Raw genomic sequence first — 134,176 nt, forward strand, 5'->3', positions numbered from 1 at the left:
CCTGAAACAAGTAAAACTGCTACATTACCCTCCCCAGCTGACTTTATTAATTGTTTTTAAAAGTGACTTTTAATTCTACTGTAGGTTAAATGACCTGTTAATATGCTGATCATGTGTGAAAGGGACATGCATGATATTAAAAACACTACTGCCAGGCGGAGATTATCTCTAAATAAAAAAAATAACGGAATTTAGTGACGAGTCTGTGACCCTTTTTATCACAGTCCTATTGTGCAATGATATGAAATGATTGCACAAGAGAGCCGTTTAAAACTGGGTTACACTGACAGTTCCCTCTGAGAACTGCTTTGACAAACATTCAAAATTTAATCTGTTTATATTTAGCTGCTTCATGATTGAATAATGCACCCCTTTTACATGCAAAAACAACTGCAGGGTGTCAGCGATAATGAAAAATGGATACATTCAACTTGGTTCCGCAAAAAAGTTCTCTCCTGCATTTCTCTTCTGCAAACTCCGCCAAACCAAATCCATCATTAACAGCACTAAATCCATAAGACATCAACCAACCTGAGGAGGAATGAAAGAAAAAGCCAGCGGAATAGCTTACGATTAATTCCATCACTAGCTAAATCTATTTGTAAAGATTTATGGATTTGTAATTAGCATAAACATGAAGGAGATCGATAACAATGACATTATCTCGGCTGAACTAATCGGTTTATTCACACATCAAAACAAGGCAGAGTAAATCTTTTGTTTAAAGACGTATCATCCCTGCACTCTATCTGGGTGTTAAGATACTTTGACAACAAAGTGCGACAATGGCAGGAGCCCACACAGATTTAGGATGCTTGTATTCTGGCATGAGGGTAATCATATTTAGAATCAAGACACTAGTTGACATCAGTCTACTGTGAAGTGTATTCCGAAGGGTCGACAAAGCTTAATAGTGACGGATCATTTGAGTCTGTGTTAAATACACGTTAAACCATATCAGCCGCAGCCATTTTGAAGGGATCCCTGAGAGTAAACTCTCCTAACAGGCCAAACACATCTACAAAGTGCAATTATTGTGTCACTTTCAGGCTACCTGAGATAGTGAAGAATCACTGTGCCATCTTGTGGATTGCACCGCCGTGCCGCAACCGCTTTAGGGAAAATCTCTGCACCATCTCTTGACTGACACGGTGTCATCTCCTTGTCAAGCACAGGAATGGAGCTCAAGGGTCGGATTCCCTGACGGCTCGGGGCCTGCGGAGAAATGCCAGGGAGCCGGCAGGCACCGGTGTTTTTAATAGAATCCGGTCAAAAAAAGATCTGTCATTTCCTCATTCACTATTGGGTGACTTCTAGAGGCCATTAAGAGCAACTTTTCCCTCCCTTAACATGCAACCACAAAAACTATCCAAGGCATCCACTGACAGGAGTCAGTGCACCTGCTTTACAGGAGAGCTCCATTTTCAGCTGGTTATTAATTTTAAGGAATGACTTGCAAATGTTATGCAAGAGCATCTGTCTGCATTTACATATCACAGTGTGCATGTGTGTGTGCATGTAGATGCATGTAGCGCACAGACTGTGCAAGGAACCAGATAAATCATGTCTGAACTGTTGATTAATGAGCTTACCATGCTGAAGTTGTTTCACCTTGTTTTCATAAATTTGTATAAACTATATGATGAGGAACACAAGTTAGAAATATAGCAGCTGTGTGTGTGTGTGTGTGTGTGTGTATGTGTGTGTGTGTGTGTGTAGGCACAAGGTTCTCAGAGACAGACAAAGTGAGAGAAGCAAATAAGTGGGTGAGTGAGTGAGTGATGGAAAAAGAGACTCTTGATCATGAAGTACAGTATATGCAGGTACAGTATTTCATCCTGAAATGAGAGCCACTCCATCTCTTCCTCAGCTACATAATAGTCTGTTTCACCATATAATGTCTGCAATTAGGTTTTAGCCATGAATAATATTTATCACAACACTTGTCAGTGTTTGAACAAGAAATGCATCAGTTAGTCAATTTGTCAGTGAGCTGAAGGGAACAATATGTCTTGGTTGAAAGGAGGTTCCTCCATGATTATTCTAATGTTCTGCAATGAACCAACAACAAAGACGATGCTGTAACATGTAAACTGGCAGAAAATGCACTGTGGTTTTGATGCAGTCCTCACTAGTTGGTGCCTCTTACTGAGGTGGTGGCGGTCAGCAGACACACGTGTAACGGTCGCACACAGGAGCAAACGAGCGCCCCTTTATCCACTCCCCTCGCTACATGAAGAATAATCGTGCCTAACCGTGGTCACTGATGGCTGCCTAACTATCTGGTACATATCCATGACTCCTGTTACATAAAGCAGCACTCTAAAAAAAAAAAAAAACCCTGTAAGCTGTAATCTGTCGACTGTTCAGTTTAGCGAGCTACCCAGAGGCTCATGCTGATGCTAAACTACTACTACTACTACTACTACTACCAAGGCATCCTCTACAGCAACAGCAAAACTAAAGTCATGAACTTTTTATGAATCATGCCCATGTCTTATTAGCATAAATCCAATTTATTGGTTGAGGTGAAATGTTTTGAGGATTCCCTGGGCTGGTAAAGTTGGTTTGAAAGTATTTGGGCTCTGTCCCACCTGAGCATGTGTAGCTGGGCTTGATACATAGAACAAACAAGTCAATCAATCGCGTAGCTGCAATCATGTAGTTAATGCCTGCTCATTATTGTAAATAAGACTAGTAGTACAAAAGTATGTTTAAGATCAGAGGATCTATTTTATGTTTACTCAGTAACAGATAAAGCCACAGCACTTATCAACTTGTGTGCTCCATTTGTTAAATAGCGACAAGAGACAAGGGAGTTGCAGCTCTGCAATTTTAAGTGACAGCATTACTTACTAGACTTTAAATGATCTTTTTTTTTCCATTTTATTGCCAAATACCTAATTTACATGGATTTGATTGTGATTATGGGCCACAGCTGTAGTTTTAAACACACTGTTATTAAGGGGAAACTCACATTTTATTGTATAATTTCTAATTGATGAATCAATTATTAACACTTCAAAATAATAGATTAAGAATTAAAGAAATTTCCTCGAATTTGCATGTCTAGTTGTGACTTAATGGCGAGAAAATGGTGCAGTGTTTGTCACAGAAAATTCCTGAGTTGCCTATAAACTGCTTCTATTTCAATTACAGTGAAATAGTCATGGTATATACCCTTATAAGTTAGAATCTGAAAAGCACTCGAATTCCCAAACTTTCCCATCACAGTACAGTAACCCATCAACTGGCAGCACACCCTCTTGCCGGCGTGTGCACAAATTCTTCCAAACGAAGCGAAATCCATCTCCTCCACGATGACTCTTCCCTCGACTTGTTGGAGAGGACGACTCACAGAGGAGATGGCAAGCTGTGGCGGCCGGCCATGAACTTGGCTGCGTTTGCTGACTCAGAAGAGGACATTAGCATACAGCTGCCATTAGCCAGTCTGCAGCTGCTACGGATGCCTTCCTTACTTTGCTAGGAGGAAGAGATAGTATGCTGGGCTATCTCGTGTGGGTGTGACAGAGGGTTCATAAGGCGTGCACTCACGGTCCGCTGAGATCTTTGCTGACGCCTTCTTTCTGTCCTGATGACTGATGTTGTGTTGCTCTAATGACACTATTGTTAAACACTATTTGCAAACCTTAAGAATGGTCCATTGTATGAATGACATGATATGTGGCGCAAAGAATAATATTGATCCTGTTATGTAAATGTGGAAACACCTCCTTGGTTTGTGCACACATGCAGACAAAAAAAAACAAAAAAAACATAAATTTACAGATTTAGAAATGCATTCTCAGCAAATAGAGTTTCCCTCAACAGTGTCTTTTGAATTGATTTCTGCTTGTTCCCAATCCACTCTGAGAGAGCCATCTTTTCATGTCTAGTTGAAGCTGAATCACATTCTGTCAGGGTTGAGGTGATGTTGCAGGCAGATTGCTTATCCGTCAGGATCACGGCAGACACAAACAGGTTGCTGATGCTGCTGCTTAAACCTGTCTCAGTCAGCCCGCGATCATCAAATCTGTCCCTGTCTCCCATGATATATTGACAGCATTGCATTTGTCTCCCCCTTCCCCTCTGAGCTGAATTCCTGACCAATCCGGTGCCTGGTTATCGTGCCATCATAAAGAATGTATGACAGGACCTTAGAGTAGTGAGAGATGGCTTTGGTGAAGCCGGTGGGGCTGGTGAAAATGGAATAACGTAGGTGTGGCGGCACGTGGCAGCTTGACTTCCAGCCTTGATTCCTTTCAGAGCCACCTTGAAATCTCAGACCGTGGACACTCATCGCACAGACTGTGTGAGGAGTTGTTGAAATGAACATGAAATAGATAGAATTTTGTCACCTGATGGTTATTAAAGTTGAAGGAGGAAGGTCAGGCAAGTTCAGATCTAATATAACACCCCTTCCATTGGTGTGCAGGTTTTGCATATTAAATAATGTCAGCTGAATCCAGGTCTTTGAACTCATTAAGATTTAATACGACTACTTTGGGACGTTTCGAAAGAGCACTGTTGAGATCTGGTTTGAATCGGAGCCACAGATGGGTTACATATAGTTTAGTTTACGCATTCACGAGAGAGGTAGAAATCCCAGAAACTGTTGATTGGTCATGGTCGAGAAAACCTCAAACTGCAAGTTCTCTTCACAAATTGTGATCTCGAGAGATAAACCTCAGACCTAGATCAATACAATCGGCAGAACAGTGACGTCAAAACTAATTAAGATTGCTTGTGTGGCACAATGGTACCAATCTGTGCTGAGTGGGCCCAGTGTCAGCATGGGCTACAGCAAGGTTATTTTTCTTCCATTGTTTGAGGCTTAGAGACACCTCCAGAGGGATTCCTGCAGCCAAGACACTATTATCTGGCTAAGGTTTGGGACAATCACACTGTCCTTCTCTCATTTCTTGTAAAGGTCCCTCTTCAATTAATCTCAGAGCCAAATCTTTTTATGCTCTCCTGTACGGGGGCCCATGAAAAGAGACTTTTTCAAAGAAGCTTGTGAACAGATTGGCTCTCTGTGTTGAAACCGAACAAAGAAGGATTATGTCACATAGAGTAAACTGGGAAAGAGAGGATGTAGCTGGGTGACTCTGATTATGTCCAGATAATGTAGTGTTGTCACGTCTGACAGAAAATGTTGTGCTTCAGAGAGTGGGGAGTTCACAGACCTTTACATTTCGGTTCAGCCCAATCTGTGAATCAGTCCAATACATCAGTCATCGCTCAAATGTGCAGATTATGTGAATTATACAACCAACTTGAGGAAATGTTTTCGGCGGTGGTTATCATTCGCCTGTCACTCCAGAATCCAAGTAAGACTGATTGAAAAGACTGAAACTTGCAAATGTGTGTTTTGACCTCCAACTCCTCCACTCTTGATTGAATGAGGAGTTACAACAAACAGATTGTCTGACATTAACAGAACAGTAAATAGCAGTTGCGTTGAGGTCAGGATGGAAAATCTGCACACAGTGAAGGATCTTTCCGTTCCAGTTCATTTTAACTTTGTAAGACCATCCACTGGTTGTATTGGCAACTGTAACACCACTGTCATCACCGACTTAAATGCTGACTTCTGGGAAACTGCTGAAAAGGAGTCGGATGAGGCAAGAAAGAAACACGAGCATTCAGGCGATCATACAGTGAGCTTATTTAGAAAAGAAAAGAAAGGGGGAAGATAAAACCTTTTTCCTCTGCAATGTATTAATCCAAAAGAAGTGGTTTAGATAATCTGAGGACCCTGTTGGTTTGTTTATCTGATCATGTGACATCTTGTTTTTCATGTACCAGTCAGATTGTGGTAATTACCTACAATGAATGCAGTGTTATCATACCCAACAGACACCAGACCTGATTTGAAATGTGACAGTGAAATCCTGGAGGAAGGGGGTGCAGTTTTTGACCGCTAATATTACGACGGAGCGCCATTTTTCGTATCATGCGCATACAGGAAGTCGCAGGTATGCACATGCAGGCAATGCGATACAAGGCGTGGTGGCGGTAAAGCGCGCACAAGTGCAGAAATGTGCAAACAAATGGCAGCACTGCCAGCGAGTAAGCGTGCACGTACACAATGCAGGATTTTAATTGTTTTTGGCTTTGTGAATGTTTTGTTTGGCCTCAAGGAAACATCTGAATGTAAATGTAACTTTTGTTTGTTTACAAGAACACTCCAAAGGGCACCTTTCAAATGCCCAATTTCCAAACTCATCTCAGTTTAAAAAATAATTGAATAAATACATTTTTCTCTTATTATACTTTGGCCAACATCATACCCCAACCCAAAGTTAGGATAACTTAAAAAACTTAACAAAACTTTTCAACCTAACCTAACCCTAACCTGTGTCCATGCACAACATGTAATTTGTGTTTTTAGAATTAGTGTTTCTTCACAAACTTTTATTACACTGTGCCGTCAGAATGTCTCTGCTTGCTACGCTGCCTTAACTGATAAAATTAATTTAACTGATAAGACCGCAGTTTGTTGACAGTTAATGTTATTTCAAAAGTTAATTATCATGCAGAAAGACACACAACAACATTTGCAAATCCGTAACCTGCAGTACGTTTAGAAATGAGACAAATTGGAAGCAAATTGAAATCTTTACCAACTACATTATGAACTTAAAAAAAAACCCATCACCTTAGAAATGCCCCAGTTCAAGCACTTGAACAAAACAAAACCAAAAAAACAGCTTGTGTTTATTTGTTACTAATAACAAATATTCTCTCCTTAACCAACCTTGCTTACATGTAATCAGCTCAAAATAACCTTGAAAAATGCAAACAAGGCAATTGTGTTGAGGTGATTAATTCATTTCTAAATTGCTGTGCCTGACTGCATGTGGAACACAGTAAGATTAATATCGTGAATTTATGTATTTCGCAAACGTGCTTTGGGAGTGCAAAGATGAATGTTTATTTGGATAAAGAAGCCACGATATAATGTTACACTCTGGCCCAAGCAGTGTAAGGAGCTGCACACACACAGTCAAAGTTGTTTTAAAGTCAAATGGATTTTAATAGGAACCTGAGATGCACTCTGTTCCTTACTCTGAGGATTAGGTAATGTGTAGAACAAAAGAGATATGAATAATTTATTGGCAACCTGCATGCATTGCGGTCATGAACGTAGAAGTCTACAAGCTTCCGACTTGGTGTGTGACTTTCATGTTCATGAGCGAGAGACCCTTTGGGGGTTTGTTAGTCCTCTAAAGGGTTAAATTGTATTTGAGGCTCACACTAAGACTCCATTTACACCTGCTATTATATATATGGTTTTAACCTGGTCAGATTTACACCTGGTATTAGTGCCAGCTGTTGTATAGGGACTGACAATGCAGTTGCATTTACACTTGTGTTCGATGCGATCACAGTCCATCCTTGACCACCTCTGGAGGTGGTTTGGCTGATGACATCACAAATCCGTCCTCAATGGTCAATACACGACATTAAATCCAAACGCTCGTATCCTCCTAATAATCACTGCTCCACGCATGATTACAAAATCCGTTTTATTGACATTTTTCATCACAACACGCCAGAAAAATGCAACTGCCCACATTTGCAGCAACCCAAAGTTGCTGAGCAATGAAAAATCCAGGTGTTTCATGTGATTAATTTTTCCAGTTGATTTGACAAAACACATTTGCTGTGTGGAGAAAAGCTACATTATGATATGACTGTAGCTCCCTTGGCCACATTGAGACCCTTTTTTTTTCCTTGAAGAAGCACTGTAATGGGGACTTCAATTTTTTTTTTTTTTTTCTTTTGGGGCTATTCTATAAAAAGGTGCCAGTGTCTGAGGTCCCAGTGGTACCTATTACGGCAACCTAGTAGTCATTAATCACGGACGAGTAAGCATTTCAACACAGCATCCACCCAGAGTTTCCAATAGCCATTCATTAACAGTTTCCACCGCCATTTCTTTTCTTAGCATCTGCCCCTTCCTCTCCGTCGCTTCCACCTGGACTCTATGGAGTTGGTCTTTTTCTTGCTGACATACCTGCTTTTTACAGCATTTCATGTGTTATGTTGAAACTGTAGAAGAGGATGAGCTCACTGTTCAGGGCTTTTATATAGTACGGGGAAGCTAACCTTTGCAAAGTTTTCCGTCTGTTTTGCTTTTCTCATCTTTCTAAAGTTGTTGTCTAAAACACATAGTATAGGGTGTTATTGTGAAGAGACGCTGTCTGCTGGGAGCTGACGGCATACCGTCTTTCATTGTATTCGTCTCTCTTGGATTGTAATTAGGTCTACATGCAGCAGTGAGTCAGACATTGTAGAAATAGTTCCTTCTAAATTAAAGACACTAAAATACTTCGAAGCTGTCATTTACCATCAGGAAACTTGTCATTCTGAAACAACTCAGTACTTGGGTACCAGGTACTGCTTTTTCCCCATCTGTGAAAAACATTTGTGTTCCTGCTCTAATGTCGTTCTGTTTTATGTCATTCAACATAGCAAAATAATCTGTCAAACGCCATGCAATAGGATGGCCAGTGGGGAAATTATACCCATTATTAATGATCTCCAACATCTCTCAGGGGCTTTCCATTATAATTATTGACTTTTTCCCTTCTTGTCTCATACAGTGCTTTTACATTAAATTAGAGGGTCAGGGTCAGCATCTGCTAAAGTAGCTGCATAACAGAAAAACAAGGCATGAATAATTTTGCGCTTGGCGATGTTTGTGTCAGAGGAAATGAGACCAAAAACTGTCGAATTTATTTGGTTATATTTATCAGAATTTGTGCTAAATGTTGTTTCAAAGCATTTCACAGGAATGATAATTACACCATGAAAGTTTTCTAGGGCCTTCAACAACAAATATATTTGTTTGTCTTCATAAACAAACCAAACTGGGCTTTTTCAAGAAGTATGGGAAAAGTCTCGGCTAAATTTAGAGACGTTTGCTGTGTCGGAAAAGAGCAGCCAGCACTTTAAATGACTTAGTTGATTGCCCAAGAGGATGACTGTAGTGCCTCTACTTACTGAGAGGAACAGTTTACCACCAATTACAGCAGGTGGTGAGACAAAATCATAGCTATCAGGCAAAAACCTTGACCTGAAAAAATCATTTCATGTCGACTTAAAACTGCAAAACCAATATATCTCTGTGGTTTTGAGTGAGCACTTAGTTTAATAATTTCAATTTATAGTTACAGTTAAGTTAAATATTACAAACTCATTATCAAATTAGACTTACATGGCACCAGCAGTGCACTATTTTCTGCTTCCCATTGCCAAGAAATGGAGCATGAAGCATGTTGGAGGTGGCCAAAAACCTGACTGCACAAACCTGAGTGATTTGGCTTTCTGCACTGATTGATTGGGTCAAGCTCTCAGCCTGCTCATTGATATGCATCAGAGAAGGAAGCAACTTTCCTCTCAAAATAATTTAGCTACAATTACAGTGAACCTTACACCTCGGCAGCACCTTACTTAATATCAATCACCTGAGGAGGGGATAACCCAAAGTGCTGATCAGCAGATAAGTGTGGAGATCCCCCCTCCTCAGCTTTCCTCGTGTCATATAGGACATTAACCCTCAGAGTTAGGTTTCCCTTGGCAGCGGCCTAAACAAAATGATTGCTAATCATTTGTCGTCTAAGCCCTGGAAGACTGTGGGTGTAAGTCTGCATTGATTAAATGGCAAGAGAGAGTGAGAATGAAAGGGAGCAGCCTTCTTCACTTGACTGATGCAGATGAGGGGGGGGGCAGACAGACAGCATAAATGGTTTAATATGAGGTCACCCGAGGTCCATAACAAGCATTCATAGCTCATGTGCCATGTTGTTTTTTGTGATTTATAACAGTGAAATTCAAAATAAACTGAAAATTGCAATTATTCACTGTAGATTTTGTATTCATGCTGCCTTAATGCTGCTTATATTAATATTAGTCCTAATACAAAGACAAAGTTAGCACAGACCTACATTGTTTGAACTTTAGAGTTTCTACATGATTAAGAAATCAAAAGTAAATACCCCCATGGCCACATAAAGAATGGCAGAGCCATTACTCATAACCTGGAACAAAATTAATAGGCCAAAGTCTACAGTACCATACTGTGGGTGCATGAGTAATGCAGGGTCTTGGCTGCTGGTGCGTTTCTGAACAGAAGCTAACAGTACTTGCCAATTCCACGATAAATATCAAATAGTCTGGCGGCACATTTTGGAAATTGAGCTCCATGATGGAGTGGAAATTGCCATCAGGCTGATGCATTGTTAAAGACAAGCAGGAACAGCTGGTGGCCTTTTCCAAGATAATCCAACTCTTGATGTTTCTGGACATCTTGCTGGTGATAAGAGTCTTTGCCCTCCACTTTTCCTCTCAAGAATAAACTTCCCCTCCTCGGTTTATAAATGAAAACGCATTTAAGTCACATACGGACTTTGCAGTCACACACATGCTTACAATGCAGGATGCAAAAGCCTCCAACCATTTGGACAAGGAGCCTTGGAGTCTGCATGTATGCAGAATCTTAACTACTGCTCCATTAACTCACAGTAATGATGCATGCCATCCTTCTGTCTGCCTGTTGGTGATTCAGAGATGGCACACTGTTGCATGCCTTATGCCCTCTCTCATTCTGGCCAGAACGTGAAGCCTCACAAATGGAGGAGTGCAGAGAAATTTAAGGTGCAACTGAGTTGCAGTGAACAAAATAGTCTCCACTGTTAGGACTTGGCTTATGAGTGAGAGAATGGCAGAAAGAAGGATTGTGTGAAAGCCCACTAGGCCTATAGCTTTTTTTCCTATTGTGAAGTATATTTGTCTGCAGCCCCTTTGGAAGGCTCACAAAGCAGCTTGACGACTGAAGACGTGTTTTCTTTATGTGAGAACCAGCCTCTGTGATACACAGGGAAAATGCTATTTTTTACCCCCAACTGTTGTTTATGGGAAGCAAGTGTCAAAAAGTACTTCAGTCTCCAAAGCCAAATTGATAAAAGTAACAATATGAAAAGTGCATGCTCTTATTTTCGATCACTCAGCGTTGTGTGAGAATTCAAAATTTACTTGTGTGATTCTGGAACTCAACATTCCTCTTTAAACTGTGAATGTGCAAGATGTATGCAACACTCAACACAAGAAAGCAGATGGATTCTCAGCTGAATTTGCCTATTATTAAATTATATCGGCACACTGAGTCGCGAGGTGTACGGCCTAATTACTATTCTTTTGAAAAATCCCGGTGTTATTCCAGACTCATGCAAAATGGAGGACGATGTCGAGAATAAATTTGTTTCCTAAACTCGGAATGCAGGAGAATACATTATGCATGCCAGCAAAACTTTATAAGGTTATATTCCTTTAATTATGACACTGAAGTCGTGGCATTGACTTCAGTGTTAATAACAAGCAGCTCTGCTCACGAGAAAGGAATTCTATATTCAAGTAGGAAAGGGGGCATCTCTTTTGAGAATATAATTCTGGTATTGCCATGTCATATTTTCAATACCATTAACCTACAAAATGAATGTCCTGATCAGTGTGACTAACCTCCTTGTACCGCCTCAGAACCTCATCAGATACGGTCTCTACTGTATGGTGTTGTGCTTGAGCGCTGTGGACCCATTCAGCAATTTGTGCTCCGTCTATCTGCCGAACGAGTGCTCCAAATACACTTTTCCCTGGTAAGATAACGGCTGGATAATATGTTTGTTGTGTCAGTTCCTGGAATTACCTGACTCTCCTATTTGTCTCTGACTGTGGTTCTAGATACTTTTCTGGATGCTGCTCAGTATCTCTCGCTCTGTAATTAATCACCACTCGTAGTGTACTATCAACCTTTCCTACACTTATCTGGATGTTTAGCTCCGTGTAGACAAAGGCATTACATTTTGCCCTTATGATGCCCAGTGGTCAATATATGCTTGTGCGAAATAGACAAGGGCTATTTAATCACAGGACTTTTTCTTGCAATGCCAAGATAGTGTGTTTACTTTTGGGGAAAATCGGAAAGGAATTAAAGCTTAAAACAATTTTTTGTTAAATAGAAATAACATTAAATCGAATAACTTGCATTTGCAGTACTATAGAATTGTTTTCCTCATAACTAAACCGCAAAATAGGTCCTTCGTTATTACCTTGCAAAATGACCCATATTACCATGTTGCATATATTACTTTTTATACCTGACTTTACCCCAGCCCAGCACTGTAACAGCATCATGCTTTAATTCTGCCTTTGATTCGGAGAGAGGTGACTGTGCACAAGTAGTCGTAGTTCAAGGAAATCTAAACGTAGGACATATTATGTGTTATGTACAAACACAAGTGCTGTTGTGTTTGTTTCTGTTGAGGCCGTTTTCCTTTAGCCACTTTTAGCTCATTGTTTTGGTTGTACAGTCCACACATTATCTACACATTTCAGTCTCAGGGTTCTCATCAACCCCATTTTCACCAGCAACAGTCAGCTGTTCTTGAGCAAACTCGGGTTGCTAAAACCACTGTACACTACCTGCCCAACAAACAGCAGATGGAACAAAAAGGCTAGCAACTAGCTTGTGACTAAAGTAGCACATCTGATTGGCTAAAGACCAAGTTTATGCAGAAGTTGGTGGAGGAAGGATGAACATTTGACATGACTTCAAGCTAATGCTTATTTTGCTCCATGTAATATATAAGTAATCATTTAGCTCTTCTGCCCCCGAGTGGTCAAAAATCAATTGAGGCAGCTTTAAAAAATCATTGTCCTTGATGTCTTTAAATCATTGATCAACACACTACTAAACAGCAAAGTCACTGCAGAGCAAATGTTAAAGGTTCCATATTGTATGAAGTCAGATTTTCATGTCTTTTTTGATTATAGAGCAGGTCTAGATTCTATATTAATACTGAAGTATCAAAGCTCTCAGTCCACAGAGAAATGCACACATTCAGAAACTGTGCCTTTTAAATGAAACTTGAAACTTTGTGATGTCACAAAAAAACAGTCACTGCCCTGACCTGTTGTTGCTAGAGCACCATAAAACTACATTGAGATGGTTTTTGGTACTTAAAACTACAAATATATCTTCTTTAAGGATATCAACACTCAAAATAAAAAAACAGAAAAGTGTAAGATATGGGACCTTTAACCCAACTAGCTGTTTCTTAATAACTTTATCATTTTCTCTACGACTGCTTTCCTATGGTTTGCTTTAAACTCTTTACTTTCATAGTTTACATTGAGCCCATTCACTGATATACCAGCCCATAGACTGAATTTCTAAACTAAGATGATTTGCCATTTCACCATTGCAAAATTTCAAAGAATCAAATAATTTGAGCTATTATTATTGGAATTGTTTAATGACCACAGCTCAGTAAATAAAACCTAGAAAAATACTGAGGTGAAACTGCCATGACATCATGACAGCCTCCCATTTGTGAAACGAATAGTAGAGGGCCGAAGAACTTTTAAAAGAAGAATAATCCACAGGGAGCCAAACAATGTGAAGCATCACTGAGCTGTAACATCTAATTATCAGGACCCTCTGAAGTGTATTGAATTTGTCAACCCATTGGAAAAAGCTGTTTCCAATGTTCAGTGTTTGCACCTTTACAAGAAACCAATGTAATGTTTCACCTTCCCTCAGTAGAAACAGTTTAGTTCCCAACTAAGATTCCTCCATGTCAAAGAGAGGGCAAACTTTAATCAAGACACTGTTGTGATCACTCAGACGCATGATAGCTACACATCCACATTGTTCTACTCCAGGGTTTTAACTGCTTTCAGTTCCCAGAGAAAATAATGCAGAAATTCTTATAACAAGACATGGCACAAGTCTTAAGTCCTTTATTCTATTTTTTTTTTTTTGCAAGTGTTGCGTCAGTAAACTTCCCATTATCTTCAAATACATTATTCACAAGTGAGTGTGTTATGAGACAAATCAACCCACCCCCTGACCTAACACCCTAGAAATCAGCTTCAGCTACCACTGTGTGTAACCTGAGGTAACACTCATCACAAGTTGTTGTACCATTATTGGAACATCCTGCAGCATGTCAGAGCTGCTTTCTAATGACTTCTCTCCCCGCTGCGTTTGATGTGCAACTTGTCACTCTATCGTCTACAGGCTAAACTAGAATGTTTTGATACATATCAGGGAAAAAAAAAAATGACTTCAAAATGCTTTTCATTGCAACACCTTAAAAACCCTGGTAGCTTTTGGGTGAAAAGATTCAGTTGCGAACTTCTGCTTTATATCAGAGCTGAGAATAACATGCACCAGCAGGCAAGAGAGACACTGCATCAGGGACCAATTTACATCATGACACTGTCAAGATGGAGCCTCAGAGGTGTCACATCTGGAGGTGACTTGCACTGAGCATTCTAAAATTATGTGCACATATATTTGAATATTATCATCAAGTTCATTTTGTACTGATCTCAGAGAGCATGAAAATCCTGGGAACATTCACTCAACAAAAAAGAGTCCGTGCCATTCATTATCACGGTAACTGTGTTGAAATTACAGGATTTTAAAAGAGCACACTGTGGTGTTATTATGTTTAAATATCTTCACGACGTTGAGCTCAAAGAGCATATTAATTCCATCACACTGCAAAATTTGTAATTGATTATCTATCGCTCGACTGACAAGCAGTACTTAGGTTCGTTTACACATTAACAAATCAGCTTTTGAATGTCAGATCTGTCCATATGATGAAACCATCATTAAATCATTAGACGAGGGGAAAATTCTATTGCCACCGTACCTTCTCTGAGAACATCGAGCCTCATTTTGAGGCTTTCCTGCTCTGTTCATGATTCAACAGCCGATTTCACATTCGACCCAGTTTTCAGCGAGGTTCTCTACTGGGACACAACCCAGAAGTGTCATACAGCAGAACCAGAATAATAAGGCCCTCCATTCTGGAAATGAAAGCAAACCGTACTCTGTTTATGCACCATAGATTAACATACAAGCACAGCGTTTTTCTGTATGGGTGATCTGCTTATTTAAGAGGCACACGCAGTCGTCAGCTTGCGTTATTGTAATCAATGCGGATGAAGAAAAGAGGCACAGGGACACAGACAGGATAAGTACAGTGTAATCCAACGCGCGAACATCTCATTTTGAAAGCTAATTATGCACACCCTGCCCCTTGGATGTTAGTTTGGTATGGAAATGACAGCCAACAATTTTATGAGACCCTTAGGAATGTAATTAGTATTATAATATAATGTAATTAGTCTTACCATGCCATGTTATCACACAAGGCCTGGGATATCAATAGTTAATGTGCAAACTGGATCACAAACAACCTGATTAAATTTTCTAACTTACTTTCAAAGAGCTAGTAGCAGTCTGCCAGCAGGTCTCACAGGGAATTTAATGTTTTTACTGAAGTTAGGGAAGTACATATTGTCTCTGAGGTGAACTCTGGCTGGCACAAGTCTAATTATAGGAATGCTGATATTGACAGTGTAGTCTTCAGTGTGTGTTTAACCTAAAGAAGTCAAGATATCTCACCGTTTAAGTCAGTGTTGTCCTGCTCTGTCCTCGCGGCTCAAACAGTGTGGCAGCATTCTCACGAATAAGTTTGGAAGAACTCAAGATTTTAGTGCTATTTGATAGCTGCCACACAGAGACACTGTACAGTAGAGCAGTCCACACATCCAACACAGCCCTGTGAAGAACATTCCCCTTCATCAACACCATCTGTCAGCATCCAAATGTCTTCACTTGAGTCGATTTTTAACTGGATGTTATTTAACACTATTAATTATATATATATAAAAAAAAGGTGATGATTCCATATAACTGAACTGTCAGTGTTGAGTTTGGTTTTTGTCAAGTGTGCATTTGTACTAATATTAGGCCAGAAGGTGCACATTTCAACCACTTATCTCTTACTTTTAGATTCATTAGCTTAACTAACGATTTCAACTGTTAACTTTTTAAATCCGGCTTTCTATTTCAACCATTTATCCATTATTCTTTACCGCTCACTTGCGAACACATTCGGTTGCAGTACGTAGTGTTCAGGTATTACAGCAGAGTCGGTGTTTTTTCTTATCAAAACAAAATAATTTCTGTTTTATCTTCACATTAGTGGAGCTACTCTCTCTCTCGCTACAGTCTTCCCAAGCACCCCCCTGGTGACTGCAGCGTGTACCTCTGGTGGGGTCTATCATACTAAATAAGACAGCTGATTTAATGTTTTGTATACTTTATTTTTTTATTGTAATCTAAACATATTGTTGTCTTACTTAAGAACGTGATTGGAGGCTTTCTTATTAGTTTATTGTTATTACTCGTCCTGATGTGCAAATTGTCCTGATGTGCGTACAGCGTAATGAAGCAAATAATTCCTCTCGACGCTTGTTATGATGTTTTAATCATTTCTCTAGTGCTCTCATTTTGGTGATATAATTGCTGTGGTTTAAAGAGGAGTCCCAAAAAAGTTGATGTGACTGTCAAATGAGCCTTTTTTTTTTTTTTTTTTTTTTGCCTGACTTGCATTTAGACTGAAGCTAAAAGTGGCTATAGGTGCAAAATAGACGGGGAATATAAGATCCATGCATAAGCACAAACAAGCTGCTCTGTTATCTAGGCCAGCTTGCTGTAAATTACACAGCCTCAGTAGCTGTTTTGAGTGTCTTTGAGAGAGCGTTTTCTCTCTCCAAGCATGTTTCCGCTATCCAGTCTCCAAAGTGTTACAGTCATAATTAGCCTAGATTAATGAGGAGGCCACTTCAGAATGAAACATATGAATAATAAAGGTGCTGTTATACAAACAGTGTTTCATCTTTCATTGTAATCTTACGCAGTACTCATGTGGGACGGGGGGGGGGCATGTTATCACATTTATTAAGGCCTCGCTGACTATTTGTGCCTGTGAATATTGATGAAGGGGAAAGTCTCACATTTTTTTCAGCCTTGTCTTGAAATATAGACAACAGACTATTTATAAATTACATTTAAGAAGCCTTATACATTACATTATACGTTTCCCTTTTAATTACTTGGCCTTGGTGGGGAAAAGGAAAACCTTACTACACCCGCCTATGATGAAGCATTGGCACCTTCATGTCTGTGTGACGGGCAGCATGAGCGGTCGGAAATGCATTAAGACTGCCCCCTTCCTACTGTTCCCAACATTTGCAGATAATTAAGCCCAGGGGAAAAGATTGTGAGTCTACTGAGAGATCAGACTGGCTAAGGGGAATAAAGCTGTGCATATCTTTGAGATGATCATTGTGCAAACACTGGCTTCTCTTCACTCAGGCAATGAAGCCTTTAACACCTTTCATGTGACCTCTGTACTGTATATACTGTAAGGAAAGTTGAAGTGTCTTTACTGTACCTTTTACTGCTGAATTGTTGAACTACAGGCTGAGTGACTACTGACCTATAAAGATGAATTCACTACCAGAATCAATCCAACTGACACATTATTATACATACACACACAGTCAGGATATTCTGTTTCATTCCCGCACACATGAATAAATGAAATATTCAGTATTTTGCAGTGGAATATTAACACACGAGTTGCAGCTAACAGGAAACCTACACCAAACGGGATAAATGAGTAGTGGTCGCCTCTGATTTCTGAATGAAAGAGCCTACATGTTTCCCTCATTTCTACATCTTGAGAGAGCTTCCTTGATGGGCCAATGTTGCAGGAATTACTTCTGAAAATTGCTGCTGAAAAAGAGAATTAAATATGTCTGTCTTTTTTTTTTTTTTTGTTTTGTTTTCTCTTTGTGAAGGTTTCCTGAAATGAGAAACACCGCCATTCGACTCCCTTCCAAAAAAGGTTGCTTTGTACTGTGTTAAATTTAGCATGACAGGATGAAAGTTAATTTCCACATTAAACAAATGTGCTGATCTCTGATTTTGGGGCAACAAACACATAGCACAGTGAGACCAGTGAAAAGTGGAGAGAAAGTAGAACAAACTTTTCCTCAGAATCCAGGCCAATGCTTTACCCCTCTGCCAAGTGCCGTGTTTTTTTTTTTTGTTGTTTTTTGTTTTTTTTTTAATTTTTTTCCACAATGCCAGTGATGCTCTATGATTAGGTCTTTCCGAACTGAGTAGGAGCCCACACACAAATACTTTTCTCTTAATTAGGGTTTTTAAAGCGTGGGAGTGGGTAGGAAGAAGACGAAAAGCTTCAAAAACTGAGGGAAGGGAGCTAAATTTGATCTCAGGCAAACGCAACGCTTACATCTTCAAGCCGGTCGCGATCTTACTCACCGCAGATCAAGTTTAGCCTCCTGTCCGGCCACGTAACTTCGCCCAATATGTGATGTTTTTCAGTGTGGCGTGTCCGAGGAAAATAAGTAAAACCCCTTCAGGAGTTGTTGATGGTTGACCAGCAGGCATTAACAAAGACAGTTCATGTGTTTGGCAGCATGGACCCTGAGGGGCCTTGGCAATTCAGCACCAGGCCTTTTTGATCTATAGAGAACACACCGCGGATGTCAGCACCGGGAACGGTTATTTCCCTGGGGAAGCAGCCAGTGGGGACAGCAGAATCCAAGAGGCTAAAAATATATTTGTGTGAGGCGATTACAGGTATAAAGTCGGATGTGAATAGTGGAAAGGCTTTGAAATGCTAAATTAGTGTCTGTTCCCCGCCTGTCACTGACACTGCGCTCAAAAAAAAATGATTGTCATCCTTTGCAATTTGCCCCAGTTCACTTGCATGTACTGTATATACTATATAGATTCGTGCTATGTGTCCATTACATGACTAGATGGAGGAGGCTTAATTTTCTCTCCTACACCAACAAGAAAATTGTGCCGTGATTGACGATGTAGCTCGTGTACTACAGTATCACAAAGGCAATGAGACTATTATCGAAAGACACCATCAATTTCATCACCAACTGGAGTCCAGGCAAAAAGATAATTTCACTGAACGGCTTTAGTATTGTCTGCAGCGCTCAAGCTAAAACAGAATACATCTGCATTAATGTGCTATACCCTTTTTATCTGCCTCTCCTACACCCAAATTGCCTATCGTTTGTAACCCTGCATGTAAGAAAAAAATGTTAAAAAGATGCTTTCCTTATCAGCAGCCCCTCCAAATTCTTTCCATGTTCCACCTCCTCTTGATTAAGAGTAGCCCAGGACACAAAAGAGCAAACACAGTTATCAGACAGGGATCAGGGAAGAAAAATAACCCTCACCGTGAAGGCACCTCTCCTCCCCCTTTTCTGTGACTTCCCCAGCCAAGAGAGGGAGGGGACAAGCGGTCGAGGAGGACACATAAGTGTGGGGATGAGGAACAACTTGTCAAGATGGTGGATGATAAGCCGAACGCTCCATGTGGGTGGAGGAACTAAGTGATGCCGCTTGCCCCTTGGGTGGCTTTACCCACGTTTGTAACGAATGCGACTCATGTCGCATTGGCATTCATCATTCAGACCTTTTAGGCAAGGTTTTACCTTACATAAGTCACAGTGTGTACAGGATGTGGACTGCAAGGGCACTGCCATAGGAGCTTGACTTACTGTTGTCAGAATGCCAAAGTGCATTAACCGATTATGTTGACTAACTCTGCCATACCTACAGTGTTTGCAAATAGATCTTTGTTGGAACTGAGCTGGAGTAAGCTACTAGGAAATATCAAGGGGGCAATAAAAACCCTGGCAAGAAGAGAGTGGCTGCCTGTATTATTCAGAGTCTTTCGGTAAACTTTAAATGGTGAGGTGAGGTAGCATAAATGACACTGGCAAGATGCAATGTGATTTCACAGATCTAAGAATAAACAGCAGTGTTGCCTCACCACGCTCGCAAGTAGAGTTGCATTGGATTTTTGCTAATGAAGTGTTGGGGCCAGAAATCTTGCTGTATGTCATCACATATCATCCATCTCCCTCCTTTTCGTTTCTTTGTCTCCCACTCCGCCGTATCGCTTTTCACATTCACAATCTCTGTTGTGCGAGATGGTCAGGGATTTTTAGAAACCATTTTTCATGAGGGTGAAAAACAAAGAAAATAGAATACATTATTACTTCAACATGTCTCACACTCTTGACACCAAAAGCAGTTGCAATGTATTAAACACAGGTTTGGACAATGGCTTGCACAGCTCAAGCCCACATAATAAAGAATTAATGAGCTATTTGCCAGGGTGATGCATATTAAGCTATGTTTAACAATCTGTCGGGCGAGGTGTCGACAGCCACTTGGTTGGGGTGATAGATTTCAAAGCGGGATGAGACATCAATCACTGTCCCGTGGTGATTGGTTGTTTGTGTGTGCGGCGGTGGCCCTCCATCTCGGCGAGGCGAAGGTTGGCTGATTGCTCCCTCTGCCTCGCTACATTCATTGTAGCTACCTGACACCATGTTATACACCCGGTGCTGAGCGTGGAAATGCTTATTTACACTTGGCTGGGCCGAGCCTCCACGCGCGCAATATCATTTGGGTGTCTTGATGCTGAATTGGCTGGTGGACTGGTGTGAGCGGAGCAGGTTTAGTAGTCTGGTTATTGCCTCCCTGGCTGCTTTTGTCCATTTATTCCAAGATGGGTTAGATGGAAGAGTGTTGGCTGTTTGTTTTGTTAGCCAGCGTGTCTCCTGGCTCTGTTGCTACGGTAGCTGACTGACAAGTGGTTAAGATGTCTCTTTGTGCTTATCAAAAAGTTGGCACATAAGGGTGAACGGCTTTTGCTCTCTATCTGCTTTGAAGCAAACAACAGAAATCAGGTTTCAGGAGCTTAAGAAGCAGCTCCAAAAGCAGCTGAAGCTACAGCATATTGTATAAAAAATACAGTGTGCACCAACATTTATATTATCATAACCTCCAATGTCCATCAACTAGACTTAATTATAATGTGAATCAACAAATTTATCCTTATGAAATTATCTTTTCATATGTTTAATATTCCTGCACTCTTTCATTGTAACTGTATTGTTTTTCCCCTTGTGGGCTTTCTCTTTGTCTTGTTATTATCATCATCTCTTGTGCTGCACATAATTGTCTTTTCTTTTTTTTTTTTTTAAGCTGTTCTATGTTTAATACTTTTCCACTGGGTACCCAAATGTGGAAAATGATCCCTTAATGTTATTATTGCTTGGTAATATTCAAAGTTTGTGGCACAGCTCATATCTAAATGGTAAGCACGGTTAAAGCAGCAGCTCGAAAGTGTTATAAAATCTTCAAAGCCACTAAACAGGAGGCTGAAGCATGTTTACCAACTAGATTTATTTGCCCAGTGAGAAAAAAATGTTTTTATATCGCAGTGCTCCATTTTTTAAATTTTTTTATTTTATTCCATGACAGAAATGGAGCGAGAATAGGCGACAGAAGAGAGCACAGATTGAACAGGGTTTTCAAGGCAGCAGACTTATTTTGATACTACCTTCTTTTTTCTTTTTCTTTTTTTTTCTTTTTTTTTTTTTTCAAACTTCCTTGTAGGTTTTCTGTTGCATGATGCGAGTGTCATTAATTGTCTAATAGACCAGAGGCAAGCCATCTTGAGGAGAAAGTAAACATAGTGAGTGACATCACGTTAAATATAAATGTAAAAAATATAGGCAAGTTATTTGTAATATATTGTGTCAAATTACTCTGTATGTTTTTACAGTAACTGAATCTGGAGCCGCTAAGCTTGGCTTGAAGTCTATAAAGAGGGGGCAACAGCTAGCATGGTGTCTCTCCAAAGGTAGAAAAATTTGCCTCCCAACACTTATTAAGCTCACAAATCAACAAATGACAACTGTTGCTGGCAAACCTATTCAGCTCTATTTAATTAACATTCACTCCCTAAGCCCGGAGGCAGAAATTAAACTCCTGGCTCTTGTGAGGTTAATATACTCACTGTCTGCATGCTGATGCTGACACATTTATGCTTGAGCAAAGACGGTTGTTGTGGAAGAAGAAACATCACTTTGCAGAGTCCTGCACTGGTCCAATATTGCAAACCCGCACCCACAAGGCTCGCTACCAGAACTGACCTATTACCTGCAATTATCTTTTAATCAAATCCAGTGTCATTGCTGTAATTAGATATTATTGAGTAATGCCAATAACCATTAATAATAATAATACATGTTTGCTTAGTCAATCATTTTTTTATACACAGTATAAAACTCGGCTTATTTACTTAGAAGTGACTAACCTGAATAAAAAAAGTATTAATATAATACAAATATAAATACGTTCAGCTCTAACATGTCATAATCTGTTTTACTCAGCCTTGAGAAAATCAGATGAGTCAAAAGCCAAAAAGTCCAGGAGTTACTGTATTTCACATGGCAATACTACGCTCACTGATCCACAGTCAGCTGCACACTTCAGTAAAGACAGCCTTACTGCTACTGAGCATCAAAAGGATAGAGAGCGTCAAACAGAAGGAGACGAAAGATGAAGTCAGACGAGGATTCCCAAACATTCTCGTCTAGATGCGATCTGTCCTGACATATCGATGCATATCGATCCTCTTTGTCCTTCATGTAGCGAGTAGCTCCCTGAATTATGCATTTGTACCCAATATTTTGAAAGTGTTCATCAACCAGAGGGAGTTTTCTTAAAATTAGTTTTGATTTGTGTTTGCAGGGAACCGAAATCGTAGGAAAAAATGTTGCAGGGAATGAATATGCTCAAAATGTATTAAGTTCAAAGACGGAGCTTAAAAGCTCGTCAGTACACCGAAGTGCTGTGGTGTGTTTTTTTTTTTTTTTTTGTTTGGAACATACTTTCCCAAATGATCACATGTACCAGATCTCTTTCTTCTGACACATTTTCTTGTTCTTTTCAGAGCATATTTAATGCCACGATTTGCACAATCGTGTCATTGTGCCACAGACACCAATTAGTGGCCAATCACCTTGCCTGACCTTAATGTTATATACCATCTCTGGCTTAACATAAGCTGATGAATGACGGTAGAAAATAACATTTACAACAGCTATCATGGTCTGAATCTTTTCTTGTTATGTGTTATTATATGTTATATTAATATAACATGTTTGACTAATATAGTTAATATGTTATTCTAGTCTGCAAATATCAATATAGGTGCTTGTCAGAGATGAGGATAAGCGTGGAGTAAATGTCTTTGCACCATCTCCTACATTAGATGAGATCGGTATGGTCTATTGTTATCGGTATGGTCTTAACTGTAATGCCTCCTCCAGATGGCTCTCCTCAATTAAGCTATTCTTTTCCAACACCCTGAAGAAAGCAGTGTGGGTGTTCTTGACAGTTACGTATATTTTGAGTGTGTTGCTGCGCCCTTCACAGAATTAACCATAGGGGTGTGAGCATTATTAGAATCAAATTAGAATCCCGCTGTGTTTGAAACCACATGGATAATTGTGGAATTTTCAATCATTGTTCACAACACTGAGGAGAGGTCAAATTAACCACTGACTGACCTTTCTCAGGTTTTATGATATAAATATCATAAATATATATAGAAGAAGGAACAATGTACTCCTTGCTATCACCACTGTCATCATAAAATCAGCATTTCAACCACACTCTGTTGTGTTGTGACTAACTTCCTCATTCCTCCATTATCATATATAGTTATAAATTTAAACATCGTGGTCCAAGGAGCTATTTACCTAATTATGACTGAAGCATATCGAGGACTTATGTGTTAATCAATAGCTAACGAGACATTTTCCCAGTATTTTCAGCATGTCTGACATTTGAGTGACAGATATATAGTGGTTGGGAGAGCACCTGCATGTCTGATCACGCCTCAACAACCCACCCATAGAGGGTTAAGTGAAAATGAAGCGCTAATATCCCCCGGGGGGCGAGCTGTCTTGCTGCGCACAGCATGACTGACCAATAGATTCATTTCAGTTTTGTTATCATTCACAGTATTGATGATCCATTGGAATTAAATCACTGTGTGTTGCCTGCTTGATTACAATGCCCTTTCATTCTGACAGGGGTCAAAGATAACGACTAGATTAGTTGATCATACTCTCTCTTTGATCATGTTTACATGATTAAAGCACAATATTAAATACTTACATTACTAATTTGTGTAAAATATATAAATGAACCAAATAATTAAGAAATCATTTTGGAAAATGTAAAAAAAAAAAAAAAAAAACCTCAATATTATGAAATGCTGTTTCATCATTACTACAATATTTTTTAAAAAGTTGATGTGTTTCATTTATTAAATTTTTATTTAATGAAAAATGCCCCTATTCAAAAGGTAGTTTTATTTTATTACACATTTTTTGTGTAACCCTGAGGCTATCACTGCCTCTTCACAATTCAGCCAATCACGCGCTCCCTGCATGACACTGACATGACATAAAAAGTGACGTCATAAAATAAAATGTCTCTGAGTGAAGAAGTGTCATTGCAGGGGAGCCATTAATTAATAAAAACAAACTTTTTAAAATGAGTGTTTTGAAATAAAAACAAAGCTAAATAAATAAAAATGAACTCCAATGAAACTCTTGTTGTGAAAATAAGAATAATAAAATAACTTTATTATAATGAGTTGAGTTTTATCCATTTTATTTATTAACTCATTGGTTCATTGGAATTCATTCATTCATCAAATAAATTATAAATTATACAGTTTAGATGGTGTTCATTTATTTCTTAATTTCTTATTCGTTTATTTAATATTGAACACTATGGGACTCCATACATGACCAGTTGATTTGACAGAGTTGAGAATGTATCCCCAGAAGAAGCTTTAAACTGATACCTTCAATGGATCATTCAGCAAAAGTTAATGACTTTGCACTTCAGCAAACTGGTTCATCAAGCGTTATTTGATGATATCATCTTATAGGTGCGCAAAATCTTCTTGCATGCAGCATATGAAGAACCATCTCAATCTGAGGGTATTCCATATCAGATAACATACATAGATATAGCTCAATATAATGAATGTGAGCAGAGATCAAGTGCATATTATACAATTCATCTTAATCAGGATCATTATTACAGAGGAAGCATTTGATGGTTGAATTTCAGAATAGTACACATCTCTTTGACATACCCAAAGCAGCCGATACAGTACTTTCATCTTGTGAACTATCACCTTTCAGGTTGCCTCATTACAAGCCTTGATCTTTTATGCAGTCGGGTAAAAACAGGAGCCTTGCAACGCTTTGATCTCCAGTATAATAGCTCCCCAAGAACTGACAGTGTTTCAAGATGGAAACGACATTAGATAGACCACGTTAGACTAAAATATCGTTTGATATTTCAATGCATTATTGACCATGAAACAAAAAGAAAAATATTGACCTCATCAAATATTGAAGGGGGTATGACCAATTGTGACAAGGCTGTCCAAAATGTTGCCTCCTTTGTGTGTGTGTGAAGACATTTATCTGAGTCAGGGCCAACGGGTTAGTGCACTAACATTTGCAGGTAGCGTAACACTGCCACTGAAAAGCCACTATTTTACAACACATCTGAACTGCATTCAGGCCAGCTGCGTTAAGAAAAAAACTATTGGATTTTTTTAAATTAAGAATTTGTTCAAAGACATCAGTAGCTGTAGGAGGCTTCCTTTTTATGCACGGTTTGCTGATATTTGCTCCCTCTTCATCTCAGTTGTTCAGACTTGTGTTTGAACAGTTAAACATCAGCTCAAACAGTCCTCCATTTGGGAATTACAAACTCCTAAGTGACTTCAAAAGCGCTGCCTTCATTTGTACCAACAAAGAACAGAATGTGGTGATTCATTCACTTTTCTTGTTTTATTTTTTCCTCTTTGGACACATTTTGGGTGATAAACAGAACCCCCATATGGCCATCCAAACACACAGTGGAAAGGAACATTTGACAAAAACACATATCTATTTAACAGCCAGACTTTAAGTGCATATTTATAGAAACTACTTAGCCAAAATGTTTTAGAAATGTTTTCCTGTTCACTGCAGTCTACGAGCCTTGTGACAGATTTGGACTTATGTTACCTTGTACTATCTGTAGCAGTGAATCTAGACTCTGGGTGGTCCCAGACAAAGAAGCCCATCGAAGAACACCCCCCCACCCCACCCCAACCCTCACATGCAGACTATTGTTAGAAGGCACAAGTAACCGATATTCCTTGAACACCTCACATGCAGGCTATGTGAAACAGTACAATTTGCTGGTGTTCCCTGAAAACATAACATGCAGGCTGTCAGTAGATGCTAGCACATCATCGGTGGCCTCACTTAGGGGGGGTTTCGGGCAGCGGCAGTGCACATTATAGCGCCTTAATGGAAAGTTTAAGGGGGTTAACAGTTGTCATTGTAAATGTGCCAATATAAGGGGCCATCAGGGGGCCCTTTTCCCGTTGGGGGCCCCAAACATTTGCCTGGTTTCACTCACCTGAGGCTGCGCCTCTTGACTGTCTGTCGCCAGCTGACTTGACATAGGTCACGCAGGTGTTCATAATCAACGCTGGTATTAAACATGCAGCGCTTAATCAACATTCCATTACAGAATAAGAATAACTGGTAATGTCATGGAAATCAAGGCCCTGGCAAATTTGGGATTGGGTTCAAATCAGTGAAGCTGCAGAATTGAGCAATACGGATAATATACAGTGGTACTGTATGAATATAAGGCTGAGACTGCTAATGGCATCAGAGAATTAATGCAGCAGATTATTTCATTTCAATTTACTCAGCAGATTCCTCTGCGGTGATGACATTATCTAATTAATTCATTCTCCAAGGCAACAAATTAAGTCATCTATTGAACTTCGAACAAAAAAAAAAAAAAACAAAACGAAAACTGTCACATCCCACATGTGACCCCCTAGACAGTGAAACTAATGACCTGCAGCCAGGAGCAGCAGTTTGTCATGACATAATCAGCTTAGCCACACTTTAATATAGCAAAATATTGAAAGCAGGGTGAAAGTAATACAAGACAAAGCACTTGTGCTGACTCCACCAAGAAATAAAAGGTTCATTAATTCTAACATAACTGTGATTATACTTCCCTTACCATAATGTTAGCTATATCCCAAAAGAGTGAAGGACAAAGCTTTCTTTAAGGATGCTTTGCACAGCGTGGATCCCAGCACGTGCTCATCTCCATTTTTGCAATTTGTAAGCGGCTGTAGTGTACTACACCGGAGTATCATATGATGTTACATTAATTCCCTTCTATTAATGGTGTAGTGTTCCAGATTCAGTCGTATGCACAGTCTCTTTAATTGTTTACCCTCTTTCTTCTCCATTCTGTTTGAATATGCATGCAGACGAAGAGCACTTGTACTCCCAAGGATATACGTATACTGTGTGTGAGAGTTTGGATCAAAACAGAACTAGCTTAAATTGGATGATGCTCAAAGAGGAGTTAACCTCATTTTCTGCCTTGATCTGATTTGATGTGTTTTGAAAAGGAGGTGAAGGTTTTAAAACTTTAGCATATAGCGAGTTCCACCTGTGGAGTGTTTAGGTGCTGGAACTTCACTCAAAGTCTATCACCAGTTCATGCTTTTTTGGTTATATAGACCTAAATAGCTAATGAGGGAGGAGATCATGAGAGGTAATAGTGATTGATCTTCACTTTCAATGTCACAAAAATGAATAGGTTTCTGCCCACCTGCAAATTAAATAAGAATGAGCCCATAAACTTCCTCTGTTGTAATGGAAATTTGCTATGACATCAACAGTGCATTAGGGGGAAAGATCTGTTTTAGCCAAGCACAGGAAATGAAGTTGGTCTCAAGCTGAGTTTGCTTTTAGCATGTCTTTCTCCAAACATGATGTGACTGACATGAATTGCCGACATGGTTCTCCAAATCCTCCTCTCTTCTATTTGCTTTCCAGTTTAAAAGCAATGTTTTAATAGCATAGTTATATAATGTGGTGACTCAAAAGGAAAATCCACCCCAAGAACAGAATCTGCATATTCTTGTCTTGTTTGAACTTGAACACGAGCACGAGCACGAACATGAACACAAAACACAGATTTCTTCCCTCTGCTAGAAACAACACACACATACAAGGCAAATCTTACAGGTGTCGCCTTGACAATGAACCAAAGAATGTGCCTTTGTGACGAAAAAAGCACCATCCAAACGGATTTTTTCATGCCTTTTATGTGGAGCTGTGCTTTTGACAATAACACAGATTAGTGTGTTGATCTGTAGAGGTTTGTTTATATCAATTAATTGAGCAGTCTGTAATCACACCAAATTGTATTTTAGGGTGGATTTTCTCTATGTAGCAGAATCTGCTGAACTACTCTCTGGGATGAGTCCATTTCATTTTTAAAAATAACCCGACAGCAGGCTTACGATCAGATAATTATTGCTGCTCTGATCACTGCTACTTTGCGTAGGGCATCTACCACCCAAGGTATAAGATGACATTTAGTTCAGTGAAATACTGATGAACCAATACAGACAATAGAAGACAGAAACGCTAGAAGAAGGTGAACTGAATCTGGAACTAATTTGCAAAGAAATATACAATCACCGGTTTGCTCCACAGTTGACTGAAACCATCCTTTGAAGATTCATAAAACAAAGTGAAAATAATGGATTGAACAGTTCTTATTTGTGTAGCATTTCTAGACGTCTGGATGGGGAAAATTAATGGTTTATACTCCCTCCCTCAATAGCTAGTGTAAAAATGCCATCGAGCGAGATACTCAGTCCCCCCCAGCTGTTCCCGCGGAGCTGTGCAGTGTCATACATTAGAGCTCTGTGGCTGAATCAGGCACCTCCTAAGTGAAAATGTGTGTAGCTGTGTGACCCTGTGATGCTGAATCGAGCTCTCATGCTCTCCAGTGTTCTCTGATTGAATGCAACCTTAAAAAAAGTTGGTCCCTTGACTTTGATTTTTTTTTGTAAATCTGGGTACTTTACAAATATTTCTTGATAAGGTGGGATTTACCACCGATTCCAGTCCCAGTTCCATTTAAGACCCAAATGATTCCGCTTTGGGTTGTCTCATTGTACAAATACAGAACAGTGATGAATTACTTAACATGTTGGAACAGTTATTTTCAAATCCTCTTGGTAGTTAAGTGCTGGCAATGTCAGATGAGTCAGCTAAATGCACTAAATATTTTGCCAATGTGTGGAATGAATGGTACAATTACCCCTGTGATAGTCTGGTCAATTTTCCATGTTGTTTCCCCAACAAGTCCATACGTAAATGTCATTTGCTATTGTTACACCATTGGTCTGCCGGTCAAGTGTTGGAGTTTCCCCATTGGTCGTTGCTTGTTGCATGTACAAGCAGTGTTGCCAAGGCTGTGCCTTTGTCACTAGATTCCCCTATTTTTCTGACCCTTAGCAACTTAAAAAAAAAAAAAAAAAAGCAGCTAGCAACAAATCTAACAACTGTTTGGACAAACCTTTACCTACTTTCTATAGAAGAGAGTCGCCAGTATTGCTCCATGAGCACAAAGTTGGACTTTCCCTCTGCAGGGGCACACCTCTTAATGCTGACTGCACGGCAGATTACGTTTATGAGCTTCTAACTTTCTCTCTCAGTGATGGTTTTACAAGGTAATATAGCCAAAATCACAGCACAGCCATTGTCTGTAACTTATGTGTATGGTGATTTTGTGATACTGATTGGTTTAAGGAAAGACAGACATTAAAGGCTCTGTGTCCTTGCTTGGTAGAACCCTAATATGACTCACCCCAAATACTGCCATTTTTAATCATGGCTTTTTGATTATAACTGCGCCTTAAAGGGACTGAGTGTATCTATCAATTCACATCAAAGGCAGATGTCCGAGACATTCAAATACCTTGTCTGTCAGTAACTGGTAGAAATTCTGAAATTTCTGATCATCATTATCTGCTTTGTCTTTGTTCTATGGGCAAAATGTGCCTGGAATGCTTCAAAGGCATGTTAATCAAGCCCTGTGTGAAGATGCCAGGAGACCAATTACACTTGTGAGCTGCACTTCAGCTTTCTCATTTCCCCAAATCCTGCTGCTCAAACATGGTTATAGCCCAGATTTCTTTGCCATGCCGATGAAATAGTTGACCTTGACAAATAGCAGAATGCAGAGCAGAATTGGTAACATGGAAACAGCATGGTACTGCTTCAGCTTCTCTGCAGCTCCTGAGGAAAGCAGCAGTATCCGCTGTGTATGAGCTACACCGGTGTGTTTTTTTTATGACAAGAAGATAGAGCGGCACTGTTGCTCAACACTTTTATGAATGTGGCTTGAGATTGAATTCGCAGAACATTCTAAAGGCGATTGGAGACTCATCACATTTTGAGTAATTTAACCTGAACTTTTTTTTTTTTTTTACTTTCATAACTGCCCAAGGTCATTTCAATCAAGTGCCATAGCTCTGCAATCCAAAATGTTTAGGCAAAAAGCCAGACTTCCTTCAGAGGTGGAGTTTGCAGAGACTGATGCGAGTTGAACAATGAGCTCCCCGTGCCTCCAGCTGTTTTTTGACTCTGCTGTTGGGTGGGCTGAAAACCAGCGGAAGCTCTGTCCAAGTTAAACTTGCAAAGCCACAGCCTTGTCCTAATCATCGTCCGTCCATCCATCTGCCACAAGACTGATGTGCCCCCGGATGTTGTGAAAAGCCCCGGCATGCCCCTTTGCACCCACCAGCCAGCGAGGGCCTGTCTCTGCTCGGCTGGCGTTGCATTCTGTTCACACCAGGACAAACTTGATTTGGCCAGAGGGAGGCTCTTGTGATTGATGATTCCACCATGTATCTTCAGCAATCTGGCCTGACTTTACTGCTGTGCAAAATTTTGTGAGTGTGGATATTGGTGTGTTTGTGTGTGTGTGTGTGTGTACGAAACTGTCTGTGACAGTTAAGGAACAAAAAAAAAAAAGCATTTGCGAGAATATGCAAGAGTTTAGAGTGTGCACATGTATATATGGAAGCATCCAAACTGGCTGGGTTATACGCGCAGCCGAAGCAGCTCCAGTTGTTTGCTTGTTGTTTGTGGTGCAACATTTCCCAAGCATGCGACAAGCTGTGAGCCCACTCTATCCAGGCTTTGTTAAAGAAAGCTCAAAATGCCAACGGGTTCTCCCTCACACCCACAGGTTTCCTCAGCTGTGGCAGTAATCAGCACTGAGAAGTGCCGTCCATGCCTCAGTGCCCAAGCCAGAAGCTTTCCACACTGCTTCTTCTACTACTACTTCCTCTTTTTTTCTTTCTTTTCTTAAATGTCATCTCCCATTGTGTTCATCTCCCATAGCGGTCCTCAGGCTAACAAACAACGAAGCACCAGAGCTCAGTCGCTATTACAGTACAGCGTGGATCAATTCCTGCTCTTTATGTTGATAATGATAAAAGATAGATGCACTTTGTGTGGACATACAGGCACAGACGAAATGATGTAAATGCCAATATGCAGCAAAAAAGATGCAATCGTGTGAGGATGAATATCAATTAACAACTTTGTCAATCTACAGCGTTCACATAACCTGCACAGCGATTCAGTATTGATTCAGTATAGCGACATAAATCCAAATTATTTGTGCCCAAAGAAAACAAAACAGAACAAAAAAAAAGAAAAAAAGAAGGAAGTTAAATTATGTAATATGTCAGAGGATGCAGTTAGGAAAATCATGACAACATATGCCCCAGAAGCAGATAAACTGCTTCAACAAAGAGGGACAGCGGTCAAAAGTTGAATCTAACTAACCCCAGGGGATCTGATGGAAAATTACTGTATAAATTGGGGATGACAAATACAACTAATTGGCATGCAGCCTATGACCCATATTCGTTGCAATGTTTCTAAAAGTCTTTTAGCTTTTTGAAAGTAAGCTCCTTTTTCATAACATGCTCGTGCTGTGTTCTGTGCTCCTCGGTGTGGAAAACCAGAAGCAGAGCGCGCATACACACACATGCAGAGGCCCACAAACACACACCAACCTTAATGACATAAATGGCATGTAATGGTGATGATACAGAGCTGGAGGGGAAAAATAAATCACTGATGTAATGTTTCTGGGGAGAGCGAGGCTCACGCTGTAGATGAAGCCAATGCGACGGGCTCCATCTACTGCTGGGTCATGTGAACTTCACCACTGCGTGCTCTGACAATGCTCCAGCTGACTCACTTCAGCTCCCCTGCCCGTAAACGAAAGGGGACAGCCAGACTCGGCAATGAGAAAGAGGCAGTATAATTTATGCCTGTGAATTATGGATATACCAAGCAAGTGAAGGCCAATATATGTTTTATACCACGCTCCCCTCCATTTATTTAAGCTGGGGTTATGACTTGATAGCTGGCGGTTCTATTGATGATGGACCCGACTGATTTATCAGCTCAGTCAGGCAAGACCATCAATTAAGGCGCGTTGTCAGGACAGACATGCCAAATGTACTGTCACCTGTTGTTTATGACTGACTGACTGCGCCCTCGCGACTCAGCCTCCTGCCGAACGGGGCGGATCTCCACTCATTCCGCTCGCCACTGTGATTACTCCCAGACACGAAGGCAGTCAAACAATGTGCATTACACCAGCTGCAATTTGCGCAGCCTCTGAACCGACAGTATCTGCTCTCCGGCTTCAGTGAAAACTTAGACCTCTTTTCTTTTTTTTTTCCTGATGATCACGATTACAATCACTGTAAACGTGCACGCCAACCCCATACATAGCATTGTATTATGACCCCATTTCATAACCTCAGAGAAGTCGTGAACATATAATTCCTCACTGATAGACTGAGATGTATATACTATCCATTCCCCTGGAAGCCATCGCCGGCAATTTCCTTCCTCTTTCATCATTCTAAATGCGCGTAAATGGTTTGGGTGGGGTGGTGGGGTTGAGCAGCAATAACAGCAACTTTGTGTCAGGAGGGGAATTTGGAATCTTTGATGCTTTCCCTGGCATGAAATGTATTTACAAATACCTTTGTGGGAGCCAATAAAAGGTTTAATATTTAATTAGGCCTGAGGGCATCTCACAATAGCGGGTACATTTCTGATCAAAGGCATGATGGAGGAGTCTTCCCTCGCTGTCCGTCCGTGTGAGGAGAAAGGCCTGGCTTCCTCCTTTTTAAATGTTACTACGGTTACTTACACGCAGACTGCACTTTGGGGAGCGCAGTTAATCATCGAGCATTTACGATACACTTCCTGGAATGCTGAGCAGCCAGTGGAGCCACTGGAATCATGTTTGTATACGTTTGTGATTTTTAAGGCTTCTGACCTCAGATGATTACCATGAATGATGGATGTCGACTGATGATGAAAAACGTATTTAGGCTCCCTTTGTGCCAATGCTGATGAAAATTTCATGATCCCTGTGGGGAAACCGGGCATGTCGTAGTGCACAATGAGATCGTAGTGTATAATCAAGACTATTAACTCGCCGTAGCCCAGGGGTTGTTTTTGAAAGACCCTCCCCCCCCTTTTTTTTGTTTTCTTTTTTTTTTTTTTTTTCTCGTTCTCCATTTTGAGACTGTGATAACAAATACCACAGAGGTCAGACATGCAGGCCTGCTGTCGACTGCCACATTCAGGGGTCTACATTTCTCACATTTGAACTTGAAGCGCAACATTCTAATATGGGCTTGCTCAGCAGAGTCATTATAAATGTGTTTATCTTTCACAAAAGCAAATGGAATGCCATGGTCTTCCAATCTTTGCAAACTTTTCCAGTGCATTCCACACCGCTCTATCCGCCAGAAATTGCAGAAAAGCGCAATTTTTTTCCATTTACGTTGTTGAGAATAGAGTTTTCAACTAGAATAAGTTTTTGACCAAGCTTTGGTATTATGAAGAAGTGATACCTTTTTGAATTCTATATGACATTTTGCCCTCTGTAGACTAGACCTTCTCATACAAGAAGCCTCATTTTAAAGCATTTTTTTCATAAGAGTAAAAAGAAACATTTCTAATTAAAATCTCTCGTGGTTTTTCTTTTTATTGTTATGTTTGAATTAACTTTAACACTTGATGGAATGTTCTTTACTTTGTCCATGATTACCTTCAACTGTACATCACTGCGCCTCACTGCATACACTATACTGTAATTAAATAAGGATTCAGCATTAGATGGAAGCTGCAGTGTTATGATGATGGCTTTGCAAATGACCCTGGGCTTTGCAAATGTTCTCCGCTTTATTTTCCCAGGAAGCATTTTGAGACACCTAGGCTAATTTAGCAGTGACATGACGTCAACGCACAGCAGCAAGTATCAGAGGAGCATTTTTTTTTTTTTTTTTTTTTTGACTAAACCTCACTGTGGTGTGAATTAGCACACCTGCTCTGTGGCAATAAAGCCTTTAATGTAGCTCTATCAAAATACACAAAGCTTAACAACAGCTGTCAGAGCTTCATGACAGCTGTCACAGAGTCAACACACTTTAGTGTGCTTCCCCCAACTGCACGATTTTTCTGTGAAACTTTCCGAGTGCTGGAAAAAGCAGCATGTCACAATTTTTATTCCCTATGACAGGATGAAACCTCCTCTGCTTTAGTTTTAATCGGAGAGATTCAGGCTGTACTCTTGAGCCACATAGCAATGAGGAGAAAACGTGTGCTCTGCGTTGGAGACTTTCGTTTCGCTGCCACTGAACTCACGTCAGAGAGCGTTGATACAGAGACAAGGCACAAAACATATAAATGCCCAATTATAGTGGCTTCAAAGAGAGAGGCATTTAAAAATTAATAATGGGGGGGGGGGCATTGCATAATTCACGATTGTTGGTTATGTAAGCGTCCTAAATAGGAAGAAGAGACAGGGTATTGTCTCTTACTCAAATGGCAGTGGGTGTGCCTGTGTGTCTGTCACTGCGACCACCTGCGTATACGTCGCCACATGCTCGCCCGCCTTTGTGCGCAGTTCACCATACGTGGCCTCATGTGTGTTTTTTTTCTTTTTTCTTTCTTTTTTTTTTTTTTTTTAAACATCTTTCTGAAAGGAACACGAGGAATGAGGACAAGACATTGTTGAAGGCAGTGAGCAGACTCATTTTAAAAAGTCAAAGTCGCTTCTTTTTCAAGGTGCGTTCGGTCTGGCGCCCTCCCAGCTGATCCGCTCTGTTCACGTTCTCCTTGTGGCTTCAGTTCAGCATCAAGGCTGCTCTGTCTGATGTATGAATGGCAGAATTACTCACAGTATTTCCCTCAAAACCATCATATATAAATAACGGCTGAATGAATTACTGTCCCTACATGCCTTTTTTGTGACTTGCACGCAGGTTTGGATACCAACCTCCACTAAGTACCTTGTGCCTTTACTGCTCTTCTTCTAGTCTGATATTGTCAACATCAGTGAAGATGTTAAACATATGTTTCCCTTCAATATCCATATCAAAAAGGGATAATTTATTCACATTCGTCTTGCCTACGCAAGGGGAATAGAGGAATTGTTTGCTTTTCAGAAATAGCTATGGGACATGATAAAACTGCAGACTGCAGTTACTGTGAGACAAGAAATAGTCTGCTGCTGAGATAAATCGTCTCAGTGCAGTGTGGGCTCAGTTTGATTCTCTTGCAAATAATTGAAATAATTAACAGCATGAGCTATTAAGAATTTCCCAAATTGCACTCAATGATTTTTGAATAGTTTATAAGAAGATGAGGGCAGATACGTGGGTTTTAGGATTTGATGCGAGTTTATGCACCTATATAGAGGTTCAAAGCATCTTGTTCTTACCCAAAGCAATGAGTCTTGACAATAAGCAAAAAAAAAGCCTGGGGGCCCTGAGGGTGCAGCATTCGCTTCATGGTAGCTGCAAATACTTGCATAGCCTAATGTTGCAAAAGATAAAAAAACATTCTGAATCTGTAACTTTCCCCCAACAGATAAAAACCAAATCTTAAATCTTTGATTACCATTGCTTGGTTAGCGCTATCATGTGGGTTAAAAAGAACTCTACAAAAATCATGTGCTATGTTGGTCCCTAATTAGCAGGAATCCCAGTTGTCACATGTTTTCATTTACCGTCTAAGGGCTGAAATTATTTCCTTTTTCACTTTTTGATCACTCTGAGCTCTTAATGTAATTCATCTGGATTGTTTTCTGCAGCAGTCTGCATTTCTGGGTTCATATTCCAGTCCTGTGCTAGTTCCCTCTTGTTTCATTAATATTTGACTCAGTTTCCTCTGAGGTGTGTGTGTGCGTGCACCTGCTCTAACTTCAGTCATTTTTAAAGAGCCTTTAATTCCCACAGAAACCTGTATTTAACTTATGAGCACTTTTGCTTTGACCAAGTTAAAAAAAAAAAAAAAAAAAAGAAATAGAAAAAGAAAATAGCAGACTTTACAGACAGCTCAGGTCTAGCCCAAAATCCATCCTGTGACAGTACATAAGCTCCTGTCTACCTAGAAAGGTAAGAAAGCAGCTTGATCTTTTACTAAGGATTACTGAATGGATGAAAGGTAAAAAAAAAACAAAAAAAAAAACTGATGGATCGTGCTCTAGTTATCTCTGTAGTGATATAACTGCAAATCATGTGTTAATCAGTGATTGAGAAACAGAGCTGAGGAATAAGCTTTAAAGGATAGTTCCATCTTTTGAACAGCAACATGGTTCTGTTTTTGTTTTTTTTTTGAAGGTCCTGTGGAAATGACATTTTGTTCACCAAATTAATTGCTTAGATCTCTGAACAAAGCGCCTTTGCCAACATACACAAGCCGTCAGATGATCATATAGACTCATACAGTTTAGCCAAGTTTACTTGGAAGAGAAGACGAAGGTTTAAAATTATTATGTGCAGTATCAATTATCATTATCAATGCTAATTATTTTCCCCCACTAATCAAATAGTCATTTAGTCTTTACAGTGTCAGACAATATAGACCAAATCGACATCTTCATTTTGCTTGTTTTGTCCAGCCAGCAGTCTAAAACCCAAAGATATTAAATGTGCAGGCAGGGTTCGAATTACAGTGGTGGGGGGGGGGGTCTGACCCCCCTGATTAAGACTTGGACCCCACCAAAAAAGAGGTAAAAAAAAACAACAGTTAAAACATTGATATTATCCTTCTTACCTGTAATTGTAAATATGACATTATATTTCTTATATTCATGCATGGAGGGATGTTGTAATACCATTTCAGACGCCCCTAAAGTGGACCATACCATTTCTTTACCTTAATGTTAGTTGAACATCTTGTCTGCCTGCCTCACTCCTATCCTATCTGGCTCGCATCCTCAAGCCTCTGCTAATGTGCGTCACGCAAGCGAACCTTGTTGGTAAATGTAAGTAGTGGTGAATAACTACCTAGCTTGTTTAAAACACTTTCTCACCTTGAGAGTTTCTGAATTCCATTGTGTCTAAGTATCTATGGATGAATGCTAATGTTAGCTAGTTTCTAACTTTTGCCCTAAGTTCTAGCTAATTTGACGAAGCTGACAGTGCGCCCTTCTTTTCTAATGCTGGCTTGGCATTCCATTACCAATATACTGTAAAATGTCACATATTATTTTAGTAAACACAGGTCATGAGCAGTGAGACAATAGATGATAAATTGTTCTAGAGATATGTTTTGACATCAATATCATTTATCATTTCATTTTGATAGTCTTTTCTGCAGCTGTGGTGGTTTAGTTAGTCTTGTACATTTTGCTGTTTCAACACCCCCTTTGTTTTCACTTAGGAAATCTTTTACCTGGTTGGGGAATTGAACAATTATCAAATCCATGTATGCTGAAGACTAAATAATTTCATTAGCAGTGGTGGAAAGTAATTAAGTGCATTTACTGCTGAAGTAAAATTTTGAGGTATCTGTACTTTACTCGAGTATATCTATTTTATGCTACTTTATACTTCTACTCCATTACATTTGAGAATAAAATATTGTACTTTATACTCCTCATTTATTTTTAGTTTGTAGTTACTTCTAAGATGAAGATTTTACACAAGGGATAATGTAACCTTTTTGGCTTTTGACATCTAATAAGAAGCAGTGTTTAATCTGGGTCACATTTCAGATGTATGAGCTGTTAACAGCTCCACCAAATAGTGATTTTTCCCACAAAAGGTCTCACATGAGTTCATTTCAATAAATGTTCAAATGATCCAATATCTCACCCGAAATCAAAGAGTAGAGAAAATCATCATCATCTACAAACCGCAGACATTAAACATTAAATAAGCAAGACTGAAGCACATGCCTCTGCTGTACTGGGTTCCCTTTAGCCCTGGAGCCAAAGTTGCCCCTCCTCTTGATTGTCACTGTATAATTTGCACACTGTGTACAGTGGTATACAGCATCAAAAGCAGCACTGACACATTTGAGAAGCTGGAACCAGCAAATGTTTTGTGTTTTTGCTGCGTTTGCTGCTGATGATGTTGGGGGACTTGCAAGAGACAGATGAGACAGAGACAGAATGGTCAAAACTGATGCAGCAGAGGTCAAGAAATCCCGACTTTTAGTCCCGAGTGTGGCTCAAACTCCAAAAACACTGGATCCTACATTTTCCCATAAAGCAACTCAGTAGTGTCTGTCAGAGCCTCTCTGTCACCTAAATGCCCACTATTGTTAAACCTCACGCCTCCAGTTTCCAACACAGCTCTTCTGTTAACATTTAAAAGTCTCAAGCCCAAACTGAGATGACCCTGATGACATCATCAGTACAGTAGATAACCAAAAAAACTGATCAGTGATCAAATTTGTTTTTTAATATTCTTTCAATTAATTGGCTAGTCCTTGGAGCGCATTAAATGTAAATTGTTATAGCTTGTTGCAACAACAGCAGTTAATTCCCACTTATACACTTGTGTTTTATTGCTGTAATGTAATAAAAGTGAAGCCGGTCCCAGATTCATTATGGTCCTCTGATGAAGGCCTGTTTTCCACAACACAAAAACAGAAAAGTGAGTCCACTGTGGTGCAACATCTTTTTGTTTACAAATGCTGCTGTTCAAACGGATTCACTGCTACAGCTGTAGAAGAGCATCCAGTCGTATGAAAGCAACACACCTTTGCTGAAACTCAAAGTGTTTAATGGCTTGTTGCTGTTATTTGTGTTTTGCTCATGCTGTGCCAGCATATTAAGTAGTGAAGCATCAATTCATGTTTCAGCTCATTAGTTATGCACGAGTTGCCGCTACAGCTGTATGTTTTTGTCTTGGCTTGATGTATTGGTTTTGTCCTCACTGCTTGAGTGTAAGTGGGCTTGTCGTTCATTGTCCTTCACTCTGCCACAACCACACTGTAAGTCATTCATGTCATCCTGCCTGCAGAAATGAGATAGTCTTTTTTGTTACTATGTCCCAAAGTTTCAAAGTGTGTTTTTTTTTTTTTTTTTTTTTTACAAGCACAATCGAACCTTCTCCGGTGCACACCTCAGCAAATCCCTTACGGTTCCCTGAGACATCCCAGAAACCCCTTCCTCCCCTAGAGACTAACTGTGATTCCAATTATGAAGAAATATGTACAGGAGATGGGCGACTGTCACAGGTCCCATGGAAATTTCATTTTAATTAATTTTGGGCAGAAATTGGCGGCTCGGGCATCACGACACTCATCACGGCTCCCTGAAGTAGATCCAATTTTCTGTCTCAATAGGCATTAAATTAGCAAGAACATTTCCACCTTCGTCACCCCGGCACGCATAACAAATGAAATACATTTGGCTACGTGACATAATGGAGTGCTAATAAATGACTCGCCAACCAAGTGAGGTACAGGGAGATGGTGGCAGGTGAATCGTGTTTGCCGGCACCTCATCACGTCTGGGAGTGTTAAAGAGAGATGAAATGTGCAGCAAGGCAGATTCAGGGCTGTGCAAGTGAGGAGACAGACATTTTTGCTTTCTGTGTGATTTTTGTCTAATAATCCTGGATAGTTTTGAGAATACTGGAAAGTAAAATATTACTGAATTCTTCCTTTGAGGTTGGAAAACCTACCTTGACTCATTACACAAGTCTGGGAAAATGACAAGCTAGTTATTATTGCTAAGAAGTTTTGCTTTTCTTTTGTGTGTGGAGGTTAGATTGTTATCAAAGTTAAAATCAAAGTCAAAAATAAAATATGTTGCAGCAAAAGCTCAAGGCAAGTCTATATTTAGAAGTTCTACCAAATTCATTTCCTTTAGGAAAGCTCTAGCACATACTTGTGGAAGTGGAAGTTTATTCAGTGTGAGCACAGATAAGCATGTTGCCAATGCATTTTGGCTAAGTTTCTGAAAAGTTGGTATCAGTCACAAAACTTTTATCACCTCACATGTGACATAGCACCAAGGGAATATGATGTTTTTACAGAGATGTACAAAACTCTACTATGACTATAATCAGTAGAAAAGGAGTTAGGAGCTCATTTCAGTTTTATTATATCGTTCATGTATGCCTCACCCTGACACGCAATGTACCTCCATCTCTCTAAGACATCAATGTCTGACTCTCATCCGCCCACAGACTGAGGTGAATTTCTCCACATATACTGCAACTATACTGCACATTATAAGAAATATCTCTCTTTAGCTGAGAAGGAAAAGTCTGAAATGTTCTTTCAAAGAACATTGGCCATACATTGTGACACACAGTGAATGCCATCCGTCCAAAAGATTCTCAGTAGCATCCAGATCTGGGAATTCACAAAGCCTTCCCCACTACCTTTGATCTCATGTCCCTTTCTCCCAACTCTATTGTTCAGGGAGACTGTGGGCTTTAGGTGGCTGTGAGAGGGGAAACCTAATGTTGGTATCAGCGGGAACAGCATTTGAAGAAAACAAGGTGATGACAGTATTGGGTTTATTAAAGGAAGTCATGTGCCAAAATGATGACAGGTCAATGACATTAGAAAGTAGGGTTTGGCAGTATGTAAACAGTAACACCTGACTACCTGTTTGTTCCATGATTGTAATGGAATGTGCAACTGCTTCGTATTGGATGGTTTGAATCGATGGCTGGCTTCTAGCTTCACCACAGTTATTTGATTAATTGATAAGTTAGTTCATTTGGACATCCAGATTCATGCACATATAAAACAGATTTGAAATTAAATTCAGGGGGTGATTCCCAATGCAAAGTTTTTGGTGGTGGTGATGGTAAGACAGATACTGACAGATACTGTTTGGCCACTTAAAGTTGATCCACACCTTACAGCCAATCAGAACTGAGAATATTTTCAGTGGTAGTGATGTAAGGGATGTGAGAATATACAAATTTGTCAACCATTAACCAATTTCACCAATATTTATACCATGATACGGTTTTTATCCCTTTAATGTCTCCGAATTAATCAATGTGATGAAGTACCTTGATTTGTGCGGTATTTCCTTCCTTGGGTTACCCAAAAACAAAACAGTTTATCAATTGAATTTCCAGGAAATGTGCTGTATCACAAAATACAGATTGGTGACAAATGAAAGAGAAGCCAACAAAAAGAGTCTTATTCAGGTGTTGGACCACCACGGGCCACCAGAATAGCTTCAGTGCTCAATGCTGTCTAAGATGTCTGTCCAAAATCTCCCAATGGTGGTTAATTGGAAAGATGTCTAGTCACTGTGAAGGCCTAGCTGCAGAGTATGCCTCTCCATTACATTTCAGTCACAAAGCTAACCATCCCTATCCATAAGTGCAACTGAATATGGTCAAAATTTCAGCAATGTAATGACAATCGCTACACCATTATTTCTTACTGTTTCCTTTTTCCAGCATAGGGTTATTGTAAAGTGTTGTGTTTTTCCAGTAATGATGAACAGACTCCATCCCTGTCATCATCTACTTCTATGCAGCGTTTTAATTGGCTGAGGCTGGCAGAACCTTCCAACCCAGCTGTTTCCCTGCTATATCCCCGAGCAAGACTAGTGTTCCTCACTAATTACCGCTGCTGTCTGCGATGATCTGTGACACATCCAACTCCCATTGAACTACCCTGACCTCTCCCATTTACAGTACCTGTCAATATCCTCCCTCGTTTTCATACATCAGTGAAAAAATCTGTAAAGGAAAGCAAAGGATTGACCGAAAAATGATGCCCTTTCAAGAGGCTCCCGCAAGACTAATGACTGTTAAAAAGCAATCAAGTGGTAGCAGCAGTCTGGGCGGTAGATCTCTGTGTTTTATTGCTTAACGCTCGGTCACAGCACCTCTGCTGTTTAAATTATTGCTATGTAAATCACCTGAAGTGCTTTGGTATTGGAAAGCAGCAGATTTAAGGTGCTGGTGCATGTGCTAAGTAGACAGTATCCCGATATTCACGGAGGCCTTCATTTGAGGGACTAACTTTTGCTATTCATCAGCGTGTCAGTCTACCCCGAGCTGGCACTACATTCTGAGAAGTTCACTGGCGGAACAAATGAAGTTCTCTCTGACTCACACATGAAATGCTTATTCTGTATTTCTGCAAAACTGGTGTGAAGTAAGGTGTCTAAAAAGTTCTGAACCAGCTTGTAGGGGAAGCACTTTTACCTCACCTCCTGTTTCTCTCATTCACATATTTATCTTTAACCAACCTTTGCACATTTCCAGTGTTTCAGTGCAAAAGTTGAAAAGGTGCTGGCAGTGTGAATATGGGAGTTACAATGCTGTAACCGTAAAGACTTTGCTTGCATCATAGTGTCTGTAAACTTGGGATTTGGACATTTTTAATCATGATGATTTAAGAAAGGCATTGAAAGAGTTTTCATTTAGAAGTGAAATTCTTCAAAAATAAAAGGTTGTTTACAGCTACATGAAGGCTTAAAAAGGAGACTGATTTTGTGTCTATAATGCACAGTGTGTGTTTTTGTACAGCAGATGGATGTTCACCCAGAACTGCTGCAAACACAGGTGGGATCTTTGTCTTAGTGCAAATCTTTACATGAGATGTCACTGTCCTCTGCTGGTTACTATACTGAATTACACTTACGATGAGGGGATTCAGAAGACCGGTTTTTCAAAAATAAATTTAACAAAGTTTTACTCATTGTTTTATTCAGTGCCTATTCAGAGGTTTTTATACACCATAGTCAAACTAGTTGCATTCTGTCACATCCACAGCTACAGTTTCCCCACTACAGAGCACAGCTAATTTGTGTTGGAATCCAGGCTTGTGACTGTTAATATGCTTATCACAGAAGAAAACACCATTGTGAGAGTTAATTATTTTATTGTTCAAAAGTCTCTGTTGTCTTTCCCAGCACATAGGCTTATACGATTTGCGACAGAAATGCATTCCCTTATTCCCCCGGCTTATTTTTATTCCTGCACCAGATACAGTGTGAACCTTAATAGAGTGTTTTCTTTTTCATTCAAGGATCCAAATTGATTTCTCCTCAGCATAAATATATCAGTCATGATCACTGCAAATTTATTTAAGAAATGTTGTCACTATGAGGTAACACACCTACTGTGTATTTGCATCACACATCATTGGTCTGTGCCTTAGTTTTGGTATTTCATTTGAGATGGCTGGAAAAATAAAATGCACATCCTTCATTGTTTTGTGCCCAGAGGAGAGTTTTGCGGTTATAGCTGCTGGTATATACAAATTATGATGTGCATGCAGTTTAAGCAATGAAACAAAAAAACTGTGCAGTGTGCAGGGAGATAAGAACCCCCCCACACACACACACACACACACACACACACACACACACACACACTCACACTGCCCCAGCCCTATACCCCCAGGGCTCTGGTCATGAGCTTGCTTCATTCCCTAAGCAGACGGTCCCTCAGGACATCCATTCACTAGCAGCTCAATTAGGTGGTGAACTTTCTGTGAAACTTTCTGTAAAACTCATACTACGTGTATGTATTTTCAGCATGATAAGGTTTTCACACTCTGTTCATAATGGAATAATTACATTTTTTACGATTTGGAACATGGTATAATATAGCAGCCCAACCTGTGTGAAAAACTAATATAGAATCATTTTCACCCTGCCTTATCTTCTGTATACACAATGTAGCTATCATACATCAGAGAGAATATTGTCTCTGAGATTAAAATCTTCTATTGAATTTGACTTTTTGTGCAGCCGCACACTGCTGATTTGTTTTTATCCCTGCTGGCAGCGTGGCTCTGTGGCAGCATTGGCCTTTTGGTCAGTCCACTGCTTTGTTCCAGACTGGAATATCTCAACAACTACTGGATTGCCATGAATTTTTGTACAGACATTCATGCTCCCAACAGGATGAATCCTACTGATCATGAGGCTTTTTTTTGTCTGTTTTTTTTTTTTTTTTCTTTTTTTTTTGTGATACGTCTCAGCAACTGTTGGACAGATCACATTTAGTGCACATATCCATGGTGGCCAGAGGATGAATCCTCGTGACTTTAGTGATTGTCCCACCTTTCATCTTGCACCCCCAACAGGTCAAAGTTTTAACTGTCTCAAACATCTACCCAATGGATTGCCATAAAATTTTATAGACATTCGTGGTTCCCAGAGGTTCATCCTCACTGTGAGGTTAACATTTTCAGTTTTGAGTAAAATCTTTCAACAACTATTGGATGGCTTGCTGTGCATGACATTTGGTACTCAAAATCATGCCCCCTATCAGGATGAATTGTAATAACTTTGGTTATGCCCTGACTTTTCATCTAGTGCCATCCTCACATCAAAATTTCAGTTTGTCCAATTCTTTAGCTAATTAGTAAATATCTGCAAAAGAGCCTCAGCTGTACTTTGTCTTAAGTGCTAATTTGCAAACGTGAGCCGGCTAACATGCTAAACAAAGATGGTGAGCATGGTAAACATTATGCTAAGCTTCACCATGTTAGCGTTGACATTGTGAGCATGTTAGCATTCTGATGTTACCATTTAGCTTGAAGCACTGCTGTACCTAACAACAGCCTCACAGAGCTTCTGGCATGACTGTAGAATCTTAGTCTTGTTATACCATAGATGCCTGAAGCTATAACAGTGTGTCCACATGGGACTCCTTCTTTGAGATTGTGAAATCTCTTCTTTTTTTTCTTTTTTTTTTGTTTTTCCCTCATTTGCACAGAAGCAAATGAACATGAGGGAAAGCAGGGGCTGAGATGAAATGAGTGGCATGAAGGCAACCTGTGATGTCAAAGTGAAAGAGAATGACAAAAAGTTGCCGGCATTGTCTTAGAGGACAGGAGAGGGGAGAGGAGAGAGAGAGATAGTCAGACAGTCATGTGAACCGCTCGTATAGCTCCCTCTTAATGACTCCCACTGTGCCATTTTCACCAAAGGCAAGGATTACCATTAAGCCCGAGTCACATCTTCTCACATGATCCTCTATCCTGCCCAAGGTTTATTCACACACATGCACAGACGTGAGCACGCACAGAATGGTGGCGGGGAGGGGGGCGGATGAAAGGGAGGTCGGTTGAGTGGTGGTCACGGGATTTACAGAGGAGATGTGTACACGTGTAGCACCCATGGCAGAATAATGGTAGTAGGTTTCTAAACAATCTTACGCCAGGATTTTCTTATTGTTGTACATAGTTGCAGTTTGTGTGCATTTGTTTTCAGCCATAAGACATAAGATCTTATTTCAGCCATAAGATTAGTGTGATATTTTGTTAATATTTTTACATTTGTCGATCTAATCTAATGTGCATGAATTTAAAGATAATTGACAAACTTAGCTTTTACAGACTAAATTATTTGATAAATTCTCGTACGGCAACAAAGGGAGTTAGTTTGTATTACAGTTAATTGCCTCACTGTTTCTAATGTAAACATAATATGTTTGTATTAGATCCATATCATATGCATGTACATTCATTTGACACAGTTATGGTGAATTGTATGTAAATAGCTGGCTCTTCCTGCCCTGAAATGTGACCTTAGAGACACTGCAGTGCCTTTTCAGGTCAACAGCACCTTGAATTATTAAATACCCACAAGTTTGTTATGGTGATAAATCATAGAAAAGTCATTTAGAGCCAGTAAAGGATTGGAAGGTCAAAATAACTATAATTCGTTCATTCAAATTTAGAAAACTAGATGGAGACTGCAGACAAATGATATTTAAATGGTCATAACAACCTTGACAGGCTAATAGGCCTCCTACCAGCTCTCAAGGGAAACATGGGAACTGCACATACATGAGGAATGTGGCTGTATTTTCAAATGTACTCCATGAGAATGAGCTTAGTGCGTAGCTTTGTGTAATCCTCGCCGTCACGCCCCAATTATGAAACGATACATCCCGAATGGAATTATGATAATCAATGTGAAACACATGTGACTGGGTTAAGAATCTTGCCTTTTAGTGCATTGAATCACACTGAATAAAGTTGCTCCTTTTATAAAAGTACAGCATTGTTATCATGTTTTTTTTTTTTTTTTCTATGCCTGAGGAGTAAATTTAAATGATGAATGTTTTCAAGTTTACAAGCACTTTGTTTTCCAAAAACATTGTTCACAGTTGGCAATTTTGCTCCATAACTAAACATCTTAATTCTAGAGCAAATTGCATCAAACAACACATTAGATTTGATAGAGTATAAATCTTTTATTAAGTAAAAGAACCAGAAGAACAATGTAAAAATATTCCAGTAAAAGTCCTGCAAAAATGTACTTAACTATGAAAAGTGTAAGTAGCCAAACTGGGTAACTGACATATTATCATTTATTATGCAACAACGTTTAAACAGTAAGTGTAAGTGTTGTAGCTGGTGGAGCTAGTTACTTTATCTAATGTTAGTTTAGTTCAACGGTTCTCATTGGGGTGGAGCCCACACCAAAAGGTCACAGGATGAATATGAAGGGTCATGAGATGATTAATGGGGCAGAAAAGTAAAAGTAAACCTCTTTAAGCCTCAAATAGTTATTTGAATCAAACCATCCCATAAAGAAAATCACTCTTTGGTGGAGAAAAAAAAACAAAAAACTTGGAAAGGAATCACGAGACACAAAGATTTGAGAGTACCGGTTCTTTAACAATTTCTCATCTTATCCTGTTTTTAATCTAAAAATCTTAATCGGAAAAGCATGTAGTAACTACAGCTGTCAAACAAAGGCAGCTGTGTAAAAATGCGATAGTTACCCTTCCAGTAGAATAATAAAGTTGTTTCCCACCTCTGTTTGTTTTCAACATGGCTGTGTCTAATAGGGCCATTTAACTGCTATTCATGCTGCCTTAGTGGCTGTTCTGTTGTTTTAAGGAACACTGGTTATCTGCTGCTTCGCTCTTGCTGGAATTACGTTTTCTTTGAAGTGACAAGAGCTGAAAACCTGACATCGATTTGTTCTTTCCTTTTCCTGAAAGACCTTCCCCATTGCCTTCATGTGATGAGTGAATTTGTGAAACATCCGCTTGCTTATTAGTGGGCGTTGATCCCCTTGAGGATATCTGATATACATGTCCTAGTTTTTATGAAATAATTTCCGATTGCTAATTAAAAACTATTGTTCAAACTATCCGCTGGCCTCTCTGCAAACCCAAGCCATAGTGAAGCCTGCAGTGGATGTAAGGCTCTGGGTGTTTTAGAAAAGAACCTGCCTCACCGATCCTGCCCTACATTCTGGCTCCTTCGGGGGTTATAGCTGCAAGTTTTGTCAACAATAACAGCCAATCATTTTCCTTACCCTCACAACAGCCTCCAGGTTAGAGTCGCAGCAGACCGAAATAATCAAGATTTTGCCACTGGTATCATCAACTCATTTAAACTAATCAAAGGTTTTTGTTTTCAGCCCAACTCCTTCACCTGCACAACAGTGAGGCAAATAAACAAACGGGGCACTCGCTGGAGGGGCAATCCGGAGGGAGAATTCAAATGAATGCTGCACAGACGGTGCATAAAAAAAGGTAAGTGGGGAGCAGAGGAGAGAGGTAAGTTTTAACAATAATTAAACACATTTTTATACTTGCTGACTCCACTTTCACTCGAAATTCATTACACTGCTGGGTGAAGTGTTATTTCTAAGGCCAACCACTACATTTTACACATGGAGATCAGTTTACCAGTCGTCAACAGTACTGCTCAGCATGGAAAAACCGAAAGAGGAAATAACCCTGATGACATCGTCTTCCGCAAGGAGGCTAAAAAAAAAAAAAAGTGTGTGTTACCAATTGGATGAGTGGCGTTTGAAAGATGTGTGCATTTACAAGGCTTATGGTGCTTTTATGTCATATTGGAGCTGTTCGGGGTTGGGGGATTGTTGCGTCATTGCCAGTTTCCAACTTGTTAAGAGTGTTCACATTAACATCCATGCCATCTGAAGTCTGAAAGAGCCTGAAAATCAAACAGACATGGATGTCTCATGTCAGCTGATGTCCACTGCACAGCAGATTCATATTACTTAAATTCAATGTCGTTTCCACGTGTAAAGACACACAGGGAAGCCTCCCAGGACTACCGTAAATCAAAGGTCCAGTTCAGATCCGATCGACCCATAAACCTTCAAGTGCAAGCCATACATAAAGACGGATGATACAGTTCAAATGCAGGGGTGCACTGTATTATGAAAACAGTAAGAAGAAAAATGATTTAAGTATATTGCAGAGGGAATGCATGGAGATCTGCACCTGATGCATCTGATTAATCTTTTACTCATTTGAAAAATACAGACACAATAGAAAGAATTCTGAATTCCTAGAAGATCTCTTTTTGCAGAATAAATTCCTTTCATGCATCCATCTCTCACATGCTCGTGGCCTCAAAAGCAGCCTAGAGCTTGGCAAAAGGAGGAGGTGGGAGAGTGAGAGAGAGGCCTTGCTGAGAAGTCAAATGACCTGAAATATGATCACTTTAACAAACACATGAACCTTTGAGGCTTAATCAAGATTAGATGCTGGTATTTTATACAGTGGGAGGAATTTCTTTAATATACTGGAATAACCATGGTATTCTAAATGGCATTAAATGGATCTTCAGTAATGGACAAATGTGAGAGTTTACAAGTGTAATAGTAGATAATGTAAACAAGACCCGTACTGTATTTCGGAGTGTGCTTGCAGCACGAATTGATTATTTTAATTCCACAAAGTTGTACTTGTGTGCCACGGGCTGTATTTATAAACCTCTATGACTTCACAACAAATTAATTTTCATACAGTGTTCATAAACCCGTGCTGAATCGTTACAGTCCATGTACAAGCATTAAAGTTTGTGGGTATTGTAGTCATTCATCACAATTTGCGTTTTAATCTGAAAAATTTTGTCATCAATTACACTTCCTGACATTTAATATTGGGCTCGTTTAGGCAACTGCAGAAGTCCAGTGAGTCTTTAGAAGAATAATAATGTGCATGACCGGATCACACTACCTTCATTCCCTCCATCCCCAGTAGGAAATATGATGTTATGTGATGGGATCACGCGGGAGTCAGAAAATCCGGGTAGTCATGCGCTAATCCGGTATTTAAGGTCGACGGTTCGCTGCTTTTGGGGGAAATACAAGCAGGGGCCTGGGCGCATGGGAGGGGAAGTTTCATACACACTCAGTTGACAGAGAAAGTAATTACTCCAGTGCCGAAAGTGATGCGCGTTCATTTTCGATAAAGTGTTAACTTAAGTGCATATCAGCAGATAAATATCCAGGTGCTACAACAGACTCTGAATCAGCTGCAGCCGTGCGTAAAATTTGGTAACCGATTTGGATAATGTGGCGGTGCTGCTTTTTGGTGCTTGTGGGCGCGGTGGCCGTGAGCGCTCAGTTCCCCAGAGAGTGTGTGACACCCGAGGGACTCCGGAGTGGACAGTGCTGTCCGTCACCCTCTGGACTCAACAACGATCCGTGTGGATCGAGCACGGGCCGCGGACAGTGCGTGTCCATCTCGGTTGACGCGCGGCCGCACGGGCCTCAGTACCCCCACGACGGGCGGGATGATCGGGAACGATGGCCCATCCGTTTCTTCAACCGTACTTGTCAGTGTAATGGGAACTTCAGCGGTTATAGCTGCGGCCGCTGCAGACACGGATGGACAGGGCCCAACTGTGACCAGCGAGTTTCTGTTGGTAAGTGATCAATATTAGTATCGATTATTTATTAAATCTCCTCATAGAAATGTATAAAGTCAGCTAGCAGATCCAGGGGGAGTCGCTGCCATTGCTCAGTAGCACTTCAGCACTCCTTAAAGACACCACACTGATTAGCTGGTTTTGGCCCATTTACCAGGATTTCCGTTTCGATCAGACGAAGACAGACGATTTTAGAAAGATTCATTCAAATTAGGGCACCATGAAAAAAGTCGAATTACCTCTGAAATAGTTAAACCCCGAAATGTAGAAACGATGATGATGATGAAATGATCAAAACTGCCTGTTACGCACATTCTTTCCTCGGTCATTAGAAACCGATTTCCAGATAAATGATGACTGATTTGAGTTGATCCTATTTTTCTCTTCTATAATCCCACAGTAAGAAGAAACGTGATGCAGCTCAGCGCGGACGAGAAGCGTGCGTTCGTGAACGCGCTGGACCAAGCCAAGCGCACCGTGCACCCGGACCTTGTGATCGCCACTCGGCGCTATACGGAGGTCTTCGGGCCTGACGGCAACACCATGCAGTTTGAGAACATCACCATCTACAATTACTTCGTGTGGTCCCACTACTACTCTGTCGGCAAAACCTTCCTGGGTGCCGGACAGGCCAGTTTCGGGGGAGTGGACTTCTCACATGAGGGGCCCGGGTTCGTCACTTGGCACAGGTTCCACCTGCTGCAGCTGGAGAGAGACATGCAGGTGAGATTTGTATAAAGAGTAATAGCACTATCATTATTTACACAACAGTTCTGTTAAAAAACAGTTGTGATGTTGATTGGGTGTTTGATGATGAAGAAATTATTGTAATTGATTTGTTTGTGGTTGCCTAGGGGTAATCGTCACATGACTAGTTTACTTTTAATTTACCGACTAATGGCCTACTTCAGCACATCTGTTGTTTTTTCCTTCTTGTTTGTTTTGTGTAATGCGTTTCCCCACAACTGTATTGGCGAGGAAATTACAATTGACGACGCAGTTTCACGCCTTCATACCCGAGCACCGCACAAAATGGGATTTTAAGCGTTTTATGGACACAGATTCGATTTGATCAGCACACCATCGGTTTGGAGAAAACAGCAGTAGGCCTGTTTTTTTTTCTGCTCTATTGAATAAGCACACTGACAGGCAGAGTTTGAGGGGAGGGAGCGGCTCATTTTCAAGTCAAGATCAAGATGAACTACATCAACTAAAATGAGTCAAAATGCCTCAGCTTCTTGTCCTGTTACAACTAAATCCTGTCTGGTTTTAGTGTCCTGGATTTTTTAATAATGCGGTGGATTATTTTGCTCTGAAACAGGTGATGAAAAATATCTGGCTTCAGTTGAACAGCTCACTCTTTTCATGTGTGTTAATGGCTGGCTTCAAGAGCAGCAGTTAGGATCCATTAGTGCTTTTTTGGATCAAAAGTTGTGGGATTTCAGGATGGGATTTGGTCATTTAGTCATGGTTTTTCAAAGGTAGGAATGGTAAGTGATTCACAGGTGTGAAAAGAGTTAGTTTTCCCTTCAGCTTGATGAATAATTTTACTTATAAATTCTATATTGAGACATGTATAACTTTACCTATATATGTCGTATATATCTCAGTTATACTAACATATATAGTATATAAGCTTTTGCACTAGGTTATCATTATGTCAATCATGACTTTATACTAATCCGTTTTCTGCCCTGGTGGCACATGCATTTTGTGTTGTTTTAATACTGTTATATATGTTGCATATAAAGATTCCTCAATGGCTTATTCGTGCATGGTCAACAGCTATTGTGTGAAACAGCAAATCACAATGTGTGAATAAGATAACCAGTTTATCTGCTGCCTTATGACACCAGTATTAAATGAGACTTCATGGATACTTGGACCCAAGGGGATTGGAATATACTGTTGGCAGCACAATACAAATAAAGCCCCCAGCAAACTCTGGGAAGCTTATATTCCTGCTTAAAGCCTTGGCGCTCTGGTTCTGGTTCCCTGCCCTGATCTTCACATTCACAAACACTAACCCAGCCATCTTTTCATTTATATGTAACAACTAGGATATGCTGCGAGACCCCTCCTTCGCCCTGCCCTACTGGAACTTTGCCATCGGTGGAAGCACATGTGACATTTGCACAGATGACCTGATGGGAGCCAGGAGCAGTTTTGATATGAATTCCCTGAGCGCTAACTCCATCTTCTCCCAGTGGAGGGTCATCTGTGAGAGCGTAGGAGACTACGACACACTGGGAACCATCTGCAACAGTAAGACGATTGCTCTTTTACTATGTGATGTTACACTGGTCCTCTTTATTCGCTTGCTATACTCTGTCTCTTATTTATCTCCTTCCAGACACTGAGACATCTCCCATCAGGAGGAACCCAGCAGGAAATGTCAATAGGCCGATGGTCCAGCGTCTCCCAGAGCCCCAGGATGTGGCGGACTGTCTGCAGGTTAACACTTTTGACACACCGCCGTACTACTCCACCTCCTCTGAAAGCTTTAGAAACACAATTGAAGGTGAGTGGCGAACAAGGTATTTCTTCCTCTGCCTGTCTTACATCCAGTGTTCCTCCGTTTTCTTATGCATTTTCATGTTGTTTTGGCAGGCTACAGCGCCCCCCAGGGGAACTATGACCCTGTTGTTAGGAGCCTCCACAACCTGGCCCATCTGTTCCTAAATGGGACAGGAGGTCAGACCCACCTTTCACCCAATGACCCCATCTTTGTCCTGCTGCACACCTACACTGATGCCATCTTTGATGAATGGTTGAGGAGACACAGTCCAGGTATTTTTATCAACAAAATCTAGTTTAAAATACATTTGTTCTTGTTCTTTTCTTCATGCATTTTTAATCTGTTGATAGAAGGATGAGCCTGTGGGCTAACTTGAATTATTTCTTGACAGGTTCGGCAGTGTATCCTGAAGAAAACGCCCCCATTGGTCACAACAGGGCCTACAACATGGTGCCTTTCTGGCCTCCAGTGACCAACGCTGAGATGTTTGTTACTGCGCCTGAAAATCTTGGTTACTCTTATGAAGCTCAATGGCCAGGTATGCATTTTGGATTACCTCTAGTACCATCACATTTTTGTGGGGCTGCTTTCAATCTTGCCGCTGAATGAATGCAGATGACGAGGGTACTAATCATCTACTTCCAACTTTTCTAGGTCAAGCTTTCACTATGACTGAAATCATCACCATGGCAATAGTCGCTGCCCTTGTGATTGTTGCAGTCATTTTTGCTGCCACCACATGTGCCGTGCGTTCCAGATCTTACAAGATGGAGGGCCACCAGCCTCTGCTCGGGGATCAGTACCAGCGGTACGACGATGAAAAGAGCCAATCTGTCGTCTAAGATCTGTGTTTGAACAAGAGCCTCACCTGCGTGCCTCTTCTATGTACGTTTGCAATGACACAGCTGCGCAGTTTTTTAAAGCCTGAATCTGTTCTCACCAGAAAACATGTAGACTCTTGAAAATCATATTTTTATTGCATTCATGTCCCTATATCAAAAACAGGTATGGTTCATTTTTCTATAAAAATATTGCTGATGTGAACAATTTACTTTTACATTTCCCATATGGACGTAAATTCCTTTTTAACATCAGATTTTATAATGCAAAGGTAAAAATACATGCAGTGGTCTTTAGGGGTAGCCTATGACTTTGCAAAAATGGCAAAAGCTGCCTCTTGGCAATTTTCAGATTTCTGGAAAATTTGAAAATGGAAATTGTGTTCAAATAAAGTGAACATGAGCAAATGAAGTGTTGGTCTGAAGCAATGCCACCAGATGGTGCTCAACTCTGATCCTAGTCAGGCTTTTAAAATGTCATGAAAGTATCAGCAGTGTTATTTGTGCATTGTGTAGGTAAGTGCTTGATGTTTCACTTTAAAGGTGATCAGGTGTAAAGAAGATTCTGATAAGTGATCCAGAATGTTCTGTAACTTTTTGGAGACATTTAAAGTAATAGAGAAGTTAATATGAGAGTAATACATGCAAAATAATTAAAACATAGACTAAAACAACTACAACTTCAACCATGTTTATAGGATAGATCACTTTCTGTTTATCTGACTTCACAGTCACAGTAGTTTAGTTTAGTTGCATAATGGCAACACAAGTGATTGACAGTAATAATTGAACAATACACTACCCATGTAATAGAGCCACAACGCCCACAAGGGGGTGCAATAGTTCAACCTCTGAAACTGCTTGTGCAGCAATTATTAGGAGAGATATGCCTTTTTAATACGATGTATTACATTACATTGATCCACATGACCTGAAAAGTTGGTAGTAATGAATGAAGATATAAAAAGAACATGACAAAAATCGGGAAGAAATGTAGCAAATTGCAGAGGGTCAACAGGTTGTAATCCTGAGTCCTTACTGAACTGTGTATGCAGCGTTTTTTGTTTTTTTTTAACTGAATTTATGTGAAACGGTCATTAATGCTATTCTGTTTTTACATTTCTACTTTTGCCAAAATATTGTTGGATCTGGGTGCATGCCAAATTATTTAAGTGATTAAATTTGACTCCTATACACAGTGGTTTTGTTGGACTTTGTACTGACATTAATATAATTTAAAAAATACACTAAAACATACACTAAAAATGTAATAATATAATAATATATTTATGTACACAACACCTTAATACATACTTTATAGAATCTATTACCATTTACGGAGCAGACGTGTTTCCTGCGCATTTATTTGTTCACCTTGCATCTTGCATTTGTAAATTTCCTTCAGAACAGCCTGCAGTGCCAGGTTGTGGAGAGTTTTAGCTCTAGCCATTTTGCCTATGACTGGACTCCCAATGCTCCTAATTTGTAACGCCTGAAAAATATATTCCCTTGCCTACCATATTTTTCACCACACCTCACCTGTCTGGTGTCTGGTTTCAGACCAAGCTCCCTTGTGGGAGGGTCTACGGAGAGCACGTTGTCATTAAGCTGCCTCACTACTGGTCAGGCGCCTCAATGGGGTCCGTTTGTGAGGTCTGTTGGTATTACAGCGGTGAAGTGTGTTTGGCTCAGGACTTCACTCTGAGAACTGCGTGGATAAAGTTGTAGGTAGCACGCGCTTGGTGCGACTTCTTGTTACTTTGAATCAGCTCCTCTTTGGCCGTTGCTCGCGTGCGTTCCCCAACTAATCAGTGGGAAGATCTCCGAGGTCGCAGCTCTGTAGTTTTGCTCTTCTGCCGGGTCCAACCCAAACAGTGAAACTGTGTTATCTTTCTGACAGTCCACAATGGACGAGGATAACAGCGTTTTACCTGATTTGAAGGACATAGAGACAAAATTGGGTCGTAAAGTCCCGGATAGTCTCATTCGTTCTCTTGTTGGAGGAAAACATCACGACAAGCACGATAAATCGGCAGCACCGCATTTAGTGAACTGCAAACTTTGTTCTAATTCTGCGGACTTGAAAAGACTGGAGAGCAAAATGCAATTCCTCAAGCAAGAAATGGTAAGTTTCTTTATATGTATCCTATTTAAATGAACGGGTTGTTTTGAAATTTTGGCTTTTACAGTTTTTGAATAGCCATAAATACAACAAAACATATTGTATATGCGACACAGCAAGTTTCCCGACTTATAATTACAAGCTAGGTCGCAATTCTTTACTCTGCATTTGCCCAAGCTTTGTTCTTATCTTCAAACGTTAAAAGAATAGAAGAATATGTTGAACACAACTTAACTATCACCATGGCTATTTAGCATCGTAAATTTGATGTTTGCTTTCTCCACTGTACTGTATTTATCAACAACCCAGTCTGGGTAGGAAAAGCCAATGCAGGATGAACAACAGGTCTATATATCAACATGTGGTTGTAAAATGCAAAGTTCCTGATGGCTGTTCTGCCCCAGTTGTATTTGAAAGCACCATGAAACTGGTCAGTAGGTGAGAGCCATTCACACCTGCACACCACAGTCAGTCAGACCTTTGTTAATGAACCCTCACCTCAGGGAATATTTACACCTCCTTGTGATTCAAACTACTCTGTGAAATCCAGTTGTGCCTGTGTAATTACCTATTCATGATTACATGGTTGTATCTGCTAACACTCACCATTAAATCGTTTTCAAATGCCATGCTTGTTCCATAGTCACAGCACAGCTCCATTTTAAGTAAGGTCACAGAAGGTATTAGGACTCCTGAGCAGATGGCCCAGTTGACCGAGTTCTGCAGACTGTAGTAGGGCTGTATCATGACCAGCAGACTGGCCAATCATCCAGAGACTTTGTGTTGATAGGCTTAGTTTTATGTTTATGTGACAGACCAACTGAGACCTACAACTAGCTCTCTTTGTCTTTGCAAATGTAATAACCTGTACCTTGGTTTAATCAACTCATGTTTTCACCTGACTTGTCAAATTTACCATTAGTCATACATTCATTTAATTGTGCTGATATGAAGAAAAACTAATTGACTTTTTAAAATTAACTGAGTGTAATTCCATCAGTGGTCTGTTATTGTTAGATGGCTCATTTCGAATTTGGGCCATCTTGGGCCTTTCTGTTTTTGTGGCTCCCTTCACAGCTTAATCACTAATCCAATCAGTTTTGGTGTGCACAAGCCTGGCAGACACATACACACACACACACACACACACACGCACACAAGTTTTTACATTATTTGAGAGACTGCAATAATCTACAGCCAATCAAAGAAGCAAATGAACTCTGAAATGTGCTTTTCCCCAAAAAAAAGTTCGGGGCCAGCTCTTATTAGTTTCATATGACAAATTAAACATGCTGTTACTATCCACTGCAGACAAAATTATGCAGCACTAATTGTATTTCCTAAACTTATTTTGTGATGCCGACCCACTGGTGCCATCTTATTAACATGAGGTAGCTGTTAGGACTAAAATTTCAATACAACTCCATCTGTTCGACTTCCATGTGTGTATAAAGCGGGTGGTAATACTCGCAAAACAAACACACTGGCAGCATTATGAGCTAAATGGAGGCTGGTTGTAAATCCACTCCAAAGAAAGGCTGTTGTATCAAGCCAGCTCTCTGGAACACTGTACCAGCCCTGTCTGCCTTCATCTGCCTCAATGCATTTTCAGTGTGGCAGGATGTTACAGCTGTTCTGACTGGGTGGTGTTTGTCACCCAGTGACACAGGGGAATCCCTTTGAATGACTCTATAGGCTGTCCACTTCCATCCAGAGTCAATGGCATGGTTTGTCATGGCAGGGAGTTAATATATGGTCATACTGTGTAAAGTAGGCATGTCATTCATTATCCTGGATGAGAAGTGTTTCCTGGCTGTGCAGTTACATGGGTATTACAAGTCCTTTTTCCGGTTGCACAGTTAAATGTCTTTGTTCATAACAAAGCCTGATAGTCAAAACAAAATAGCACACAGTGTTCTAGCCATGAGAGAACATAAGGAAGCTTACAGTTGTAGGGAAAAAAAAAAACCTCACCACAAGGTCGTAGCTCCTCTGCAGCTATCAGTTATATCACAGGGTTTTCATTAGTTGATGGAGTTTGCTTAGTTGTCGTGGAATTGTATGATTAAATTTCCCCCTTTTTTATCAGGAGCATTTTAACGACTTCCTGTCCATCATGGCTTGAACGCTGATGTTTCTTTTGCTGAAAACAGCTACTAAATAGACCATATGGTGTGAGCAGTCATTTCAGCTGCTGTTTCTAGGGTCTAAAATTGCACTTTGAACCTCAATGCTGACAATAGTTAACAATGAAAATATATCTTGTTTTGTATTTTGTTCACTTCCATTCTACTTCTGAGGACATGCTTTTTCATGTAATAGCTGTGTTAAAGGAACAGTTTGACATTTAGGGAAACACACTAAGAGTTTGGTGAGAAGATTGATACCATTTTCATTTCTATTTTATATACAATGTTAAAGCTAGCAGAAGGGTATATTAGTGTGCACCATATGAGCATTTGCGAAACCTCAAATTTCTGTCTTTAAATGTGTTAAATAGTGAGCTTCAGCTGTGCTATTTGGTGCCTTTCGTTACCTTTGGACAGAATGGGGCTTGCTCTTTACTATATTTATGCTAAGCTAAGATAACCAGCTGCCTAGTGTAGCCTTATATTTATTGGACAGACATCAGAATGGTATCAATATTCTCATCTAATTCTTGGGAAGAAAGTGAATTAGTGCATTTCCAAAAAAAAGTCAAACTACTCCTTTTAACTTTTGATCATCCTCAAGTACCATGACCTAACTGAGATGTTTTTGTTCAACTCACAGGCACATCTGCGAGCCATTGATTTGAAGCTGATGCAGCAGCTTATGTCAATCAACGAGGGCATCGAGTCCATCCGTTGGATGATAGAAGATAAAGGAGGCGCTGCCAGCCAAGATGGCAGCTTGACAGGCAGCTTGTACAGCCTATCAGACAGCCAGGATGGTACCTCACTACGAGGCAGCTTCAGCAGCTTGAATGATGGCAACAGTGATAACCTAGATGGTTTGTCTGTAGGTAGTTACCTGGACACACTAGCAGAAGACCTCCCAGATGACCCGTCACCTACAGACCTTGATGGTTTTGGGGATAAAACTGTTATTGATGGTGATTCTTTCAGCAAGTCACCACTGAAACTCAGGGTGGAATCAGATGAATACTACTGCTTTGGATAATGATGATAAGCTAGACACAGTGGTTACAGACTACTGAGCTATATTGTGAAGAAAGATTTTTGAAATGTGTTCTTTACTTTGACACATGAATACAACTGTCAGGTTAATTTTCCTTCATGCTTCACATTTTTCTCTTTATAGCTTACCAAATAAGTCATGTTACTTTTTCCATTCAAACCAGGTTCCTTATGTTGTGGAATTACTCACCTCATCAAACCATTGCCACTTAATGTCACTGCAAATGCAAGTGAAAACATTGTAACAAGTCTTTATGTCTTAATTTTTTTATCATGAAGATTAATGCTTTTAAAAAGGTGCTCTATTACACAGAAAGACCAGAAGTTATCCAATACCTCAGCAGTTTATTTTTTTCACAGAAATCTTCTTAGTCTGAAATAACTGAAGAAAGGGTGAATTAAAGCAGTTTCCTTCTTTATATGTGGAACATTCAACTTGGACTTTGTGTTAGGTCAACCACAATCGGCTGATCTAAGTAGAGGAGTAGATTAGGATTTAGCAGCCATTTGGAAAATTGGACATTTCATGCTGAGTGATTCAAGAGCCTAAACTGCTTAAAGTGGCAAAGTGGTTAGTTACAGCAAGTGCAATTTGCTTCATTGCCAAGTTCCGAGCACCACCTACTGTACATGTTAAGCTGTTCATTATTTTTACTTTAAATGTTTTGACTGATGTAAGTTCCTAAGCTAAACCCGACTCAGCAACTGTAGAATTTAGAACACAAAGTCTTATACACAAGAGATTAGTTGCACATTGAAAGCACAGATGCTTGACTGAAAAACCAAAGCAATTTGATTGTCTTATAGATAATTTAGGCCTGAGGCAAACCCTGTTAACACCAGATGGGAGATATGTTGATGATGGACATAAGTGAAACACATGTTTGCTTTGCAGGCACATTTTAATTCTGTTGTCAACGAGAGCTTTACATTGCTGTACATAAATGTGTTGTTTTTAGTTTTAAACTCCTTTTGTTGATTTGTTTGACATTTGTATTTTATGCTGCCTGCTTTTGAAAACAGTTTTACTGAATGCTAATTGATTTTGTTGTGGAAATGAAATAATATATTTTAATTTTCTTCTGGCTCACATTGTGTTAAGTTTTAAATGCAAAGAAACACTAACACATGGTCTGGACTGTTGGGTTGGTGTCAATTTTTAGAAACAAAAAAAAAGCAGTCCAGTGACCTTGTTATGGAATCTTAATGAGATGGAAAGTGAACATTATGGTGCTTTCCCTCTGTGGTAAATTTAAGTCAGGAATAATCTCTGAATAATGAAGTCAGACTTTGTGGTGCCCTGTATAATGTGGCATGGAAAATTGCCCTCGTTAATTAACTTTGTCACCCCATGTCACGTTCCTTTGATAAAACACAAAACCAGGAAGATGGCTCTAAATTTGACAGATGGCTGCTTAGTATATGTGCCATTTAAAATGACCAAGCTATTAGTAGATGAAGGCCATTTGGGAAAATAGCTAGGATGGCATCGCAACTGTGGAATCATGTTACCAAACACTCATGAGCATCTATCATCCGTGCAATTCTTGAACTGAATCATTTTTAAAATAACACCACTCAAAACTAAGACAGACTTGGAGCTGAAATGCCAGTCATGTAGAATATTTAATGGTCTGTAATGTTATTTTCATTTATATTCATCACCCTAGCTTCTTATCTTTCATGTGATAATTGAAATTCCAGACAGAATAGCGGGAAAGTCGTTACTGGAAAGATGAGAACCTTGGTCTCTTTGGCTTGCAAATGAATGAGTGGCCATGGTGCACAATACTTCACTGGGTCTCATACTGGGATCTGACATTAGGGTTTGGCTTTGGAAAATGCTGCCTTGTTGGGATTTGTCTTCAGTCATTCACGTCAACCATCGAGCTGTCTCATGGTTGGTTCTCGTCTTATTTGGAAGTAGCATTTGTGAAATCATGGATGAAGGATTTTGAGGATGTATTCTGAGTGTGTGGCTGTTTTTTTTGTTTTTTGCATTGTATGAAATATATCGGGAAAAAAAAACAGATTGGACACAAAGGACACTTTTAGTGTTGCATTAGTCCCATACAGATATAATCGCTTTATCCAGACACATTAAGTGTACTTGTAACTTTGTCTCACTCCAAGTGCAAAGCAGCTTTATTTGGTTTTATGCTGCCTTTACTTATCTCTAGCTCCCAGAGGCTTTGGCAAGCTTAAGCTCCCTGTCAAGCTGAACCAGACTAAGGGCACTAAACCAAAGAGCCTCATGAATGGCTCCATGACCTGCTTGTCAGCAATTCAATTAAAACACAAAAAGTTCTCTCAGCTTCTCTAAATTTCATGTCTTAACAAATGTAACCGTGTCTTGACTGACTGATAGCTAATATCCCTTAGGGTAAAATGTTGAGACTAGAGCTAGTGGCCTTGAAATAATTGGACATACAGAACAGGTTCCGCAAGTTTTACGTTGTAATAGGCCTGAGTCAAATTTCCTGAGAGCTACATGGTACACCACACATGAACAGAAGTTGCCTTTTCTTATAAGTGTGCATTTCCTACATGAAAGGGAGAACCAGTTGATACAGCCTTTGTGGTGGAGACAAAGTGCTGTCTTTCACCGAACCATCCAGTCGCATTTGAAAAAAGGAACTTTTTTTTTTTTCCTTTTGCTCAAGCTACAAGCTTAACTTTGTTGTTCCCTCATTCCAAGCAAATACAAAGTACATTTTACCATATAATTGTTACTTTTGTTATTGCAGAAGTAAAGTTACTCCAAGTTTGTTGAATTCTGCTGTCAGCAATTATAGTCACCCTGTGCTGAGGGTGAATGACATCCAGGCTTTGTGAAAAGCAAACAGAAGAAAAATCAACTGCATTTATCCAGTGTTTGGGAGCAGAGTGCAAAATAATGATTTATTCATTCCCTTTGTTAGTCCCCAATTACATCATTTGAGCACAAATAATTACACTCACGTACAGACGAGACAGCAGCTTCCAGCAGGGATCCATTAGCAAATTAGACACTGGAGTTGGGCCTGTGCCACAAGATGAAGGGAAACCAATACTGTCTGGTATCTGGGAAACTGTCACCATGCTACCAAATGAGGATACAGGATATGGGTTACTGGAGTAGGTTTTAGAGGGGGGATCAAAAGAGCCAGAGGCACAGTGGACCCCTCAGACAGGAAGTCACAGATACCAAGTAAATATATTTTACACAACAGTCAAGTAACTTTATTCTGGTTTAATTAGGTTTTTCTCTCCGTGGGCCATTGGGTTTTTTCACAGTTCTGTTAGTTTTCCAAGAACTTCAAATAGACTAGAGAACTCTATAAACATTACTGTTAAATGAAAGTGAATGTAAGTCCAGTGCATTACATGATCAACTTAAGTATGAATGTTTGTGATGGCTCTGTATGCTATACAGTCATGCTAATACTTGTGATGGATGTAGCACATTAGATCCACTATCTCAGCCTTATTACATTCCCAGACACGAGGAGCTCCACGTTGGGAGATTTATGAAGCCGTGGAAAACTTAATAAGGCCTGTCCCGTAGCATGAATATCTCGTTTCGTCTAGGAAAAATACTTAATGAATGTCAAGGTTAGCCACAGTCCTAATGTTGTGCTTCACATGAGATTTTCTGCACTGCTGATGCGATGATAGCATTCAACTTAGACCAAGGAAATACTTCATTTTGATCAGATTATTACATAAGTGGAAGTCATACACCCTATGTCTACCATGTATGCTATGGTTTTGGGGAGATAAAGTCTTGAAAGAAGTTGGCCTTCTGCCAGGCTGCGGAACCATGAATCACGTCTAAAGAGCCTCGTGAATACCACTGTATTCACCCACAAGAAAGGAGACTGGACACTATATCCGTCAGTGCAAATATTAGACTTTAACAATGGCTGTCTCTGCTCCCTTAAATTACTCAGCTGAGATTTAGGGAAACACGCTGAGGAAGCTTCTGTAAACATTTCACGGAAAACATTTGAGAAACCCAAATACAGACAGCGGACAGCCTGAGAACTTACCCCCCAGGCTGGTCAAGCTGCATTCCATTCATCGTTCACAGGGTTATTTTTAATGAACATGGAACACGGAGTGCTTTATTATTTAAGCGATTTAAGCTACAAAGACTACAAGTCAGTGCATAAGATCTATCTGGTGTTCTATCTGGTGTTTGAGAATCTAATAATTACATCTGAATCTGAATTTGGGAGACACTAAATTTGGCTACCCACAGTATTTGGGATGATGCTACGTGAACGATCATCCCCTTCAAGTTGTAAATGAACATAAACACCAATTACAACAACTTACATAATATAGTGCTCAGAAAATAATCTCCCAGAAAGCTAGACTCAATTTCATTATCTGCTTGTCAGTTCCAATTCAGCCTAGTTTGAATGTTGGTGCTTGGAGATCATGAATCACTAAATTAAAATAGGATGCACCACACATAGCTTAGTTTTAGTTGTCACAAATTATTTACACCCAGTAACTGCCAGCTGTCACGTAGCTAACTGAACTAACAGGCAAAACAAACATTAGTTTCAGTGAATGAGAGTAAACCGAAAACGTATTTCTCCATGTATGCATATAGTAGTAAAACAAAGTCATGCCTATTAAGGATGAAGAATAAAGCTTGATGTAATGGTTGCCCCCTACAACTTACTACACCTTCCTACACCTACTTCTTGACAGTTATGCAACAGCTTGTGCTGGATAACGTGAACTTCCTGTTCACACTATTGATTGCTTGTGCTTTGCTAGTGCAAACAATGTTTCCTCCTTACTAATTTACACATTACTGAAGTCTTAACTAGCTGACATTCCTTATCCTTTAATGGTGCAACTCAATTGTAAATCACTAGTTATAGCTAGTATTAGATAGGAAGGACTTCACCTAAGCTGATGCTGATATCTATTCAGAAAGCAAGCACAATGCAATCAATGGCTGGTTGTGAAATAATTTTCTATTGAAGGCACAAACTGGTGGAACCAGTCATACACTGTGACCACCTCCAATGTCAACATATTTTCCAACTATTATGATGTTTTCTCATGAAGTTCCTTTACAACCCATTGTGATAGGAGCTAAGGATTGGCTAGAAAGTCATCATTAGTCACAAGAGTGTAACCTTTACCCTGGAGATCAGTGTGTTTCACCATTGCTCCATTTACTGCCAGCGGGCTCGTCACATTTTGCATACCCTGAACAATGCAGGTATAGGGCATCATAGTGAATCTGCTGACTGATAATTCAAGAGCAGTTATACAGTAAGTTCAATCATAAAGCTAGGTTTAACAGGTTGTTATACATATAAGCCATGCTGATAGACTTTTACAGGTCAAATGTATAGTCTAGAATTCTTTACACACATCACATACTTCCTCATTTAGCTCAGTACCTCCAGTATTCTCTCAAACCACCTTCCATTCATTGCCCTTTTTTACCTTTGAGTCACCTTCTGACAACCTGGCTGTGTTTGATGACTCTCTGTATTGGGGGTCTTTTCCTGACCACACTTCCGCGGGCCGAGCCGTTGATCCAGCTGAGATTAAACAGCCGGCTACATCAGCCAGGGACCTTCAACAGATAGAGCGGAGAGAACAAAACAAACCTCTATCCCATTTGATCCCCCTCTTTTTACACTCCCTTTTTCTCTCTATATCCAGGCCAGGAAGCCTTTCCATGACTATATTAGAAATCAAAGGGACTTCTACAGAAGGCGCTGACCCTGTCAGAGCTTTTGAACTTTTGCTTTGCTCTTTGACAGCCAAGTTGTGAGTCATGAAAGAGACGGAGAGAAATATGTGTTACAGTGGTTGCTTTGAAGTTTACAGGAGTTGTTGCATTACAGTGTGTGTGATTATTTCAGCTGTGTTGCAAATTTGTCTTTGGGGTGGCCATGTACATGCATTTGTTTTGTGATTTGAAACAAGACAGTTATGCTACCAATAACAGACAAGACAAGCCCCTTAAGATATTCTCACACTTGAGAATTTCCTAGTCAGAGTGGATGAGAAACTCTCCCAGCAACAGGCAAGCCAAAACATCAAAAGCCTTTTCAAGTGTTTCCTGGCAACAAGATGACCCTGTGCCATTAAAGGAGCAGAGCTGGGGCAGCAAGTTGGTTGGCAAACATAGTTGACCAAAATGTTTCCCTGTGGATGACTGCTTTGTAATTCCCTGGACACTCATTCAGGTCAAATGAGGGCAGTTTGGGGTCAACAGGAAAGCATTACAACTTTTTGACCCAAGGAGGTCAAGAAATGTTGATCTGATGTCTTTGTGGTGAACTAATGTGGAGAGTCTACCATCCCGCTAGATATTAGCTCATGTTTTTGTTTCTCTGCCTGGAGTTCTTCTCCATGGCTGTATTATTTTATTATCTTAACTGGTGCACATTTGCATTTGGCCACATGTGAGCTAGCTTTCTTTCAAGTCAGGACATATTAAATTTCAAGTGGCTGCCAGTAGGAAAAAGAATAGCTGTCACAGTACATGTTTGTTGTGTTTACTCCTCTTATTTTACTTCCATTTATTTCAAGGCTCATAAAAAATTTTGCTGAAGAATTTTGTAATTCACTTGTTGTCGCGTCAAGCTCCTCAATCTGAACAAGACTGTGTAATCCTTTCTTGAATCTGTAATTTTCTACCCACATGCATTCTGGACCATTCAAATTTGCTCTTCTATCTTCATTGCTGTACACATATTGTCCAAGAGTCCAGCAGCAGCAGCTTGTTTGTCATTATAGAATCCTGATTTCCAAACCATTCTGTCTGCACTCCCTCATGGGAAAGAGATGTGATCCTCTTGGGAAAGAACCAATACTTCACCCTCCTCCCCCATCACTGTCCCGCAAAGGGAGACCTTCTCATGGCCCTCTCATGGCATTGTAGTATTCCACTTGTATCAGGCCATTTCCACTCGTTCTCAGTCTTCTTCATCTTCTTGATGTTTCTATCTGATCAACACGTTTCAACAACCCCTGTTTAACAAATCCAAACAGACAAACAGTAAAAGCAGGTCTAGTTCTTCCCTTCAGCCCTGATGCACGAAAGCATGGTACAAATTGGGATTCACCATTCAGTTCTGATCTCAAGCCAAACTTAAATCTTATTATCCTGTGTGGTAGCCCTGGCTGGTGAAAAAAAGGTTCCCAGTGTCATCCAAGTTCAAACCTCAAAACTTGCCACCGAAGCCCTCCTCTGCAACTCAAAACAGGTGTAACAGCGCCCTGAAGATTTGGCTCAAGTGGTTTGGTTCAAGAGGTAAAGAACCTCTAATATCCGGGGGGGATTAGGATGCAAAACTGGCTAGGTTTTCTTGGCACCCTCTTAAAGCCGCCCTCATTCAAATCCAAAGCTTCAATGAAAACACAAGATCATTTCTACTTGAGCAGGATTTGGATGACCTCCACCACGGCAGTGTAATTTTAGGAGGTTTGAATTACAGTCAGGCCCCATCTACCTGAAAGTCTGCATGCAAAAGCAAAGTAGATTTAAAGTCAGTGTGTAATTTTGGAGAAATAGTTGGATAGAGTTTCCTCATGTCGGCATATGAATTTGAATTTGATTTCCAGTCTTTTTCATTTGTAAATGTCTAAAAAAAATCATATATTCATGCTAGAGAGTGTAAGAAAGTTAGTGAACCATGTGCCTTACTTTTCAAAACAGCTGGACCATCCCCAGAGTTATGATTATTTTCTTTGTGCCCTCACCTTGACTTAGGAAAAAACTCCAAGACACCCTTCCCCAACATGTCATAATAATACAACAGTTTTGAATGAGTTGATCTCAAAACATTAGATATGATAGGACATAGATAAGTCATTTTCAACTTACTGCCAGTTTTACATTATGACCCATTGTGCAAGCTAATGCCTCAATTTATAAATATTTGATCTTTTTTTTTCTCACAAGAAATATTGCAAGGGGAGACTGAAAATAATATATAAATTACAAAAGAAAATACCACCCCCCCCCCTTTACTTCAGAAAAACAGAATGAATGAATAAATAAATTAATAAACAACCACATCCCACAAAAAAATTGTGTACAGTCGCTATTCGAAAGGTTTTCAGAAAATTATAATGCTTTGAATATAACTGCATTTTCACATGTCCAGGCTGCAGGTGACGTTCAAGATTTTCAAAAAATCATTTTCTTACTCTTCTTCCTTTGCTGTGGTGTTTCTCTGCACCAAACATTCAACCCAGGCATTCAACAGTTTGAAACCCACACTGCTAAAATAACACCGTGCTTTTGTCTTGACTTGCCTCTGATTGCTCCAGCATTCAGCCTCCCAGCCCCCACATACATACCCTGTGGGGATAGCCACCTGTCTCGGCTGACTCCAGGGATGTCTCCCTGGCCTAACAGACAGCTCTTTGTGCTGGAGGGGGGAGTAAAGCCTCTTAGCAGGCTGTTACTGATAGGACTCAGGAGACTTCTGCTGTCAGGGAGCGGTTACAGCAGTGTATTCCAGTGACGTCGTTCACCTACTGTCTTTCTTCTGTCAATAGTGCAGATATTTTTTTTAAATAATGCAGCCTTGGTGGGTTCTTGTATACATGTGCAGGGGTTAGGGTTAATCCATATGATCAATAGTGGCAGGCCAGCCAAGGTGACATCAGCTTTAAAACACACAGTATGTCAACTGCAGAGACTGATAGCTGACCTAACAGTGTTCAGGCCGCTGGCAGTTTGCGTTAATGATTGCCTCTGTACAGGATCATCGTTTGAATCACTGGTGCACCACTCGCTGACAACCTGTCTGCTTATGTAGATAGATGGCTAGATATTCTGCCCCCACCTTCTCTCAGTGCCGTGGCCACATGGGTGAGGATGTTGTACTATTGCTTAGAGCCTAATGAAGACAAATGATCGTGCACATTGCTGATAGGGTACAAGTGCTGGAAGAGCAAGGTAGATTCCCCGGCCTTAAAAACTATGAGCCCATTCAGCCGTGAATTACTCTACTAATGGCTTTGCAGGAACATTTCCACATCCTTTCATACCTGCATAGAAAGAATCCCCAAACCTTCAGCATCATTACAATGTTAGAGATATGTACTGAATATTTACAAATGATTGAGAAACTGGACCACCGACCATTTACAAACAACAACAAATTTCTGTCATAAAAATATTCTAAACTCAAGGACCACTTACTAGATTATTTTCTTGAGCTTTCAACCCTGTCTCACTGCCTCCTTTGAGGAATGAAACATGTTAAATGCCCTTACATGATCCAAGTACGGAACTTGGATTATATGATAAAACATGGTCATATATGGGCGGGGGGAGGGAGCCCCAGTCTCAGATATAGGCTACCATGTGTTTGCTTATACAAATACTGCATGTGTTTCGAAGGTCAAGAGAATCATCATGCTCCACCTCCACCTCCTTGATTTTGCTTGATGCTTATAAAACACTGGCTCAATAGAATAGTAGAAAATTGATAAATCATCAGTGTCTAATGCATTGCAGCAACTAGCTCTTTATTTATTCACGGTAGGAAAAAGAAATTCATGAGGAGTCTCTGGATCTTGGCAAGCAATGCGACATAGCAGGGATTCCACTACAGCCCACCTCTGAAAACAGTGGGAGGATAGCTGTATGGCTGCAAGGCTTTGCAAAAGGCTTTTACTTTTGTTGTGGCAGTGTTGACACTCCATCTTCTGATGGACATTTTATAGCACTTAATTTGTCCATAAGGAGTATTTGTACGTAATGTAGAGGTTACTGTTGAGAAGCACACATTTTTACACATTTATTTTATGTGCATTTGTCAAATTGATGTTAAGTTTCTACCTCAACATTCAAAGGAGGACTGTGTTCACGCAACACGAAAGAAACACATCGTTTAAATTGCTCCATCACAAAGTATTACAGAGAGGAAGAGTCATGTGAAAGTGCTCCCGAATGGTGTCATGTGTTAGCATGGCCCTACAGCCATGTCTGTTGGCAGTTCACTCGCTGTCACCAAACAGAAATGTGCTGACTTTATTACTTTCACAACAACAACAACAACACTGACTGGGCCAATGTCTGCATTTGTCCTCAAAGTCATCAAACAAATCTGCCAAGCAAGGTGGTAATTTAGCCAAAATGAATCCCATTTTCTTGTACTAAACGATGATGAATGGTGACACCGCTGTTGCCCTCAGGAAACTAGATCAACATAGCAAACACCTCTGGATAGCATTAATCTGTTCAAGCACTTCCACACAGCAGGTTCATGCAAGTCTGATGGAAAGTTTTACCTTGAATACCCTACAGCTTCCGTGTCATGCGCATGACACGTTCCTTCTGATACTTTCTCAGGCATAAGCTGAGTGAATCTGCTGCTAACCAAATAGCTTGGGAGTGCTTCATAAGTAGCTGAAGGGCGTTCACTGTTGAGGAAAGATTATCAAATGCCCATACGTGTGAGCATTTAAACAAACTGTGTTCACATGCAGTGTTTGCATTAGCATTTAACAGCTTTGCAACATATGAATGAATTCCTTGGAAAATATCAGAAGGAGTCCTTCTGAGAAAAAAGCACGCATACACAAACTGTCGTGTGTTTTCAGTTGCTGTTGGCTTAATGTAGGTGTGACAGGTGTTCAGTTAAAAAATCCACTCATTGATGCTCAATGTTCTTGGAATGCAATTCCTGTTTCATTCACCTTTAACAGCCCTTTAAATTCTTTTCGCCTAGGGTGGATTTACAGTCCAGTTTAAAGCACGTGTTTTTGTCTTTAGGGAACATGCAACGTTGTCACCCAGTTGCATTTCTATCTTTATTTCTAATGTGACCATCAAACAGAGGTATGTCAGATAGCCATCAGCGGAATCTAGTCAGAGTGACACCCATGGGTGCTCCATTAGCAGTTGTCTTTTCATTTGCATTGATGGCAGGGCAGATGAATGCAGGGGGAACATGTTCCTGCTCATTCCTGGGCTGATTTTACAATGACTAGAGGACCTGGTTACACCTGTTTAATGCTCGGAATCCACTCAGGAGGTAAAAAGCCAGTGACCCAGCAGAACTCTCTGGCATCTGTGATCTTCTTCAGAAAAAGGAAGAATGTGCAGTGGCAGCAAATGTTTTAACAGCACAAACCAGACAGGAACCACAGGGGTACGTTCACCTGGCCAGGGACATGTTAACATGTTTTAAAGTGCTGCTGAGGCCTGCGCTCAGCCTGTTGTGGTCTCATTTAGAGGCAAGTGGAAGTCCTCGCCGCCCCCCCCCTGTGGGGCATCCTCATAAATCAAGCTGGAGAACTGGATTCAAAGTGGAGCACCTTAAGTACGGTCACGTTTTGCAAAGACCAAGAACAGCTTCATTTATTGCTGCTGTTGGACAAAAGGGAAAAGATGTTGTTGGATTTTTTTTTAGCTTTATGTCCAAATATGTTTTTAAACATGTCATTTTTTAGCATGATACTTGTTATTGGACACTTCATGTGTCACATGTTGTGTCAAACCAACCAACCAAAATAGTTATAGTTTAACGCACATTTATGGCTAGAAAATGGCTGTTCCAGACCAATGGCTGGTCCAGGCTTTTTGATGACTTTTTATGGGTCTGTCTGAGAATGTAGCCTTGCAGTGCCCTCAAAATCCCAACATTAACCTTTCCCTGTATTGTTTGGCATCTTCAAGTTATCACTGGGATGCAACTCAACAGATAATAATAACAGAGTAGCACAAATATACCCTTTAGGCTTTTAAGCGATGAGCTGCTCAGTAAGTCCACAGAAGCTGAATTTTATGACTTTATCAAGTCTTTGGTCCACTGTATACTATATATGAACAATTATAGGTTAAGTTAAGATAATGGTTGTGTGATTGGAGTAATGACTTGGTAACATGCATCAAAGGCTGATGAAAGCTCTCTGGGATGACAGGTTTGAATGTGCCGAAACAATTTTCTCATTTTTCGAGAGTTGACAGCTCCAAATGACGTATGTATCACCCCACTTTAAAATTCACAATTGTAACCCAGTCTTAAGGAGGGGTGAAAGCCCGGGTTGTAACTCTGGGAATGATAACAGAAGCTCTAAAAATGTCATCCTCTGGATAATAAAAGGAGCCACGCATTAATCAAAAGTTAGACATTCAAGTCAAAGCCTGAGTAAGTACCACTTTCAGAAAAAGATTATTTACGGTACGTCAATTAATTTGACACCCGTTTCAGTGTAATGGCACAGGCAGGTTTTCTCAACGAAGATGGAAAATGAGTTCAAACAGCAGCGAGCGCCTTAGGCTTCAATGGGTTTTTTTCACTGGTTTATTTTTCCATCCTGCCTTAAAAATCAATAGGATGCGTTATTTTTAAACCAGCGGTGCAGAGAAATGGCAGTCAATAATACAGGCAATTAACAAATGTGGAGCAAGCACGCTGCAGTGGTATGTTACAGTACTGGCATGGCTCTAGTGTCGGTTGGTCCACCACTTTGGTTCACATTGATATGTTATTAACTACTGGATGAAAAGTTTGTACAGATATTCATGGACAGCAGAGGAAGAATCCTACTGCCTTTGGTGATCCCCTGACTTGTCATTTGGTGTCACCATAAAATTGACACTCTTGGTATTTAGTGAAATGTCTTGACAACTATTGGTTGGATTGCTGGGAAATTTGTTGCAGATTTTGAAGGAGGATGAATCTTAATGACTTACGTGATCTGCTGACTTTTCGTCTAATGTCACCAACACTTCTCTTCAGTGAAATATAACATATACTAGATGAATTGGCAAAATTTTTGTACAGACATTTGTGTTCCACTGAGGATACCACCTGATCTTCAGACTTTTTCCTGTAGCACAAAAATGAGGTTCCAATTTCTGGTTTTGAGTGAAATGTCTCAACAACTATTGGATGGAATGCCCTAAAATTTTGAACTACAAATGGGAATTATAATAACTTTGGTGATCCTCTGACTCTCTCTCGATAGAACAACCAGTGGGTTAAAATTTCTTATGACAAAATATTTGGAAAACTAATGTTAGTCTCCACCTCAGCTGAATGCTGAAAGCTTATTTGCAAGTCTTTGCATGCTAAGATGTTAAACTAAGATGGTAAACATGGTAACCTTATACCTGATAAACATTTGCATGCCGGTATTGTCTCTGTGAGGATGTTAGCTGATGTTAGCATTAAGCTCAACGCACCAGGGCATTCTATATTTGACTTCTTGAAGTCCTATGTCTATATTTTCTCTCCATGAATGCTGGTTCAACAGCCCTGCAGCCACATCCTCTCACGAGGTCAGATATGTGCACCTCTCGCAAGCAAACAAAGGTGACTCTTCTATCCTCAGCTCTACAAACATTTCCTAGCAACTGTGTCACCACATTACTTTACACAGAGCTCATAAAGTGATGATTACACTCTCTGCCTTATCAGGCCGCGGCCGTGATGATGTAATTTGAAGCTGTAACTGAAATGCAAATATTCCAAGAGAAACACACATGGCGTGTTTAAGACAAGAGGTGGCCTTAAAGTGAAATAGCTTCCTGTTATCAGGCGAAGGGTCAGACAGAGATAGACTGTAGTTTAGATGGATGGGTCATTAAAAACTTGTCTTGTCTAGTGTGTCGTTATAGTCTCAGCTGAGTAGACTGTTTGCATTGCTAACATGTAATAACGGCAGTTAAGCGTTCAACACTAAACATTTAATGTCAGTGTTTGGTGTTCCCTCATTGAACATGTGCTCTGTTGTCTGTGTAAACACACTCCTCAGCCCTCACACTCCACTTTGTGCAAACACACCAAAGGTGAGGAGGAAATCCAATCCTGCATGATGTCATCGCTGCTTTGGTTAACTCCTGGGTTTATTTTAACAGTCAAGGAACGTGAGATTGTCTGCTGAGCTGTGGCTGAGGAAAAACCTCGCTGTAAATCATGAGAACATCCCGCTTCCTGCCTGCAAAGTATGACTCTGGCATAATTTCAGGTTGTGAAGGACAAGGAAAGTATGTGTTTGTTTGTATCTCAGCTGCGTACTCAGAAAAATATAATAGTTAGCATCTAAATAAAGGAGGATAGTTATATGTCTCTTTGTTTGTTCTGGAAACAAGACGCCAAAGCGAGATATGTAAAACTAGAGTAAACAAATGACACGTCTTATAGGCAAGGCTGGGTAAAATTTATCACACAAATGCGTTTTGTTCATTCTACCAGCAAGTAATTCCCCACTCCCGGTTTGAGTTGTAAGACGTGTTTACCAGTCTGAGGTCATATTCCCCTTAAGGTTTGGACTCATTTCTCATTGTCTGTGGTTATTAATCATCACTTCCATAAATCCTAATCGTACTTGCGTATAAAAAATAGGAACTGGCTTAATGAGTTTCTTCTCACATTCCAATCTTTATTAGTCATTTCATTTGCAAATTAGTTCAAGATAGAAATGTTCATTGAGATAAATTTTCTTGGCTTTTGGCATGTTTGTCTCCAGTGGATGAATTCTGATGTCACCAACAATCACCAGCCAATTTGTCTACAGTTACACCATTGTGTTGAGAGGAAGGACAGTTAAAGAGCAACTAATGTGTGCTGACTCAGACAGTGCAGAGGATTGTGCACGCCTGTGATGTGCTAATCTTTCTGACAGCTAAGTCAAGACTTGAGGCAACAGAGTCACGGTGCAGGAAGGTCAAATGACCTCAAAGCTGGTGAAGGGGAAGTATTGTCTTCTTGTAGAGCAGTGCATTCATCTAGCTGCAATTTTACACCACTGCCGCAGTGGAAATTCAATTATGCTTGCTCGTGTGCGCATGCAAGAATGTGTCATCGTGAGGGCAGGCTTGGAAAAGATGACCTTTTAAGACCCTCTGTTGTCTAAGACAAAAAGAAACTCACCATGAAAAGGTGATGCCTGATCCATGCAAAAAGATATCAGACTCTGGTGCATGACGTTGGAGAGCCCACAAAGCAGATCAGGTGCTCGGTAGATGAATGATGTAGGCAGTAACTGTGAAGCATATTAAAAATATCAGACACAAAACAGTAAATACAAGCGCAACTGCTTGTATGCGCTTCATTTGTGTTGGTGTTATTATTTCCACCACTTTGTCCCTATTTGCTCTGTGATATTAAAAAAATAAAAGAGCAAACCCTTGCTAGCCAGTCAAACAGGCACAATGGTGTCCCATTAGGCATGAGTCATCATGGCCCCATCATCAACTATGGGTTTCCGTTTGCTTAACCTCTTGATAGCCTCTGTGAAGTTAGCATGAGTCATGATAATACTGGCTCTGAAATGTTTGGACATGCGGCGACAAGCTTATTTCACAGGCTGCATCTAAAGCCGCTTTAGTTATACAGCTGACATTTTGTATGCAACAGGATGTAAACAGCGCCTTTGTCATAACTCTTGTTTATGAGGTCAACAAAGAAGTCTTGTTCATGGGAAAATCCCATGTAAATGCACATAGGCTAGCTTGGCAGCTTGATAATTCTGTCCTTTTAAGTGATTTAGCTTTGGCACCGTCACAGAAAAGTTACACCATTTGCCCACATTCAAGTGGAGCATGACGGTGCAATGGCAACATCTGATCTCACATCTAAGGCTTGTTCAGGCAAACATTGTGTAAACCAACCTGCGTCTCCCGATCCTGGAGGGAGGCTGGGTAACCTCTAAACCCACTGTGACCATTAAAACAACAGGTGCTTGGTTGAAGGCTCAGCTGTTGAGTGCAGGCTGTAGCTAGCTTGTTGTTTAGCTAGCAGCAGCTGCAGGTAACAGCGTGGGTCTCGAACTTAGGAGCCACCCAACACTTGAGCATGTGCACTTCTTCTATGAAGGTACTACATTGTTCATCTCCAACAGCCCACTGACTCTGAACAAAGCCCAGACCTCATTAGACACAGGACTTCAAAGGTCCTGCTTGATTAATTGGTAGCCCTCGTGTTTGCTGTAAACCGACTTAAGAAATGGACTTCATGCACAGGACTTCGCACTAACCATGTGACAGGCTGTGAAGCAGCTGTGCTTGTCAGACACATGGGATGCCATATTTTATCTGTCTATGTGGGCTTTATTAAGTGACAACAGAGGGTCTATTCAAGCCAAGACCACACGTGCTGTTCCACATGGCCTTGTTATTGATAAATCTTTGTTCATGTACATTTCAACTTGCCTTAGCACCTGTATTACATCCATTCCCCTTTCATTTAAACATGACCTCTGGCGACAGTACATTTTATCTCCCAGATAAAAAATTATCCATGCGATGTGCAGCAAATGTGATGTATACTGTACAATAACCCAAGCATTCAGTATGGATCAGTCAGATTGACTAAGAGCCAGTGCACTTGGAAAGTTGCCCTGTATTTCACAATGCCCAATGACTGCTATTGATTTAATAACATTATGTGGTCATATTTAAGTTTATTGTTATTTGGCTGAGGGTTTGATGGGCTACTTTTCTTGGTGGATGTAATGATGACATGTGTTTTAGGTCACATTAATTCATTAAGGGGAAGTGAAGTACAAGACAAAGCAAGAGTGGAACACACTGATTGAATCCAAAGGTCACTTTTATTTAATTCAGTGTGAATAAATTCAATACTGTCACTTTGACAGTACTAGAGACACATTTAAGGTGATAAGACAGAGAATAGACAACTCTCTCTGACACTAGACCACACAACAAATGCATAAGGACTTCAGAAACTACACACTGGGTGTCTTCATTTTGGGTAAACAATAAAGGTCAAAAAGAGTTCAGGTCCATTCTACAATCCATCTGACACGAAGAACCACTCGTCCATTCCAACCTAAATAACAGTTTCTTTACTCTCCTGTGCACTTTCATTAAGTGAACATTTATTAATACTTACAAAATCCAAGTACTGTGACATAATACCTCATACATCAGCTTTAGCAGCACTATATTTCAGTGAGTAGGTCACACAAACACACTCACTCATTCACAATTCCTCATGCAGTGTGCACTAAAAACACACTTAAAGGATTTCACATCTTTCCCTTCAGAAATTTGTTGATGCACAGTGTATTTTACAACACCAGACATCTCTTTTTGCTAAAACAACAGTGACTTCATCATGTAACACCAACCGTTATAGCAGCATCAGCATCAGGAAATTCAAAGTATGATGAATTGCCAACAGCAGTGCAACGTAAAAGACAAATAATAATGTTATCAGCTAAAATAGTCATTAGGGTATTTTCATGCTGTTTCATGCTCTGATTTTACTCGGACTTTCACCTGTGCAAGACTGTACCTCTGTAAAAACCCTTGGAAAAATAGGCCTCTCCTCTGTCGAAATATTCTGATATTGCTTGAGGGTGTTCTCTGCTACTGAGAGTAACGATCGTCCAATCCATGTATCTCAATACAGTAAATGGTAAAATACTAGTCACAGTGTCCAGTGAATATTTCACTCCAGTCATGGAGTGTTTCTAATACTATTCACAACATCTTTGAGATTTATGTAACAACAGATTTAAAACATAACTATATGGTGAACAATTTATGAATTCATACAGTATATTTACTTAACATATTACTTTTAGGATCAATTTGAGCGATTGTTTTAGTGACAAGTTTTTATAATGACATATACTGCATGTAAAGCTACTCGTAGTAGGCTTCAATGGATCACAGTGTTCAAAGCTACAATGAGTAATCAGTGTGTGGCTGTTCATATTTCAGTTTGCATATTTTCACAGCTGAAAATCTGGTGATTGTAACACAATCACCTGGTTGTGAAATATTGCCGGCGTGAGCTCCACTGCTGTGAGACACGACACTACGCCTGCGCTCTGTGTTGCTCCTTTAAAGTTTCAGTCTTTGAAGGTGTAGGTTAAGTTCGGGTGCAAGTAGGAGTGTGGGAAAAGCAGTGAGGAGTGTATGTGTGCGTTTGCGGATGTTTGCGGATGTTTGTGGGTGTTTGCGAAGGTGTGTCTATGATAGCACAGTGAGTGTGACAGTTCCTTTGGTCCTTTTCAGGATCCCGACGGCTTCTTCATGAGTGACGCCCTCCAGAGTTTGCCCGTTAACGGCCATGATCTGGTCTCCCCGTTTCAGACGCCCATCCTCCGCTGCTGCTCCCTAAACACACACACACACACACACACACACAAACATGGACATAGGATTTTGATTAATAACACACAGTCTGTGAGATCTGCAAAGATAAATTGTTGCGTCATGCTCCACTTACCTTTCCAAAAACTGTTTTAACATAGATAGGCAAGTCTCCATGGGGGCTGCCGTACCCTCCAACTATACTGAAACCTAGTCCGTCTGGTCCTCTCTCAAGAGTGATGGTCTTATACTGCGGTGGGCTGATGGAAACCCAGACACACCCCCTAGCATTATTAAAACTGTCAAAATAGAAAAAAACCCTGCAACACGCTGTCCCTTAATATCTGAATATTACGGTTTTTATTTGAAAGTTAAGGTGCGTCAAGAATTTAAAATGTTGTAACATTTAAAATCTAGCATGTAAGGGATACAGACCAACATGATAGGGGTGAGACACATCAAAATACTCTGTCTGTGTAATAAACCAGTTCATACCCGAGGTCGTCCTGGAAAATGCAGGTGGGTGTGAGACCCACAGCTGCCGGATCCTGAGAGGGACCCGTCACGGTTGTGTCACCACCTGCTACCACCTGCAGGTGCACGAGCAAACACGCAAACAACCGAACACAGTTATGGTATGGCCGACTTGATTTACTGACAAGATAAAGACTGATAGGACGGTGGTAGTGCTAGATGAGCGAGACAGGTTTTATGGTACTTCAAAGTGTGCCGCTGGTAACCTTCGACTGCTCTTCCCGGGTGAAAACTGTGTACGCAGATAAAATATACAGGACAAGTTCAGCTGTAGATTATCCAACTGTGTCTGTGGGTTTTATCTAATAAGAACAGAAAGGGTGAAAGAAAGTGTGTGTTTGTGTGTGTGTGTGTGTGTGTGTGCATTCACAGAGACCTGCAGCTGTATTGTGCCTGTGGCATTCTTGAGCAGAGTGACTGCCTGTGCGTGGCTCATGCTTTCAGCAGAGGTTCCACAGATACTGACAATCCGGTCCCCAATCTGGAAAAGTGAGAGTTTAGTACAATTTCAAAGGGAACGCATGAGGAAAACTGGCCGGGCACATTCTGCAGTGGAGAACTGGTGCTTCTTCTACGGCTTCACTGTTGCTTCCAAAATATTTGACAAACTCTGAACGATAATTGGATATGAAACGTTTGCTAACTATTTGAAAATTGAATTCACCGCGCCATACAAATGCAAAACCATGCTTGTGTTCAGATGAGTAATTTCATTATGTAGCGATCTCATCTCTCACTCTGGCTGAAAGGACAGAAGCAGCTTGAATATACTATTCAAGATTCCCCCTATTCATTTCAAAGAGCCCTTCTGTAGGCTTAAGGATCTGAATGCAGGAGTGGGAGATTTATGATCCATCGTAGTGGCTATTGTCCTGCTCCGGTCCTGCGTCACACAGAGCTACAATTGTTAGTTTGTCTGTCATTTAACTGCAAAGTTCACTGCTAAAGGCGGCGGGCTCTTGACCTTTTGGAGGGTCTGAGATTCACCAACTGACTAAAGTGAGTGGGAATGACTTGGCTGTAAGTAATTGACATTCACATTAAATCCCACACATGAATTACTGGTATGTGAATTTTTCATTTCATTTAGGCTGGAAGCTAAATAAAAAAATTGACTGAGTGGGAGGAATACGTCTAGTACCTTGAGCTTCTGGGTCTGAGCAGCCAGGCCGACAGGGTTCATCATGGCGATGAAGATGGGTATATCCCCCAGAGGGCTGCCCACACCGCCTGCGATACTGATACCCAGAGAATCATTGGGACCTTTAGTGAACTCCACTGTTCTGGTGTCCTGATGCTCCGGAGCTGAGAAAATGTCAAAGTAAAAACAAACACATGGTTCACATTATTGGATTAATGGTTGGATTAATATCCGCGTGTTACTTCATGGTTGCAAACTCAAGATACTTACATTCCTGACTCTGACTTAGTTTGTCAGGGTCAGCAGGAAGGTTTCCAGAGTCTGAACACGACTGAGAGGCCGCCTTAGAACTGCCTGTTTCACTCATCTGAAACAAAAGGCATTCAGAGGTGTTATTCTCTTTTTCTGCTCCGTTCAGGGATTACATAAGAGTGATTTCCATTCTGCCTTAAGCTTATCCTTGATAGATGTTAAATGAGTGATAATTTACCTGACTGCTTTGAGAAAGCCTTCTCTCAGAGTGGAAGGGGCCAGCTTTAAACCTCCCCACTTCCAGTTTTATAGGCCCCACGCAGCACTACAACACAAAATGCCACATTGTTTTCCATTTTGGTTCTCCCAGCGCAGTTTAAAGCAGATGTTTTACTCTCACTGGGGTAGCTGTACCTTGAGCAGTGCAGCCACGGCCTCCTGAGTGGCCGACCTGACGTCCTCGCCATTGACTGACAGTATCTGGTCGCCCTGCGTCAGTTGACCATCGGTGTCCACCAAACCTCCTTTCACGATATCAGACACAAACACTCCTGTGTCATTCCTGGAGGGAAAGGTGGAAAGAAAAGGCATGGAAATGAGATAACATTATCTGTTACTGTATTGCACGTCTACGTTGACAACTCTGCTCGTTGACCTTATCCGTGTCATTCCCCAGAGTTCTGATTTTGAATTTGTAATTGATGAAACACTACTGATCCAGCAATTTCACATTTTTCCAATGGACCTCTGCACAAATATGGAATACAGCTTTTGGGAAACCACTGACAAACAGCTGGTGAAATGGAATATTTAATACCAAATAGTGGCCCCCCCCCCCCCCCCCCCCCCCCCCCCCCCCCCCCCAAACTGTGACCTCAATAAATGTGTTTTCCATCTTGGATCCTGTATTTGCTTCGTGTGAACATTTTGCAGTCACACACAAGTGAGAAGTTACTGTGTATTATTTAGAAGACGACATTATTGGCCCTGTAACTAACAGTTATTTTGCGTCCTCTAATAAGTGTGTTGGTGACAATTTTGAGAGTCACTGTTCTATTAAGGATACGGTACATTGAGCCTTTAGGAGACGTATGTTTTGGGGCTTGATTGATGGGTGTCTGCACCTGCCAAACTCAGCTATGATGATTGCTGCTTGCAGCCTCAGCAACCTGTATGCTTTAAAGCTTTGACCAAATTTTGGTTTTGAGGCTCTACTATCTGACAAGATGGCAGCTTGTGGTAAACCTGCATCTAAGCTTCATAATGTCCTTCTACACAGCAGTTTGAGGTGTCATAGAAAATACAGTATGTCCATGTTTGGCTACAGTCAAAGGTCAACACTGTCAAAATCTTTGCTTGCTCTGAGCACAGACCTCTGGGACATTAACTTGACTACAGAGAAGATGATGAATCCTTAGCCTACGACTTTTTCCAAATGCACGTCTCCTGCAGACTTTGCATATCTTAGGTGCCAGTCTCCACGTGGATCGAGACTAACGAAATCAGAAGCTGTGAAGCAAGGCAACTCGATCCTACTCAGTCCACAGTGCCAGAGATACTTGGCTGTCACAGCTCCTCACCACTAACTGCTAGCTTGCGCTTTCCATTTTAGCAGAAGGCTTTAGGTTGTCTGTTATCTTTTCTGTTTTTCCATCCGATTGAGCATTTCAGTTGTTTTTTCCACTTGTGTAGCAAAAACGCTGTGATGGAGGCAAACGATTACAACTGCATTAACAGTTGATCTGCCTACTGCTGCCCAAACATTTGGCCCAACCGTGGCCCCAACTTGGGCCTTTTTCCCCTGCATTTTAGTGCAGTTGACCTACGAGGACCCAAATGTGTTGGTTCCAAGCATTTACACACTTGAACAAATTCAGAGACTGCAGACAGAAAGGTATAAAAAACACACAAAGATACACATTCATACACATAATCAGTAGTTCATGTGCATGTGTGGCCTGTTTAAACCATTCCTGAGACTTATCCTGAGGGTGAGATCAATCATCGCACTGCACACACCGGGCAGCAGCATACTGCCAGCCTGTGGACCAGCAGGCCATTTCCCACATGTGCCTTAACCCATAAATTCTCCACCAGAATAAAAGCGCGAGTTGATTTTATGTGTAAAACAATTTGCCAGCTCACGTCCTGGTAAGACTCGTGTAAATCTTCCTCCACAGCTCTAGTGGGAACATAAGGAGCAGCATTCCTATATAAAGTGAACATGTGGTTACAAGCTTGTCTGTGGCAATACGCCGGGGTCCCGATTGCCACTGGTGCCACTGAAAATGAGTGGAACACAAACCAGTTCTGGTGAGGTGCTGACTCACTTTTCATTTCTATGATGTTGAACATGTCAGCAATCCAGCCAGGCAGGTACATACTCATTCAACCATAAAATAGGATTTAGAAGCCGTTTAAGCGTGATGTGTTCCAGTTAGCTGTGAGGATTCTGAACTTTTTTTTTTCTTTGCTGTTTTTATTTGCATATCTTTCACAGACATGTCGTGTGGGACAAAAGGAAATTTTATGAATCTATATGTAAACATTCTTTTTTTTTTTTTTTTTTTTAAATACAATAGCTTTCCCCGGTAACTAAACCCAGTTATGATAAGGATTCCATAAGGGGAAAGGTCTAAAGATGGTAAAAACAAATACATGGTAACACCTCTGACTACATATGATTTTGTACCTATTAAGTCTATTTACTTCTTCTACTCTATATTTAAATGTAAGGGTTTTTAATAATAGGTTACCTCTGGTCCCGTGATCTGCATTAAGGAAGAAAAACAGTGCAATTACTATGTTGACACTTACACTACTAGGTAGTTATGTTCGCCTGATTACCTTTACCATTCTATACCTCATTATTATTTATAGTTGTAGCCTGGTGGTTCTTTAAACATTTTTTTTTTAACACAATAGTTACCAGAGAACCAACAGTTTGTTTAAAAATGTATATCTAGTAGAACTGGCTAACTAAAAGCATTTTAAAGGGTTAGCAAAATTCCTAATATGACAAAAAAAAACCAAGCTCTTGAAAAACAAATACCTTTTCAACTATTTTCATATGTAAAGCTTATTCAGTATTATAATAAATCTTCTGTTGTACATTAATAAGTGCATACTACACATTAAGCAGTAATGCTAATAATAAATCTCTCTCACCTCCTCCCTACAATGCTGAGGCCCAGGCCATGACCAGGCTTCTTATGCAGCTCCACAGTGAATGAGTCCCACAGGTCTTCCTCCTTGTACTGGGCCTCATCCCTGTAGACAGACAGCCGGACCCTCTGCGGCGTCTGCCGCAGCACATTGATGGCTTCATCATGACTGGCTGCACGCAGGTCGATGCCATTCACCTGTGACGAGAAAAACGTACACAAAAACGTGTGCTCCAGCAATATGAGGTTGTTCCAACTAAAAACTACTTAAGGTTGATTTTGAATTCATAAATACAAAATTGCTTGAGCACATTTCCATTTTTGGCCATTCAGCAAAGTAGCGAATGCTTATTCTTCTGTTCCTGATATAAAGTGGAAGAAGCACAGGACTATGAAATGTGCTAACAGCCTAATTTAATGCTAAATCTGAATTTTCCTATCACCACTGAGGTTACATTTCTTCTGTAGAAACCCAAACTGCTGACAAATCTGGACACTGGTTCATAATATTTAAACCACAGGGTGATGTTAGAGCACTTGAGTTTAACTAAAGGGAAGCAGCCTTCCCACAAAACTGTGAGAAGCTCAACTCGTCAGTTCAAGGACCCATGTCCAGCGTTTTTTTTTTTTTTTTTTTTTACCACATTAAACGGGGGAAATACCTCATTAGCTTTCGCCATGGACATGCAAAGGTTTTTTCCCATAGTAGCTAATGGCGTCGCTGTGGACCAGGAAACCGCTCTTTTCACTTTTTCTCTCTGACCCTATTTTCTAAACACAACAGCTTGGCTCTGGGACAGAAATGAATAGTAGAGGGCAATTAAGTTATAAGAGAGAGAGTGTGTGTGTGTGTGTGTGTGTGTGTGTGTGTGCGTGCGTACATGCATGTGCACTTTTCAGTTCAAGTCTGATTGAGCTACCATAATGAAACTCCTGAGCTCCACCCCTGCCCTCCCTCTGTGACAAAGCATGAGGTCAAATAGAGGGCAAATCCAAGTTGAGCCGGGATATTTAACTTGTCAATCCTCATAATACAGACAGGCTTCATACGAGAGGTTACTTCCTGACTTTCGACTTATAATCACTTCATCCTTCAGTATATTGACTCACTAACAGCCAACAGCCAGTAGATTTTTTTTTGTTGCCAAATAATGATATCACTTACACTTGAGATATATATCAGCTCATTTATCACACATTTTTGCAGAATCAAACTACTTGATCCTTGATTGAACTTTGAAACCCAAGCTTTCATGTTGAAACTCCTCAGGCCGCAACATCTTATTGAAGCGTGTAATGCCTCTTTTTTTTTTTTTTTAAATCTAGGTCATATGTGATGCTTATTATACTGCACCGCACCGCACCTCTAGGATTTGGTCTCCTGCCCAAAGCCTGCCATCTTTGGAGGCTGCCCCTTCTTCATAAACTTCATGGATAATGATGGCCCCCTGGAGAGAAAGAGATAGAAGAGCAAATAAATATGAAGAAGAGGAGACAAAGGTGAGGAGTAACGGTTTGCTTAGAGGAAATTAGAGATTGTATAAGTGCCACGCTGGAGACAGAGAATGACTTTAAAAACCACGAGTACTTGTGAATTTCTTTTGCATTTGACAGCAGACAGACATTATTTTGTATTCTCAGTGTGCATGGTGCTGACTTCCAGGGTGTTTTCTCTGCGTTCCAGTGCGAGTGTCATTTGGGGTTCAGAGGTTACATTCCAGGGCTGGATATTGTCTGCTGCGGCCGAGGCCAGACAAAGAGCTGCTCCCCCAAGCCTGACTGAGCAGACAGAATAGATGGGCTGAGGAAAGGATGGCAGGAGCGGGGGGGAGGAGGAGGAGGTGGAGGAGGAGGAGGACGCCTGTGACAACATCATTTCCTACATTCCTGAGCCGCCACGGCTATTTCAAACCTAAGTTATACCAAAGTGGGTGGCATCGTGGGAACTGACAAAGTACAGTCATGTAACTTCTAAATACTTGCATATTTACAGTGTATTTATTGTAAAAACTGAGAATACAATATTTGTGTTGCCATGGTTGTACTTGACTCCACGGATGCTTCTGGTGACAATCAACTAGTAACAGTGTTCCCCCCAGATCAGAGTAGCCCATTAGGAAAGTGACACAGCCACATCAGCAGATGTGTTTTCATATTGTTGTGTCTCCTACCAGCAGGGTGTCGCAGCCTCCCACGATGCTGAGGCCCAGGCCTGTGCGGCCCTTGGAGATGTCGATGGTGGTCTCACAGCCGGGGATGATGGGACAGGTCGCTGGGTCACAGGCCAGAGTGGAAGGGGTGGAGGAGCGACTCAGGCCTATAATAGAGGAAGCAAAAGTATAGAGATATAATGTCAAAAACAATGTGCCATCTATTCAGTTTAAAAGCAGGGAATTGGGTTAGTTAACTGCTATACAATGACTAGTGATACATTATTTATCTTCCTGGATAAGAAACCAAACTCAGTCTTTAAATCATTAAAAGCAAGTCAAGCAAATCTTGGAACTGTAAGGAGACTCACTAGTGACTGCTTCTGCTTCTGCTGGGCTCAGCATAGCTGTGGCGGCGCTAGGCATGCTGGGCAGGCTGGCGAGGACACCATCTGAGTAACCCCCGTCCAGGCAGGTTGACTGGGGAGAGGAGAAGGAGGAGGAGGTCTCATTTGTAGAGAAGGTTAGCTTCACTGGACCTTTGGCTTTTCTCAGTAGAGAACTGACCTAAAACACAGCACAGTTACTAATCAGACCCTGTCTTTATACTGCGGCAGCTCTTGTTTTTTCAATTATTATACCACCAAGAATAAGGATCGTATTTGATCTGTATTACGTTAAGAAACACAGTGTAAACAAATCCAAATTTCTGAAGATAGTAAGAGATAATGACACCTTTTCCACAGTGTACCCCAGCACTGATTCACCATTCACAGTTAAGAGCTTGTCCCCCGGTCTCATGCAGCCCTCCTACATGTAGCAGATCACATCTTTGATTAGCAAACCGAAATTAACTGTATTATGAACAGGAACCTTTCTTTTATCTTTCTTTCTTTTTTTTTGTTTTTTTAATGCATACTTTGCCTGTGTGTCCTTTCACTTCAGATATTGTCTGAATTTCAACTCCGCTCTCAGTGTCTCCCTCGACAAAGGTGATGCCAAGTCCTCCGTCCTCCTATTGGAGAAAAACAGCGTTAGTGCAAAACAGGTGCTAAATAACTAGAGCTGCACCAGCTACCGAAAACAAGCATTACCCATGACTATTATCTCCAGAAAAGATAATTAGCCTGATCTTTTGTTCCTAGAGAGGATTTTGTAGGATTGTGTACGTCATGTCAATGAGCTGCCCAGATGCTGCTGCGTCTACACTGTCATCCCCTGTCGCTTAATACGCCATATGGATGGTCCCAGACAAGGGGGGGGGGGGGGGTCCCATCCAGATGCTAAAGCTCTTCCAGCAAAGTTCCCCCTTTTTCTCCTTCTCTCTCGCTCTTGTTTCGTGTCACACTCTATTTCTCTATATTTAGTCCGTTCACCTGAATCACAAATGGCATGTTTTTCCAATTACCTCTTGTGGTGTCTAGCCATGCAGATATTGTCAGTTTCATTTGGTAAGATTTTGAGATATCCCCTGGTGAAATCTCTCCTGCCACCCAAATGTGATGGAGCTGAGTGGAGTTTTACTGGTGGTGCTGAAAGTCTCGAAGCATGACATTTGAAAAAAAAACAAAAAACTTCAAATAATAATAACCACATGAAGTAAAAATCTATTCCTTTTCTTTTATTTCTCCCATACACTGATTGTTTTGTTTATGCACTCTTTTATTTGACAATGTTCTGACTCCTTTCTCTGTCTTGGCAGCTTGTCAGACTCGACTGCTCCTGTGTGCTCCCTCTCTGTCTTTCTGCCATACCCCACTGACTTTTTTTGTGTGAACATCTCCCTCATTATTGCATTGCTTCCAAGAGTTTGACTCTATTATTGTCCTTAATTTGGCATTTTCAAAGGGACAGGGTTTGTCTTGTGTGGGGTCCGGTGTATCTCACCTTCAGCTTTATGGTGTGATGGACATATTTTGAAGCGTCGGCATCACCATTAGCCGCAGCTGTTTCTAGCTGTAAGGAAGCAGAAGGTAGTCGGTACAGTATGGAGTAAATAACTGGCGCTGGTGTGCGTGTCTGTTGGCTGGTGGGAGTGCAGCACTGTGAGTGTCTACACCACTGTTTGTGGTTTTTGGGTTTCTTGGGAGTTGCACACAGGCACGGGAAGTTGAGACCACACAAAGTGACTTTTGGGAGCAAACATACATGAAAACAATTCAGGAGCTTGGCACAGGCAGCACGCTGAATTTCCTAAGGGTAGAGTTTAAACGGTAATAAAGGTTATTGTGTGCATTTCGCAGTTTGTATGCAGCTGGAACTTTAGTCTGTGACATCCCCATGAGGCCTTCTGTTTGAGCGCTTGTGCGTCACGTGTGTAATTTGTGTGTTAACGTGTGTGGCCATAGGCAGAGTCGTACCTCAGCGTGGGGCTCCACTGTGTCTCCCTCGTGTTCTCTCACAGGTCCCACAGCCATCTGGTTCAGCGCCTCAGTGTTCCTGTTTCAAAGAGTCATAATTCACGTAAATCGTTGCTCCTCTGCTTTCGTGACAGCGGAGCCGTGATTTACGTGCGCTGATCACAGTGTGTCTTTCAGGGGGTCAGGAAAGGGATGCGAGTTAAGTAGGAGGTTAAGTAGCGTGATCTGGTAAAGACTTTGTGGAAGAGGGTCATGATATGTCTGTGGTAATGTTACATATTAACTGTATACAGTATGAACTATATGCTATTCTTTACAGTATAGTGTTTTTGCAGTTAGTGTAAAAGAAATCATACTGGACTCTTTTATACCTTCACAAAATGATGTAATAGCCCAAACTGCCCCTACAAAGGTATTGTTTCCGGAATGTGTTCACCATTCAAAATCCTCTAAAAGCTCCTGCAGTTTCTATGTGCATTGCATTGTGGGAGTATAGCTGTCCATAAACAAGGCACTAAAAAATCCAGGGTTGTTTAGTATGCAGATTGACTTTATTTTGTCACTTTTCTGGTTGTCACACTACAAATTGGGTGAATCACTGTAACAAAGTCAAGTGTCACCTTGACTGATCTATGTGATATTTAAAAAAGAAAAAGAAAAAGACTAAATTACTGGAGAAGCTGTGGTGGATTAATGATTTCAAGTGAATAAATCCTTTCCTTTTTTCACAGAGACATGTGGCAGAAGCTGCTCGTCACTACTGAATATTTATTGTATTACTTCACCTTCAAGTACATCCTTCTGTTGAATTACAATAGCTCCCTCTATTGGATTTTAAATAGCATTACAATAGACCTAGAATAAACTTACTCATGTTATTATTATAAGCACTAGTAAAATATAGTAGCTGTTGCCATGGAAATGTGTTCATAGATGCTTTAATAAGAAGCGCTAAGAAGTGTTTTTATACCTCACAAAGATGATCTTGACTTTGGATGGAGAGCTCTTGATTATGGAGGATGCATTCTGGTGACTGTGGCCATAAAGGACTTGCCCGTTGATCTAACAGAATAAAAACAAAATTGCTCAGTAACGCACACTTTATCACCAAGAGTGAACATGCAATGCAAAAATGGTGATATCAAAAGGAAAACATCAGAAAAAAGCTTTGACAAAATGACCAATCACTTCAGAAATACAATCAATACACAGCTCACCTCCAGCAGCTCATCCCCCACCACCATGCGTCCGTCCCTCCCGGCCGCCCCGTTGGGGTCTATTCCCACCACGAACACACTCATGCGAGAGCGGTCCCTGTTCCCTGCCAGGCTGAGGCCCAGGCCTGTCTTGCCTTTCTCCAGCTCAATCATGTGTAGGACACCTGGGAGGCTGCCATAGCGCCGGATTATGTTTTCTGAAAGAGGCAGATGAAGTCGTGGCAGACGGATGTAAGATGACAATGCTGCTGGATAGTGCCAGCTTTATCTTGATCCTGGTGTCCCATATCAATTCATGTCATGTTGCTTGGAAAAGGGGGCAGGTGTAAGATGCATGGTCACAAAAAGTAAATTGTAAAAAGTTTTAAATGTCAGACTGCAGATTTTATTTTGGTCTCGGTCTCACCTTCTATTTTTTTTTTTTTTTGTCTCAGTCTTGTCTCTATTGTTCTCACTCACGTCCCTTCTCTTTCTCTCTCCACCTCTCCTGTCTCTGGTGTGTTAGATAGCTGTTCAGACCAATGGGCTCCTGTTGTTCTGGGCTCCCTGCCACTGTTGAACCATCAGTCCTGTACTAATCTCCACAACTCACCTCCCTGGGCCCAACCTCATCAATCTTATCCCCGCAGGATGGGCTCTGTCTCTCCCTAACACACGCACACAGGCACACACACACACATACAGACAGATATAGTCCCAGGTGTTTGAAGGCTGGAAGTCTGTCCTTTCTGCTGGTTGCCTGAGTTGAATATGACCGGTTCTCCTTGAATCAGAGAGCTCATCCTACAGCTGACATTACAGCGTCTGCAGGATGCTAATAGCTTAATTGGGGCATTGAGTCCTTCAGGTTTTGCTGAGATACAACCACCACAAGCATGTGAATCCGTGTAGTTTTATTGCAGACTGGCTGGATTTTATGAGCAGGCAAGACTAACATGGAAGTTGGGGGACCTCTAGTGGCAATTATGTGACAATGCATGTGACCGCAAGCATATAAATATCCTGCCTGTCTCAATTAATTGACTCTATTTAGGTGAAATGTCCACGTATTAAGTCAAAAACTGGTCACTGGTCACATTCACATGTTTGTATAGTATACATTGTACATATTTGAAATAATACCTGCTTAATTTACAATTACCCAGTATTAAATAAATTAAAACCAAAGACAAAAATATAACTAAATGCACATTTTTACTGTCATCTCTAAGTGAATATATAACCGCACCATTAGAAATAGACAAAGTGAACTCACTCCAGTTGTATCCAAACTCGTCCTCCACCTCCTCCTCCTCTTCGTTTTCCTCCTCTGCCTCGGCAGGTCTGCCAGGAATCTCTGTCAGCGTGTCTGTATCAGTCTCTCCCACATGAGGCACCACTGGCAGGGGGAGGACAGTGCTGGTGGGAGATGCCTTCGCCACTTCACGCTTCGCCGGCTGTCACGCCGCAGATGGAGTTGGAAAATAGTTTATTAGTGCAAAGCACAGAGAAAGAGAGGATTTCACTCTGCAATTAAGTTTGAATCAACTTGATGTGAGGTTTAAAGGGATAGGAAGGCACATGAGAGCTGCTGATGTAATCAACAGAGGCCATATGCTTGGTTTACATTAACAGCTTCATCACTTTGAGCAGAGTATGTTAGTTTCGGGTTGGAACATAATTAAACATAATAAAAGTTATGTAATATGGTTCCAGAGGCTAAAATCAGAAGTAGGCTAATCAGCCTGTTTCAGATACAGCCTAAAAGTATGATAAAATTAAACTATGTCAAGAATACTAAATTGAATTACTTCATTATAAGTGCTGTAATCATTTATAATCAAAATATTCACACATCAGACTTTCATAATAGACTTACCTGAAAAACAAGAGCAACATAATCAAACTTTTGATTACTATCACGTTGCGTAGAAATACAAAGCATGTTTAGATTATTGAATTGTGATACCAAGCCAAAAATCTACAATTTGCTTAAGTCCACCAATCAACTGAGATCTGAGTATTGATTCAACTATTCTTTGAAAGAAAGTGGGAAAAAAAACAAAAGACAAAAGATATTCTGATGTTCTCACAAAAATGCACAAAGGAAATCAGACAGACAGAGGAGATGTTAGGACACGTACAAGTGGATGCATGTACAGCATGTTAAGATTATCCAATACATGACCTGTGTCACGGTAAATCAACACATCTGTACAAGCATGCACGGAAAGGAAAAGCGGGAAGAACAACACAGAGACCCACAAACCTTAAACGGGGTAGGAGTGAAAGGGTTAGTTGGGGAGAGGCGGAGGAAAAGTCTACTGTGACTGTCACCCTCCTACAGAGAAGAGACAAAGGGCAACAACTTTAGAAGACAACACATACACAGACATGACAGACATATGCCGCTGTTAACTTTCACAGCGCATCCCGAGTTCATGTTGAAAAGTTGAGCTCACCGACTCTTGATCTGAAACACTGTCATATTTCAAACCTGGATCTTATTGCAGCGAGCAACACTTTCCGATAGCTGACTGTGAGACAACAACAAATACAAAACACTGATACAAGCTGTCAGTGCAGGGTCACTGGAAATACCAACCTTGTCCTTGTTGTCCCTTTTCACAGCTGCTGCTCTCTCCTCGCTGGAGTCCGTTATCGATGACTGTTGTGTACAAGACGACACAAAGGTAAATCACCGCACTCTCGATCAGATTGTCACAATAAGAAACTTCTCATTAATTTGTGTCACGTACGAAGGGAGAGCAAATTCATAATATTCACTTCAATGTCACCACATAGTGAAAGATGCTGTATCATTCTGCTGCATACCGCAAAACAGTAATCCCATAAATATTAATAAGTTCATACAAAGTCGTAACTCTTCTGAGTGACTAAAACCAGTCTCATGCAACATATGCTCTGTGATGAAAACCCATCTGTTTATAAATGTTACTACTGAAGAAAAACTCCACATTTCTTAAATACAGAAAAAAAAAAACAAAAAAAAAACCTTTGCTTGTTTCCTTTAGCTAGCTTGGAGTCTGGCAACACCAGACTAAGAACTGAAGCGCGCACGAATACACACACACACACACACACACACACACACACACACACACACACACACACACACACACACACACACTGGGCCATGCCAGAACATTGATGTGTTGAGTGAAAAAGCTCGCCCAGCACTGCATGTCTATCCAAGCTTGACCATTACTCCCCATTGATCGAGCTTAAAAGGTTTTGCCAGAAATTCTGGCTTTCTGAAAAAAAAGATACTGCAGTTTACACTTCTTCACATAATAGCAGCATTTGTGTTGACTGCCTACTGTTTCATCAAGTTGTCGTCTTTACATTAGCAGTGAGACACTTAGGGTGATGTTTCAGGGGTAGTTAGGAAAAAAATGTGCCTTCACAGCTGGGGGACAGAAGGAAAATAAAATGCACTTACAGTAAAAGCCTCTACTATGATTTTACTGTTTTGTTTGGTGCAACATAGCGACGCGGGAAAGCGCAGCTGAAGAAAAAGCGTCGGTTCAGAAACACATATACATGCAAGCACACACACAAACAGAAGCAGAAAGTTTATGGTAATCATTTTCCTGTCAGAAAGCAGAGGCGAAAAAGGGTTTGTATTTTGAAACAATTTAGACCCATTTTAATGGGACTGATGGGCATTTTGATATTGAATACGTTCTGATGTGGTAAAGCGACATGCAGACTGAAACCAAATTATTTGTAATATTTGCAGCAGGACTAAACACACACACACACACACACACACACACACACACACACACACACACACAAGTCAAAGCAGTGCAGGTCAAGCAAAAGACACACCCATACACAAGCAGGCAGACACAGACATGGGGTAGCTTTCTAACCTGAGGGAGGGCAGGTGCTAAGTAGGTTTGATTAGTGCAGCAAAGGCTCGACCCACGGTGGCTACTTAGCTGCGGAAAGGGCAGGGGTGGCTTCGAAAAGCAACACACAGGATCAACAAGCTGACAACATGAGGAATATTTAATGTGATGGCTGAGCCTTTCTGTCAAAATTGAATCGGAGGCCGTCCAGGAGAGAGAAAAAAAGCGAGGGGTGTACGAAGGACAAAAGCACCTCAGGTTTTATTTAAATGAGGAACCATTAAAGCAAGCGGTTTCCTTCAGGACAGCAGTTTCCTCTACATCAAAAAAAAAAAAAAAAAAAAAAAATCAGAGTAAAGCCTCTTTCTTTGAAATAGTTTAACAAAATGTTTCAAAGATTCCTCCAGGCTACCTAGAGATTATTCACTGCTTACAAAAGAAGGATTTAAAACTTAAAGGGAAATAGCAAGGATATGCTATTACGCTCTCTAGGTGGCCCCCAGTGGCTGCATTTAAAAATGGCATTACTGACCCACCTAAAGCACTTAGAGATATCGTCCAATCAGAACGATATTTTCCAGACTATTCAGTCTATTTCAGAGGATGATGACTGATGAATTTCAGAGGAGCTGCAACTCAATATCAGTGACTTTTTAGTAAATGGGAAAGATGTCGTCGTCGGTAGCAATACAATTTCAATAACCCCTGTGGTTAAATTGCTTCAGGAATCTAGTCTGGATGTGTATTGAATGTCAGCATTACACACCTTTAGCATAGAGGTTTTTTAAAACACAACTGCCGGTGACAAAATTGATTTTACCGCTTGCCGACCTTTTTGATTAAAAAATAAATCATTGTGGGTCGGGTCATTTTTACGATTAAGATTATTTCTGTGATAGAAAATAGAAAGGATCTCTGGATGTCAAAATTAGCCTGCAGTTCTTTTTCTCCCACACGGAATCTCCAATTCTATTTTGTCAGTATTATGTGTATATCTAAGATGCAGTTAAAAAAAGAAAGACTCGGCTAACAGTGTGAGAAAGGGAAAGAAAGAGGAGGCAGGAGACCTAATGCAACAAAGATTAAGTGTAATGGATGGCTGATGCAACAGAAAGAAGAGAGACAAAAAAGAGAAGAGACAGATTACCTGACATGTGCGATGTGGCATGCATGTGAAAGCAGTGGTGTTTTTCTCTACAGCAGGCGATGGAGCTGGGCTATATATTGACTCGGGCTGAGGAAGCAGTGTGGAGGAACAAAGATGGAGGGTTGAAGCAACTCATAATGTAACCGTAGTTACAAAAATCAAATATTAACACATGAAGTAACGGACATTTTAGAATTAGCTCTAAAGCTAGTTTCCAGTTTTGTGCTACGTTAAGCTAATTGCCTGCTGGCAACCGATTTAGTGAACAGACACGAAAGTGATATCAATATCTCTCACCGAACTGGCAAATACATACATAATCATATTATCTTTCCACGTGATTGATGTATGTCCAATATTCACTCTCCTTTTAGCTCTGTTTTTGGAAACATCAGGCTGTTGAGTTAAACGGCTAACTACTCCACTGCTAACTTTGTCTTTGTTTGGAAATGGTGTGTGCTGTATGTTGTGGGGGGGTTGAGGGCCTCTCTGTTCAGAACTGCTTCCTGTTAAAATGAGCTACTTTAAAATACTTTTTTTTTTTTTTTTTTTTTTTATTTCTCCACAGTTTAATATGTGATTCTGTATTAACCCCCCTCTTTGTGTCCTTCTGAATGTGCTACATTACATTATGAGTTGCTGCAAGGCTTAATGAGTAACCAGAATGTTAAGGAAAGCATGTGGGAATATCTCACAGATAACAATGCATGAAAAGTGATTGACTATGAAGAGATCTAACACTGGAGCCAAGCCAGTAGAAGCCCCAGCAGGAAACTACTTAGTCATGCTTTAAAAGCCTGAGGGCACTTTCAAACAACAAACGATGTTGTTGATACGGTGATTTTCAAGTGAGTGTTGTACTTAGGTTAAAACTCGCTAATATATTTAAAATGCCACGCAGGGCTTGTTGTTGCTGTTATAAAAGAAGACTCTCTTTCAACATTCAAAAGCAAACCAGATACTACAAGGGTTGTAGGCTACATTTGAGTTTTTGAAAGTGCCCTGAATGGCCTGTGCAGATAGATACACTTAACTTTTACTGGAGGTGGAAAAAAGGTATAGGATGAAGAAATTGTGACCTTTAGATTATGAGTGGGTTAGCAATTGGTTTGAGAAGTATTATACAGACTTACCCTAGGCCTGTGAATAATACTCTGGACCAAGAAGGAGACAGGGTTGCCTGCCCTGCGTATGGCCTCCACTGCCTCCTCATGACTAGCATCTCTTAAGTCTACACCATCCACCTGACAAAGAGATATCAGAGAAAAAGAGTTGGGCACGCACTTGAATTTCTTTTTTTTTCATGGATTTTTCTCTCAAAAACAACCTCAGGTTCATTAGTCATGTATCCATGGTCTGTGACTTGAATTCCTTTACCTCTACAATCCTGTCTCCAGTCTTCAGGGTCCCGTTCTGTCCAGCAGGACTGTCCGCAAGAATGTGTTTGATAAAAATCCCCCTCATCACTTCTCCATTATTCAGGCGGCTGCCCATCCCTCGGCCTCCGACGATACTGATGCCCAGGGACTTGCCTGGCTCTCTGAACAACTCCACTCTGAGGAAGGTATCAGTATCAACGTGCTAGATTTTTACTCTCCATGCTCTGACTCTTAATGATTTGATTCTGTAAACTGTGTCATGGACGTGTTCACAAAAGCACAGAAGGTTAGATACAATGTGTAAGTACTCACAGCCTAGGTTGGTTCCAGTTGCTGTAAGAGGCACTTTCCTCTCCCTCTCCATCTTCACGCTCAGGGAGGTTAGGAATATTTCTAAATAGATTATAATGGGGAAAGAAAAGTTTGATGAATTTTAATAAAAAAAAATGTATTAATGCGATTGTCAGGGGTTCATTAAAGCTCTAGGGCTTAAAGGAAGCTTGTGGAGATTTGAGCACAAGAGTCCCATTTTTGTTTATTTCCCATCTTTCTACTGATTGATAGGGAGTGGTGGTAACACACAAAGAGGCACTGCAATGCCCCAACAAAAACAAGAAAGAAGAAAACTGCTAGCTAGAAAATGTGCATGTAAACATTGCACGATTTAAAAAAAAAAAAAAAAGGCTTTTTTGAGAGAGGAAATAAATTTAACATGTTTTTTCGGCCTCGTGGATTTACACAATGTGTTTGGTGAGAAACACTAATGTAAATTTAACTTTTGTTTGTTTTCAAGAAATCTCAACAGAGCAGCCTTGAATTTATCTGGTTATCATGAGAAAAGTTATTCTGGTAGAGTGTGAGAACATACTTTGGTGCTGGAACTGGGAGTGGAGCTGCTTCAGAGAAGACATCATCTTTAGCCTGCTCTAGGCTGGCCTTGTACTCCTCTAGATACTCTGCTGGAACATATGTAATGCTGAAGACACACACACATACACACACGCACGCACACACATAGGCACAGACACACAAATGCACTCATATGAGTCAAACTAAACCAAACAATTGAGCTTTCTCCATTTTTAGAAACTCCATTACCCACCTTAGTGGCAATTACCCACCTTAGTGGCAGTTATGCCCCTGCCCTCTCACTGAACTCGCATGTTAATTTACCAGAAATAGAGAACTGGCAGTCAAGTACAAACTGGTATCAACGCATTAAAACTACCTCCTTTTTCATTAAACAAAAGAGCGTCTTTTAAATCTGCTCATTCACATTCAGAGGCTTGTTTTTCTCAACTCTATCAGATTTACCTCACAAGACTGCAGCAACACTGAACTCAGCTTGTTTCTCAGCAAATCCTCTCTCCCTATCAATAGCCCAAGGTAAGATGTCAATGAATTATATATAGGCTCTTGACATCTGACTGTTAAAAACAGATGTTTACCTTCATAAAAGTCTGAGCAAATCATGTCTCCTATCACCTATTGTGTGATGAACATGTGACAAATTTGAAGGGCGTATATTATTAATTCACAAGTGAGTTACTAATTCATGCTAAGAAATCAACCAAAAGCTAACTGACTAAATCTGATACCCACTTAAAACCCCATTTCCGCCCTTCAGAGTTGATTCTGAAGGGCACATTAACACATTTGAGTGACAGAGCTTCAACAGATGGGTTGATTTGGTTTTTTAAACATGCCGGCATGTGGACAGAGAGGGAAATGAATCCCAGTGAAATGATGAAATGGATGAGTCATTAAGAACATCACAACATGCAGAGAAATATATGGGAGAGCTTAAATACCAATGATCACTCTAAAAACTGTGAGTTTAAGATGTGAGTTAGAAATGGTGTTCGTCGTGTTAGTCACAGGAATGAAAGAAAAGAGGTTAGGCAGCGAGTTAAGCACAATGAGTGAGTGATGCAGTCAGTCAAGATTTATCCAGATATTATTTTGACTTTGTGTGTTAAGTTCTGTTGCAGGAAGACAATTTTTCAATATATGCTGGTTAATGTTCGAGTGTAACGTCACAGCATAATGAAAATGTTAATCAAGGTATCTGAATGATATTAAAAACAGCATCTTCATCAGCTGAATTCCACATTTACAGTAAGTATTGTATTTTGTAGTTTTCACCGTTTTTACCCTCACTCACTGAACAGAAGTGACTTCATAGTTCTGTGTCTGGATAAAACTCTTTAAACAGACTGCAGTGAAGCCCGGCAGCAGATGGACAGAGTGAGAGGAAGGAGAAAAAAAAACGAAGACGGCAGCTTCTTGCTGAAACACCACAAGTGTGGAAGTTAGTCATACTCACACATAAAATGGGCACAGATCGTCCTCAGGTGAACAAGCAGATCTAGAATGTGAAGAGTTGGCTTTTATGCACCGAAGCTAACACACTGCCAAGTTTAGTTCAGCAAGCAGAACTTGTACAATACCACATCCGATTTACCTCGAAAAAGGGTGGGAGGAATGTTAACTCCTTAAATGCATCATGTAGCTGGCAGTAAAATTGGAGTGGAAGTAATAGAATGAACTTTTGCCTGTATTCTCAGCCTGTATTCGCATTTAAAAAGAAAAAAAAAAGTTTCCCTGGCTTATTAAACTGCAACTCTGTAACACCTTTTTACATCACCCAGAGTTCATGTGCGTAGAACCCTACAATACATACAATGCAAGATATGCATACAAGCAATCCTGATGTAATTGAGGTTGGACCTTAAGGTGCAATACGCATTAACTTCCAAAAAAATATGGCAAACACTAGACAGCTCTGCTACTCTCTGTGGTTATACCACCATTCATTTTTCAACAGCAAAGAACAACAATCGCAAGACCTTTGTACTGTGACCTCAGTACTTTTTAAATACCAGGAGAGAATCAAAAACCAGATATACACACAGTTTAGTCTCAGATATCTCATTGCAGGTTCAAACTTTTACATCAAAATAGCTCCTGCAATGTACTAAAGAAGGCATTATGAAAATGTACCACTCATAGAAATGTCAGTGAACTATAATTAAATCAGACCAGAGCTGCGGTAGAGGGGACAATCAAGCTACTGCTAACACTCAAACAAATGAAACCCTAATGGGAAAACTCATTGTACAGATCCTGATTTGATAATACTATATTCATTTTGTTCAGGTAGAGCTCGAAAGCATTACATTAAACATAAGCATTTGAGAACCTTGACACGTTTTGCTTTCACATTATTAAATTGTATTTTCAGACTAGTATCACAAAACATAATTTTGGTATTGGTAATGAAAGTCACAGCATTATGGCGGCACTGTTATCAGACAAATTCAACTCATACCTTGTAGAGTTTCAGTAATAACCATGTGTGCAGCTGCTCTCTATCAACAGTCTCACAGTGTCTTACCCCATGTCCGGTGCAATGAGAGAGTGTCTTCGCAGCATGGCACGAGCCTGGGCGTTGGTCAGGTTGGCAGTGGGCTCTCCGTTGATGGCCAGGATGAGGTCACCGACACCAAGACGTCCATCGCGGCTAATTGACCCTCCGTGGATGATACTGCGGATCAGCATCCCCAAACCATCTTTCATGGCGCACACCGTCATGCCTTTAAGGTAGATCACAAGTATCCGTTACACCACAATCATGGATTTTGATCAGTAATGATTACAAATACTTTTATTAACATATCAGGGCAACTGGTTCTGGTTGTAAACTGAACTCCTCGAGTAAAGAACAGCGCTCGGTTGCGATCTATGGGGACACTTTAAAGAGAAACTCCATTACGAATGAAAAAGTACAAATCAGAGTTTTCAGCTCTGCCACGAGAAAACGTCTTCATGTCAGAGCAAATAATCCTAGAAAGTGTAACAGCATTCACAAATTTGGTTTTTCATACCATCCTCAATGGAGTAACTTCAGAGTGTGGCATGATATATCGAGAGACTTTTAGAGAGTCTACCTAAAACTTAAAAAGTTAAAATAAAAATGATTTTCTTTATCCAGTTGGGAGACGGTGTGGTTGAAGCCTGAAACACAACTCCCAAATGTAACAGCACAGTATGCGGGAGTTAATTTGCAAAAATCATAACATTAGTGTGGTCTGTTTAAGAGTGGATTTGAAATTGATTTTGTAAAAAGGAAACAAATCCCAAACATATTATTATGGAGGCAATTTTAAATCGCCCACCAAATAAAGGCCTTCAAAGAGTACTAAAGAGCAAAATGGGGTACGGTTTTCAATGATACACTGAGGATTTTTAAAACTATCTTCATAACACCTATTTGTTTTAGAAGTGAAAACTTAATATTCTCTGAACCAGTAGCAGCCCCATGGGCAGGTTTTGAAATGCAAATACCCGGTATAGCAATGGAATTACCCTTTCAGACTGGAAAACAGCCAAAAATCGTGCAAATCTGGCATTCATGAAACAGAACTCAAAAATAAAGGCCAAAGACGCCATTCAGTACTACAACCTCATTTACACTTCTGTGAAAGATAAGGAGAAAAGAAATAAAAAAGAACAAATAAAAGAATGTGAAGAAATTATCACAAACCAAGGCTGGAGTTGCCCTTGACAACTGTGATAGTCCTTTCAAAATTGCTCCCTGAGGTCAGTACTGCCTTGTCAATGTCTTCTGCTGATTCTCTCACACCGGCCTCCTCGTCCTTGAGGGTGATAATTCAACACAGTTATTCATGAAAGTAAATGAAAACATTAGTGTGGATTCCAGACGAAGCGCTCATCTCTAGAGAAAAGGCAGGTGCAATGAACTGTCTGTGGAATTGAATATAAAACAAATGAGCTTCAAATTTTGTTTATCTAATATTTGACAAGAGCCTCACATCCGACTCAGGAGAGGTTAGATGTTACCTTTTAAAATTCCACTTATAAAAGTAGGATTATTTTGTAGCTAGTTTAATGCACCTTGACAGATCTTTGATGTTCACCACACGTCAATCACTACAACTCACTCATCAGTTAAACAGAATATTTCTCATCTTATTTTTTTTTTAAAGATTTACTGACTATATGTTACATCCTCCAAATTTATGTTTGGTAGATAGACAGATTATTTTACCTTCATCAAAATCTTTATATCTCCAATATCTCCAAAGGGGATGGGTGGCTCCTTCTGGTAGTGAAGGGACTCCACAGGTTCCTCCTGTACGTTAGATCTTGTCCCTATTTCAGCAAACGGGCTGAATGAGTTCGAGGACTCCACTGGTTCCTCTCTGGTCGATTGCTGAGCCAGGAACTGATCAGAACTGCTTAATATGGCATTAAAAGCCGGGACGTGACCTCTCAAACTCGGAGGGGTGAAACAGGCCGACTTCTCTGGTGAGAACACTTGAGTGTTGTCTCCGAGGCCGGACGGTGTTGTGAAGCGCGGGTGATCATCCAACAAGTCCAGGCGAGCTGTCAGCTGGGGTAAAACATAGCATAGCAGCTGAATGAACGTTCCCCTCTGTTAGTTAGACAATTGCCCAACAGGGGGGGATTCATCTAGCTCAGTCGCCATCCTGCCCTCCTTGTAATGAGCCATAGAAAAGCCATCAGTGGCCAATAGAGAACAGCAGAAATTACTGGTGATCTTGAGAGTGAAATGCACAAAATGTAGTTTCATTATAACAGCATTTGAGACTTTATTAGAACCAGAGTGGCTAGTGATGAATCTCTGCAAGCAATTCCCTCTGGGGGCCAGAACAGAAGTATGAATCTTTAAAAGTTAAAATATGCAAATATGTAATACACGTGGGGCTCAATAAGCAGACATGTGAAGCTGAGTAAAACAAGAAATGGGAAGTCTAATTTTAATAGAACAGTGCTATAAATTTGGGATGTGCTGAGCTGTGACATCTATAGGTGTAAGTATTCTCAGGTATCCCTGCAAAGCAGAGGTCAGGTATGAACAAATAATCAAACAAATAAAAATAGAAAAATTTACAGGCAACATTGAAAAAAATGACAGTTTCTAGTATATTGTGCATGTTTTAATCCAACTGTATTATGGTTGAGTGTTGATAGTATATGGCATATATGGTACAGTAAACCAAATAATATAAATGAATCACAAATTTCACAGAAAGAAATTACATTATTGGTCTGGTTTGGTCTGTTATTTTCATCCAAGGGCACAGTTTCCTTATTATAGAGAGTGTAGTGGCTAAAGTGCTTATATGGAGTTCATATATATTTTTCTGTGGTCTTGAACTGTACAACCAATTCCAAAGCTAGACACCAGAAAATCAAGTAACACGACTGTAATCTATCAGTGCAATCATGAGTAAAAAAGCTGTCACTGTTTCACTGACGGTGACTTTGAGGCTATATCTGTGAACTCACTATGCCTATTTGATCTTAAACACCCCAGGTGACCTTTATATTGTCGTTCCATAAGCAGGTATAGACCAGAAAGAAGAAAAAAAAAAAACATCCATATTATCCATATTGTATTATGTCATCCATATACTGTGACCTTTGGTTAAAATGGAAGCACAGATACCCCTAGGAAAACACTTCGTGCAGCCCTTGCTCTTCTTTGTTTATTTTCTTATAATTTAATATCCATTTGGGGAATTGCTGTTCTAGGGGCACCTAAGGCAACAAAATCAACCGCAGCTATACTCTTCATATAACAACAAAGTCAGTAATGTTGTTACTGCCTTAACAAAGAGAGAAAAAAACATTTCTCATGACATTTTGGCTCCTGAAAGCAAAAAAAAAACAAAGGAATAATGACTACATGCTTTACAGCTCATTCGAACAAAGGGCACTTACTGTTGCAGTAATGGAATGAAGAAATAATTTCAAGCTGTGCTTCTGTTTTCAGTTTTCTTATACTCTGTGGTATATAAAAATATAAATGTTTGCTTACCTTAGGTGTGGATGAGTGCAAGTAATCCAGGTCTGCACTACAGCCACTGCCGTGAAGTGCAATCATGGACGCCTGGAAAGTGTCGTCCTCAATCCCAGAGTAAGTATGATCTAACACCTTGTCATCAGAGAGGTCTGCTTCACTGGTGTCAATCTGTGATAATAGATGATCATATCACTAACTGGGACAGAAAACCTGTCTTAAATAATAAGAAACTTGGTGAATTATCCAATCACAGACAGCTGAAATTAACATGCTATTCTACGACCCTAATGTCGCTAATGCTAAATTTATCTAACTTATCTCACTACAGAATACTGCTAGTACAGCAAATCCCTTAATGTCAACACACTGCTTATATAAGCTAACTGTTGCATGATTACAAACAAACAAACAAACAAACAAACAAACAAACAAACAAACAAACAGACCACTCTTGGTAAATAATTAGGCAGAAGCAAATATCACATGTACAACTGGTTGTCCCCCTTTTCAAAATATCCTGATTGATTTTTCAGATACTCCCAAAGCTAACTAACCAATGCAGGCTCTGCTCGGTAAACGATGCCCTCAGCCAGATCTTCTTCCTCTCCTTCTTCAACCAAAATACTGTTGAAGTCAAATGAATGGATGGTGGATGATGATGTTATTTCCTGCTCACCATATGGGTGTGGAGACTGGGAATATCCACATATTCCCTAGGAAAGCGGAGAAATTCTTTCAGTGTCTCCAGCTTTATTAAATTTATTTTTCGATTGTTTTTATGACCAAATCAAGTAAAAAAAAAATTTATTAAATTAGTATGGAATGGGAGAAAGATGTTAGGAATCATTAAGAAACTTTATACATTAACTATAGAGTTAAAGAATGATCTTGGTCTATGCTTTCAAGCAGAGAAAATTCTCCAAATCACACATTCACAATTTATTTGAATTAATTCTTAACAGAACAGCTCTTAAACATTTCACATGTATTGTTAAGGACGAGCTCTTGATATTGACTTCGTGTTGCATGCTGCTCAGACAGAGACCGTATAGGAAAAGTAAGACGGCATATTGGAGGATTACACTTGTCAGGCTCAATTTTGAGAGGCAATACAGCAAAATACCCCTCAGAAGTACATTCCACGTCCTGCAGGAGAGTTGGATAACCCCACAGAGGCTTCCTACAGCTCTGTAATCCAGCTAACCTTGGCAGCCCAGAGGTCTCATTGTGTAATCCAGTGGCAGATTCAATACAAGAGAAATGCAGCTCTAAAGCCGAAAGAATGCGAGCAGTTTTGCAGCGAGAAACATCCTGTACAAAGAGTACAGGTGCCTGGAGCAATGAACATGCCACTGGACAGACTTAATGTTTTGACAGGTGCCCCAATGTGTTTAAATGAACAAGAGGGTCTGTGATTTTGGAAAATTCAAGAATATAATCATTAGAAACAAAGGACAAAGAGCATTTTAGGCTGGTCACTTCCTCTGAAAGACCAGTGAGTGGAATGCTTAACCATTTTCCAGCATGAAAAATTGAAGCCCTTGTAAACTGAAACCTCGTGACTGGTTACTAAGTCGTATGGTATAAAGACAGCCTGACTCACAACCTCGCGCACACACAGTGATAAATCCCTGGCATGGTGAACAAATTAACAAAAAAATAACAAAAGCATGTATAAAACTTTTAGTGTACCCCAACAGATACGCATATACGAGTCCCTTTACCCCCAATGCAGTAGTCACACTCTACCTCCTACTGTACATTCAGACAGATTTAAAGCAAACAAAAAAGAGAGCATACTAACGCTAATGCTTACAGGCAGCGGTTTGGCGACTCCTATCTGGACCTTGCCGAGCATGGCCCCCTTCAGGGCCTGAACGGCATCCTCCAGACTGGCGTTCTCCAGGTTGGTGGTGTTAACATACATGAGTCGGTCCCCTGGCAACAGTCTGCCATCATGCTCGGCCACACCGTTGGGAACGAGAGAGCGAATCACGATCACCGTCTTGGCAGGGTCCAGTGGGTCCTGTGGTGGAGCCGGCCCAGTAAAGTTAAGTGAAAAGAGGTCAACCATCACAGCTTTCAACTTAGATGAAAATTCCAGGAAAGTCACTTTAAATTTGGTAAACTTTGTAGAGTATGCCATAAGATTACGATATAAACAATGCAGCAACATCTATTAAACTAACACTACACCAACACATTTGTGTAAAATAAGCCAAAAAAAGATATTTCCTGCCACCACAATAACATATGTACTGTTTTTCATGAGACTATCTATAATTCCCTATAAGAATTCCCACCTGGTAGTCCAAAATGCTGAATCCCAATCCCCCTTCTCCCTTCTCGAGCTCGATATTCTGGATCTCCAGCTCCCACATAGCCAAAGGAGATCCTATTGCCTCCTCTGTCACATTATCCTGTGTCGCTGCGGCTGCTGTGTTCACCTCTGAGTCTTCAACAACCAGCACTCTGCTCAGATCTATTTGTTTCTGCAGAGGAAAAACCCAAAATCTCTATGTAACAGCATGCCTTCCCCACTTTTACTCCCAGCCCATAGGCTGCTACCCTCTAGTTGTGTTTCTGGCTCAGGTTTCTGGCAGTAGATAAAAGGAAAATATCTTTGGGATGGTAGGGCCTTAGTACATTATCACAGATAAAGCTGGAGAGATGAAAACCCGTTCCCCAAAGGAAAGCTGCTTTTGATGTTTCATATATCTAGCAAATGTTGCTGGCAACTGCTGGTGAGGTATTACTAGAATTGGTCTTAATAAACTTTCAGCCTCCCCAGCTTATCACTAAGTCTTAATCCATCACGGTTGGCAATGTGGAAAGCCAATGGAGCGATTGACAGCCCAGGCTAAGCTAATAATGGCTGATGGGTTATAAAGGAGGAGGAGGACTTATCGTTCTCCAATCATATTCCCTTGCTTATATACAGGGGCGAGGAAACATTTTTCATGATGCATTACTGTATGTCAAGCTGATGTAAGGACTTTCCAGCTCTCCTCATATGTATCATCTCCTGCATTGCTCTCCTAGTAATATAGTCAGCATGATTTTAGTCTTGAGAAGGAAAAGATTAATCTTACATTTTTATTCTTCAAACAACAAATTCTTTGTGATGGTGAGTTATAAAAAAAATTGCATTTCAAACATAATATTTAAGCATAGCATTGTATATGTGTACACATACTGTATATATATATATATATATATATAAATTATTATAGTGTAGAAATGCCAAGTCATACCTTCAATTTAGGTGTTGTGGACAAAGCCTCTGATTCTGGTTGGACAGCATCCATGTCAGTCGGCAGGTGAGGGGCGGGCCTACAGCATATCATGTATACACAGAGTGGAAGCTCCCTCAAGATTCTTACTACTTCCTTGTGTGTCTCACCAATCAGAGATATGCCATTGACCTGTGCCGGAAAATAATCATCTTAGCACAGAAGGAAAATAAGTACTATATAGGGTTTAAAGCAGTCTTAATAATTTGGGGGCTATTTTAAAGGAGTAGAACAAGCTGTAAACTCAATATTGACACATTTTCAACAAAATTGTTGTGATTGTTAGCAAACAATTGCCTATTTATACATCCAGCAGAGATGGAGCAACATTTGCATTTATTTTATGTTTCTGGCCATATTGACATATTTCAGTCTAATATTCACTCTCTATTTAGGTCTAGTCTGATCTGCACCAAATCCTGAGGGAAATGTTGTATCTGGCAATTTAGCTGCTAAATGCTAAACTGTGTTCACTGGCTATTTGCTAACTTAGTCTGTTGGTTGGTGCTGAGTAGGTAGAATACAGTGGGATTTTATATCTCTTTTGATGAAAACAGCTTCCTGCTGCAAACAGTTAAGTTGCGGGCTGTAAATCCAAAACAAAGTGCTGAAAGACGGGAAAATGCTCAGTGGAACTGAAGGGAACTGCGCCCAAGTGTTGATTCTCTGTGGTTTTGTCACTATGAGAGGCTGCTTTCATCTTACACATAGTTAGTCATCAGACCTTCATCTTTTGTTAATATAGAAATATTGCTTTGTGCAGCTTTAATTTATAGTTTATATTTTATCAGTTCCTGTGGGTGAAATACAAACACTGCAATTAATCTTGATATACAGTAACTTAAGTCGTGAGGCATTAATAATTTTTGATGTTTTTGTTCATGTCTCTCTTTTGATGTAAACACTACATATCACTGTAACATAACGTCCATAATTGCCCCCCTCAGCAAAGTCATTTTCTAAATACTTGTAAATATTTAAACTTCTGTAAACATTAATAGCAAATGTAACATAAAAAGGTCTACACTGTTGGTAGTTAAATGTTTTAATTCATTGAAGTGACCACGTACCTCAAGCAGTTCATCTCCATTGAACAGCTTGCCACAGCGACCAACAGGTCCCTCAGGTAGAACAGAGCGGATGTAATGATGCCCGCTGTTGGCTTCTAGATTGATCCCCAGGCCACTGTTCTCACTGAACTTCTCCACCTGAGCCACCTATCATGAAACAACAAACCATATCTCAGTTAGCCGGTTGAAAAGTTTTATCTGTAAATACTGTATGTTAATGAGCTAAGCCCCTTTGATTGATGACGAAGGTCATTCTTACTTTTATGATACCAGTTCTGAGCTGTTTACCATTAAGAAGCAATTGCACTGGAACAAAGTTGTGGTATGAATAATTTGATGCATGAGAGAGAGGAATCCACTTTGAAAATGAAACTTACTACAACTTCATTACTTGGACCCAGAATCCCCTGCCATTTCTTCATTAGTTCTTCTTCTTCAAAGAGTGTTAACTTCATCCCTTGGAAAACACAATACAAAGTGCTTGTAATAATATACAAAACAACATAAAATAAAGGCAAATTTATGATAAATCATTCAAAGGACTTGTGATGTGTTCAAGACAAGACCCACATAAAAATAAGACAACTTTTATCTGTGCCTCTTAATTTTTTTTTCCCTCCTACACTGTCTGTGAAACTACTAACAGCATCCATCTCAGTATTTTCCTCATATTGTGTGTCGCTAGTCAGTATGGTCCCAACAAGAAGAACTTATCTGTCAGATATGTGCGCCCTGTATCTTGGCTGATGCACTTAAAGAAGAATCCAAGCTCCTACCATTTTTGTCTTCTGTTAGCTTATCCGTGGCTGGGCTGACATCAGATCCTTCACTCTTTGTCTGGAGCGGCTTTTCATCTACAGTGACTGGAAACACACAATGAACAGCTGGTCAGGCGGAATCAGGCATAAGCACACACACCTGACATTACAGTCACACAGCCACTCACAGCTCATATACATACAAAGATACACAAAAATATATATCAGTGCTGAATTAATTTGTAAAAGTAAGCATGTGCTTATTTAGTGCTCTACAACTTAATTCTTCCAGAGTAGTTTGAGCATTTCCTACTCTTTCATAATCACTTTCCTTTAGGAGGAGGAGCTGATCTTATTTCCCTACTGGTCCAAAAAGAATATGCATGTCTCTGATGATGTTAACAATAACGATAGGCCCTAAACACTCCAGGACTTTAAATATATGTTTAATGATCCTGGTACTTTTTTTTACTACTTCATGGTACTGTTTATGTCTTTGGAGTTCCACAGGGCACCAAACTGGTCGCCCATGAAATTACTACTTATGCGCCCGAGCAAGCCATGGTCTACACTTCACATCACACAGCATCTTTTAAGTGCCAGCATTAAACTAATACTAGCTAGTCTGGTAAGTGAAAATGAACTCAACAACCCTAATACTGACTTGACAACAATCTAAGTGCGTAGTTTCGTTCAATATCCCACACACCATTAAATGACCTGTTACAGCTTTGTACACCAAACCTACTGTATCATCTCATTCCATAAGCTAAAGGTTTGTTAAAATGTGAATTAATTACTCACTAAACTGTTCTGTTTGCACCCAGGGAGCTGTAGAGACATAACCACTTAAAATGATAATTGGTGCCCTTTTGTAGTGCATTTGAAGAAGTCTCTTATCTCTTTCTTTATTATGCTGTATATTACACTCACAAAAAAAGTTCTGCACTGTTATTTTCTGACAGCAGCCAAGAAATTACTGTCCTTCTCAGTAGGGATCGATAATATCCAGCATTTTCCGATTATTGTTATCATTATTTTTTTAACCGATGACCAATGAAATAAATTTATTTAAAAATTCGCTACTTTGGGTCTAATTCAGCCGCCTGTCTCTGGTCTGTAGTCACCGCTCTGTGGTCTGGGGCAGTGTCCCGCCCACTATACGATTTGATTGGTTACACGTTACGAGTAATAGCCAATCACACTGAAAGCTGCTGTGTACACAGACGGTAACAAACAGCAGCTCCCTTTAGCAAACGGTAGGAGTGCGTCGGAGGTACGACAACAGACGTCACTGAGGTTGTAAAACATCACACCATCATAATCCTCTACACTTAAGTTAAAACAACACCACACTCCGATGAAAAAGTTAATCTATTGATCCAAGACACACCGAGCAAGAGAGAGACAGGGTGCGAGAGAGGGAAGCTAGCGCCAACTGCTAAACTAAAGTAAGTAGCAGGTCTGAATAACATGTAAACAACAGCTGAATTAGTCTAAGTCGCTCAAAGGCGAAGAGAACGCCGGGTGCTGGAGCAGAACTAATGTAAGTTTAAATGTACAGTGGATAGTTAGCCACTCTGATGAAGAAAACAGCAACATTAACTGTGTTTAGACAGAGCAACAAAAAACGCTACCAGTAACAGAAACTCCAGTGACTGGAGATAAGACACTGCACTGTCTGTCAGCACGTCACCACTAACCACTGTTACTAAAAAGACATTTTACTACAGTAGACGTTAAATCACTGTGTAAAGATGTTCTCAGGCAAAAGTGCAAAGTTATTCAGTTAAAATGTATTTGAGTAACCGTGTTACTGCGTTACATTTTAAAAGTGGAGGGATGAAACATTTGGTGATAATAATAATATGATAAAACTCATAAAGACTATCTTTAGGCTGCCACGTTTATCAGTTCACAGTTCATCAGTTTGCAGCTTGTGCAAACAAATAATCATTACTAATATACACTCACTTCTCATTTTATTAGGAACATCTAGATAAAACTTAGAGTAGAGTAATAAAACAGCCTTGCAGTAAATCCTCCTTCATGAAGGTTATAATGTTCAGTGTTTATTAAAATAGTTTTAGACAGTTGTTGACTCAACTGTGTGACCATTTGAGAGGATGTAGTGTTTGGAGCTATATCACATTATTCAGAGGTTCAGAGGTTTCCGTTATTTATCCTAGGTGAGTGTCCCTATACAGCAGTAGTTTTGTGATGGCATATCGGTGATCGGTCTCCTTGATTACCAATAATCGGTATCAGTGTTGGCCCTGAAAAAACCATATCGGTCAATCCCTACTCGTCAGTCTCTTTCTGTCAACTGCTGGCTGCTAGTTCTTCTGCAGGTTTTTGGGCTAGAACGTCCTGGTGCCAAATCTAATCACTTTCAATCTCCACATGTCAATACTGACACAAAACAATTTATGCAAGTTGCTTTTCTTGCTTCTGTAATAGTCTGAAAGTCCTGTCAGGACAGTTAGGAGATGAGAATATTTCTGTTTACTCTCTGACTTTCTTGTTTGTTGTCAGTATAAGAAAACACAATATACTAATAAGCAGTGCAGTTCCCTCTCTTATTAGGGGAAAATTATGAGTAATGTGGGTGCACTCTCTCAATTTTAGAGGAACCCCCTGAATGGCAAAAAGTCAATTTCAATATTAACTCCCAGTGCAAAATGTTTGCTCAACATATTAATAAATAAATCTCTCTGTGGCAGAGTAAATACACCTGCTACATATTCTTTCGAGGGACAACTTTCTCATTCTGTATTTTATCACAATGTTGACATCAGTTTAGACTGTATTAGAGTGTAACTCAAGTCAGTTGTTTTAATATGTGCCTGGAGAAAGTTCTGTTTCTGTGCTGTAACTATAGTGATAAAAGTGACTGAAATTTCCATTTGGAGTCACAGGGAAATTACTCCTCACTGCATCATGAACACTCCTGTCTGAGCCACATTTACACATCAAATGACACTTTTTTCCTGACAGGATGATGAGGAACAAGGATTCTATTTTTTTTTTTTTCCTATCCTCATTAAATTTCTCTCACTTTATCCTTTATCCTACCTTCCACAGCCTCCTCAGCCTTCTTCCTCTCCAGCTCGAGCTCCCTCATGACGGTGGTGGTGGTGGGGATGGTGGTAGAGGGGGGCAGGATGGTGACACTGGGGGCCACAGCAGGGGGGATCTCATCAGGCCTGAAGCCCCGCCGGATCAGCTTAAGATGGACTGTCTGGCCGGTATGTCTGAGCACTTCCACAGCCTGTTGATTGGTGTATCCCTGTATGTTTACACCATCGACCTGCAGAGGGCGATCATTTGTGAGCCCATGGATTTAATCGGGGCAAAAGACCTTGTGCATACATTACGAATGTGCTTAAATGCCATCAATATTCTTGTTTGACATAGGTGAAATTGAAATGAAAAGGATCAAAGTGATTATAAAAACCAGCAGGCATACACAGAAACAAAGTGCTGCACATGGGTATTCCAATCTATTTTAGCAATTCACTTTATTTATTTAGATCATTGTGGGCAGGTGAGAACAGTTTAATAAATTCATAGCCAATTAAGTTCCTAATTTGAGTCCCAAAGCACATTATCATTTACACTTAAGGACAAAACTCAATCAAGCACACCTACCCACACACACATCAATATACCCAAACAAAACAAGAGTTTGGGAGAACTTGAGGAAAAACAGGCCGACATTAACATCGTGTTTCAAAAGATGAAGGAAATTACACACAGTTTAACTTCATTGTTAATGTCCTGCAGTAATGAAATTAAAACTTAATTGCTCCATTGTGCTAATTCAAGACTTTTTTTTTTTTTTTTAATATTCACAGTCACAAAAACACTTTATGAACTATCAGTTAATTGTGAATTATTCAAAATTATGTATCTCATTATTTCCCTCCACTGACTGAATGAGTAAATGTGATCACTGTAATTGATAATCCAAAACATTCCCTGCATATTTTACCTCATGCAACTGAAGACAGAGAAAATAGTAATAGCTACAAAGAGCATAATGGGGTACTTACAGCTATTATCTGGTCTCCCACATGAATACGGCCATCTTGATCTACGGCGCTGTCTTTTGTTATACTCTTAACAAAAATACCAGAGGGCTCTGAGAAGTCAAAACAAGACAAAAAACATTAAAGGCATGAGGAAGATTGCCATGAATCATGACATTAAATAAGACTCAAGGAGAAAAGGAAACAGATGTGGTAGAGCTTGATGGTAAGAGTCAGTTAGACAGCATGTTTATAAGTCATAAACATTGATGTTTCGAACCCGGTGCACTTAAGCCTACCTTGGAAATAAAAAGAATGTAGAGCACTTTTCAGGCAAGGCAGTTAAATATTCAATTCAATTCCATTCAATGAATATAACATGCTATAATAAAAGGCCTTCTGTGGTGCTATTTATTGTAGCTAATGGCTAGAATTTTTAAGGCAGATAGAATTGAAAACATATTTGAAAGTTGCATTAATTGCTTGTTTTTGTTTATTTATTTTACTATTTTGCACATCGAGAGCAGTGGAAAAAGCTAAAAACACAACACTGACACCACCATATATAGTTGCTTTATTGTCAAAGTGTTTGCAAACGACTGCCATATCCATTAGACATGGAGCAACATTAGCATTCATTTCAAGCTGTGTTTCTGTTCTGATAAATATAAGTACCGATATATTCGCCCTTTTTTAGCTCTGTTTTGGACTCCTGATAAAAATAAAAATAAAATCTTTCTCTTTAGCTGCTAAATACACAAAGCTAACATTTCACTATTTGGTCAATTAGCATAACCTGTGATAAAACTGGGTTTGAGCAACCCCTTTCACATTTCACATTTCATCCATTGTTTATATGCTAGAAAAATATTGATCAATGCAGCTTTTAAATGTATAATGTATGTATGTAATTAAATATCAATATGATGCTTAATTGATTAAAATGATCATCTGTTGTGACAAGGTACTCACCTGAATTTTTATCTCCAACATATCCAGCAATGGTGATCCCTAGTCCCTGGGCGTTCTTGGTAAGGCTCACATCAAACGCTTCAGTCTCCTCTTCTTCATAGCCCTGTGAAAAGATGAATGCGAATGACAAGTCAACATCAACTAAGCAAATAAAAGTAAAGGATAATTCATTTGACAACAGTGGAAAAGCAAGTCATGACATTTGAGTCATCTGACTGCACCACATGTTAACCAAAATACAGTTTTCAACTTTGATTAATGAGTTCTCTGAACCTGTCAGCCATTAAAAAAAAAACAAAAAAAAAAACACACAGCTTATGTCTGGCATCAAAAGGGTGTTCGTCATTAAATATAGTGAGTCACTGAAATTCATTCACATTTAAATAGGGCTGACTGTTGAGAATGGCTATGAAATTGTTGCTGAAGTGCTGTTCCTGAGAAACTAAAGCAGCATCTGCACTCAAAAGTGTGAGTCACAGGTGATATAACCTGCAATATTCTTTAATTCCATTTATCCAGGGCTGTCAAGAGGTAAGAACAGATAAAACTAGAGATGAAAGACCTGAACTTAAGGTCTGAAGTGTTCTTGATATAAGTGTATAACTCTGAATGTGTGTCATATATGATAATCAATCATCCTCTTGATATTGACAAAGTGTTTTACTATAGGGATTCTTCATATGGTGAAATCCATTTCATGTGACTGGCAGCATCCCCTTTTTATAAGGATTTGTATCAACTTCCTGTCACTTTTTTGGTTTACATTACAGTGAAACAGCCTCTCTCACCTGTTGTTCATTGACAGTGGGGAGCACCACAGGCATTACCGCAGAGACTGAGGGATTCTCGTCTACAGGACCCCTGGTAACCACCAGCTTCACCCTGTTGCCACACTGCCTAAGGACCTGTGCCACCTGTTCACTGCCCATGCTGTACAGGTCAGTTTCCCCAATTCTCAGGATGTGGTCTCCACTGCGCAGGCGGCCATCCTGAGGTAGAAAGGTTTTTTTTTTTTTAGTCTTAGTCTGTGTAGCTACAGTAGAAATCAAACCCATAATGAGACTGTCACTACCAAAGAAAAGACAGAGTGACAGTTAATTCTGTGCTTGCTTGCAATTAACTCACTCTCATTATACCCAGCTGACAAGAGTCATCTCTCTACAACACTGAAAGTGTCATAAAATACCAAAAAATCATCTTTTTATAGTATTCTCTGTATAAATAACTATTAACAACGCTAAAGCCTCCCAATGCCAGTTCCCAAAGAAAATAGAGATGCATTAATCAGCCTGTGTATATTCTCATTTGTCCAGGTCATGGTATCCTAAAGGAGTTTTTTTTATCAAAACGCAACTGGACTTTGATTATTTGTCTGGGAAATAAACAAATAAACAAATAATCAAAGTCCAGTTGCGTTTTGATAAAAAACTCCTTTAGGAGATGCATTAATGTGATCACCTGATCAGCTATGCCTCCGGGGAGAATGGTTTTGACAATAACTCCAGTGGTCTTGCCTCCCACAATACCAAATCCAAGGCCAGTGCCATCGTTGACCAGCTCAATTGTCTCCACGTGCTGCCACTGGGTAGAGGAAAAAGAAAGACACAATATGGCTGGTGTGAAGTCTAGAAATTTTGTGGGAATACTTGAGAGATTAACTTTAGAACGTAGAGTTTCAGTTATCCAGTTAAAACATTAAATATCTACAAAAGCTTTGGTTTTGGGTATGTAATATCCAGATGTAATATATAAAAGGTGTATTCATTGGAAATATAGTGTTATTTACTGCAATACAAGGACAACTTTGAAGTAGCACATCTTGATCTTGTGCTGTGTGCTGCCATGTGCCTCTGGTAGTCACACTGCCAGGCGGGATTGAGATGCTATGGGTCTGTGCATATGTGTGATTTGTTATGTGAATGTCAAAACAAGCATGTGTGCATATTCCTAGCATATGCATAAACTGGAAGAGTCTAGGTCTCCACTTAAACGTCTGGTCAGACTGTGAACCCTGTATGTTCTCATACAGACCACTGTTCTCTGTTTGCTGTATGAATGTATTTATACCGCGCTGGAGTTGGCTGACAGTGTACTGGCAGCAGAGGGCGTGCGGGACACCACAGGACTGGTCAGCTGAGGTATTGGTCCTCTTGCCACTGTGAGCTGCACCCTCTCTGAAGCACTCTGCAGGATGCCTATGGCCTGCTGGTGGGTCACTGTCTGGTCCAGGGGCTGGCCATTGATGGCCAAGATCTGGTCAGCTTCTTTGAGCTTTCCATCACTGTATGGACAGAAGCAGAGAGTGTCATTTAGAAAATGTTGTCAGAGCCTCTGACACTTAAACTCAGTCTGTCTCTGATACTTGTTTCAGTGACACTGTAATTTTTGCTTGCAGTTTTGGTTAGATTTTGTCCAGTTTCTCTGAAGGTTAAAATTGTATATTTTAGTTTTTGTTCCTCCTTGAATAAAATTCATTAAACTCTGGAGATGTTTTGAAGTTGTGAAAAGAATAGTTTCGGCAACTGTTATGGTTCATTCAAAGAATACATGAGAAATCCACAGTCTGAGCAAAATAAAAATTTCTCTAACTTTTTCATTCTAATTCATCAACTGGCAAGATGTTGAAAAACTTTCTGGAATGCTAACTTCGTTGTGAAAAGATTTTAATCACATTTGAAATCTTTCATAGCTCTATGAATGATGGCATGTTGATTCATACATACCAGTGAGCCACACTCCCTGGTTGAATTTCCTGGATGAAGATGCCGAGCTCTCCGCGGTTCTCGCTCTTCAGGCCCACCACGCTGAAGCCCAGACCTCCTGACACTGGCTTCTGCAGCTCCACATGTGTCACGTAGCGCCCCTGTGTCACATACACACACACACACACACACACATGTACACTTTGGCCCCCCGTGGTGATTCACTATAGCATCAAAGCTACAGGCAGCGTTTAGAAGTCTATTTGAAGTGCCTCAAGAGGGAAGAGCACTGTCTGTGGTGTGTGGTTTCGACCGTCTTTAGTTTGAAGACTAATTCAAGGTGATCTACCTATTCACAGATGAGGTGCTGATTTGTCTTAATCTGGTAAAATGAGCAAAACATTTAAAAATGTGGTAATAATTCTACTGGGACCTGACAGAATGACACTATATTAGCCTATAATATTACACTGATATCATAACACAGGCGTTTGAGTTGGTTGTACCTGTGCCATGGACTGAATAATATGATCGAATTCTTCGGTTGACGTCTTCCCATTAATGTGTGTGGCAGCTGGTATATCTGAATAGGAGACATGGCTTCCATTGGGCTTCGCCGCTGTGATGTGATCGGCAGGGTCACTCCCACGTGATGCTGGGACGCTCCCCTGAAAAAAGAAATAAAGAGGCCTGTAGCGAGTGATGTCGCAAACTGCAGATTGATGGATTATTCTGATATGCGTTTTCATCTAAATACATGCGTAAAATAACACTATAGAGGCAAATCAAATTGAAAAGGACACTGGACCTTCACTATAAAAGCTGTGGCTTGGTTTCCAGTTTGAATGCTAAATCAAACAATTTTGGATTTCTGATCTTGGACACCGCAGCAATTCTGGCATTAATCCCATCCAAAGACAATTAAAAGTTTAAACAAAAACCATCATGGCTCGTTTATACGATGAACGTAAACATTTATCAAGTTTAATTTTAGGCACAAAAACCCTGAGGCGTGGGTGTCTAAAACCACAGGGATGGCGGATAGTTTGTTGTCCCACCATGATTAGCTGGATCTATGGCAGCCTAATCCTTCAGGAGATAATGGCACTTAGCTGATGTTCCAACAATGACTAGGCTCCAAATACAATATTTCTGTCATGGTGGGGGAAAAGCATCACTGGCCATCTGGATGCCTTAATGTGCTTGGGTTTTAATTACTGCAATGACTTTAGTTCTGTGACAGATGAATTACATGAATGCGACAACTACATAAAACAGTGTTTTTCCGATTTCATTAGCCAAAGGCTGTAATGTTTATGGCCATCTGAACTGGATTCAATTCAGATGGTCATATCGATTCACAGCGATAATTTCATAAACACTCTATTTGGCATATGGCACTGACAAGCAGAAGCTGTCCTTGTGAACTTGTGCATTTGCATAAGGAAGTTGACAGTTTAACTTTCAGAGCTTGAGAAACATGTACAGTAAAATTATGCCTCCTTTAAATACAGTCCCAAATTGGTCCTCAGAAACAAAAGTCCATTGGACAGGATACATTAGTGCTGCACAGTGCAAACAAAACCCTATGGGCCGGGCTAAGTTAGCGTAGCATGCTGCTAAGTTGCTGTCCTCATGCATAAGCTTTGTTAGCTGGGGCCTTGCTAAGAGGATTAAAGTTCCAGTTTGGTTCTTGCACATTTAAGAAATTGTTTCTGCCCCACTTCACACGGTGGCAGCGGCCTCTTTCTCATTGGAGAGTAGGGCCTCGTCGCCATAGCGACATGGGCTGAGCAAGGCCTAACTAGCAGAGCCAGAAGACGGACAGTGTGTGTGTTTATGTGTCTGGCTCTTGTCTCACAACAAAACACAAAAGGCAGCCTCTCTCCAAATTGTTTCTGCTTAAGGGGGGCAAACAAGTGCAGCTGGGTTTGGAAGCTCTATAAAAGACATAACAGAGGAACATGTATTTGTTGTAGTTTCTGAAATATGTCTCTTTACCATTGTCACAACATGGAATGGGTCCATTTTAAGAACTGAGGGGACTTTACGATGAATGGCTGCTTGATGAATTTTGCTCAGTAAAACAAACACATAGCCATCAGACACACACACACACACACACAGGAATGTACCCCTTTTGAAATAAGCTAAATCGCCAGCACACAAAAATGCCAGCAGGGCTTTTATAATCTAAATTCCACAAGGGGCAAAAAGCTCGAGCATCCCTGCCTCCCACTGCATAGCTCAAATATTTTCGTCTCTATTTCTCAAATGCTTACCCTGGCCCCTTTCCACTGTGACTTAAGAGCTTTTTCCTTCCACTCAAATGTTCAATTCTCAATGGGGGAGAATCAGCTTGAAAAAGAGTTCCCGTCTTTAGACCAACTATCTCTGCTCATGTACCCATATTATATCTGGCTCATGTGAACCCTGACAGCAATTTGGCCATAGCAGCAATACAACTGGGGATGGAGACTGAAAGGAGTGAGGGCGTGTGTCTTGACATGAGCCAGAAACAGCATCAGGGAGGTCACCCAGGAAACAGGGAAGATAAATAGCGAGACACAGGTAATGCAGGAATTTCAATTTCAACCTTTTTCTGGATGATCTTATGGTCTAACCACTGACAATAGACTGCTCCACAATGCCACTCAACTCTGTCTTTGAAGTACAGGCCTTATTTCCTGAACACACTTGTAGTAGACAAAAATCCAGTACTATAAATTGCACAACAGCAACAAAATGAATGGAGTCATAATACTGCACAGACATACAGAACATATAAACAAATGGATGGTAATGATAAGTTATATTGCTCCCTCTCCTGCCTCAACCCCTCCTTGTCCAACAGCATAATAGGAAAAGAAAGACAAATTGGCTTTTATTTCTCATCAAACATGATGACTTCTATTTATATTACTTCTGTACTCACAAAGTATGACGCTGCCATCTGGCATTGTGGCAAGTTTATACTCATTTATTAATAATGCAGAACTTCACATGACCATAATCTTGTAACCTCTTCATGACCTCCCATGGTGGCTTGGCATCCTGGGAACCCAGCACCACTCCCTTGTATTACATATATCAAGACTTAACTTTTAGTAGATGAAACAGTCCTGTAGGTATGTTTATTGCATTATTATGGATAGGAGTGTATGGATATGGAGTTTACCTGGTCTCTGAGATGCTGGACAGACTTCTGCAAGGCCAGGATCTGGTGGAAGAGGGGGCTCTGGAGCACTGATTTAAGCAGGCTGAGCTTCTCCTCAGTGGGCACCTCCCCTCGCTCCTTCAGTTTGGCCTGGAGACGCTCCACTGCCTGCAAGGCACGCTGTGTATCTGCAAGCCGTCGAATATTTCAGTGACAGCCCGGGCCGGAGTGAAGGAGTGGATTGGGGGGGGGGGGGGGGGGGGGGGGGGGGGCGTGGAAAGGGGTGGTGAGACAGAGGCTTTATCAGTACAGGGCAGAGATAGTGAGACAGGGAAGGGTGTGTGGAAATGACCTTATCTATTCATTTAAATATCCTTATTTAATGTTACCTTCAATAATGTGCTTGTTAAAAATATACAGTTTCCCATAACCATTTGGCAAATGCCTTAAATTTATGACTTTATGTTTAACAATGACATGTAAATTAAGCATCGAGGGAGGATGGAGAAGCCACACATCACAACCTGTAGGCTTAGCTAAGGCTGACTGGTGCTCAACAGACCTTACTATATTGAAATCACGTAGCATCAGGTTTTTCACAAGAAAAAAAAAAAAACAACAAAAAAAACCCTCTATTTTCAACACACTGTTTGTTTCCAGAATAGCAATATTTCCTTTTTTTTGCCTTTAGGGTCAATTGTGGGTTGCACAGGAGCATAGAATGGGTATCAAGAGGAAAAGATAAAAAAGAAAAAAAACAGGCCGGCCACAGTTTGCTTGCTGGACCCTGCATAAGCCCCACAATCGAGCAACTCCAGAGAGGCTTGTTAGCGAGTTTGGGCCAGCCCAACGTCATCTGGACAAAAATCAAGCAATTTCCAAAGCTCACCAACTGTGACTAACACCTAATAGGGCGTGCACAAGGTCCAAAGCACTTTTTGCACTGAGATGCTTTGTTGTTTGAACAAAGGTTGTAAACAAGCCAATAACACTTGAGCCTCAGCAGATATTTTTTCTGTTTGCCACTGGACCCTATGCAGGTACCTGTATTGTTTTCATTGCTCTCGCCTCAGTGTGCATAATGAGGAGTCCCACCAGAGTGTGACGTATGTGTGTTTGTTTGCATTTGTGTGTGTTCTAAAAGGTAGGGTGTTCTTGTAGTAGAGCGTAGGGATGGCAAAATTTTAAATGTCCAATTTTTTTTTTTTTTTTCACTAATTTCATTTTTGTCAGATCTGAATTCTGATTTGAATTCTGTAATTTCAAATACAGTTTCTTTAAATGTGAGGTAAAACTAGAATTGAAATGATTAAAGCCACAACTGGTGCATAATACCCCATTGCCCCAACCTGCACATTGTGACCAACTGTACAGGGTAAACATGGCTGTCTTGAGAGTGGCCACTGATTGCAGCTTTAAAGATTAAGCTGGTCACACCAAGTTGGCTCCTTTTCTTGACAGCTGGAAAAATACATCTCAATGGGGACAAACACACAATCAAATATATAGCAACATTATCAGATATGGCAACATTGGCAGTCCACAAGCTTTGAACTGAATCCAGGGCCTCTTACACTGGTTGAGAAAACTCACAGCAGGGGCCAAATGTTGGATGCAGAGCCAGCAAAGACAGATACCCAACTGACTAGACCAAACCCCTTTGCAAAAACTGCTCATTTAAAAAAATGAAATTAAAACAAAAGAAGTCTCGGTGAGTGCACAGCAGCAATATTCCATTCTGTGTCTTGTTTATCACAGTATTTTTGAATCTTTATTAGACTTGAGTATTTGTAATGGCATCACAATAATGTCACCGTGACAACACGAGATGCTAAAGCTTGGCCTGTTTCAGTTTAATAAGTGACAGAAATAGGCAAGAAAAATAAACATTTAATAGATGTAAGGGATACAAGCCTGTGGTATACACCAATTGTAAAATGTACTTTAATGAACTTCTACTAAAAACTACAATAAATAACTGAGTGACTCAATCAGGTGTATGTGGCGGCCATCAAACAGTACGATATGATGACTTACCCATTGTTTCAATCATTTTCTTTATTCCAGGTGAATGTGATTTCTCTCCATTAACAGCAGTTTCACACTCTCCCCTTGTTCAAGGCCTGCAAAGAAAAACGGTGTTTTATGTTTTTTTCTTAACAATCAGAGGACTGAATATCAGGACACAAATTCAGCCACACACACACACACACACACTCATACAAACAGAAAATAAGAGCAGCAAAGGCTCATTCTCCTCTGAACCCAACCTCTTTCACATTCTCTATTGAAAAGGTCAACATGAAAGGGAAATTTTCTTTCTTTCCTTTCTGCCTGGCCCATATTTATCTCTTAAGAATGGTTCATCAAAAAATCAAAGAGTAATCATTGTGCTAACGAACTGTAAGCTATTTACTGAGTCCCAGCACAGTGCCACCGAGTCTCTTTACAAGCAGCCTGTTTGAGCACACATCTACTGTAGGTCGTTGGTTCCTTTACAGCTGACTAATGCTCTTATTGATAGATTAACACCTGGTAATTTACATTCTTGGGACTTCATTCAATGCACTTTGGCTCATGTCTGAATATGAATGTCCATTGTTCTTCTAGATAAATATATCCATATTCTTCTTGCTGAGACAACATTTTGATGATTAATAATCCCATGCAGGCAAACAATCTTATCAGTTATTTTAAACCTAACATAACAACCGTCTTGCGTCATTATTTCAGTGTCCAGTTTCACTAGTTTTGCTTTTATTTATTTATTTATGTTTGGGGGATTTTTTAGACATTACATACATTTATCTAGATATCTAAATTAAATTCATGCTACTCTGTAATTCAAAATGCAGGTGCTTCGTAATACATAGACAGTAGCTAAACTACATACATAAGCATTTTATCTACCTACCTTTAAACATCACACCTTTAAAGCCTAATGATAACATATTACGGTGGTTTTGTCTTTACATTTGACTGATGCTTTCATTAAGGGTGTGATGCCTGTCAACTCCCATCTCATGAACATTACACTTGACTTTAGAAGTGGCTTTGTTATAAGCATGGCATGACTCAGGGAGACATTACACGATTAAAGGAGATCGGTAAGATAATTAAAAGCCCTATACAGACTCTTAGAATAGCTACAGTGCATGTGGCAACAGGATCACCACAGCACTGGTTTGTTTATGTTCATTCCATTTGCTTCATCTGCTGTATGGTTATAACTTTCCAACTGACAAATGAGCTTTCTAAATACAGCATGTGGCTGCTGTGTATTTTGTTTGTCTTAAACCTGTGAATTTGTTTCATGTACTGGTGTAAAGTCAAACTTATTTTGGAGCAGTTTCTTTACTGATAATTTGCTGCATGAAAAGATATCAGTGCTGCATAAATATGATTATCTTTACTACTTTATTAGTGCTATTGAAACACTTATTCAATTAACTGTATGACCACCCAAATGACGATTCAACAGACTGATATTCTGTCTTATAGAAATAGGCTATATACATTTCACAGTCCTATAATATTGTAATATGATATGGTCTTGGCTTTTAATTAGTTTATCTGTATAGTGGCTTTATAGCCTACTTTTTTTTAATTTTATTTTTTTTACATTTTCTCTTGAGCTATTACAATATTACAGAGACAATGGAGTATTATATATGTTGCTTTCAGGGACACAAGTTGAGTGTCCGTTCTAATATATTGGTCTTGTAAAAAAGTACGGTAGATGGTTCCTTAAGCTGCACAATGGCTTGTAATGATTCACTGAAGGCCTAAGGAACTCGTTAGCGTCTGTTTCAAAGTGAACCAAAACCCAAAACATGGGAGCTTTAAGGTGCATTTACCCCGAAAATAACCGTTGGTGAAGTCGTGGCTGAGCTTTGCCGTGACCACAAAAATCTAATAATAACAGGTTGTCATTTTACCGTGTAGGCAAGTTCTTTTCCAAAATAATAGGCGATGTCGGTCGACTAGGCTACGTCCCTACTTAATACTTTATAATGTTAGTAAAGCGTTTTCTATGTCCCTACTTAATACTTTATAATGTTAGTAAAGCGGTTTGTTAGTATTTTGAATATAGTCGCCAAGGCACTTGGGACAATCCGCTTTTCTCAACTCCTCCTCCTCCTCCGTCTTCCCCATCTCATCCATGGAGCAAGAAAGCAACAGGCTTCCGACGAGGAGACGGTAAAGAAGTTAAGTAGTATCGCTGGTTTGTGGCTAAAAATACCCACGGTGGCTACTTACAGTATACATAAAACACTTTACAGTTGAAAACAGACACTTAAAGCTGTTTAAATCCCGTCTTTCTTGCGTAGTGACCAAACGCGACAACAGGCGTCTCAGAATATTTCCCCCTCATTAGCGACATTGTAGCGAACAAAGGCGACTCTTTCAAAACCTGCAGTTATTTGTTTAATTACAAAATGTTCAGTCACATTTCCTCGAGCGAAACTTATCAGAAAATAACCACTTACATGAGTGTGGAGCCTTTAGTTTCCCGGCGGCCAGCGTCCTAGCCTATCCTCTGTTGTCCTGCGGCTAACGGCGCACTGACTGGGGCTTAAAGATGGGGCGTAGTGTAACTCGATCTTCTATGGACATTTTCGGCGATAGCGGCAGAGTAGAGCTGGGACTGAAGCGCCGCTTGCTGGCTGTGCTGACGCGTAGGCCTGAGATGTCAAACCTGGCTCCCAACTCCAGCCAAGGCTACAGTCAAATCATACAATAACTAAAATGAATCTAATGTGGCCCGTTTGACATTTTATGGAGGTATGGAGCAGAAGTTGGTTGTTAAGCCTGTGTTGCATTCAAGTTCCCATAAAAGCAGGCTTCATGGCAGCTTCATTAGGCCTATATTTTTCATGTAGATCCAGAAAATAACCACTAAGCTACTCCTATATTGGAACACTGCCTGTGCCTAAGTATCCTGACCCCAGAAACCCCAAATGAGCCAGTTTGTGATGTTTTATTTATGAAAATGCTCAGTGTGAGCACAATATAAACTAAAATAATTAAAAAGTTAGAACTAGATTTTAACAGGGGGCCTTCTATAGGCAGGGTCACACGGCTGCAAAATAAAGTATTAGTCAATTGATATTGTAATTTAGTGGTGTACACTTTTAACAAATTTGCAGGTAATCAAATTACTAAAAGGCAGCTGACACACAGTGAACCTGGGGTTTACAGGGTCCAGGCCAGTTTTCTGCTTTGCACAGCTGGTAATTCAGCCTTGAACCTGAGTGGAGTCTACAGTATATCAGTCCCAAGAGCAGACATGACAGACAGACTTGATAAAGAATGAGAGACAGCTTTGAATACTAAAAGGGTAAGCTATAGCAAGTTCCTGTCACAATCTAGGGTTCTTGGATTCACACTGGGGAAGTCTGTTTATTAAACTAGGCTTACAGAACATCTAACTTTTGTGCCCATAACTCAATATTTCAGCCAAGAGTAGAAAAGCATTTATGAAGTTTGTTTTAGTGTAAACAATAGAGGTGATTCACAATAAAGTTGCTTAGTAGGACATCTTCTTTACATGACAGTCTGTCAGACAAAGCTTTAAAATCTTTCGTCTCAGGCAGTTGAGTTGGGTTCCCGAAATGAAAAAAAAAAGTGCCCGGTAATAAGTGTCACAGGTGCAGTGGTGTACTCTTTATTTGCCCTTAAGCAAAATCCCGAGCTGTGTAAAATATTCTATGTAGGAAGGGTAATGCTTCGACTCGAATTCTTAATGCGGGCTTTTTTACAAACATTGCTGCAGGAGAATCATTCTTGGTAGAACTGACACAAACTTGTGTGATGGTTCAGATCTCATCAATATGTCATTGTTGACTGTCACTTTTTTTCCACTAGATAATTTGTGAACAATATTGTTTCTAGTGATTCGGGCACATGAGTATGTGAAAGAGTCTTGCATGGAGTTGCATGGGCCATCCTGCAAATAAAACAATAATGATCCAAATTCAGCAAACATTTTGTTTATATGTCAACCACACGCATACATACACACCCACACTCACCCACACTCATACACAAACAGTTAATGCAGACTCCCACACAGGACCATGTAAAAGCTAAACATATTTTGTTAACAAGCATTGAAGTGCACTAAAAGATACATGGTGTGATTTTGATTGCAAGTGGAGAGTAAAGTATTTTTAGGCACAGGAAGCACCTTGGAAAAAGGACATGGCATGCTGATAGAACCAGAATTCTCTGTATGTGTCCTGTTTATAGAATTATGCACTCTATTTCAGTCAGCAATGCTCCATGCTTATCAAATTTGATATGAGCTGTTACTCAAAATGAAATGTCTCAAAAGCCCGCTGGGATAGAAGCTGTTGCCTGTTAACTCATGACTCATATCTTCCAACACAAAAATAGAAATACTCTGATTATATTTGCATTGTTTTTCCCTTCATTGTCAAGAAGAGAGGACTGTATTTCCTGGTTGTTGATCGGCGTCTGCCCTTTGGCCGCAATGCGACCAACTCCAGAACTTTTTGCTTTCATGGATCAAGACCTCAAAGGAGGGCAGGATGGAGCGGGGTCACTCAGTGAGAAGTCATTTCAACAAGGAGGAGAGGGATAAAAGCTGCTTTCAGGAAGCTGATACTGACTAAATCCCTTCACCATTTATATCTTTACTTCTACCTCCCTCTTATCCACCCTATAACTCCCCTCTTACTTTGACAATAAGCCACTTTTATGTGGGAGGTCTGACTCAGCCAAACGCTGAAAAAGACGAGAGATTGAAACAAGGGAGACGGGAAGAAAAAAAACATCTCAGCTCAGTGCTCGGCAGCTTCAGCATTTTGTATTTTTGTACCTGCCTATCACAGGCCTTTAGCGGTAGTCATTGTTTGAGGCCGCTTAGTAACATGAGACACCAAATCTGTGGTAACTGGATTCAAATCTTCATTGTTTTATTCAGTCATTTTATTTTATTTTTTTTTCTCAACGTGCTCATACTTGCTAGGGTTTCATTTCATTTGTTCATTTCCTTTAACCCAGTTCAGCATAGTTAAAGCTGTAGCAGTGTTTGACAGTCTCCATGGTTGTTCTGGGGCCGGTATGAGACATTCTCCGTGACTGCAGGTGTAACTAATAACATTAACAAAGGCAGACACACCGGGGAAGTAGCACACCTAAATGGCACGCTGACATGATTAATGCTATTATTAATAATACTGTGTCTGACAGGTCGAAATGTCTGCAGTGTGACTGGTCTACAGATAGATAGCTGACATGCAGCACATTGTGCCAGTCATACTCTCATACCTTAGATGATGGTGCTTGATTGCAACTTAGTGTGGAGATTAATCGTAGGAGTGATTGTTCAAGGTCACAGTGATTTAGCAATAACATGACAACCATCTCTGCTATAAAAATGACGTCAACGCCTGAAAAACACACATTTTCTTTAAAGGAACTCACTCTCACATTCCATTCTTTATTGGATACCAGCTAGGTGTATGAAGTCATATGGTGCAATAAAGAAATGTCCTGAAGGAATCACAAATTCAATGACTGAACCATATTGGCAGACTGAAAGCTGGCATTGTCTGCCAGTCTTGATTTATTGCCAATAAAGCCATCAACATTGAAATAGCCTTTGAAGTTATAACCTCCCCAAAGATGTTCAAAGGCTGACAGAAGGAATCAGACATCATGATTTTATTTCTCCATACAATAGGACTGGCCAATAAAAATTCACAAAGTAGTAGTAGGTCCTGGTTTTATTGGAACAATCTTTGCAATTCTTATTGCACTTTGCAGTAATTTACAAGACAAGCTTTCAAACTGCAGCTGTGAGGTCAACGGTAGTAAATGGCATAAAACAATAAAGAGCGACTGAAAGTGTAGGAGATTCAAGAGCTTGAGAATCAGAAGGTTATCCTGATGCTGGCCCTAGAGGTAGCTCTCGCTTTGTGTCAGTAGGTGTTCGGGGCCAGAAGATTGAAAATTGAAAGTTTGCCCTGATAGTGTTGTCAAAGAAAGGTCACAGGGGTCATAGCTAATCGATAGGTCTGTTCCTGTTGGGAATGCGAATGTGCAGATGAAATTTACTGCCAATCTAGTGGAGACTTTTTGAGATTTTGTAGACTTTGACTTTGACTGGTGGAAACAAAAAAAAAATTGATGTGTACGGTGGCACCAGAAGAGAGGGCATAGGGTTATCATAACCAATCAGCTTCTGCCTCTTGGGGTCATGAATGTGCACACCAAATGTCATGCCAATCCTAAAAATCCTAAAAATCAAGTCAATTGTACACATTCTTTGATAACTATTGAACTGCATGACGCAGGACTGCTAGATATATGACCAATATAGCAATGGTACAGTTTCCCTAATTGTTAAATTATTAATAAATGTAATAACTCAAGAGCCCTATCTACAACAAACGACTCATCCTCTCCTCATAACCAAGACTGGTTCCCTCTTGAAACTCATGCATGCATGCTAACAAATGAAAGAAATATTGATCACAAGTGACTTGAAAACAAGTGAGAAAAAGAACTTTTCTTTTCTCCATTTGCACTACAGACTTTCACTGTGTGATAAATAGGAGATGTGGTGTGAGTGAATGTGATTAGAGTCAATTGCTGTCAGTGTGTGAGAGTTGGCAGCTGTGCAATAGGTCGTTGTTAGCTAACCTGGCATGGTGGCTTATAATGGGACAATTTATTGCCTCCATCTTCTTTTGAAGTTTCTGTAACATTACACTCAGAGGAAATTACAACCTGCATCACTTGAAAGAGCTTCGAGAGCAGTTAACCGACCCATGTCCCCACAATATCTGACCTTAGAATATTTGGCAGCCGGAAAGGCCTAAAGCTAGCTCTTCTTGGTTTCATCTTGTTGTGCTCTGAATGCCCCTCAGATTTAAGGGCTTTTGAATGCACCCTGAGTCCTGGCAGGTGAGGTGAGCAGCAGCGAGGATAATATTAGCATTTAATGAAGTTGGAAAAAAAAAAAAAATCTGATGAATTAATGATGAATGAAATGTGCACTCGTTCTTTAAATGCAAGTATTGATCACTGCTGAGGAAGAAAAGGTCACAGTTGGTTCATTTACATAAAGTGGCACACGTTAGTGTTTGTAGTTCACCTAATCATCATCTTTACATTTCAGACCATATTAATGAATAGATTCAAATCACAGAGCATTTGTTTGTCTTGCAGATGCCATTAGAAAAACACCACAGGTTGTCTCATTACACTTACTGCTGTTTTGAAGACATAATCTGATCACAAAGATACTTCTCTACTATCCAGCTGCGTCAAAAAAAATAAAAATTCAATGGACTTGGAGATGAGATTAGCTTGAGGTGGCATAATCATCTGTTAATCTTGTTTTATTTTTAAATTAATTTATGTATATTTCTCTTATTTTACACTCAAAACAGTCATAGTCATATCTTTGTCGACCACATTTTCAATGCTAACATGCTCAGTTTAACCATTAACTATAATATTTTCAATGTTAGGCTTCTTACTTTTGCGTGTTCACTTGCTAGCTTCTGCCAATTAGCACTAAATGCAAAGTATAGCTGAGGGTGATGAGGAACGTCTTTAGCCATACAAGTATTTGGTCAACACACAATTGTTGAACAAAATAAAATTTTGGAGTTTTCATGTAACTAGCTTTGTGCTTCACACAGCTAATAAGCTGCTTGTAAGTGCATATGTGCGGTGGCATATTTCTCTAGACAGAATGTGATAAATGGGAGCTCAGCTGATGATGTTTTGTCTTAATGTTCTTAATAATGTTAGGTTATCCCTCAATATAGTTTGCCATCTGAATGCTAGTAATTACACATTTTTAGGCTGTCATCAATACTTTTTTTAATTATACGTTAACACAGTGGTAGAAATAAATGTCACAGTTTTTCTTTTTTTTTCTTCTTTTTTTTGTGTGTGTGTTTAATTATATGTTTCTGCAGCTCTGAACTGACAGGATGATAACGCTTGGAGTGTGGCTTGTATCAAAGGATTTTTTTTTTTTTTTCTTCGTAATTATTAAGAAAGTTTGTGGCTGCATGCAGGCATCTGAATATTTTCCAGACTTTTTTAAACTATAGTTGCAGTAAAATAGTGTGACTTGTGTATTTTCTACATTTGGTTCATTGTTTCATTTTCATACCAAACTTTAAAGAGAGAGCACCATAGATATCCATGGATGCCCGTCATGATGATGAATATTGTAGTGTTTTTTGTTGAAGTGCTTTCAACTACTGAGGAAGTGACTGTCATGCTATATGTGTGACAGGGTGGAAAATGGTGTATCTTGTCAAGAAACTCTGTGAAAACTGTCTGCTTGTTGACTGATCTTCTGTGTAGTGATACAGGACCACCTACATACTGTTGGGCAACAAACCTTTCTAGACAGGCAGCTGAATTTAGAGTTTATACAGCCACAATAAATGAATGCTGTCATGTACTAGACAAAGCATTGCAATAAATCCTAAATTTGCAAATGTTCGTTTTCTGTTGAGTGTGTCAGAGTTGTCTAAACAGAAAGATGAAGACTTTATTAATGAACCATCGCTGTCTTAATGTTGTGGTTTAATCACAACATGTATACATTTATAGAGATGTAAACATATCTGACTGTCAGTGTTTTTGTGGCAGATAATAGCAAAGAGTTGTTTAATTACACATCCAGCAGACACAGAGCAGCAATAGCAATCATGTGAAGGCATAATGTTGGCCACCTAAATGAAAGTAGCTGACAATATTCACCATCCTTTTAGGTCCTTTTTGGTCACCACCAACTCCTGATTGAAAAGTCTGGCTGGTTAAACTAATGAATGCTCCACTGTATTCATCAGCTAGCTAAGTAGCTAGCTAACGCATTCCTAACTTTGTGGTTTTTTTCTTAGTCGATTTTTAGACTTTTAAACAACTGGTTTCTTTAACTGGAACGTCAGATTTATTCCTGCATAAGCACAGGAAGTTGCTCTCAACTCCACCAATTTACTAATAACAGAACGTATTCAATGTGAAAGTTGTTGTAAAAGTCTATGTATTGGCCAGAAACAATGTGGATAACAAGTCAGAATTGCAGAAACAGTCGTAGCATCATTCCCTTTGCTCTCTAGTGATTTTGTGTGGATATCTATCCAACCAATGAGAACTCTGAAACAGGGGGAGAAGAGCATGGATGTGTATCATTATTAGTGTCTGTTTGAATTTGATCTCTCCTCTCCCAAACATACCTACAGCTTTAAATAAGATGAAAAGCTGTAGTAGCGCCATTAAGATAAACTTAACTTTTCAAAATAAACTTTTTTAACAAGTGTGCATAAACTGAGTGCAACAAGTAGAAACTGTTCTGAAACACTGAAATGTGGGTTGAGGAAGTCTTTTTTTTTTTTTCTTTTTTTTTTTTTTAGTACAAAGCTCCAGTCTTTTGCTTTGTGGTGTGTCTGTATATGTGCTGCCGTGTGTCTTTTGCTGCAGTGATTTTTCAGTCATGTGGGCGTTTAAACGCAGGAAAGGTCAAACCCAAATCTCAAGGAACCCACAGATACACTGTAGGTATATATGAGATTATTAATAGAACTCCTATTGTTATGGTATTTTTATTACATTTGAAATGTTTACACACATGCAAACTTTAGCTTTTTTATGTTACCAGGATTAGCAAAGCCATTAAGTGTGTTAATGCGATGGAGTATTACTAACAGCAGCTTGGACAATTTATGTGCAGAAGTGGCAAAGATTTCGGAAGCCATAGCCCGCGTCTTAAAAAATGCATCAATAAATAGAAGCACCAGAAACTTTAAAACACACCTAGCACACCCAGTGCTCTCAAATCTTTTCTTTCCACTTTTCCACACGCAAGGAAGCACACAACCTTTGCCTGCATGACAGTAGGAGTGTGTATCTGGCCTTGCTCCCACACACTCACTACAGATACATGGACATGCTCTCGCTCATCCAGTAGAGGAGAGAGCTTTCAATTTGCATTGTATTGAATTATAGTGAATCTATTTTTTTTTTTTGGAGTTTGTGTGAAAATCATTATACCACTATTCATTGGGCCACAAATGAATCTAAAGCGGATAGCAGCTGATTTATAGGAGAATTGTTGTGGATTAAATTATGTAAGCATTTCTATTAGGACTGACTCCAATATGTCTTAGTCGAATGAGATTTAAAAGAAAAACTTTCACCTTGTTCCAAAAAAACAAACAAACAAACAAACAAAAAAAAAACAGGTCTATATGCACATGGGCTCCCACACACCCGCACACACAAATACAAACAATCACGACCAGCCTATTGGATTGTACCATGTAAGCTGGATTGACTTTAACCTTTCCTTTTTCCTTTTTGAGCCATTTTAATTAGTTACAAGTCAGTTGAGAGTACACTCTATACAATATTAGTTAATTTTGGTTTTCTTAAATGTGTGTGTGTGTGTGTGTGTATGTGTATGGAGGGGGGGGGGGGGGGGGGGGGGTGAGTTGACATTGTTGCTCAAGCAAAAAATTTGGAATATCCCCTTGCCAAAGAATTAATGTTACAGTGGGTGAAAGAAATGTAGGAGTTGCTTGGTGAAGTTTATTGCAGCTGATGTAATATTGAATGTAGGCAGGCATGTCATGCCCACTGACTGTGGGTAGTCATGTGCGTGCACACGCTGAAGTTAAACACAGACAAGTATTCCACACATTAAGAAACATCTGCAAAGTGATTTAATGATGTAAAATAAATTGTATAGATTAACAGATTGTGCCACATTTGACTGTGAAGAACTCAAATTATGTTTTGTTGAAATAAAGCTGCCATGGCTGTTTTTGCTATAATCATGACAATGTCAAATTCAGCCTTCCACACTCTTATTGTTAAGTGTGCTTACTCTCACAGGTGCTGGTGTTCCAGCCATTCCAATCCAACACATTTAAAAAATGGAAAGCTCGTTCAGAAACAAAGACATTACATTTCAGTCTCAGGACCTTCGCCCGCATTTCATTCATATCTGATGAAGGTTGCAAGACCTTGGTTCACAGTAATGTTGAGTCTTTGTTGCATTGTACTGTACTTCTCCCAGAATTAGTTTTGAGCCCAGACTGTCCTCTTGAGAAAAAACACCGCTTTTGTCATTTGTTCAAATTCCTGAAGCAAAATATGTTTTTCGGCTCACCTGACAAGGATTTCTAGAGACAGTGTGAATTATGATTCTTGTCTGTCAGGAACAAAGGCAGGCGTAGGGTGATGTTATTGGTGCTACAAAACCTTTTAGACTGGAGATCAAAGGGGGGGTTTGATTGAAGAACAGGTGTGACTTGGACAGGGGGGGGCCATTGTCCGTTTCCTTCCGGCAGTTGATGCTGGTTTCATCTTACTGTCACCTTGATACTTTATCTAAATTTAACCCAGTATTTCTGCTTTTAAACACAAGCAGATTTTTCCTAACCTTAAAGCAAAATAGTGGCCAGTGTGGCCACAAGTGGCAATTACAGGATAGCGTTAAATGCTAAAACATGCAACAGTGGCGTGAGTAGAGTCAGCAAACTGACTCAGTAATACCAGTCACACAGCAATATCAAGCTACTGGTCATACCAAACCGATTATAGCTGTTGCAGCAAAAGCAAGGAGTGCAATGATTTGAGCAATGTTGCTTTTGTTGCTTAAGGGTTTGACTTTTAATTTATTAGAGGAAGAATTTGTCATTTCTTCTTAGAAAAGTTTCATAGCCTCGCTTTAAATAAGTTGTTTCTGTGACTAAACTGAACAGAGGTTCATACAGTAATGGTGTCAGATCAGAAAACAGGGTGACTCATCTTTGTGCGTCATACAGGAATGACGTCATACAGGGTCACCGAATCAGAAAAATGCTCACATCTAGTTTGCACAGCAATGACAAATGACACATATTTATTGTTCAATCTGTTCAATCAACAACATGTGACAGATTCTGATGTGGAGTGTGCAAGCTGTTTGCTGATCTTCTCATTTATGTGCTTTTAGTCCTGACATCACCACACTTTCTTCTCTAGCCCGCTTCCCTAAACCGAGAGCTCATCCACACATTCCTCCACGAATAGCTGAAGAAGAGTGTAGTTGCCCAGGCACTTTAAGCACTGCTGCATATGTAAGTGTCAGCACTGTGGAGATGATAATTCCTAGGCTCGCTACCATGGATAAACGGGGAGAATGGCTTCTACGTTATTGGATTCATTTGCACAACAACTGTCCCCAAAAGCCTTAATTTTCCTGAACAGCTTTATATTTGGCAAGAGTTTCTTACAACAGCATGGTGAGTAGCTGTACAGAGGTTTTATAGTGCTGTGCATCACTTTATGGTGTTCAATTATGTTTGTGTCTCAGGTGCTTAACTCCATGTATTTAGTAAATCCATTGTTGGCAGCTGGAAATTTAGCATTAGTATGTCACACACACAATTATACATATTGCCATAGAACTGAAATGTTGGTGTTTACAAGGAAATCGACATTGAAATGAGCTTGTTGTTATACAAATAACTTGGCTCAGAAACGAGGTTTGTTACACCCCACCCCCACCCTCCCTTCCCTTCTGCATATTTTTATCCATTAACATTTCATAGTGTTTGGCTTGTGGCATACTTAAATACAATTACAAAAATAAACAATAAAGAAGAGAGTATTTTCAGCCCGTTGTTGTAGAAGTTGTAAATTTCCTCATTTTCAGTTTCCTCTATTAAAAGGGAAACACTAAGTTTGTGAAACCAAACGCATTCTAATTAACTTGCAAATACGCAGTTATGTGCAATGCCCCACTATGGAGCTTTTGGGTTTGATTTATAGTATATAATGTGTCTTCCACAGCACCCGCAAAATACACAAGTACTCACAAGTTACCCTGTTTTGGTATCAGTGTACTAACTAATGGAACTAATGGGTGCCAGAGAATCCAAAATGCTGTAACAACTGATGCAATATGCCGCTGTATAGACTATTTTAGTTATAGTAACTAATCAAACAAACAACAAACAGCAATTAAAATATTCAGGTTACACATCACAGCTCATATTTAATGCATTTTATCCATGATCCTTGCCATATTTACCGTGGAAATATTTATACTTGTATTATGAAGTCTTTGATTCTCTTAATGTTGAATAGACTTCAAACTGTTTCAAACTCTTTTTTAGCTATTTGGGAGCAGCAGGAAAAAGCTGCAAACACATTGCCACTATTATCATGGCAAACTTTGTAGTTAGCAAACAGTTTCCCAGTTACACATCCAGCAGATACAGAGCAACATTAGCATTCACATGGAGTTATGTTTCTGACACCCTGGCAAATATGCACTGAACTTTTGGCTTTGTTTTTGGTCTCAACCAGCGCCTGAAGGAAATACCTCTTGTTAGTAGCTAAATTCTCTATGATACGTTCACAAGCTAGATAGATAGATAGATAGATAGATAGATAGATAGATAGATAGATAGATAGATAGATAGATAAGACAGCTAGTTGCTAGTTTTGTCTGTGCATCATTTGCTGCTCGTTAGAGCTGAGTAGAATTCTGTCTGAACGTCTCTGTGGATTTACCCCCTTTCACACACAAATAGTCATGTGGTCAACTCTTAAATATAAAAATATTGATGATAGCAATTTTAAAGTTGTAAATCAGGCCATGGTCCAATTTGTGGAAAACATTGTATCTCTCTGTTCCTTCATTTAGGATATTATAATGACTTAGGTCTCAAAGCATCTGTGTTTTTTCTGTTTGTGATGTGAATTTTGTATTATGATGAACTTGAGTGAGTGGGTGTTGATTTTGATTTAGTGAAAACATTTCACCTCACAAACTGAACCTAAACTAATTTTACAATTTTGACGAAGCAAATGAAGATGAATCTTTTTTTTCTTTTTTTTTAATTCCTGGAAGGACACCTATTTGAAATTTTTATTTATTTATTTATTTTTATCTGACAGCAGAAATGTTATCTCTGTCTTGAGGACTGTTAATTTAGAATTAATGTGAAGTAAGGAACAATTCCTTACAAATCCAAATGAGAGACTGGCAATAATAGAATACAAGAATATTTTTTTTTTATGTTGCTGATGGATGTATTTCATTAGCATAAAATCTAACTTGTCTGATTTCTCACAGTTATTCATTGTCATTTGGGAGGCTCTAACTTTTGTCTGATTAGAGAGTTTTTCTTTGCTTTACAACTTTGAATAAGAATACCTAATAGTGAGAAGAGCTGAACAGAAATAACATTCCCTTTAAATTCATAATTATATACTGATTTGCAATTATAGTTCACCTTCTTTTTCAAAAGGAAACTGCTATGTTCATGCAGTTCAGGGACGTCTTCTGGTACTGTCATGATTTTCTGTCTTTTCCTGCAATGAAACAGATATAGTAGGGTCTAACTTGCCTTCATTTCCATGTTTTTGAAATGCTCTTTCGGTGTCAGCGGAGGACGTGCAAAGCTGTTTATACTTTAATCACGGATAGTGTGTTATTCAGAAGATAAAAAGGAACAGATTCAACTTTGACTAGTATTCTATTAGTCTGTTGGCATCTGCATCTCCAATAGTAGTGTAGTATTCATGTTACTGCTAATATGGAGACTGAGACTCTTCTTTTGCACTTCTTGTGTATTCTATGTCATAGAGATGGCAGCAGTATATTGCATGGCACTTAAGGCATCGCTTTGAAGCTACTTGGTTTATGCAAGTGTAATGGCAGGCAGCTTTGGTCGGTGCTCTACCTGGAGAAAATCCATTTGCATTGGAGGGGGGTGGGGTGGAGTGTGTGTGTGTGTGTGTGTGTGTGGGGGGGGGGGTTTGCATGGAAAACAGTGCCAGGGAGAGATAACGCTGCATCTTTTCAAACGCAGGCAGCCAGTTATTTTTCATCTGGGCCTTCAGGAGTTCAAGGTGTTTCTCAGACAGGAAACAAGTGCAAAAATGTGCTTCACCGGGTCTGTGCTCGCATGGGCTCATTAGTGGAGCACCGGGTGAGGGACTGAATGATTAGTTGTTATTGTTTGATCGTAATTGGGATTATTAAAGTGATTAATTGGCTGCAGGATGATTGAGAGGTTGAACGCCGGCTGGCACCGGCTGTAAGTGCGCTGCAGCTGGTCAGGTCAGCAGTAAAGATCAAAGATTTTTTTTTTTGCTGTGATTTTTGATCCTTAAATTTCCCTTTTTCCCAGTATCTGAACATCTATCTCCCGCACGTGGATACAGTTTTGCGAATCAGTTTCTCACACTTGTTTCATGCCATGCCCAGCTGAAAAATGCAGTCAAAGGGACAGCTGGAGTCACGGTAGATGTGGCGGGACCCTTCTAAGAAGGAGCTTCAGCAGCCTCCAGCAAACAGAGCTGTTGAATAATTAGCTTCCAGCAAGAAAAGAGACCATCTACTCTTCTTTGAGGACAAAAGACAAACTGGGTAAAGAAACACAACAACAAAACAACAACAAACAACAACAAGATGACAACATATGTCATGCAAGCAACCTCTCACCGCTAGAAAGAACGTGGTCTATGATTCAATTAAACTTTTTTGGCCCATTTTTTGCAAACATTTCTAATTAAAGCATCCTGGCATTTCGTCTAGCCACGCCTATACAGATGTTTTGCCCCCCCCACCACATCAACAAAAATCTTCAGTCCGCATTATCCCCCTGAAGTGAAACTCAAATTACGGACAGCTCTTACACCAGATTGCATGTTTCAC

The 134,176-nt window shown here is 40.1% G+C and overlaps 3 protein-coding genes across 5 annotated transcripts; 2 read left to right on the forward strand and 1 right to left on the reverse strand.

Moving 5' to 3' along the window:
- Positions 1–49,174: 49,174 nt before the first annotated feature.
- tyrp1 (tyrosinase related protein 1) lies at positions 49,175–54,247 on the forward strand. The gene is made up of 7 exons (XM_022758808.1): positions 49,175–49,701; positions 50,105–50,427; positions 51,765–51,969; positions 52,058–52,225; positions 52,315–52,494; positions 52,614–52,760; positions 52,877–54,247. The coding sequence occupies exons 1-7, from the start codon at positions 49,347–49,349 to the stop codon at positions 53,062–53,064; spliced, it is 1,566 nt and encodes a 521-aa protein (XP_022614529.1). The 5' UTR covers positions 49,175–49,346; the 3' UTR covers positions 53,065–54,247.
- Positions 54,248–54,693: 446 nt separating this feature from the next.
- lurap1l (leucine rich adaptor protein 1 like) lies at positions 54,694–59,442 on the forward strand. The gene is made up of 2 exons (XM_022758809.1): positions 54,694–55,186; positions 57,956–59,442. Exons 1-2 carry the CDS (start codon positions 54,968–54,970, stop codon positions 58,343–58,345), a joined length of 609 nt encoding a protein of 202 aa, XP_022614530.1. The 5' UTR covers positions 54,694–54,967; the 3' UTR covers positions 58,346–59,442.
- A 15,449-nt stretch (positions 59,443–74,891) lies between these two features.
- mpdz (multiple PDZ domain crumbs cell polarity complex component) lies at positions 74,892–121,014 on the reverse strand. 3 transcript variants are annotated; one of them, XM_022758729.1, is made up of 47 exons: positions 120,951–121,014; positions 118,498–118,583; positions 116,482–116,648; positions 113,810–113,971; positions 113,325–113,464; positions 112,669–112,882; positions 112,060–112,182; positions 111,390–111,590; positions 110,602–110,704; positions 109,654–109,742; positions 108,674–108,908; positions 105,617–105,703; positions 105,218–105,297; positions 104,841–104,987; positions 103,732–103,902; positions 102,781–102,969; positions 102,294–102,503; positions 101,032–101,190; positions 100,493–100,645; positions 98,696–99,040; positions 98,171–98,282; positions 97,022–97,220; positions 95,951–95,992; positions 94,493–94,600; positions 93,937–94,017; positions 93,623–93,800; positions 93,379–93,489; positions 89,826–89,888; positions 88,497–88,677; positions 87,242–87,438; positions 86,995–87,086; positions 86,025–86,103; positions 85,552–85,620; positions 84,584–84,679; positions 84,400–84,474; positions 84,036–84,144; positions 83,686–83,831; positions 82,879–82,962; positions 81,519–81,712; positions 78,765–78,912; positions 78,589–78,675; positions 78,369–78,465; positions 78,099–78,262; positions 77,334–77,438; positions 76,919–77,013; positions 76,560–76,683; positions 74,892–76,447 (listed from the first exon to the last, which is right to left on the reverse strand). In XM_022758729.1, exons 2-47 carry the CDS (start codon positions 118,511–118,513, stop codon positions 76,301–76,303), a joined length of 6,174 nt encoding a protein of 2,057 aa, XP_022614450.1. In that variant the 5' UTR covers positions 118,514–118,583; positions 120,951–121,014; the 3' UTR covers positions 74,892–76,300. The 3 variants fall into 3 exon arrangements, with proteins under 3 accessions (XP_022614450.1, XP_022614452.1, XP_022614451.1); XM_022758731.1 differs by lacking the exon at positions 101,032–101,190; XM_022758730.1 differs by lacking the exon at positions 84,400–84,474.
- Positions 121,015–134,176: the final 13,162 nt, after the last annotated feature.

This window comes from Seriola dumerili, unplaced genomic scaffold (genome assembly GCF_002260705.1).
Source record: "Seriola dumerili isolate Sdu_G_001 unplaced genomic scaffold, Sdu_1.0 BDQW01000309.1, whole genome shotgun sequence".
Classification (NCBI taxonomy): Eukaryota; Metazoa; Chordata; class Actinopteri; order Carangiformes; family Carangidae; genus Seriola; species Seriola dumerili.

Bases quoted from the DNA above. Each gene is read 5' to 3' on its own strand.
- tyrp1 (XM_022758808.1), top strand. From the start codon at position 49,347: ATGTGGCGGTGCTGCTTTTTGGTGCTTGTGGGCGCGGTGGCCGTGAGC. The intron at 49,702-50,104 runs GTAAGTGATCAA...ATAATCCCACAG, and splicing joins TGACCAGCGAGTTTCTGTTG to TAAGAAGAAACGTGATGCAG. The intron at 52,226-52,314 runs GTGAGTGGCGAA...TTGTTTTGGCAG, and splicing joins CTTTAGAAACACAATTGAAG to GCTACAGCGCCCCCCAGGGG.
- lurap1l (XM_022758809.1), top strand. From the start codon at position 54,968: ATGGACGAGGATAACAGCGTTTTACCTGATTTGAAGGACATAGAGACA. The intron at 55,187-57,955 runs GTAAGTTTCTTT...TTCAACTCACAG, and splicing joins AATTCCTCAAGCAAGAAATG to GCACATCTGCGAGCCATTGA.
- mpdz (XM_022758729.1), bottom strand. The intron at 95,993-97,021 runs GTAAGACACTGT...TTCACATTCTAG, and splicing joins CTCATTGCACCGGACATGGG to ATCTGCTTGTTCACCTGAGG. The intron at 77,439-78,098 runs GTACTAGACGTA...TCACTTTTCCAG, and splicing joins CTCAGACCCAGAAGCTCAAG to ATTGGGGACCGGATTGTCAG.